The sequence below is a fragment of the Pituophis catenifer genome, unplaced genomic scaffold (assembly GCF_029215685.1).
Source record: "Pituophis catenifer annectens isolate HBS135680 unplaced genomic scaffold, rPitCat1.0.hap2 SCAF_1, whole genome shotgun sequence".
NCBI lineage: Eukaryota > Metazoa > Chordata > Lepidosauria > Squamata > Colubridae > Pituophis > Pituophis catenifer.
In genome coordinates this window covers 268,192,222-268,336,400 of record NW_027256881.1, presented here as the reverse complement: position 1 = coordinate 268,336,400, position 144,179 = coordinate 268,192,222, and the positions used below count along the sequence as shown (strand labels likewise).

The 144,179-nt window shown below is 39.5% G+C and overlaps 2 protein-coding genes across 3 annotated transcripts; one reads left to right on the top strand and one right to left on the bottom strand.

Moving 5' to 3' along the window:
• Positions 1-2,474: 2,474 nt before the first annotated feature.
• On the bottom strand, positions 2,475-3,815 carry FJX1 (four-jointed box kinase 1). Its single transcript, XM_070931207.1, has one exon. The coding sequence runs from the start codon at positions 3,813-3,815 to the stop codon at positions 2,475-2,477; it is 1,341 nt and encodes a 446-aa protein (XP_070787308.1).
• A 76,734-nt stretch (positions 3,816-80,549) lies between these two features.
• Positions 80,550-143,103, top strand: PAMR1 (peptidase domain containing associated with muscle regeneration 1). Of its 2 annotated transcripts, XM_070931205.1 has the most exons (10): positions 80,565-80,694; positions 82,565-82,693; positions 90,094-90,208; positions 91,035-91,252; positions 96,130-96,237; positions 133,198-133,410; positions 136,600-136,666; positions 139,147-139,379; positions 141,114-141,406; positions 142,567-143,103. In XM_070931205.1, the coding sequence occupies exons 1-10, from the start codon at positions 80,565-80,567 to the stop codon at positions 143,101-143,103; spliced, it is 2,043 nt and encodes a 680-aa protein (XP_070787306.1). The 2 variants fall into 2 exon arrangements, with proteins under 2 accessions (XP_070787307.1, XP_070787306.1); XM_070931206.1 differs by lacking the exons at positions 90,094-90,208; positions 91,035-91,252 and having other exon boundaries at positions 80,550-80,694.
• Positions 143,104-144,179: the final 1,076 nt, after the last annotated feature.

Here is a 144,179-nt window from a genome sequence, read left to right as displayed (position 1 = left end):
TTTTTTTTTAAAACTATCCCCCGTGATTTTTTTTCTGCATAAAATTTTGTCACCAGAAATTTTTCTGGCTTACATCTCTCCTGGTCACGTGACCTAGAAAAGCATATACACAACCTGCCCTGTGTTTGCCAGGGTACACATACATATAACCAGACAAGATGCCCTGCAAGGGAGAATAGAAATGCTTCTGTGCATTACACAGACAGAAATATACACACCAACTATGGCCACTGCAGATAAAGAACTGGAAAGAATTCCAGAACTCATGTTCTACCCACTTATTCTACCTTCTTACAGAATTCTTTCTGCCTCTGATCTATAACACTATATATGCTCTAGAAGATCTGAGCCCCAATATTGTTTCTGATACATAGCATAAGTTATCAGTCCACACCAGCATATCCATATACAAAAATTTCTAAAAAATTCCGTCAGCTAATTCATTAAAACTCAAGAGGACTGTCCTGTCCTATCCATTCATAATTGCTGGATTGAAGCACTGAACCTTAGTAACTCATGATACTATTAATTTTAGCTTCTGTAGGTACCACCACCACAGTAAAAAGAGAAGCTAAGCTAAAACAAAGTCCTAAATTATTATTGGCAGGGATTTTTCATTTGTAACTTGTTTGCCAGAAACCAAAATGGAAAAGAAATTTAACAGCTGTTGAAAATTGCTCATAGTCAAAAGTACGGTGTTTTGATAATTCTGAAGGATGATTTTTACACCAGTGAAACAGTCAAGAGTAGGCTGTGCTGAAATTTGAACTGATAGAATCAAAACAACGCAGAATGATTATTTTCTAGGAAGCATGTGGAAGGACACTTATACAGATCAGTAAAATCTACAAGGTGTATGTTTTATATAGCCTGTGGTGCTCATCTGATTTTGAATACTTTAATGCAGGAAATCCATCTACAAAAAATAAGTCCTACTGTGTGGAATAACTCTATCACTCACCCTATTGGACTAAAGAAAAATATTCAAATTATGGAAAAAGAAATACTTCATAGAACAATGAAATCCAAAACTTGGATACAAAAGAGGCAAAACATTAACACATCTTTACTGAAATATCCAGTTCTTTAGTATATTACAGAAAGGCTTAAGAACATATATCATGTACCTAAAATGCAGACTTTTTTTAAATAACAAGATTTTGTATGTATATATATATATGTATATATAAAAAGAAAGTAAAGTGCAAGAAACTGATTTTCTCTTCTCCAAATTAATGCATCAAAATTTACTACACTGACAATACTATAAACCTGGAAATCCCCCACCCCCATTTTATTATACAGTAGTGGGTTACATATAAAACAGAAATGCTGTGGAACCACTTTTTCCCCTCCAAATGCTATTAACTGTTAAGGGATAAAAGGTGTTAACAACAGTGACTTTTCTGCACACTTATTACAACTGTTGATTTTGTTGCTGTCCATGCTGGCTGGAAATTCACTACAAAATGCTGTTCTGTAAGTGGAGCTACAGTATCTAGAAATTAAATTAACAGTGTAAATGGAGGGTTGTTTTTTTTAAAGGGTGTGACATGTAGCTCTTGATGCCCACTGGAAGGACAGAACCTTTTAATTTGAATTGTTAAGAGAAGCTCTTAACATCCGGTAAGAGAAATGACACAGTGACATATAAATCAATTTTTTATGTATAGATTATATCAAAGGCATGAATCATCTCTTAAACTCAGCTATGTTTCTAACTCCCGGCTACTCAGCATCTTCACAGCAATTCTAACAAAAACTGCAGATATTTTTGACCTTTTTCTGTAATAAGCAATAGTGCAGATCAGGGGTAGAAGGAGGCATTGTTACATCTAATACTTAAAAATGGGTGGGGGTGTTATGACATTTTAATCCAGCTTTAATATGGCACCCTCCTGTTGAACAGGATTACAACTTCTATCACCCTTAGCCAACATGCCAGCTGGGGCCTGGTGTTAAGATGTGGTTCAATGCATCTAGGAGGTTCCCAGGGTGCAGAAGGCCATGTGAGTGCATCTCTCCCAAACATCCAGGCCTCCCCAGCGGTCACAAGAGGAGTGAAATTGGCAGCAAGGCGCTTTTTTCTTCAGGAGTTGGGAATTTAACACTAGGAGTGTCAGATAAAGAAGGATCACATTCTGCAGATAGATTCCAGAAACAAAGTATCTGAGAGACAAGAACTAGTTCAGCTACTGGCTATTCATCCTCACAAAAGAGAACTCTGAATGGTGTTCATTTTTAGCTGGGCTTGCCACATATTCCTCTGTGAAATCTCAGGAACGTTCTGCAGGGAGAGGTTCCTGTCAACCCCCAAGGAAGGGGGGGGTGGTTCCAGCCTTGATTTCCTTTAGAGATATTGATCCCCAGGCCTCGGTGAATAGCGGGAAAACCCCCCTTCAGGCGTCCTTCTCCCCATTCTTGAATCTCTTCCGAGTCTCATAAATCCAGGCGGTTTCGCCAGCCAAAGAAGATCACGGAGCGGCGGCCTTGGCTTTGCAGTGCAAAATGTGCTTATGGACAAAGTCGATACGCTCCTGAAGCATCTGGGCTTGCTGGTCGGAGAGGAAGCCGAGAATCTCGGCCAGGGGTTCCCGAGTCCGGTAGAGCCTGAGCAGCTCGGACGCTGCGTTGCGCAGGCGGTGCAACTCCCGCACTCTCTGGGCGGTGGCCTCGCGGAAGACGCAGACGGAGCGCAGCAAAGGCTCGTTGTATTTGTCCCACATGGCGAGCAGTCGGTAGCCGTGCACCAGGCCGGCCTCGTTGTCGAGGAAAACCAACCCGCCGTTGGGGGCCCGGTGGAGGTTGCTGGTGGCCCGATGCATGACGCGCGGGTCCCACTGCAGGCTAAACAGGTTGCTGACCAGCCGGTCGAAGTTGGCCGTGAGATAGTCGAAGAGAATCAAGTCGCTCCACTGCACCAGCTCCACCAGCTGCGCCTGGCTGAGGCCTCTCAGCTCCCCCGCCGCCAGGGGCTGCAACCTCCGGCCGGCCGCCGGCGCCCCCGCCTCAGCTTGCCAGGGGGCGGGGGCCACCACGTCGGTCAGATTGTCCACCCACCGCGCCAGACTCACCACGGCCCCCTCGGCCCAATGGGAGCCGCGCAGCTCGTCGCGCACTTCCGCCCACTGCCCGCCGCGGGCTTCCACCCGGGAGAGAGCCAGAGGCGGCAGCCGCTCCTGAATGCCCAGCAGCCCGGCCAGGTGATAGGAGAGCGCCTCGCCCTGGATCTGCTCCGGGTTGATGCCGTAGCGCACGCAGGCGCGGCTCCCGTCCGATAACCGGGCCAGCCGGTTGGAGCTGCGGCCGCAGCCGCCGCGCTCGAGCGACACGACGCGCGCTTCCCGGGCCGCCCGCAGCCACGAGGCGGTCTCCTCCGCCGAAAAGCCCGGCGGTACCTGAGCCTCCAAGGTCTGGCTCCAGAAAACCCCGCCGCGCACCGGCAAGAAGGGAAACTGCTCCTCGGCTCCCATTGCTCCTTGCCTCTCCCGCCGAGGGCGAGCCGAAGGAAGCGGCGGCTCCTGCCCGCTTTCTCCCTGCCCCTCCTGGAGCTCCGTCGACTGTCCCGGTAGCGTGAGCAGAGCTCGGAAAGTTTTCTGGGCGGCTTGGAGGCGACTTGTCTGGAGGGGCCGGCTCGGTGCTGCCGGCGCTACTTGGATGCTGCCGAACGCCGAGTCGGCTCGCTCCTGCGGGAACTTCAGTTCGATCGTCCTCGGGTCCCCGATCCGTCCGCTCCACAGCCCCACCAGGGAAGCCAAACCTAGCAGCCAGAGCACGGCCACGGAGCCCAGCCCGGCCAGACCCGCTCGTTGCATTCTCCTCCCGCGGCTGGTGCTGAGCTTGGAGCCTGCCGCGATTTCAGTCCGCCGCTCCGGGACTCGGTAGCTGCGCTACCCCGCGGCTCATCCGATCGGGGCTGCCTTGGTTCATGGTGGCTGCCGGTGGCCGGTTCCAGATTCCGGCAGGAGCCTGCCTCAAAGGCTGGCAGGGAGGATCCCGTGTAAGGAGGAGGAGGAACCCCGATTCCGGACGGACGCCCCAGCCTCGGCTGCGGGGCCGGTGTCTGTACACAGACCCTCTAGCGATTGAAATTCACAAGAACCGAGACCACGTGGGGGAGGCGAGGGGAAGCACAGGGACCCAACCCACCGCCCAGCATGGTCTTCCGCTTAAAGCGGCAACGGCTCGTCGAGAGGTGGGGCCGTCGCTGGCCGATGTCTTTCCGGGGGATGGGGTGGGGGGAGGATTGCGCTTCCAAGAAAGTGGGAGATCCTTAGGCACGCCCCGAATGCCGAAAGAGCCCTTCGGGATCCGGCGTGGGGGTCGTGGCGACGACGAGTAACAATCTTGGCGAAGGGATGAGATGGGCGGCCGGCCATCTCCGAGCGCTCCTCCCTCCTCCCATCCCGGTTTGGGAAGCACAAAGGATTCGGTCCGTTTAGAATAAAAGATGGGAGAGAGCGGCACATTGTGCTGCTGATTTCAAAGAGCTCTTTCTTTGAGCGGGAACAGAGTAGGAGGCAGCAGCACGGAATGGTGGGAGAGAAATATAGCGGTGGGCGGCAAACTGGGGTCAGTTCATTCGTAATGAGCCAAGGGTTGCTGCGGAGTGCTTAAACCCTTGATCGGGGCATTAAAAATCCCGGGTGGCTTCTCCCCCCACCCCACAAAATAAAACAAAACCCTGGTTGATGTTTCTTTCCTCCTCTTAGCCATGCAAATAGACACGTTTGAACTCTACTTAGCATAATCGGCGTTAGGCATTACTTTATGCACGGACGCTTCGATTTAGGATGGTAGTGAAATCGGTAGAAATATCTTTAAACCCCCCCTCTTCCGCCCCCCCCCCGAGGGTTTTATCCACCGTTGATTTTGAAGAACCATTCTAAGGCATCCTTGAGTGGGCAGAAAAGAATACCTGCCTGAAATTTGCCGCTCCCAGTTGCCAATCCCTGGCTTTAAACTACTTCGGTTATTCTCTGCTTCAGATCACTGGCTTTCATCCAAGTTAGGTGACAAATGACAAAACGGAACAGATTTTACATAGCTCGAGGCTGTCCTTGGATGGTGCCAAAATGTGGGGGAAAGTGCTGCGGAAATACCAATATAAAGAGAGACTTATTAAGACTGCCTTGTTCTTAGAGTGGGAACCAGATGAAGGCAAAAACAAAAAAACACACACAACCAAAGGGGCATTGCAGGAAAAAGAGGTTGCAGTGGCTTGTTGTGATCATCTACAAATGGGGAGTGGCCCCTTTTTGGTAAGAAAAGATAAGCTCCAGTGGAAAGGAGGATCTGCTTCTTCTAGTGGGGCAAGCAGAAGATCCAGACCACTGGACAGGACAGAAGCAGCACCTTTGCTCTGCTTCACCCACCCCCTCAGTCTATTCCTCACCACTGAAGAAGAAGAAGCTAACCTGGAAGTAAAATTCAACTGTAGTCTGGTTAGCTTCTGCAATATGGAATTGGGAAACGTTTTGTTCTTTATTCCTATCTGTGGCAGTAGCCTTCTGAATCATATTCCTTGTGTAATAAGAAAGCTCCATTATCTAAGTTTTACTGATATGACTGATTCCATTAATTTAGGAGCACCATCCTAATGGATAGGGAATGTTGTGGCTCAGTGGCTAAGATGCTGAGCTTGTCAATCAGAAGGTCGGCAGTTCAGCAGCCCGAATCCCTAGTGCTGCGTAACGGAGTGAGCTCCTGTTACTTGTCCCAGCTTCTGCCAACCTAGCAGTTCTAAAGCATGTAAAAAAATGCAAGTAGAACAATAGGGACCACTTTGGCGGGAAGGTAACAGCGCTCCATGTGCCTTTGGCGTTTAGTCACATGACCACAGAGATGTCTTTGGACAGCGCTGGCTCTTCATTTTAGAAACAGAGATGAGCACCGCCCCCTAGAGCTGGAAATGACTAGCATACATGTGCGGGGAAACCTTTACCTTTAATAGAATCGAATGGATTACATGTGGCTTCAGAACTCCTTCATCCTTTGGGATAAACTAAGGATGCTCCAGTGCCCCTTCTTTCCATCCTCGGTTGGCATGAATTTATAGGATTTCTCAGGTGGTTGAAGAGTGAAGCCACCACAATGCAATGTCTCCTTGTAGGCAATACAGAAGGGTAACATAGTTAAAAGAACTAAACGTCCAACAGGAAAAGAATGGCTATGTTCTATTCATCCAAATCCCACCGGAGAAACTAATGTATTTCCAGTAGTTTCATATCAAGACCTAAATCCAAACTGTAATGGCCCCGGTTATCTGTTTCCTCCAGAGTGTCTATGGAGATACTCAGTCATCCAGGTCATGGTTGTCCCAATAGTGTTTTTTCAAGAGGCAACTGGACTTTCTGGTTTTTCTTTGAAGATGTTTTCGCTTCTCATCCAAGAAGCTTCTTCAGCTCTGACTGGATGGTGGGGAATGCTGAAGAAACTTCTTGGATGAGAAGCAAAACATCTTCAAAGTAAAACCAGAAAGTCCAGTTGCCTCTTGGAAAAGCACCTTTGGGTTTCCTCCAAAGGTTTTTGTAGTTGTTGCCCCACTACATTCTCAACAATCTTCCCAAGAATGGAGTTTCGGAGATAGGGCAGGAGCTGGGCTGGCCTTTGAATGTATGGAGCACTACCTCCAAAGCCACTGAGCCTTCTTCCGTCAAAGTGACATTGACCATTGCCCGGACCCAACTCCCAATCCCATTCCTGGATGTTTTCAGGAGCCCCATCAGGTGGATCTTAGATCACAAAAATCCTTCTCCTTTTAAGAGCTGCAGGCTCCAGGTAACACCACAAGGCATCACCTTAGTTACATTGCAGTAGTTTCACAATTACTATTAAAATGTAGATCTATTTCTAAATACTGAAATGTGGGATATACAGCTTACAAATATCTATTAATAAACTAGGTGAGTATCATATAGCATTAATGTTTCCTTCTCATTCTGCAGCCAGAGAGCAAAGAAGCTAAAGAGAAGCAATCTATTCAGAAATCATACCAGAATCTCGGAAGCTCAAGGCATTTGGAATAACTTACATGCAAATGATATAAGTGCATGCATTCAATTGAGGATGGAGCTAGATGAGTCTGGAGAAATCAATTGGTTGATTGTCAGGTTAGTCTCTTTTTTAATATTTCTAAATCCAGACTTCAAGATTACACATTAAACACCAGAAGTATAGGTAAGGCCATAGAAGTCTTTCCTAAAAGAAGATGCTTGAAGTTGTAGCCAACTTTATTTTACTTCTATTAAAGATAGGCTAGGGAGATACATTTTGCTGATACTGCTGTTAAATAATTTGGCCTTGGAAACCTTGCTTTGGTCTTGGATATCATCCAAAGTTCTAGTATCTCCTATCTCTAGGGCTTTATTTCTTTGCTTAATTTCTTGGGACTGTGTTCTGTTCAGTTCAGTGAGACTTGGTTCTAAATAGATCGTCTGCATTCTGACAGTTCCATAGGAAATTACACAAAGTTATTCCTTTCTCTCTTATGCAACATAAGCCTTTTTTCATTTTCTAATATCCTGATTCTCCTGGATATTATGGATAAATCACACTTCACTTCTGATTTTTTTTATATCCATACCCCTATTATTTCATAAACTGAAATAATAATATTTTATCCAAAAGAAAATGCTGCTACTTATAAAGGTGATATCTTTTCTCAGATCAAAGAAAATTGTATAGTAGTCATTTATTAATGGCCCAAGTCCAATCTTTACATATACAGAAGAAGTATTCTTGCTTTGGCCATTTTCCTCAATGCTCAACAGTATACAATTGCTAGGAATGTGCTATTAATTTCCCATTAGCAGTTGCAAGGTAGTTACAAAATGGCAGTGATACAAATTTGCCAATTATTAGCAGTCCAAGAATCTTTCAGCTTATTTGGTTCACTGATATAATGTTCCATTTTTAAAAAAGTTAATCATTTTGTCCATAAGGCTTATAAATGAGTGAAGTATCATGGCAAACCTGCAGTGTCCCAGCTGGCCTTCAGCTCATCTGAACTGACATGCTAGATTTAGCCAATTTTCATATGGGAAATTTATAAATTCCTGGGCTAATTTCAATTGCATATGATACAATGTAATATTGTGATGAACATCATTAAAGTATCATTCCTTCGTGCTGTTTGTCAGTAGCATCCCTGAATACAGAAGCAGGTTCCCCAAAATCAATATTAATAATTGCTAATATTAGAATTTAACTGAAGTTTAATCCAGTTGCTGTTACCGCTAAAAATGATCCTCAATTTGATTACTGTAGAAAGCTTCACTAGTCTTCCAGTAGAGTATGAACTATCTGCAGTTGAATTTCCTTCATCATTGATATTAAAATTGCATTATCGCTTCTCCCTGTCATATATTAAAAGATATTAATCCACTAAACCTAATTCATTATTTACACAACTAATAAAAATGTTCGGTGTTTTTAATATAAAATGACAAGCTTTATAAGTAATTGGTCATCCATATTGTCTTGCCAACATTGAGAGCTCCACCAAGTGGAGGAAAGTGGGAACATGCATAGTTTGACAGAATTGAAGCTTCACACATATCATTTTCATAATCTTTCCAATACTCTGATTAGATAGATTATTATCCCTTGAGAAGGGAAGGAAGAATGGAATGCAGAACTTGTTATTTAGATGACAGTTGGCTTGATGGTTTGGGAAAGGTAGAGGTGATGGTTTCATACTAAAAATCAGGATCCTGTAGCATTTAGTTGTTCTGAAATAAAATTCCCAGCATCCTTCACCATTAGTTATGTGGGAGGACTTCAACTCATCCAGAAAATTGCATATTCCACTGTCACAGTATGTGTTTAAAGTCTTTGAGTTGGATTCCTTGTGACCACATAAACATATCCATGTTTTGTTGGGAACCTTATGGAAGTGGCTTGCAACTGCCTTTCACTTCTCAGATCATCTTACAGTTTCCAGGATTGTCTGGTAGTCTTCCATCCATGTATTAATCAGGTTGATACAGGATGATTTTTGAGATCATCCAAATTGGTTAAGTACCTTCAATTGTTCTGGAATGTTTGCTCAGCTTTCATTCAGAAAAGAGTGAAGAAAGTTGCAGGATGACCAATTATATTGTGGTAATATACTGGATGTTGGGTAATTCTTTTATTTAGTAAATGATTAAATCCTATATTTCCAATAGAAACAGTGTTCAGGGGAATAAAATCACTAAAATGCACAATAATGTTAAAAAACATGATTAAAACATAAAACTGAAGGAAACAAAACCAGATCCATAAAATATGAAATTGACAACATTTATCAGTTTAAAAATAGCTTTGGTAATGGCAGTAATCCAATGCTCTATTTTAATGTAATACTGTTTTATATTATTTAGCACAATGTAATGTGAAATCATTAAAAAACATATTTCAATTTGATATGGAAAGTATAAGAAAAGGAAGAACCCCACTTTTCTATCATGTCAAGATGCAAAGAAACACTCCCTTTCTAGGTAGAGTTAATGAGCAATAGCATATTTCTAACCAGGAGAACTGATCTTCCCCCTCCCAACTTCTTGATTATCAGTAGAGGCAGTATTTTAGTTTAATTGCAGCACAAAATTCTGCCTCCAACAATGTCATGCTTACTCCACCTGCAGGCCAACAGTAACTTCGCCATTAATTTCTCTGTGTGCACAAAATAAATTAAATGTAACAATAGATCATAAAAGGATTTTTAAAACCAAGATGAGGTCATTAAGAAGGGCCTTTGAGAGTCTGCCTTTTTCTTAACCAAAGTAGAAGAGACAGAAGGAGATAAGAAAATTATTCTATGAGCATGGACACTCTACCTCAATTTATCTCCTTTTGTACGGTGACATATTGAAGGAAAGGAATGTTTCTTGGGGCAGGGATGATCCCTGGCAAATAAACAGATACTTTAATTGACTCCTCCCCCCTCCTATCTGACTGGTCAAGAAAGATGCCCTGTAAGTAGCAAATGAGCTTCATTTCAAAAGAGTTGAACTGACTCCTGATGATTTCATATGTGCTGTTTTCTTGTTTCTCACATTTGAACAAAGGTTTCTATTTGTACTGTTAACAGTCACACTTCTTTTCACATTCATTTTTATTTGCTGAAGTGCTATTATTTCTTTAGTGCTATCAATGTGCTGAGTGCTGTTAGTTATGAATTATGCAGTCATTCCTGTTTATCTCCAAACTTTGGTTTTCCCCTGTGTATGATGACGATATACCAAAATCTTGGGGTTTTGTTTCATCAATCTGTAGCCCTTCCCCTATCATTTGGAATCGGGTATGCAACCGACAATGTTGGTAACAAGTCACAATACCTGGTAGTCACACCATTGAGTGTCCTATTATTTACTCCTCAAATGCCCTGATGTAATGATGCAGATCTATGCTAGAAAAGATGATAAAGAATGTAGGTTTGAGACTGGAGTCTTAACTAGTAATAGATGAAAAAGAAAGTCTGCCTCCCTTTGCAGAAGAATTATGCTTGAAAATGTTCAAAGCTCAGAACCCCTGCTGGAAAAGAATTATTGCCATTTAATATGTACAACAAATTAAATCTAAAAATTGGCCCACTGTTACTTTCTAGCATAAACTTGTAAGAGTCATAACAAAAAAAAAAAAAAAAAGAAAAGAAGAAGAACAAAAAAGAGCTTCATCTTTGGCACTATGACTGGCAATGTATTTATCTTGAAGTCAGGTCTTTTTACTATAAGGTAAAGATTCCCCTCGCACATATGTGCTAGTTGTTCCCGACTCTAGGGGGTGGTGCTCATCTCTGTTTCAAAGCCGAAGAACCTGCGCTGTCCGAAGATGTCTCTGTGATCATGTGGCCAGCATGACTAAACGCCAAAGGTGCAGAGAACGCTATTACCTTCCCACGAAAAGTGGTCCTTATTTTTCTACTTGCATTTTTTACATGCTTTCGAACTGCTAGGTTGGCAGAAGCTGGGACAAATAACTGAGTTTTTACTATAGGTAGTCCTTGATTATGGTTGGTCACATAGTCAAGCTAGATGTTTAGGCTGGATTTGACATTTTTATCCACCTATAGAGTCCTTTCTAAGGACCTGGGATAAGTAGATATTGTTGTGTAATGATACTGTTGCAGGTTACTGTTCCATATAAATTTTGCAATTGACTGATAGTCGTTTTGTCAATGATGATTAATAATAATAATTGGAAAAAATCACCAGTTGCAAAGCACAATTTTATTTGGAAAAACTTAATCCTGTGACACATTAACACCATCAAACTTCCACATCTGCCTTCCTCAGGTCCTTGGGAAGGATTCAATAAGAGAAAAAAATGCCAAATCCAGTCCAAACATCTGGCTGACAGTGCGATGAACCATAATAGTAAGCATTTGCCTGCAAGCAAGAACTGGTGGGGCCATAAAATAGATGAAGCAATAAAAAATGAAGAAGCTAAAGTGCTCTGGGAGTTTAGAATTCAAACAGACAGGCACCTGCTACATAACAGACTTAACAATTGTTGATAAGAAAGACAAAGAATTCTGGATAGTGGACATGGCAGTATCTGGACAGCAGAAAACAAGAGAAAACAGTGGAGAATATAAGAAAACACAAAGATCTGCAAATAGAAATAGAACAACTGTGGCAAAAGAAAGCAAAGGTAACACCAGTGGTGGGATTCAGCCGGTTCTCTCTGGTAGTGGTGACTGTGGGAGGCTCCTCCCACCCACCCGGATGTAATGCACAAGTACTGCACATGTACAGAAGGCCGTGTGCATGTGCAGATGCGTATGCGCACATTTGCGAACCGGTAGGGTAATACCAATAGTAATAGGCACCTTGGGTGCAATCCCAAAACAAATGGAGCACCATTTGAATACCACCAGCGTTGATAAAATCATCAGTCAATTGCAAAAGGCAGCTTTACTTGAAACAACTAACATCCTATGATGGTACCTTTAACACCATCAAACATCACATCTGCCCATCCCAGATCATTGGAAAGGACTCGCTATATGGACAAAAATGCTAAATTCAGTCTGAACAACTGGCTGACTGCAATGAACCATAATAAGGCTTATTTCCATGCTTGTTCATCCAGAATCTTTTTTTTTACTGGATTTCATGAGCATCATTCTCAGCTAAAGAGGCGTGCCTATTTACAGATTTGATCCTGTGTTTAGAAATGTTTATTTAGAAATGATCCTCACTGAATTCAGTGAGACTTGCTCCCAAATAAAAAGAAATAAAACATCATTCATTCATTCATTTACTAGCTAAGCCACTGGACTAATAATTTGTACCATGTTATGGTTTTTCTAAACATAGTTTATTAAATAGATCACGATTGGCTGGATTTACAACGGAAGACTTCATGTCACCCAGAAAATTTTAAAACACTTCATCTGACTTTTGAACCAACTATATTTTACGGTTCTATATAGTACTACTGTAGCTCAATTGACCAGGAGCTTTTGAAAACTAATCGGTCACTTTCTTTGTCCCTTCATGCCTGTCATTTTAAATTGCTATGCCTTGTTGCTGCTATTTCTCACAATCTCTTAACTGCATTCTGATAACTTGCTTAGAAATCTGTCATGGATCCTAAGCTACCTTATGGGAATGGCTGGGTGAGAACCATGTGTGTTAGGTCTCTTGCTGTTTCTTGATGCCAAATATTTAAGCACACATTTCCTTTCTCTGCTTCCTGCACTTAATGTCAGTTTTCCAGATGGAGCAGAGAGTCACGGGATCTTCCACTTACTGTAATATCTGTGCTTTCTTGGGGCTCCCCAAAGCATAAAACAGCTGCCATCATGGACTGAATGAAACATCTGACATATTATTCATTCTACAAATAAACTGTAGTAGCAGATACAATTTCAACAATTGGCACTAATTTTGCCTGAAATAAAACAGAAATACAGATGTTAGATTTAGGTCATACGGCATGCTACCTAGTTCTTGCTGAACAAAATACATTTAAGGAAGATTATCAGTTTGCTTAGATTAATGTCATAAACAGAAACACTACTCTTGAAAGTTTCTGCCCCACCTTTGCAAACCAGCACAATTAATGAGGGGGAATGAATGGCTTCTTTCTCTTATATTCATATTTAGTTCCCCCATCAATATGGATATTTTCATGGTAGATCAGTATCATATTTGTAGCAGAACAATTAAAATATAGTCATGAAAATCAATACAACCAGGATGGCTTAAAGCAAGGCTGTCAAACTCGTGGTCTGTGGGCCAGATGCATCACGCACAGGCCATGCCCGCACCCGGTTCAGAGAAGGGGGAAAAAGTCACGATACGTCACATGATGCCACCATGACGACTCAAATTTGACACCCCTGGCTTAAAGCATCTATGAAGTTTACTCATTCCACATCTCATGTGAAACCTAGAAAAACATAAAGACAAAAGTATGATACTTTTTGAAATCCAAACAATGATCTTTTGCTGCTACTAAGAAACTTTATAAGAAACTTTTTTGTTTAGTTCCACAAAATTTCCCAGCATGGCATATTGTCATTCTGATTAATGGATTCCATCTTCTTACCCTAACTTGCATGGCTCTTTAAGCACGATCAACAGCTTTTAATTGGTAAAGTATATCTTCTAAACCCAAAGACTGAAAAAATAACTGGTTTTTAAAGCTACGTTTGGATAACTAGAAATGGTATTCCAATGTCAGGTAACACATTTAATCACACACAGAGACAGACAGACACACACACACACACACAAAATCACCAGTGATGATTAAGCAGCTTAAGGGACAGGATAATGAGGCCATAAATGAATTCATGTTTATTCATGTTGCTTTTTCAGAAGCTGGCAGAGAAGGTCTCACATGGCTATCACATGACTGCAGCAGGGGTGGGTTCTAAATATTTTTACTACTGGTTCTGTGGGCTTGGCTTATTTTGTGGGCGTGGCTTGATGGTCCTGTGACAATTATTTAGGATTTAGCAGAGGTACTGGTCTACCAGGCTTTTAATTGCTTGCAGAGCTGTACCGATCTACCAATTTATTTTTTGCAGGCACTGATCTACTCATGTCTTTTTGCAGGCACTAGTCTACCCGTTTATTTTTGCAGGCACTGATCTACTCATGTATTTTTGCAGGCACTGGTCTACTCATTTGTTTTCTTTTAACACTGATCAGCTGTAGGACGGCCCTTTGAAGCCCTGCGGCAAGAATTTAAACAGTTTTTTTTCCCTCTAGCCATCAGCTGGGACTCAGGAGGCAGCAATAGATTGGGGGTGGGGCCAAATAAAAGGTAAGAATAATGCGGGGGGTGGGGGGAGGGTGGGTGGCACAGGGGGGGCAGAACCGGTTCTGTGACGTCATATCATCACCGCTACCGGTTCTGGAGAACCGGGCCGAACCGGGAGGAACCCACCACTGGACTGCAGGATATTGCAACATTGTAATTGGAGCCATTGCTAAGCACTCAAATCATGATCACATGAACACAAGGACACTGCGAGAGACACAATTATGAGGACCTGTCATAAGTCCCCCTCATTCAGCACTGATGTAACTTCAAATGGTTGCTAAATAAGTAGGGAAGAATGTTAATAATATTAAGTGCAAAACACACATAAGCACCTGGGTTAGATTCCTAGTAGGTGGCATCTATGATATATTCTATAATAGCGATGTACTGAATCTCATTTCATGGTAATCATCTGCCTATTTTCTACTTCTAAAATTGTCTTTAGATTTATGATATATATAATTTGCTATAGATCTGCAAAAGTACTAGCAGAATCTGAGGTTTGCAAGATTTTTGAGAAACCAGTTTAGAAGACTAGGTGGTATCCTGTGAAATGGATCTAGCATTGTCCTTTAAGGCCACTGGGTATCTTCAAGTGCAAATGATTTCACTTTTATTATAATTTTGTTCTTACTGGATTTACAAAAGAGGCTTGTTAAAGCCTTGAAGAAATTTGTTGCTTCCAGTAAGCATGGTGACCTGTGGCTCTTCAAAATGCAGAAAGCCGCTACAGCTGAGAAACAAGGTAAGAGGCAGTTTCTGACTGGTTTTTATTTTCCTGGATCAGAGATCATGAGGTTAACCACATGTGTTCCAGATGGTGTTCCTTCCAATCTGACTGCAGAAACTGATTTTTTTTTTTGCAGCTAGTTTAGTGGTTCAGTTGTGAGGATCCCTGGATTTTTCCTATCTCTTAATCACACTATAAAACAGTCAATTATAGAGGAAGACAGATTTTCTTCTGCAACAAAGATAAGACTCTTTGTGGCAAGTTAAAACATCCTTTCAGGATTATTGAAAATATAAGAGATTTTGCTGTAAAGATTCAAGTCTTGTTGGTAAAAAGCTTAATTAAGAGAAGATCTAAGAAAAGTTTTGATATAGCTAAGGGGATAGTCTTCATATTTTTATTTTTACTATTTTTGCAATATGACGAAGAAATGGAGAGAAATCAAATCTTTTGACAATATTTGAATGAACTAAAGTTAAGATTTTAGGAAGGAATAGAAAGTTCTTATTTGATCAAGGTGAAAATAAGATATATACAGGTATTAAAGTTTTGTTTGGATTTTTTTTACTATTGTAATCCATATTTACTACTGTAAAATATTTAAAATGTTTTTAAAAGGAAGAGAAAGATCAATGAAAGTAAGAAAAGGCAAACTGAAAGAAAAATAAAGGTAAAAGAGATCAACATGATCTCACCGAGCCTGCAACAACTTTTCTATATATCCCAAGTTTATTAATTGGTAGGAAAAGATTACAATTAGTACTAGGTATCACAATGTTGTGACCGATCTTGGGTTCACATTTATAATGTTCCCACTGTTCATGAATCATCTGGGCTGATGCTCTTAGTCTCTGAGGTTCTCAGTTTTGATCATTGTATCCTGTCGTTATATATCAAGTGCTTCCAGAAACCAGTTTCCATAGGTGAGAAGTTTTCAAACCTTAATTTTGGATCAAATATTTGAACTAATACATAAAGCATAAACGGCAAGCTATTGTGAACACAGGCATCAAGGTATTAATCTCCTCATAGGCTAGCATGTAATTTCAGTCCTCTGTAAAGTTATTTAATTTCCAGTATATTTTTTAGATAATTCAAAGTGTCAGTAAGTATTCATGTTACTGGCTTCTAAACCTCTGTCCCCTGCACCCCCTGTCATATTTGCAAAGTCTGAGAACCATACTGGAAATTTCACTGAAGTGATACACCATTGCTTACTATCACATCTTTAAGCACACTCCTCTCAGAATGCCATCTGTGGAAAATTTATGCATTCAGGATTATTAATATTTATTAGTATATGAGGCATTACAGAATAGTATTGGAAGGATCCTGAAATGTTTAATATTTGACCTGCTTCTTTCATATATTAATTTTTATTGTGCTTTTCTGTATCTTAAGACAGCATGCAATCCTCAACCAATAGATTAATTGCCTTCTCAATATTGTTTAAGCAGATCCACATCCTGATTGAAGAATTAAATTGACTTGAATGCTTGTGATGACAATGAGTGAACTTTTGTCCTTCTGAAGTTGTTCTCATATGAAGATCCTCTAGGGCTGTGATGGTGAACCAATGGCACACATGCCACAGGTGGCACGTGGAGCCCTTTCTGTGGGCACACGAGCCGTCGCCTAGCTCAGCTTCCCTGCTCCTGGGTGCAGGCTTCCCACCACCCAGCTGATTTTTGGGTCTGCCCTGCAAGTGGGAGACACGCACACATGCGCAGGGGACCTACCTTTCCCCTCACTTTCTGCTGCCTGTGCCTTCTCAGATCTCCGGAGATTCCCTCTCAGCACTGTTTTGGGAGGCGAAGTTTTTTCCCCCTCTCCCAGCCGTTTTGGGAGGCTTTTCCCCTCCTCCGAGCCATTTTGGGAGGCAACACTTTTATTCCTCTCCCAGCCATTTTGGAAGGCGAGGGTTCCCCCCCCCCCCAGTGCTGTTTTGGGATGTGAGGCCAAAAGTGGGGGGGGGGTCACATGCACATGCGTGAGGGGAGGGAGCGGGGTTGCGTGCGGGGGTCACATGCGCATGCATGGGGGTTTGCGCACATGTGCAGGGGGTGAGGTGTGCAGGAGGGGCATTGCATTATGGGTGTGGGCACATGCGCACACGCAATAGCACTCGCGCATACACTTTTGGCACCTGAGGAAAAAAGGTTAGCCATCTCTGCACTAGGGTGTTCTTAGGATGTGTGGTTTTTTTGATGGGTTCTTTTTTGGTCTGTATGGTCTATAATTTTTCCTCCACTGGGGACCTAGAATCCTTTCTACTTCATATATATGGTGTGTGTATATGTATGTGTACACACACACACACAAAGCAAATGTCTTTTTTGACATTAACCAAGAAATCTAAGCTCCAGATGTAAGACACCACAGCTGTACAATTTATGTACAAAAGAGTTACAGGTTGCACAACACTTCGTAGGTATAACATGGCCAGGAGCCATCTTTAATTTCAAACCAGTTCATATGCTTGGTGCTTGGCAGGGTTCCATATTCATCAGCTGGTTTGATGAGACCCAGTTGCTTAAGAGCTTATGCTCATTTCTCTTCACGATTATCCACAAAGGTAAAAGAATATTTATATTTAGTCTAGTAGGAGGCACCAAAGGGTCTGCCATGTGTGATTAATTTGGCACAATGGAAAAAATATATATATGTGGATAATTCATTTGCATGTAAAATACAATCTGGAATCCCAATTTAAAATGTATTTCTTTGGAGGCAAGTGCTCTGGACTTTTGCCGACCATATTTCCATATTATGTCTTTAGCCAATTTACGTAACCTATTTGGAATAGCAAGAATGCATATCATATGTGGGTCTGTGTAGTGTTAATCCCACGGCTAAGTGATTAGGCAGTTGCTTCAAACACATTCATCTTGAAACTGAGCCATAATTATTCCATCACATTCCTGTAAATTTGCTGAGAATGAAATAAGGTTTTTTTTTTTACAGTTAAGTGTGGTTTGTAAATAAATCAGCAAGATTATCAATTCACCACATGCCTAGCTACATAATGCAACTTTCCTGATGTCTGCCACATTGTATGATGGGGTGAGCAACAGGTTTGGGCCACAGGAGGTCCTCAATCTAATTTCAGAAGCCCTTTGCTAGCAATCTGTTTTCTCGCAAGAGGAATGTCCCTTTCCCTTATTGCCTGCTGTGTGAGGAGGAAGGAGAGAGAGCTGAAAGAGAATGTTAAGAAGTGGTATGATAGGGAAGAAGAGAAGAAGAGAAAAATGGGTACCAGAATGACCGAGCATTACTGACACAATTGTATCTGACCTCATCATAGGAGCCTTGGTGGCACAGCAGACTAAAGTGCTGTTAAGTAGCACTTAGCTGCCACCTGCCTGCAATTACTGCAAGTTCAAATCTCACCAGGCTCAAGGTTGACTCAGCCTTCCATCCTTCCGAGGTAGGTAAAATGAGGACCCGGATTGTGGGGACAATAAGATGACTTTGTATAAAAAAGAACACCGCTTGGGGGGCCCGAAAGCCCTACTAAGTAGGTATATACAAAAGTATGAAGGCTATTGCTTAACGCATTGTAAACCGCCCTGAGTCTCTGGAGAAGGGCGGCATATAAATCGAACCAATAAATAAATAAATCTGCTCTCGGTAAACTGCAACTTCCAATTATTTACTCTTACAAGAAAAATTATCACCCACCCTTATTGTATGACTTATCTTTAAAATCTGGAACTAGCCTCAGTAAAAGAATTAAGTTTCCGTAGAATGCAAATATACATTATTTGCTTAATGTGCAATGTACAGAGGCCATCTTATCACTCAATGATTAAAGCAGGGAGAATCTCCTTTGTACTCATCATCTGGGCATAAAGGACAACTGTGTGCAGTATAGGAACTTCTTGATCCATAAGGCTGTCACTGGATTTTAGTACTTTGGAGAACCAGAACGATGAAATCTTTAATACAGTTTCTTTTTTTAAAACGTCACTCTCGCTATCTGGTTTTCTGAAACAATATTTCTTCCGCCTAAATTCAACCTATAGACATGGGTTGACTTTGCATATTTTACAAAACTATGGTTTGTTTAAATATGATTTGTTGAATAGTTGGCTAAGTTCATACATGGCACTATACTATCCTAATTAAATCAATTTGGTAGAGAGACGAAGGTGTCACATTAAATGACAGACTCTAGTTCAAATCCACCTTCATGCTTGAAATCTCACAGTGATTGAATCTATTTCTTTCTCTCAAACTAAATGTCTTCAGAAATGTGAGAGATACCTCAGAAGAGGGTTCCCTGTATGCTACTGCAAGTTCCGGAGGCAAGGCAAAATGGTAAATTTACTAAACTAACTATATGGATCACCTCCTACCGGCCTCCCACCGCTCAGTGCGTTCTCATAGAGCTGCCCTCCTCCGGGTGCCATCGGCCAGACAATGTCAGCTGGCGACCCCCAGGATGAGGGCATTCTCTGTGGCCGCACCGATCCTTTGGAATGGGTTACCCACCGAGCTCCAGATGGCTCCCGATCTCCGCACTTTCCGCGCTGGCCTGAAGACATGGCTTTTTCAGCAAATTCCCTGACTGACTATGAGGTTTTTAACTTTGGGGATTTTAAATTCGGATTGGTTTTTAGTATTTTATTGTTGTTGTTTTTATTGTGTGAGCCGCCCCGAGTCCTACAGGAGAAAAGCGGCATATAAATTTTAATAATAAATAAATATTGCAGATGAGTGCAGTGTGTAATTCTATACACATATCAATAACTTTTAAGAATTTTTTTTTGTTAAAAATGAGTATGATAATCTCCCAATCTGAGGAGAACTATTTTTCAAAGGTTCTGGCACTCAAACGTGGAACCAGCCAACTGACATGACTAAACATTTAAAATTCTTGAAATAAGTTCTGAGTGAGGCACTTTTGAATACTTTCTGCACACCATTATCACATTTTCCCCTAAGCATAAGGTTTAATTCTGAAGCAGGCCAGCAGGGCTCGGTTAGGAGGATCAAAGAATTTGATTAAAGAATAAAAGAACAGCCAGCTCAGTGCTAATGCAAAAAGCAAAATATTCTGGCTGTGTTACTAGATTCAAAATTTTTGAAGTGTAAAAGAAACTGTTTTATCCTTATCTGAAAAGCATACGGGGAAACTGGTACAACAGGGTCTTGGAGTGTTTTGGTCCTGTAGAGATAGTGCCTAACTGAGAGGCATCCTTTAAAAAAAAATAAAAGGCAAAGAACATAGTTTTCATTTTTTTAAAAAAAAATTTTAAAAGGGAAGCAACAAGAAACTCCATCTCCAGTTTTCAGTACCTACTCTTCTCAGAGTCATAGGGGAGACTTTAAGACATAGAAGGAGATTTTAGACATAGAGTTCAACTCCCTGTTCAGGACAGGAATACCTTTCCAGATGATTGGCTGGCTGTTTATCCCCTCCCTCAGACAATGCCTTCACTGTCAGTTTTATCATCAAGGAGGTTTTTTCTCCTCAAACCCAAATCTGCCTTCAATTACTGTTCAATTACTTTGAGATGATGATGTTGGTATTAATATTGCTGCTGATAGAAAACAGCTCTTTTCCTGCATGATGCCTTTTAGATACTTGAAATGTGTTCAATCAATCATAAAGTCCAACTCCCGGTTCAATCATTTTTCCCAGACTAACAAAATGGCTTGTTCCTTCAACTTTTTCTCATTAGACTTATGACATATATGGCTTTTATGCTACTCCTGGATTGGTTTTATTTATTTAATTAGTTATTCAATTTCTTTAGTTGCCCAACTCAACCAAATGACTCTGGGAGGCTCATAATTCTAAAATTATAAAACAGAATAATTTTAAAAACATTAAAGCAATAAAAACAAATTTCAAATCTGTGTAGTCATATGCCATCATCACTATTGGTAGCAGAGCCAGTTAATTTCCAGCTCAACAGCAGCACAGGATCACATGGTCTAGGACTGTGATGGCGAACCTATGGCACACGTGCCAGAGGTGGCACACAGTGCCCACTCTGTGGGCACGTGAGCTGTTGCCCCAGTTCAGCTCCTCTGTGCATGCACGCATGCATCCCATCAGCCAGCTGGTCTTCGGGTCTCTGCACACATACGCGGGGGGTGGGGCACATAAGGGGGAGTCGCACATGCATGCATGGGGAGTATGGCACATGTGGGAGGCCATGTGTGCATACACGGGGGGGCAGGGCATGTGCACGGCCTGCACACATGCATGGGGGATACATGCAGGGGCGCGCGTGTGCATTGCATTTTGGGGGGTTGGGCGCACGTGCATGCATTCGCGTGTGCATATGTGCGCTTTGGGCACTCAGTCCGGAAAAGGTTAGCCATCACTGGTCTAGGACAACTCACCATGGACAACTCGCTGTGGGACAATCCACATGGGATAACTCAACATGATAAATGTTACCCGCCACTATTTCTTCAACATTATTTTTATTTTTGTCAATGGAAATAATGTCGAAGAAACAGTGGCAGATAAAATTTATCATGTTGAGTTATTCCGCGTGGAATTGTCCCATGGCGAGTTGGCTGTAGTGAGTTGTCCCATGGTGGCCATGGCAGGATGGACACGCCGGGTTGTCCGCAGCAAGATGGCCATGCTAGGTTGGCTGCAATAAGATGGTCGTAGTGAGTTGGCCATGGCAGGATGGCCATACCAGGTTGGCCCTGGAAAGATGATCGCAGTGAGTTGGCCATGCTGGGTTGGCTGTGGTAAGATGGCCGCAGCAAGCTGACCTTGCAGCAAAGACCATTATGTTACTGAAGTATGGATGCAGATGTTTTTCCAAAAGAGGAAACTCTAACCTCCTCCTTCTTCTTGGTTCCTGTTCTTGCCTTCCTCCTCCTGAGGTTAGTGTCATGCTGTGGTGAGATCCTTTCACCAGTCTTTTAAAGTGGGTAAGAGATGATCCTGCATCCTCCTAATTTTACAAACAAACACAGTGTAATGTTAGGAGAAAGATAATGAGCTGGCAGGCTGCCTATTTTGCTGACACCCTATGGCCAGCTGAAAGGAGTGCTGGTTGAGCAATTTCAGAGCAGCAACAGTGAAAATGGGGTGAAAAACAAGGCTTTATGGAAATATCCAGTTTCTTCATGTATTCTTTAAAAAAAATTCTTATTGCTACAATTTCAAGAAAAAAGAAAAATAATGCTGATGCAAGTAAATATTTTAAGAAATATATTAAAGTAGGGGAAAGGGGGGAGGGGAACATGTAAATATTAAAATATGGGAAAATAACTAACACATTTCAAATAACCAGTATTTGTGAAATATTACATGGCTAATATAATTTAATATACTATTAACAACTAGGGGTATTATAAGACATTTCACATCCAATGTCTAGTCAAAACATATTCCTATTGAATTGTCAAAATATTTAGTGGGCACAATTTAGATCAATTAAGAGGAAAATGAAAAACAGTATATAACGAATGATATCTTAAAAAATACTGTAGCTAACATGTAGGCTATCTTTTGGATTGAAATGTAAACACTAGAACCCAGATTTATAAGGTGGCACAATTCCATATATAGACCTTTAATTGTAAAATGGTTCCCAAATAATACCAAATTGTACATCAGACTTATTTGTTAGTTATTCTAGACATCAAAGTATATTCCCACAGTTTAATTAACCATTCTTCCATAAAGGACAACAGAGATCTTTTCTGGTAAAAAGAATATGAAATTCTTGCAGCTATTATAATATCTAATGCCAGTTCAGTATATTTTATTTTATTTATTTATTTATTTTATTAGATTTTTATACTGCCCTTCTCCCACTGGACTCAGGGTGGTGAACAGCCAAGACTAAAAACATCGCATACAAAATTTAATTTTTTTTAAAAAAAGAATTAAACAAATTTTGGCCCAATAAATTTAAAACACCCCAACTAAAATCAATTAACAATTTAAAATATCTAAGGGGCGGGGAGTTAAGCCAGCCTGGCTTGATGAAATAAAAAAGTTTTAAGGGCACGGCGAAAAGCACGGAGATCTGGGATCCTACATATCTCCGGGGGCAGGTCGTTCCAGAGGGCAGGTGCTGCCACAGAGAAGGCCCTCCCCCTGGGGGTCACCAGCTGACATTGTCTGGCTGACGGCACCCTGAGGAGTCCCTCTCTGTGGGAGCGTACTGGCCAATGGGAGGCTATCGGTGGCAGAAGGCGGTCCTGTAAGTACTCAGGCCCTAAGCCATGGAGCGCTTTAAAGGTGGTAACCAACACCTTGAAGCGCACCCGGAAGACCACCAGGAGCCAATGCAGCTCACGCAGGAGGGGTGTCACATGGGAGCGCCCCATCGCTCCCATAATCCCCCGTGCAGCCGCATTCTGCACCAGTAGGAGCCTCCGGGTGCTCCTCAAGGGGAGCCCTATGTAGAGAGCATTACAGTAGTCCAGGCAGGAAGTGACGAGTGCCTGAGTGACCGTGCGTAAGGAGTCCCAATTTTGAGAGATTGTATGGTTTGCTGAAAGATTAGTTAACAGAAGCATATCAGGTGGAAATGGAATCATGAACTTGAAAGATTTCTTCCATTTTATGATGATTTATTACATTGTTCCTCTCTGTATTGTTTCTTTAAATCTTTCCTCATTGGATGCCAAGAACTAGATCCAGTATTCAAAATAGGGCCTGACCAGTGCAGAGTATAATATTAGAATCTTTTCATGTGCTTTGGAAACTCTATTCCTAAATTACATTTCACTTTTTAACTGCTATATGATATTTTAAACATGTAATTCAACTTGCTGCCAAGCTACACTTTTAAGATCCCTTTCAAATATATTATGTCCAGGGCAAAAATGTGCCTACTATAGGATTTCAGAGCCTATAATGCATACCTTTAATTCTTTATGGCCATACTGGTTGTAGATAATAAGTCTGAGCACCTCTGGAGGGGCGCTTGGTTGTTTGGATTCAAACTTATTTAAGTAAGTGTAAGATAAAAGAGGCTTGCCAAGCTAGAACATATGGCTTTCTTGACAGAAAGTTTGATTTGAAATTATCTCTGCAAATGTGTAAATGGACATTTGCCTGTAGATAGAAACGAGGAAATGTCTAAATGGATGCTTCAAGTATGATGACAGGGTTTTGTTATTATTTTTAAACAAGCCTGTAGTCCTTGCATTGGAGCAGAGTCAGGGCGACTGAATGAAGCTGAACATTTACTGGCTGGATGCACTCCCTGACACCTAAATAGAGTTCACAGCAGGTATTTTCTCTTTGCACCCAGAGAGAAAAATAACTGCCCCTACCTAGAATCAAACACACCAGTCTCCTAATTGCGAAGTGAGAGCTCCATCTCTAGGCAATCACATTGCTCTAAGGCTGTGTTGGCATGCAGAGCCCTCTCTGTGGGCACGTGCGCCATCGCCAGCTGCTCTTCTGGTTTCTGGAGAGCGCATGTGCACTGACCACCTGGTCTTCATGTGTGCCGGAGCGCCGGAAATCTAAAGACCAGCTGGCTGGTGCACACGCACATTGGCCACCTGGTCTTCTGGTTTTCAGCGCTCCGCACATGCACACATTCCAGTTTAGGCACTCGGTTCCGGAAGGGTTCACCATCACTGTTAGGGGTTTGTTATTAATTTTTCCCAATTAAATGATATTTTTGACACTTCTTTCAAGAAATTTCATGCATTTTTTTTTCTTTGCATGATGACCCAGCTCCTCACTAAGAAATTCTAATTTGTATCTGTGTTTTTACTAGCTAAGCAGTTTCAGGCATCTTTTAGGCCAAGCAAGAAATATAAAATATTAAATTGATCAATAAAAGAGGACTTGTTGTAATGCTTTAAATTAATTTACAATTACACATGGGAGATGGACATGGTCATGAATGGAAAATACATATCTATAAATTGCATTCATATATATATATATATATATATATATATATATATATATATATATATGTCTTTTTCTTTTTCGTAGGCTTTTATGTGCATATTCTTTCTAGCGTAGGTAGGTAAAACCTGGCTAGAAAGAATATGCATATATATATATATATATATATATATATATATATATATATATATGCATATGCATATGCATATGCATATGCATATGCATATTCTTTCTAGCCAGGTTCCATCTATGTAAGCTAAGATGTTCTTCAGCCCTAGTTCTGTGAAATCTCATTCACAAGTTTCTGGGCTTTTTGTATCCAGAAAAAGCCCAGAAAGGATACAAAAAGCCCAGAACCTTGTGAATGAGATTTCACAGAACTAGGGCTGAAGAACATCTTAGCTTACATAGGTGGAACCTGGCTAGAAAGAATATGCACATAAAAGCCTATGAAAAAAGAAAAAGACATATATATATATATATATATGTTAGTTCAACACATAAATACAACAGGACACAATATTAATTTTAATAACACAAAAACAGTTGCAAAAATAGAACATCTCAATGGCAGAATAATCAGAGAAGCAATTGAAATAGAAAAAAGACCATATTGCATGAATAAACGGGATGACACTTCACGTCTGCCTACTATTTGGAAACCTGCTCTCATAGATAGACGAATCTTAACACCAAATATAAAACATAGATCAAGTATTAATCAAAAAACAAATCCCAACCAAATCATATTCAAACCAGCCAGAAAGATGAAGCCCTGCCACCTAGTGGAGAAAAACCGACCATACACCCGAAGCCAAGCCAATAAACACCTACTGGGACTCCCAACCAATCAGAATGAAAAGGTGGAGCCATCCCAGACTACCAGCACCAGATTTGAAATAGTAACGGCAGTTACTGCAAAAGACTCCTCACATAAGCCTGATGATGGCAGATGAGATTCTGTCGAAACGTCGCTTCTACCCTTTTAGGGATATATCCACAATTACACGGGAAGAAACCCGAAATATTAACTATACACACATACATACCCGTGAAAACTTACATAAACATATATATATATATATATATATATATATATATATATATATATATATATATATATATATATATATATATATATATATATAAAGGGAAAATTTTAACTGTGCAAAGTGACCTCTACACTCTCATCCAAATGGATAAATATTATTTGCCTGTTTTATGGAAGGAAGTAATCTTAAAGTTCAAGTGTTTCTCTTTCCTTTGTTTCTCTTCCCAAACACAGCTTATTTTTGTTCTCTTTGTTTTTGACAGTATGTCATCCTGAGTCATTTTAAGAGAACGGATATATAAATCAAATGAAAACAAATCAAATCAAATAAATAATGGGACCCACGCCAATTGTTTAGCCCAGGAAGATCATTGCATTTTGTTCAATCTACAATAAATAAACAATGAGTCAGGCAGACAAATGGAATACAAATAATACCCTGGTTGGAAAGCTGAGCAATCATTTTTGTTTTGATTTTGTGCATTTTATTTTGCAAATGGCTTTGAGCTGGTCCCTCGAGCATTATGTAAACACTTTATTTAGAGCCATAAAATAAATCCTTGCAGAAGAAAAAAAAAAGGGAGGGTATAACCCCACAGAGCATGCAAAACACAAACTTGTGCTATGAATAATATGAATTATAGCTACAGCTTTGCGATCACCATCTTTAAAACTAACTCTTCTCTGAATAAAAAGTCAAAAGTCATAAAGAAGGCAAACGGGGGGGAGGGGGAGCAAGCAGCAGAAAGCAAGGCATAGCAATAGGGAGTCATCAAGAGAAAGGATGTATTTTCTAACCTGCTGATAAAGATTTTAAGAAGAGTCACTGTAAATGACAGGTGTCATTTTCAGAGCAAGCATGTGCATTTAGGAAAAATGAAACCATTCATGAACTGTTCAGGAATTGCTTCAGTGTGGAGTGTACCTTTTACCCAGCATCTTCTCTAGTCTTCTTAAAAAGATATTGATCAAGCAGAAGCTTGGTGATGTGCAGAAAGAGATATTTCAGATTTCAGGTAGAGATTTCATAAAAGTAAGGATAGGAACCTGAGGTAAAGAACAGATTGAAAGAGAGAAGAAAACTCTGGAGTAAACCCTGAAATTGATGGAGGAGAGGGAAAGCAGAAAGGGAGACAGACTGCCTGCCCACCATCGGTTTACATTTCTAGCAAGAGTAGGAACAAGTGGGAAGTGCTTCCATATTATTCTTTCTGAGCTATGGAAAAATGAAGAGAGAAACTTATGCAAGTGAACCGCTTATAATTCTAGCGAGGGCAATCTGTCATCCCCACTAGTATCTTCCCAGCCCTATAATCTCATTGAGACCAAAAGCAATAATCTGTTTACCACCATCATGGTGTTCCCAGTATAATCCCACTTAGGCCAAAGACATTCTTGTTCACAACCAGGTTTATCAACCTTGATTGGAGAGAATTAAGTTTTTCATTAAAGTAATGTTGCTGCCATTTGCTATGACAATATACTGGGTGGGGGGGGAGGAATTTGCAAGCCTTCAATCAGCCTATTGAGGAAAGACTGTAGGACTTGTCAGAATGGACAATCAGAAGACTGTCAGATTAATCTTCCATTTAGAACTGGTTCAGTTCTAGACTGTTGAGACTTACGACGCACCTCCCCAGGGGTACTTAAGACCTGGTTCTGAAGTTCCCAAATCTACTCCTCTAAGTCACATGACTGCATTTTGGGTCCTCAGCAACTAGAGATGGGGAAATGATGCCATAATGTCAGATGCTTCCAGGAACATGCAACTGTTTATATAAAAAGATTGGATTTTTTATTTTGGCTTGAGGTCAACACATTCCCCAAGCTTCCATGAATCCACAATGTGAGGTTTGCAAGTAGCAGGGTCGGGTTTCCCCCTGGCAAAACTCCCATTTCATTCTGCCCCCTGGCTCTGTGAATTTCTCTCTTGTAGCCAAAGTGCTATGGTACCTTGCCAACATCCCCTTACACTGTTGCTGGTTCATAGGTTTTTTTAAAAGCATTTTTTTTTTAGTTCTTGTTGCAAAAAGCTGGAAGGGGACTCTGTTTTGCTGCTATTCTTTGTGCTCTCATTGGCCAGAAACACAGGAGTACAGATTTCCAGCAGTGGGACCATAACTAGGCTGGTGGCCAGGGTGGAGGGCCCATAATCTGAAAGAAAAAAAAATCAGGTAGCTGTTGGTTCATTAATAGTACTTTGTTCCTAGCCACAATTTTATCTTTGCTCCAATATTGGAAGGGGAGCCATCCAAGAACTGAAGATGTTAAGAAGTAGGAGGACAGAGAGTTGCCAAATTATATACTGTATGAAACAAACAACACCCTGGGGAAACGAATCAATTAAAACATGGCATTCTCAGTTTTAAATCCTCATTCAGCCATGAATGTTTTCTTGGGCCTAGGTAGTGGATATAGGGGTAATCATGTGTACTGCCTGCACTACTAAAAAGAAGAACAAGACAATTATTTAAAATCTTACAGTACAATCTTAAACTCATCTTAAAAACTTAAATAAAATCAGGGATGCATACAGGCAGCAGCAAAAGAGCACCTTTATATTGTTTCTGGCCACTAATGCAAAGTTTTCCTTAATCAAGCCAATCATATGTTTTGTTTTCAAAACCTGGCTTGGCTGTAAACATTGTACAGCAGCTCTCTTCCTTTAGTAAGTTAGAATGTGACATCCCAGACATTAATCTCATGACAATGTGTGAACATGTGGAAGGGAAAGTATACGCAACTGTCATTTGAAGCTCATTATGTAAGATCAGTGGCATGTTTAATTTGTTGTACTCCATTTAATTCTCAGCAGGAAAGTATTGAAGGAAGTATCAGTGGAATCTATGAGCCAAACAAGATACTCAAAAAAAAGAAGGCAGATAAGTATGCCTCTTTAGAAGGTATGCCTCTTTAGGTGGAAGCCAGGAAACCTATCTAAAGTCATGGACCACTTCTTAAGGCTTCTTCTTAGAAAACTGAGGTCATTACTTGCTAAATCTCTCTCCATTGCCCTGTGGCCTCACTGATGCCTTTTAGCATTTTACTTTGGGATCTAAAATTCAGAGGGGGCGTCACCACTGGAAGGATAATTCTGTGGTGGAAGGTATACAACTTGAATTACCTGATTTCATCCCTGAGAATTTCCTAAAGCATTTTATTTTATTTTTATTTATTTTGTCAAGCATGTATTTTATGACAGATACAAGTGTAACCATAATTATAAATACATGAAAAGGATATGAATAAAAGAAAACATTAGGACAGGAACGGTAGGAATGCTGGTGCACTTATGCACGCCCCTTACAGACCTCTTAGGAATGGGGTGAGGTCTACAGTAGACAGTCTAAAGTTAAAGTTTTGGGGATTTGGGGAAGAAACCACAGAGTTAGGTAGTGCATTCCAGGCGTTGACAACTCTGTTACTGAAGTCGTATTGTCTGCAGTCTAGTTTGGATCGGTTTACCATGAGTTTGTATCTATTGTGTGCTCTTATATTGTTTTTATTAAAGCTGAAGTATTCATTGGCTGGTAGGACATTGTAGCAGATGATTTTAGGTCAGACTGAAGACGGCTAAGTTCTAAGTTGTCTAAGAACTTAGAAAGCCCAACATTTTGAGTCTGGTGGCATAAGGTATTTTGTTGCGAGCAGAGGAGTGGAGGACTCTTCTTGTGAAATATCTCTCGACTCGTTCGATTGTATTAATGTCCGATATGCAGTGCGGGTTCCAGACAGATTAACATGACAGATTTTATCCTTTGAAAATGAATGCCAAAGACTATTTTCCTTATCAAATGGAATAAAAGTGTTTTAAATACATTTGTCTAGACATTTACATAATGGCACTAATTCTATTACTGATGTTTCACTCATTTATATTAATCTTAATGATTACAACCCCCTTCTCCTAGCTCTACTCAACTGACAGGTGTTCTTTCAGTTTATAGATGCACAATGTTGTGAATAAGCAGCACAATGAACTCCAGAGAAGCTAATGGTTTCTCTATACTTTTCTTTTTGTTCTGCCTTGTTTTATAATGTAAGCTATTTATATCATCCCCACAGATGGGATTCTGTTAAGTTCTGGAAATAAAGCGACCGACACACAAGATTCCCACCTACTGCTCCTAATTGTTTTATTATTTTAACCTATCAATGTAGAAATTGGTTGTTAACATTTTAAAATTGGATATGCACTATAATAGCACTAAAAAGTGAAACACAATAGTATACCATTATGAGAAGGATAAGTGTTATCTTCATATTGATTCGTATTGATGCATATTCATCTGCAAACACAGCCAAGGCATTATTTTCTCAAATGAACCCTGTGGAATAAGTTATCTTATGTTATATAAACAGTTTTGATTTTCACTTCTGCAAAAAAATGAATTTTGCTGTGGATGCTGATTTTATTTATAAGGACAAAAGATAGAATTGGAAGTGTAGTGTTGCAATATTTTCAGGATCAGACTCAATAAAGATAATAGAAGTTATAGGTTTAAATATAATTCTCTTTAATCATAATAGGCATTCTATATTCGCTGAATATTCAAGATAGAAGCAAGGAAAATGGGGAGGATGGCTCCTTTTATATACAAGGGGCGGAGCCAGGAATGGGAGTGGTAAAATATGAATACATTAAAGCTCAAGTAATAAGTTAACCCCTGATGTTCCATATATACATTATTTACACATTAGAGAATAAGGCATTTACATCTGACAAATCCCCCTCTAAATGCCGGTTCGTTATACAACACCAGTTACATTCAGATTCAGGACAATATAATACATATAATTTAGAAGTTAAATATTTGTGTTGTTTAGAAGGTAAGGGTTTTGTTAATATGTCAGCTAATTGTTCAGAAGTATCACAATGTATTGCTTTGATGAATCCGTCTTGAGATAGTTGTCTCACGTGCTTAAATTTTATATCAATATGCCTGGACCTTTGTCCAATTGCATCGGATCTAGAAATTTCAATGGCCGCTTTATTATCTTCATGCATAATAAATGGTAAAGTAGGTTTCTTCCAAACATCTGTGATCAAATCATTGAACCATACAAGGTTATTTGCAGCTTTAGACAAGCAAACATATTCTGCTTCTGTGGTAGAGGTGGCTACCAGTTCTTGTTTACCAGTATACCAGTAAACTGGACAATCGTTCAATAGAAAAACATAACCAGAGGTACTCTTTCTGCAAGATGTATCACCAGCCCAATCTGCGTCAGCATAACAAGTAATTTTTGGTTCTTTGTCATTATTGGGTTCCAATATTAAACAAAAATCTAATGTACTTTTCAGATATCTTAAAATTCTTTTGACAGCTTCCCAATGATACAAGGTTGGTTTGCTAACATATCTTGACAATAAATTGAGAGGTAATGCAATATCTGGCCTAGTCCAATTAGATATATAAAGGAGTGAACCTATAACTGATCTGTAAAATGTGTTGTCTTTAAACTCAGGGGAAGATTCATCATTGTTTCTAAGAAAATCAGTTTGCATAGGTGTGTCACATGTTTTGGCATTATTTAAGTTACATTTGTTTAGGAGTTCAATGATTTTATCTTTTTGAGTAAGTTTGAATCCCCTTTTTGTTTTGTTAATTTGTACACCAAGGTATTTATTCACTCTACCTAGTGATTTCAATGAGAAGTGTTCGTTTAACTTATTTACAAAGATTTCCCTGCTCTCTTTATGCTTTCCAATATATAAAATATCATCCACATAAATTAATACAAATTCAATATGATCATTACTCTTTTTTACAAAGAAACAGTTATCAGCAGTGGTGGCGTTGAAATCCATGGTCTTTAGTACTTTTACCAAGCAATCGTACCATCTTTTGCCAGATTGCTTCAATCCGTACAGACTCTTATTTAGTAACCAAATTTCGTTCTTATTAGTGTATTGACTGTGTGGTGCTCTTACATATATTTCCTTATCTAATTTTGCATGTAAGTATGCAGTCTGTATGTCATATTGAAACACGTCTAGATTGAGTGCAGATGCTACTACAAGAGCTGTTTTGACACTCTCTGTTCTCACTGTGGGTGAATATGTGTCAGTATAGTCTTCTGGATATTTTTGTGCATAACCTTGTGCAACTAGTCTGGCCTTGTATAAGGTATTACCTCCTTCTAAATTCTTAATTTTATAAATCCACCTAGTACCTATAATTGTTTTATCCTTAGGTGCGATCGCAGGTGTGAATACATTTAATCCTTGTAAACTTTTCATTTCTTTTTCCATAGCTAGTTCCCATTTTTCTCTTTCTTCACGGGGAAGTTTCAATACTTCCTCATATGTATTAGGTGTTATTTGTTCTCCATCCATATGCATAATATAATCTTTGTATTTATTTGGTATTTGGTTCCTATTATTTCTAATATTTCTTTCAGGTTTGCTATGGTTGTCATGCAAATATCTGGCTTCCTTTTTTGTTAATGTGTCTGTCTTTATTTTATGCTGACTATTTGTCCAAGTTTTGGTTTTGTTCTTACTTTTGTTAATATTTTGATTTTCTGTTGTTCCTTCCTCGCAAGATATATTATCTTTGTTTTTATTAGGAAAAATTTCATTAAGGTGCAACTTAGACCAATTGGCCTGCTCATGAAACACAGCTGTTCTGGATACTATAAATTTGTTATTATTATCGATGAATCTGTACCCTTTGGTTCCAGTTTCGTATCCCATGAATCTTAATCTCCTGGATACGTTTTCTCCCTTTCTCCTCAATTGTTTAGGTATGTGCACGTCTGCAGTAACTCCAAATATGTGCATGTGTGCTAATTTAGGTTTTCTATTGTACATCACCTCATATGGTGTCTTATTCACAATACTGGACCATGTTCTATTTTGAGTGTAATTTGAATAATGTAAGGCTTCTGACCAAAATTGTTTGCCTAAACCAGCATCCTCTAATGTGCATCTAATCATGGTTTGTAGTGTGGAGTTCTTTCTCTCTGCAATCCCATTTTGAAAGGCAGAAAATGGATTGGACGTGAAATGTAGCATCCCTCTATCCTTTAACCATTGGGAGAATTCTTTAGACATGAATTCACATCCCCTATCTGTCATAATTTGTTTTATTCTGATATTATGTTGTGTTTCTATGCGTTTGTAGAATTCCTTAAATTTCTGAAAGGTTTCATCCTTGTGCTTTAATGTGTAAACAAAACCATAGCGACTGTAATCATCCACTATTGTTAGGAAGTAACGTTTTCTATAGGTAATTGATGGAGTTAATGGACCAACTAAGTCCATATGTACCAAATCAAAAATATTGTTAGTTGATCTGTTAGATTTTTTTGGTCTAGGACTGGTTTTTAGTTTGGTGGATTTACATACTGAGCATTCTAAATAATTTTCACAATTTTTTATTTTTACACCTTCTGCGTGTTCAGTCATTTTTTGTACTACAGGAAAGCTAGCATGTCCTAACTTCCTATGTAAGATATGAGCACACTCATCATGAATTGGTTTACCTATTTTTGGTTTCTTCTCATTGTGTGTATTTTTGTTATCATGAGTTAATTTACATTCATCATTGTCACTGTTACTGACATTTTCATCATCTGCTTCAATACAATCTTCCATACTTGAATCAATGTTATGTAACCATCTTTCTTTGGTTATCAGATAGGGTAGACCCCCTTTTATCATCACAGTGCCTACCTTTGTTTTGTTCTTTTCTATAGTTGCTTTCCCCTTTGAGAAAACTATATTGATGTTAGATTCTCTGCTTAGTTTTATAGCACTTAGTATGTTGTGAGGTATTTCTGGGATTAATAATACCCCCTCTATTTTCCCTAAACCAGGCAAGGTCACATTTCCTCTGCCTAATACTTGAACCTTTTCTTGATTAGCTACCTTTATCACAAACTTATCTTCTGTAAATGAAGATAATATACTTTTGTTATTAGTGGTGTGATTTGTTGCACCAGAATCAATAAGCCAATTATTGTTCTCATCTTGTTGTGTTTTGGTGCTGTCTTGTTTATTTAACCCATTTAGTGACCCAGATTTTCTCTCTTTTGAATTTTCTCTACCCCCTCTACTTTCTCTGTAGTTTGGTGGACTTCTATATTTGTGTCTATCTGTGGAAGATTGTCTGTAATTGTATTTGCTCCTATGTTCTGGCCTATGTCTCTCCCTTGGGACTTTGTGACAGTCTCTTCTACTGTGTTCCCTGGATCCACAATTGTGGCATCTAAAGGCTTCATTATATTTATCTTGAAAGACTACTTTCCTAAAAGATTTGTGTTCTGTTTGGTTACTGGAACGATTTTTTCTTGAATTGTCTTCTGCTATCAATTTGTTAGATAGACTTTCTATTGATAAATATCCCAAATTAATGGTATCTAAGTGTGACATAAAGCTATCCCATGATGGATCAAGTGAATTGATAATAACACTTTTCATAGTTTGATCTGAAATCACTTCCCCCCTCAATTGCAGCTCAGCTCTTATTTTGTTTAGATTTATCAAATGTTCACTTATAGAAACCCCTGGTTTCACTCTAGAAGAAAAGAAATCCTTAGACATTCTTGTGGTTGTGGCTACACTATCGCTGTGAAATAGATTAAACATGCATTGAATTATTTCTGATACAGTTAGGTTTGGTTTGATGCTATGATACATTGCAGGAGACACGCTAGAAATTATTATGAAAAATGCTCTATGATGTAAACAGTCTATTTTTAAAGTCCAAGGTCTTCTTGGAGGACTAGTTATAAAGAATAGTAAATTTTCTTTCATAAAAATAACCTGAAGCTGTTGGTACCACTCTTGTAAATTAATGCCATCAACTCTAAGTTTTGGGAAGTCACTGGGTAAGTTCCCCACATTATTTTGTCCATTACTTACAACCTGAGGCAGTCCGTGGTCTCTCAAGTGCAGGAAATTACAGAACGGCATTGGGATGCTTGTAACGAGTCTGCGCGGTTCTCTGGCCAGTTCAAGTCTTTCGGGGCTGTCTACGTAGTTTTGCACATGCGCGTTGCTCATTTCTTCTTTGGCGCCGTTGTGGAAGGTTCTCTCCATTTCAGCTCTCTCGATCCGCTCCTCTTCAGATGAGTCGGTCTCTGGCTCGGTTTTTGGGGCTTTGGTGATGGCGGCGGTTCTTTTCTTTCTCTTGTGTGTGCTGGCACTCGATTCTGTCTGTGGTGTAGGACGGAATCGGCATGGCTCTCTGGGCTCGGGTGTCGTCGTTTTCGAAGTCAGGATGGGAGCGTGCAGGTCTTGAGTTGTCGGTTTGATTTCTTGCTTCTTCGTCGATGTCTTGGAGATTTTCAATCTTGGCCCAAAAGCAGCAAAAAGCGTTTTCATTGCTGACTTTACTTGAGACTTTGTTAAATCGTCTTCACTTTCTGATTTTGGTTCATCTGAAGAGTTTGAGACTTCTTTTTCACTTTCTTCGTCTGATAGCGTTTTTCGCGCCAGAAATTTTGAACTGAGCGTTTTGATTGGCTCTGCTTCACTCTCTTTTGAAGTTCGTTGAAACCAAGATGGCTGCCGTTCAAAATTTCGCGCGGGGTCACATCTTTTCTTTTTTACAACTATTTTCTCAGTAGTCATTTCACTCACAGTTTTTTGATCTTTGGGTTTTTCTTTAATGACGTTTTTCTCTCTCGCTGCTCCGCTGTTCCTCAGCATCTCCTGGAGGTCCGCGATGAGACTTTCATCATTCTTTTGGCTTTTTAGTATTTTTAATATTTCTGACCTGAGTTCGTTATTTTCTATCTCGATTTCTTCCTGGTCGTTATTTTCACTCATCAGTTCTTCTTCTTCAGTGGTGTATTCTTCGGATTCTCTCGAAATCGCATTAGTGGATTCGTTGATCATCTCTTGATCAGTTTCTATTTCTTTGCTGTAGGCCCTGGTGTTGGGCCTATCTTTCTTGGACATTTTTAATTATTTATTGAGTCAATTAACCATCCTCTGCTACCAGCTTGTTGCAATATTTTCAGGATCAGACTCAATAAAGATAATAGAAGTTATAGGTTTAAATATAATTCTCTTTAATCATAATAGGCATTCTATATTCGCTGAATATTCAAGATAGAAGCAAGGAAAATGGGGAGGATGGCTCCTTTTATATACAAGGGGCGGAGCCAGGAATGGGAGTGGTAAAATATGAATACATTAAAGCTCAAGTAATAAGTTAACCCCTGATGTTCCATATATACATTATTTACACATTAGAGAATAAGGCATTTACATCTGACATGTAGTAATGCCATTTGAAATATATCTGTAACAGAAGGCCATAAAACTATAATGAATCTTTACAATTACAACCTCAAGTGCATTTTGTGAATAGTTAACATTTACTAAATTTTTCCTTACTTTTCTGACTTACATAAGTAAATGCCAACAATGCAGTAGACACAAATGGTCTGGAAGAAATGGCCACTGTTTCTGTGGAACTTATTCTTGTGTAAAAATATACATAACTACAATCTCAGGCTGCAAACTCACCCTTACATACTTAAAGGTAAGTCTGAATTTTCACACAGGGACTTTTCTTTAGCAAAATAATGCACATGTAAAATAATTCTATTAAGAGAATATCAATCCTGACAATCAAAGGGTGTGGGTGGGATTGTCAAACTCGCACTTGTGACCACATGTACAAAGCCTTTCTTATATGTGTCATACAACACATAAAAATGATGTGGGGTCTGATTGCACAGATGAAGCTACTATCTTGACTTTTTTGAGCTGAACTTCCCAACATCCTCCTTGCTGCCAACATTTCCGTTTTGGACATTCACACTTGGAGTTTACCAGTTGTTCAGTTTCAGTGCCCTGGAACTCAAAAGCCTGAAAAAGATAGAGTCAATGTTTTGAGTGACCATTAATTTTGGAAATATTTGGTGCCATCCAGTGGTGAAATATAAAATTTGTTACTACCGGTTCTGTGGGTGTGGCTTGGTGGTGGTGGGGTAATATGACGGTGGGCGTGGCCAACTTTTTTTTTTTACCTTTTAAAAGCATTTTTTCTACAACTTCTTTGGCCGAAGAGGTTGTAAAAAAAAATGCTTTTAAAAGGCTCTGACGATCCCACATGAGTTGCCTAATTGTCAGAGGCTTTTTTTTTTTTACTTTTAAAAGCATTTGTAGAAAAAATGCTTTTAAAAGTAGAAAAAAAAAGGCCTCTGATGTTCACTCAGCTCAGTTGGGCGGGGGGGCAGGGATTTCTGCTACCGGTTCTCCGAACCACCCACCACCATCGCTACCAGATCGAATGATCCGGTCCGAACCGGGAGCATTTCACCCCTGGTGCCATCAGTGCCAGGTGCATTACCTGCATCAGTGAAAGAAAACTTTACGGTTCCATGAAGCAACCAGAATTTAAACTGATCATTGACTGAATTATGTAGCATCAAGTTGATTTCTCCATGATAATCTGTCTCTAACCTGGTCTCCCAATGGTGCACCCATCTCCACTGTAACTGAGTCCACCCACCTTGTTGCTGGTTGTCCTTTTCTTCTCTCCCCTCCTGCCTTTCCCAGCATTAGAGCCTTCTGCAGAGAGATGGGTCTTCAGATAATATGTCTGAAGTAGGATAATTTGAGCCCAGTTATTTGTGCTTCAACTGAGAATTCTTGAGTAGATTTTTTTAATGATCCATTTGGTTTTTTCCTTGCCAGGCTATTTATGGTATTCTCGTGAGTCTTTTCAACATGAAAGATTTACTAAGTCCCACACAGTGTGCAAAAATCCTAAAAACAGCCCTGAAAAAAGTCACTTTTAAGTATAAGTATAATTTCTGCCTAAATTACTGCTGTGATGCAAAAGATGGAGTGGCTTTGACAAGCTTGTGCAAATCTAAAGAATTCAAATTGAACACTGACATTTTTGTCATTCAGGCAGGCTGATGTCCTCCCTACCCACCCCGAAATGCAACAAGGAGTGATAGCATGAACTTAAATGGAGAAACAGTATACCTCTGAACATGCCAACTCTGAATAAAATAAATTCTACTGCCAATTGCAATCTTATTTTTCTTCCTAGGAGACTTCTTAGTTGCAACAGGCTTGGAGATACATTATTAAATGGCTTGCACTGCCTGCTCCCAGTCCAAGGAGATGCTCCCAATCCAAAATGAATGTAAATAATGAATGTAAATGAACAGCACCATCTTGTAAAGGCTTATTTAGCAGTAGGTCTTGGTGTATTCAGTAGGGATAGCTTATAAATACTGTAATTATCCATAATATTGCAGCTAGAAAACTAAATTATTTTCCAAAGAGAGTTTTCTGAAATCTAAGCAAAAGTATAAATGAAGTTAGAATGTGAACAGAAACTAGTAACGTAATTTAGCACTTTGAGAGCATTTTTAATGAGTTGTGATACTTCAAATAAATTATTAGTTCAGTAATTTAAGAAGTGCCTTTGCTCTTCTTATATTCAGCTCTTCAGCCACCAAGACAAGGCCGCCGTGTCCTTTGGAGCCAAGAGGAGTCTAGAGATATTCCCTATCTCCCAATGGATCAGTACAATGTCATTGGGGAATGATGTGATGGTCTTCCAAGCTAAGGCAATAAGATACCAATGATCTAGTCAGTGTGCCAATCAAATGATCTAGCAGAAATTTTAGCTTATGGAGAAAATGCCCTTCTGCTTTTCCTATTAGCCAGTCAAACAGCCTGATAGTATGGATAGTAGGACTCCAGTTGTCTGTGCTTGGCCCCCAAATCACTTACTGCATTTGTATTAGCCTTACTAGGTAGACCAGAACAGGAAATCAACTTTACTAGAAAGCTAAAATTATTTTACTAAGATTGGTTATACAGTGATACCCTGGTACTCAACCTTAATTGGTTTGGGGAGCTACGATGACTACCAAAAATAGCAATAACACTTAGATTTATATACCGCTTCACAGTGCTTTACTAAGCACTACACAGGGCTCTCTCTAAGCAGCTTACAGAGTCAGCATCTTGCCTCCAAAAATCTGGCTCCTCATTTTACCCACCTCGGAAGGATGAAAGGCTGAGTCAACCTTGAGCCTGGTGAGATTCAAACTACCAAATTGCAATTAGCTGGCAGTCAGCAGAAGTAGCCTGCAGTACTGCATTCTAACCACTGTGCCACCAGGGCTCTTAATGATGAGTACCAAGCAATTTTTCCCCATAAGGAATAATGTAGTGAGTCACAAGGCAGCTGACACTAACAAGTTCTAGCTTGTACATTAAGTACCAGACAAACAATGAGCACTGGGACAAATTTTCACGTCAAAATGTATTGAGTACCAAATTTTGTATGCCAAGGCACCACTGTAATAACAGGTCTAATTGTGCAGTACCACCTCCTCCTTATTCTAGTTCTATGAATTAGGGAGGCATCTGCCTGAGCTTCTCTATCAAGGTCATCATCTTTACTTTTTACAATTTCTTCCACTATAGTTACAACTCTTTAAGAAAAATGGAAACTGAACCGTAGCGCAGGCTTCTAATTGTGCATGCACAATCTACTTGTGTCTTTTCTATATAGATGTATTGCTGTGCATGTTATTTTTATGGTTAACTTTTATTTTTGTATGTTTTGTCATTTGTATAGCATGAGAGAAAATCCTCAGAATATGAAGAAAGAATGTAATGTTTAAAATCAGTTCATTGGGGATCAATCTGACAATGGACTGCATTAATACTTAGAATGTAAAAAGACCCATGTAAAGGTGTGACACTGGATATTTAATTCATTTATTTATTCATTTATATGAAAGAATGAATGTTAAAAATGGGGGAGGGACTCATCCTCGGTGAAGACTTCAGAAACTGAAAGTGAAGTCTTGAAACGGGGGGGGGGGGGGACTGTACATTTGGTCAGAATCCATGGTCCTTAGACAAGCCGGATTTAATACCTCTTTTCATAATACTGTCATTTTCCTTCATGTAATAGAATACAAAATTTGCAAGGCTTCAGATTTCCTATCACATAGATATAGTTTTGGGACAGCATTTTGTACCTTTGAAATGCATACGTTGTATGCCTTTGCATATTTAAAGAGTTACAGAGCAAAATCCAAAGGAGGAATATGTATGCATTGCAAAATGTTTGAATTGTTTGAAGTGTCCATTGTAACTAATTGAATGACTGAACTGGATTACCATTTCAAGTGTGATAAAAATGCTAATTACCATTTCCTTCTACTTGTTGTCCCTTTATGATTTTCATTAGAACCGAACAGCTACATGGAAATAATAAACCCTCCAAATTCTGGCCTGGCGTTTGAGAAAGCAGTATTTGGGAGTCTTTTCAGTTGTTTTCCAGATTGCCTTGGTTGAATCTACATTTAATCAAATATTTTTTTCCCTCTCCAAAAAATTCTCGAAAGCAATTTTAACATCCCCCAAACCTATTTCTTTTTCTTCACTTTAAGTAGCAAGCTATTACTCCATTTTCCCAGATGTAGGTTTCTGTAATACTTGGAGATCCCTGGACAGATTTATTGCTACTGTGTGCATTCAATCATCATTAGTTGCTGGATAAGATGCTTGCAAAACTGAAGCAAGCACCATTACTTCTCAGAGACATTACACCAAAGGTTTTTGCTAACCAAATAAGATACTACAGTTTGAGATATAAATATGGGTTTTATTTAAATAGAATCTGGCAGGATCATTTATTGTTCCTTATCAGTGTAGTGGGGAAAGCATTGTTTCTAGAATTAAGAGAAGATGTCCCTGAACAAGCAGCCGAATGGTTTATTGCTATTAAAAGCAAGCAAACTCTGCAATTTTATCCCAAAGAACTGGACAGAAAAAAAAAATCCCTTCTTTCATACATGTTGATGTATGAGTTAAAATCCTTTATTTTCTTAGTTAAATATAGCAAGAGAGTCAAAAATCAGAAATCTGGTAGAACCATTTCAGACTCAGAAATGTTATTAACAGGCATAAACCTTCATGAGCTGCAGCTCACTTCATGAGATAGAAGCTCAAACACGTCTTATGAATGCCAGTTTAGTCTGCAGGATATACAATTAGAAAGTAATATGATCTCCACTCCTAGACACCTGAGGAGTTATTGCATAAATGATGGAACACATTTATTTTCTTTGGTTTCCATTTGTCTTGGAGTACATCTTCTATACATTTTCACTATTGTCTGTGTTAATTGAGATTTATAGACTCCATAGTCCATAACTGTTCAATGGCACTAGGAGGCTGCATTGCTCCAGAAGGATCTGCAAAACAGGCCTACATTACACAGAAGGAAACCTCAACTAAAGACTAACTGTCAAGTGCCAGGGAAACCAGAAGATCCAGGCAGTTCAAAAGAGTATAAAGGTTTATTGCAAACTTGAGTGCTCTACAAGAAACTGAACTACTAAGGGACAAAGCAAATTGGCAGTAGATAAGAGTCAAAAGAATTCAAAGTGGACTGGACTTAGATCTCTTGTGGGTGTGAAGGGACTCATTACTGATGATGTGCTTGATCTCACCCTCCACCTCAGCCTGGTCATTTCCTACACTTACCTTCCTTATGGCATGAGCTATTCAGCTGTAGAAACTGCATTGACCAATAGCAATAGCAATAGCCTTATGTACTGCTCCACAATGTTTTACAGCCTTTTCTAAGTGGTTTACAGAGTCAGCATATTGCCCCCAACAATCTGGGTCCTCATTTTACCAACCTTGGAAGGATGGAAGGCTGAGTCAACCTTGAGCCGGTGAGAACTGAACTGCTAACTCTGCTCGGCAGAGTTAGCCTGCAATACTGCATTCTAACCACTGTGCCACCAGGGCTCTGGTTAGCATGGGTTAGAAAACACTGTGAATTATACCATTTTTCTGACTACTAACTGTTATTATCCAGAATTTATTTATTGATTTGTTAAATTTATTTGATACCCATCTCGCCACTACTCTGGTGGCCTACAACAATAAAATGAAAAACATGACAAAAATGCAAACATAACAATGGCAAAGGGGTAAAACAATCAAAATAAACAATGGAAGTACACTGATAAGAAATTAAAGAAGATGCGTGGAAGGAGAGCAGGAATTGCAGGGGGGAGATGGGGGGTCAGCTAATTAGATCCATAGCAGAGGTGGGTTTCAGCAGGTTCTGACCAGTTTGGAGAACCTGGTAGCAGAAATTTTGAGTAGTTTGGAGAACCGGTAGTAAAAATTCTGATTGGCCCTGCCCCTATCTATTCTCTGCCTCCCAAGTCCCAGCTGATCAGGAGGAAATAGGGATTTTGCACTAATCTTCCCCTGGATTGGGGAGAGAATGGAGATTTTGCAGTATCCTTCCCCTGCCATGCCCACCAAGCCATGCCAACCAAGCCATGCCATGCCCAAGCCACACCCACAGAACCGGTAGTAAAAAATTTTGAAACCCACCACTGATCCATAGCCACCTCCAGTGATGTACCCCCCCATTGGGTCCCCAAATCAACTGGCAGAGCCAGGTCTTCAGGCCCTTGTGGCAGGATAGGAGGGTATTGTGTACGATATATAAGTGCAATCCTTATTTTCAGATAATTTTAGCAGGTAAGCAAACACTTGTGTGCTCCTGAAATCAATTGAGATATTAAAGAAACTGCTTGAGAGGTGTGAAAATCCGACTTGCACCTTTTCTTCTTTGATGACAGTTTTCACAAGTATAAGCAGGTGCAATTGTTTGTTTTCCATACCTTCAGCAATCAGATTGCAATGATGAAACACAGGACCTAATTATTCATTACACAGCCCTTTTACAGAATATTGTATACTTAACTGGGTCAGTGGGGGAAGGGATTTATTTCTCATGAGAATCTTGAAAAAGAGGTCAACAAACCTCCAGGCTTTCACTGGAGTTAAACAAACTCAACCCATTCTGTTGAATCAGAAGCTATACAGTATAATTGATATATGTAGCCCTTCCATTAAAAACAAAACAAAACAGAAAGAACTGATTGAAAAAATCAAACCTTTTGGGCTCACCCCCCCAAAGTCTGTCAGCACAAGACACACTTCTTTGACTTGGTGAATTGATTTATTTATTCATTTATTACATCAATTTATATGGTCAACTCTCTTGCAGAAGCAATTGTGGACAGTATGTAAAAACAATATACAGCTAGTCCTTGACTTACGTTTGTTTAGTGACTGTTCGAAGTTGCAGCATAACTGAAAAAAGCGATTTTCACTTTTGGTTTTTTCACACTTACCACCATTGCAGCATCCCCATAGTCACGTGATCGAAATTCAGGCACTTGGCAACTGATTCATACTTATGATAGTTGCAGTGTGCTGGGCTCATGTGATCACCTTTTGCAACCTTCCTACAAACAAAGTCAATGGAGAAGCCAGATTCACTTAACCACCCTGTAACCAATTTAAACACGTGCAGTAATTCACTTAACAACTGTGGCATGAAAAATCATAAAATGGGGCAAAACTGTCTTAACAAATGTTTCACTTAGCAACAGAAATGTTGGGCTCAATTGTCGTAAGATGAGGACTACCGGTAAAAGCCAATTATCAATAAAACATTAAAAAAAACCACCTTCTACTATTATAGTTGAGAACCAACCCAATAAATACTCTACAATACAATAACCCTTAACGGACTTGCCATGGCTGAAGCAAGCCTAGTGTTTCCCCCCTAGCCAGGGAATAAAGCAGTAATATCATAAACTCTTGTCAATACTGTCCAAACAGTGGTTCACGTCCATCTCATGCATGGAAATTCTTGGCCTCCATTGACACACAACTTAACAGTGTCATGAGCACAATTAGTATGACACATGACCATCTAAAATCCAGTCACTTTTGGATCTAGGAAGGGGCTTTCTTTCTTTCTTTCTTTCTTTCTTTCTTTCTTTCTTTCTTTCTTTCTTTATTAATTAATTATATTTATATACCATCCTTCTTAACATTACTACTGGGTAATTTGATTTAGTAAGTGCCTTATAAGGGCAATAAACACCCAGGGTAAAGAACAATGAATGCAATAGCATACTGTAAACAATTATAAATGGATATGGCCCTCCCTCAGTCAAACTGCTTGTCGACATTCCTCCTTCAAGCATTTGCAACCCACGGTATCTCCAAAGAGGGAGGAAGGACCAGCACAACTTCTCATGCCTAAGCTCTAAAAATATTCACATTTACTCCCACGGGCTCCGAAATGAGCATAAACACCGACACGTTGGAGCCTGCTGTCTTGTTGTCCAGGGTCTGACACTCCTTGCTGGATGTTGTTGGTCATTTAGAGTCATAGAAGTTAGAAAAGACCCCACCCCAGCTTAGGGAAAGAATCCACATTCAAGTATCCCAGACAGGCAGCTTCTACTTAAATACATTGGACAAAGGTTAGTCCATCATCTGTCTGTGTTACAGCATATGCAATACTGGTTTCACTCTTCAGATATTTTTTTTCCCAGGTATTCATTTTAGAGTGCTTCTCCGCACAATTTCTTCCTCTTATCTTTTGTCCCAGGGAGAAAAAAAACATGTGAAAGTCTTATTTTCCTTGCATGGTGTGCCATCCTTTTCCTTCTTGGAACACCAGTCTGGGAAGAATAACAGCTTATCTTCTGCCTACCAGAGGTGTATTAGGAGGAGAAGAAGGAAATGCATTAAACTAGCCAGGGACTGAGGATGCCACTGTGTGGGGAAACTGGAGGAGAAGGCAATTGTTGGCAGGTAGGGTGAACAGGCAGCCAAAGTGAGTGGGAGAGGTTGTGTGAACTGAGGCTTGGAATGCTGCCAGTCTTGTTCCCCCCCTTTTTCCCCCCCTTTTCCTTCCGTTCTGTTTGCTGTTTCCTGATTCAATGCACAAGGGGACTGGCAATATCATGAAACTGGGTCAAAACTTTCCTGGCACCGGATCTTGTGGATACCAGACATTTCCTGGAAGAAGTGGACAGGGGTTCTTTTCCCTTTTTTAAACCAGTATGTAGCCTGAGCCTGAAGGGACATATGACTGGATTACTGGCTGCCTGGTTTAAACATGTGGTGAGAACTGTCCCAGAATGTGAATGCTAGTTTTCCAGATAAAAGCATCTTTGGAAATAGGATAAGAGTTGAACAGAAAAACAGCAGGGAAAGGGAAAGACTCTTAAGGGTTTTTTCCCACCACTTTTCTGCTTTCAAATTACTTTCCTGCCCTACTAGATTCAAAAATCTGATTGAGTCATGCCTGAAAGTGCATAGTACGAAAAATGGAGTAGCAGCTGGTGACAATTTCCATTGGTGACAATATGTTAAGAAAAGGATTAAGCAGCTTTCCTGTCTTCCAAGTCCCCACTAAATTCACTTTTGATGTTGTTTTTGCCCAGTGGTGGACTTCAAATAATTTAACAACCGGTTCTCTGCCCTAATAACCAGTTAGGTAGGCGTGGCTGGGTGGTTATATGACTGACTAGCGTGGCCAACTTGATGTCACTCACATCAAAGGTGCTTAGTCTCGCCCGGCCTCTCATGACCATGAGGATGCTGCAATGGTCATAAGTGTGAAAAACAGTCATAAGTCACTTTTTCCAGTGCCATTGTAACTTTGAATGGTCACTAAATGAACTGTTGTAAGTCAAGGATTATCTGTAGAAAAATACAGAAAGCTTCTTTGCTTGCAAAAAGCTGCCCTAAATACCAATCATTAGATTAGAAATGGGGGAGTACACACTGAAGATCAATGAGTCACAGCTGTCAAGGAAAGCTAAACCATTCTGTTTGAATACATTCCTTTTCCTCAGCAATACCTGCAACCCAGAGTTACAAATCAGGCAGGGTGCCAGAGCACATTGAGGAATTAAAATAGTTAAAATACAGCCAACTCTTGCTCATAAAGTGAAACCCTTTAGCAGAAAGGTCATTTAAGCTCTCCAGAAAGTGGGTGGCCATATTTGGGCTACAAAATGCTGAGCTAAAGAGACAAATTAACATCTTGAGTGAGGGCTAATCCCATTGTCTCGTTGTTCAGACCTTGCTGCTGGGAATTTTTGCTTATGAATATAGCTACCTATCTCTTTATCTCTTAAGTACTGACATCTGCTGTGGGCTATTAAGGAATGTTGGGGCTGCTTTCTCCCTCTAGGAAAACATGTTTCTCCATTTCTCATCCAGGGAAATATATTCTTCCTTTTTAATATTTCTCAAAGTATTTCATTCTTCTAGGAGAGGGGTGGGTGCTAACTTTCTACAATTGGTGCCATGTTACTCTGACATGTTATCAGGAAAGCAAACAAATTGGAAGGAGGATCCACTTATTATCAGTAAGCAATCATGTAGCTTGGCCACTCTGAAGCAATGCAAGAGACTCCTGTCCCAAAGGTGCTTTTTCAAGAGGCAACTGGACTTTCTGGAAACCAAGAAGGCTCTTTAGAAGGCTCAAACAGTGAAGATGACATAAAACCTGGGTACAGGACCAAGGAAATGCTAGTCTATGTGTCCGCAGTAACTCTAACAGTACAGCCTGGTGCCCATCAAATATATGAGAACTGTAGCTTCTAGAATTTCTAGACCTCACAACACTTGGCTGTCTGGGAGTTCTAGATTTCATAGTCTCAGTTTATCTAAGTTGAGAACAGCTATTCTAAAAGGACAAAGGAACATTTGGACTCAAGTTTTGATGACTAATAGAGCTTTTTTTCTGGAGCATAAGTCAAAGAGAAAAAGTCTGGATATAGAAATGTTTTGACTTTGCTCAATAGGATTAGGACATATTACTTACTGGATTCTTTTCTTTTCTTTTTCTTGATGAAAGTTTCTAATTTAAAACTATTTGCATGGGAAATTAAATTGTTTCATTGCTCCTTCTGTTGTTAAACATAACAGCCTAAATCCAGGCGACAGATTTTGACAGAAAGTGATATTGTTAGCCTCGGTTAAACAACTGGATTCCTTAGACTGAACATGTGGTGGTAGGACATTGTGAAAGGGAGGCGTTGAAGTGGATTTAATAAAATCCTGCAAGAAACATTAATTGCTATGACAACAGGGAAAAATATACAACACTTAAATTAGAAAAACAATAAAGGCAGAACAGCAGTGCTTTAGTTACACAAATTAAAGAAAGAAATAAAGATCCAAATTATAGCTTTTTATTCAAAGGAATTGTATGTCTTTTGATGGTGTTTTGGAATGTTACAAGGTGAGAAAGAGTGATAATATAATTTTTAGTGTTGCTCTGGAGCTATTCTGAACTGAAACTGATTCTATACTGAATAAAGTAACTTCCAATTGCTCCTTACACTTAGGGCTGTCACATCAGCATCCCCACGGTCATGTGATCAAAATTCATGCACTTCTCAAGCAATGATTGCAGTGTCCTGGGGTTATGTGACTGCCATTTGCAACCTTCTCAGAGAGCTTCCAACAAGCAAAGTCAATGGAGGAAGTTGGAGTCACTTAACAACCATGTGAGTCGCTTAACAATCATGGTCAAAAGTCATAAAACTGAGCACAACTCACTTAACGATTGTATTGTTTAGCCATGAAATTTCCAGTCACAATTGTGGTCATAAGTCAAGGACTATCTGTAATTTGAAAAAAGCCCCACAGGATGTAATGTAATGTCTTGTAATGAGTTATATAGGTAGTCCTGAACTTACAACCATTCATTTAGCAACTGTCTACAATTACAACAGCACTGAAAAACTGACTTATGACCAATTTGTATTCTGGGTGACATGATTACCATTTGCAACATTTCCAGCCAGATTCAACAGCAAAATCAATGGGGAAAGCTGGATTCACTGTATGATTCATTTAACAACTATGGCAAAAAGGTTATAAAACCAGACACAACTCACTTAACAATAATCTTACTTAGCAACTGAAATTCTGGTCCCAATTGCGATCCTAAGTTGAGGACTACCTGTAATAAATGACCAAATCCATTCACTTTCATGCCCTGCTTATTCTCTTTTCTCTCAGTATAGAGGAAAGTTAGGTGGGGAACCTCCAAAGAATTATATTTGATCACATAAATAATTCAAGTTTTTCTTTGCCATTCTTTAAGAAAAAAATAGTTGTTATATTGGGTGTTGATCAATACATAATAGTTGCATGTCTATGCATTATCTTCAGCAAAGCATTACAGAATACACCCTGTTTGAAGGCATCTGGCAAAGATGAATGTCTCCATGTCATGAGGCAGTGTGTTCTGCTGGCTGAGAGTTTGTATAGTCAAGAAGTTCCTCCTAAGTTGTAGTTTGAACTTTCAATTCTTGCAAATAGTTCCTTGTAAACCTATTTCTTTAACTCTCCTCAAACCAAAATGTATTAAATACATGGGGAGTAGGCACATTAGCTGTGTACTCACTTAACAACCACAATTGGGACTTGCATCTCTATCAGTGAGTGATGTCATTGTTAAATGAGATATCACATAACAGCACGTGCACTTTCAATGCCAGCTTCTTCACTGATGCTGCTTGTCAGAAGCCAGTGGTGAAGGTCACAAATGGCGATCACATGACCACAGTACATGATAACTGTCACAAACACCTGCTCTTTGTAAACCACCCAAATTGCAATCTGTTGGAATACAAGTTGAAATACATGTATGTGTTGTGGTCCGCCAGCAGCCTGTGGAGCTGGCAGCGGAGTCGGACAGTGAGGAGACTGGGGAGGACAATGGGCCAGTCCTGGAGTCAGGGGAAGGCCCGGACAAGGACTCTGTGTCGGAGGCAAAGATGGGGCCAGGGTCATCTGGGAGTGATGTGCAGATTCCGGAGCCTCCAGAGGCGGATAGAAGAGAGGCAGAGGAACAGGAGGAGCCTGTTCCTAGTGCACACATATGAAGAGCTGCCAGAAGGCAAGAGCAGCTAATGCAAAAAGGACGACTCGGGAGTAAGGCCAGGAGATGATTGGCCCCTCCCAGAAGGCTTAAAAGAGCAGCAACGGCTCTTGGGATCTTTGTAGGAAAGCAACATTGCTACATTTGTTTCTTGTCGCCTGGGGTCTTGCCAAGAAAAGCTTTTGACAGGGTGCCAAAGAAGACAAAGGTTTGTGATAAGGCCGAAGGACTGTTTATGAAGGATTTGTTTTGGATTTAATGTGGACTAAGCTGAGAATGAAATAATTCTCAGCTGTTCTAATAAAATAAGTTTGTTTAGGACTGATTGTGCCTGGTAATAACTAATTGGGCCTAGATCACAACAGTATGCAACAACTAAACTACAGTATTCAGCTAGTAGATGGCAGTGTTTGTAAATGTGCTAGGTATAATCTGTGGCAGGGCTGTCAAACTCATGTCATCACAGCGGTGTCACGTGATGTATCGTGATTTTTCCCCCTTCGCTAAACTGGGTTTAGGCGTGGCCAGTGTGTGACACATCTGGCCCACGGGCCAGATGTTTGACAGCCCTGATCTATGGTATATACTCTATGGTCTTTTTGTTCTAAGAGTTTCCTGTTACAGTTAAAACAGTTAAGTCGCAAGGCCCATGGAGACTGTACACTTTGTTTGTTTTGTAGGCTATATATAAACAGAATTCCTAACACAATCATGTGTCCATGGGGATTCTGCAATTATAATCAGTCCTCAACAAGTGATCATAATGTCACTTTTTCAGCACCATTGTAACTTCTAACAGTTGTTAAACTGTTATTAAGCAACGACTATCTGTAAAGCCAATATAAATTTATCTTAGCTCTATTCATTTCTTTATTCTGGCTCCACCTATATCTCATTCAAACATTAACCTTGGCCTTCAGCTCAACCAAGGTTGCATTCCCCTGATTAAATGATCTTTTTTAAAAACTTGATTGACTGTCATAAACACCGAGGCAGCTTGCAACAACTGCCTTTTTGGCCAGAAGCAAAATTATTGCATCTACCAGGGATCATTAATCCAGGTGGCAAGATAGTGATCAGGATCAAAATGGAAAGCCTGAAGAAGGCCTGATGACAAATGTACTTAGCATCAGAACTAAGGAACCAAAAGGTGATTGTAATTATGGATTCATGAAACTGTAAAAAAAAAAAAAGAATATTTAAAAAAAATAGTTTTGCTTGAGTCAAGACCAATGCTTAATTACTTTGAAATGAATAAATGTTACCTCTAGAAATACTCCTAATGCTTTTTTGTAATCATGTAAATGCACTTTTTAAAATAAGAAAAAATCATGGCATAAACTTTCCATGTTAACCCGTTTTAAAATCTAGCAAGGTGTGTTCATGATTTATTTATATAGAATTGCACAAATGCATGTTTTCCTTACATCCTTAGGGTTTGTGGCAGGGATGGGTTTAGTTATTAATTTATAACCCCTTCTTCTGCCCCTGAAGCTTGGTTTGATTCCTTACAACAGTCCAGTGTTTTAAAAGGCTATATTTTGATTATGGAGTTTTCCTCTTTTTTCCTTAAGCCTGTAAAGAATTAGAAAGTGGTGATATATGAGCTACCTTCTCTGGAATGTCTGTTGCTGAGAGATTTAATGGGTTATTGGAATACACTGAGTTTCCTCTAGATTTCAGTGGAAGTACTGTAAATCTTTTAAAAACATTTATTTTTCTGAAATAATGTGGCCATGAAATGAAGAATTGAAATAAATGACTGGGTACCTTGTATAACCCATTTCAATTTAGGGAAAGGAAATTTCCTTTGAATCCCATAGGTTTCAGTGGGTACATAATGTATGTCTTGTATTTTGAGGGGAAAAAACTTCAGCCTCCAGTTGTGAAAAATCAGGTCTGAAATTTCAGTTCTAGCCTCTTGGTAGAAGTCACATGTCACAATATTTGCCCCTTGTATTGCTCAGGCAGGGCCCAAAGAAAAATATGGTGCCTTGGGCCAAAATAAAACAAGGTCCACTCTTTTGCTATGGACTTTGTTTTGCAAAGCTGTAATTCTTTTTATCTTTATTCTGCCTTCCACCTTCCTTCCAGTGAAGAGGTTTGAGAAGAACAAGCATTTCTATGAATCTTGCAGCTGAGGTCTTTTTAAAGCAGAGGTCTGAAATAGCATATCTGAAATTTATTTTGTGCAGGTTTTGTTTGTAAGCAGATGGATATGCCAGATTTGGTTGGGATAACTATAATTAATTATATTTTAATGTATGCATTGCTTATAATGTACTTCATAAAGATCCTGTCAGTCCCAAAGAATAATGAAAAAAATCCATTTTAGGCCAAATCAAGGTCAGATAATAATACGTGAAGCTTTTTGTTAGGTAACAAAAGGAACAAAGGAAAGTGGACAGGGAAAAATGTGCGGTTCAAATTATTAAATGTCTTTTACCTTATTTTAAAGTTACACTCTTGAAATGCAACATGGCAGCTATCTGAAGATGTCAAATTATGCTGTCTGGAATTCTGAGACACTTCTTTCAATTGCACCTTGGGTGCTGTTAAAGGCTGGGATAAGCAAGCAGGTAAGAGAAAAAGGTAGAAATCTTATTAAGTTTTCAGTCAATACCCAGTGATTGAAAAAGGTCTCTGTTAGGAAGTAATCAGAAGGAATCTGAGCTGCATTCTGCCACTGTATCTGCATCATCTCAAGACAAAATCCCCTCAAAGCTATTTAAGGATCTTAAAATCTAGGTAGATTTGTGCAGAAAAAGGCAATCCTTCAGGTATTATGGTCCTACAGATGTTACAATTTCAAAGCTAAAACCCAGCTTATTGAAGTGAGTCTGGAAATGGACACTGTTTCAAGACTGAGCAAAATTATTCCATCTGTCTGGTCAGCTGCCATAATTTGTAGTGAATTTAATTTATCCAGCATATCATCTCTCTGCTATTCATTAAATCAAAGTGAGCTGGGGAGCCTGAGAAAAGGTGCTGTTCTTTGAAGAGTTACATTAATGAAAACAAATATATTTTTTTAAGCAGATGTGTCTTTTTTTAAAAGGCTTCTGCAGAAGGCTGAAAGAAAGGGGGGAGTCTTCTTTAATGAACAGTAAAGAGGTGCTGTATGTGAATGAGGGTTGCAGTAATTATTCCGAATCATTTGGAAGTGTGCAAGAGTCTGGTTTTATTGCTTCATTACTCATTTCCCATTCTGCCCAGAAACTTCTTATCTAATATTGGTGGTTGTTTAATGTTTGTTTTCTATTTCTGAAAAGAATTCAGCTTTCACCCATATCAGTCATTTGACAGTCCATCTGCATATGGACAATAACATGAAATGATGAATTCCTTTAGCTGATAGGTTGTCAGTTGTGATCCTGAGCACACCATTTAGATGCAACTTAGTATGACTTGACATCTATAGTAGATCAATCTACTGTATTTTGGAATATGTTGTTTGCTCCATCTATTCAGGTCCATACCTGAATAGATATACCTATACCTGAAATGTATATACCTATACGTTTAGGACCAATTTATCTTCCAAACTGTAGGAAGAAGTGAAATCCCATGCCAAAAATGAAGAAAGGACTACCATCTTAGTACTACAATTACAATGTACTAAATAGACAGATCCATTATGAAGATATTGGCTCAATTTCATGGACAGTTCCGGAGGTGATTTCACATATTAACACATATTAAAATTATTCCCTTACACTGAAAGGGTTTATACATTATGCTAAGACATAATATGATCTATTTTTGGCTCAACAGGATATGTGAACTCTATAACATATGATTTATTTAAAAAGTCATACTTATCACAATTGCTCTGATGGTGTAGTAGTTAGAATGCAGTATTTCAGGTTAACTCTGCATACATCCAGGTGTTTGAACCTGACTGGCCCGAGGTTGACTCATCCTTTCATCCTTCCGAGGTTGGTAAAATGAGGACCCAGATTGTTGGGGCGATATGCTGACTCTGTAAACTGCTCATTGAGTGCTACAAAGCACTATGGAACAGTATATAGTGCTATTGCTGTTGCTATCACAATTGTGGCTTAAGGCAATAAGTGAATGTACCATGATGTGGATTTGCCTGCTCACAATATTCAAATAACTTTGATAATAATAGCATATATTTTCAAGTATTATATGGTCAAAGTAGTGAGGACCCAGTTGTGGGGACAATAAGCTGACTTTGTATAAATATACAAAAGGATGAAGGCTATTGCTGAGCACATTGTAAGCTGCCCTGAGTCTCTGGAGAAGGGCGGCATATAAATCAAATTTTAAAAAAAAAAGTACACTAACATTTCATCTACGCATTTTTATTTGAATGTCATATGAAGCAAATTCATATAATTTTCAGTCTCATTCAAAGTATTTGAATGAGAAAAAAATATCCAAGAATATTCTGGGGCACTCAGTAGCCTAAATCCATAACATGTTAATCAGGATTGTGATCTAGTTGGAGTTGAGTCCACAACTGGAATTCTTACATCCTAAGAAATCAATGGATCTCTTATTTTAGTCATCAGATGTATCTTGTTGTTTCCAAAAAGCAATATAATCATGATAAATGTAAACTTGACCTAAGCTCAGATCAGTGTTGTTTTGTTGTTGTTTAAAATAATCGTTAACTAAACAGAAACATAGGTGTCCACTACATAAAAATAAAGATATGGAGAAAATCATCCCAAAGGTGCTTTTTCAAGAGGCAACTGAGCTTTCTGTTTTTTTCTTTGAAGACATTTCATTTCTCATCCAAGAAATTTGGAGGAGAAGCAAAATGTCTTCAAAGAAAAAACCAGAAAGTTCAGTTGTCTCTTGAAAAAGCACCTTTGGGACAACCATGACCTGGATGTCTGAGAATCTCTATAGAAATCAGAGAATCTCTGAGAAAATGTTAATAATTTGTTCTCTGGAGTTTTGCATCCCAGATACAGTAGCCCTACCTTAGGATCATTTTTAAATACCTCCAAATAGTTCAGATGAAGTTTTCCATTACTAACCTTGAGGCACTTTTATTCAGGAGTTTATGAGACAATGACTCTTCATGATCATGATTTCAAAGATACTTTTCTTTTCACATGCTTGTGATTTCAAAGTTACTAAAACTGCTTACTGAAACAAGGAAAAAATAAACATTGATTGTTAGGAGTTGTGCCACTGATTTGCAGATGATGAAATCTATATAACAAGAAATAAATACAAAAAACAATTTTTAAGCTGCTGCTACTGCTTTCAATAAAATATCCAAAACTTTGAAAAGTCTCCCCCTTAAAGGCTCTTCCTTTAACTCATGGCAGAAGAGTTGAAGCCTTTCAGGTCCAAGATGCCAGCTCCTTGGGCCAACATAGAAGATGATTAAAAGAAAGCACAGTAATAGTTTTGCCCAACTATAGCTACATTCATATGACTGATGGAAAGTTAGGTGACATTCATAAGAATGGTTTCCTACTTTAAGTACAGCACAGCAAATGAAATCTCCTGATTTGTAGGTATATGATTTTCACTTCTAGTCTGTTCTTAGGAAGACTGTTCTTCTATCCCAAATAAGTACAATTCCTATCTACTGTATTTCTGAACTTGTTGGCTTATGCATATTTATTTTTAAAAAATCACCTGCATGTTTCTCTATCCCAATCTTCCTCAGTCAGAAGTGCTGGGTTTCAATCATCACAATTGCCATCTTTTTATGTGTTTTGGGTGCCTTCAAGACAATCTTCATTCTTGGTGACTGCCTGGACAAGTCCCGTAGATTTCAGAAGTGGTTCCTAAGGCTTCCTAAGTTTGAGAGAGAGAGAGTTACTGGGCCAATATCACCCACCTAGCTTCATGTCTAAGGCGGGACTAGAACTCCTGGTTTCTTGGTTTCTAGCTGATGCTTTAACCACTACACCAAACTGGCTCTCTTTTTAATTACCAGCTGGCTGAGCTAAATAACAATAGACCTTAGGCATTTATGAAATCGGTACAGAAGAACAATTTTGTGACAATTGTACCATCAGAGAGTTAGCCAAGCTATTTTTCTTTCTTAATATTCAGAAGTCATATTTAAAATCTTTATTTGATCGACATCACAGAAAGAGTGATGCCTAACAGCATTTACTAGCTAGAGATGAATCACGTGGAGCTATTATTTTGAGCTACTGAATCACAAAAAGAAAGAAGTTTCCTTTGAGATGATTGCTAAATATCTAAAAATATGGTTACTTTAGAGTTAATTTCATGGGGGGAAAATTAGTTCTTATTTACTCAAGATGCACATGTTTTGGAGCAAGATGAGTCATTGTCACAAGCAAGCTGATTCCATGAACTCTCCTCCATGGGTTTATGGAATCTTGATTTATTTCAACAACTTCGTGTTGTGATAATAACCAGCTGTGCTAACTTCATTTAATGAGAAAACTATGACCCTTGTTTTCTTTATTATCTGATGTTGGTCATTTATGTCTTTGTAAACTTGGATATCAGTAGCCAAACATACCAAAGCAATCTTTCAGCTTGAACATTTTTTTTAAAAAAAATCCTAGAGCAGATGCTGGATTATATTCTTTGATGACTGCAGTTACGATGTCTCTACCATAATCCATTTGTCCCCTAGCATTTGCTCTAGGATTTGCCAGCACATGACTATAAAGTTTAAAAGTTGCTTTGGCATATTTGAGCATTAGAGCAGCGGTCACCAACTTGTGGTCCATGGACCACTGGTGGTCCATGAGAAAATTTTGGTGGTCCGCAGAAAAATTATTTGTATTTTTAATATTGCACTAAATCAGAGGTCCTCAAACTACGGCCCCTGGGATGGATATGTGCAATGAACGCTTGTGTTGCTGCAGAGAGTCTCCCCCTTTGAGGTCTTTTTGTGTGGGGCAGAGGGGGGCAGAAATTCCGAGATGTGATCTGTTTCGGCCTCCTGGTGCGGGGCTTTGGCGAAGGCTGGAGGGGAGCGCTTCTGGTGGCGAAGAGCTGGAGGACCTTGTTCCAGTGGGACTGCATCATGGCCTGGAACTGGCTGACCATCTCAGCCCGCTGAGCCTCCAGGTGCTGGTACCTGGCCTTGCACTCCCACAGGTCTTCCATCTGCTTGGACAGCCTATGCTCATAGTCCTCAGTGAGATACTTCTGCTGAGCCTCCTTCTTGGTCAGATCCAATTTGAACTGAGACAGCTGTTTTGACAACTCTTTCTCGTGGTGGCTGCTTAGCTCCAACAACTGCTTCCTGTTGGGGCCCTAAGGAGCCCGGGCGGGGAGGTGATGAGTTGGCCATGCCCACCCAGTCACATGACCATCTAGCCGGTCATTAGGCAGATCATATTAGTGGTCCACTATAAATTTAGTGGTTCCTGAGGTCCGAAAGGTTGGTGACCCCTGTATTAGAGTATAAAATAATGGTCAAGAGAATATTCCAAAACTCAGACCATCTCAATAGGAGATTACTATTACTATATCATTCATATATAAAGTACAGAAGGATGGTTCTGCCATTCTTTAAAAAACCTGCACATGAGAAAAAAATATAAAGCAGTGAGAGGCAGGAGTACTTCTACAGGTAAAAATAATGGGCATCAGTTTTTGCTTCTACAATAGTATTTGTGCAAATTATTTTACAGCAATTGTTAGACTCAATAAAAGAAGAAAGATATGTAGTGATTCTTCCCAGTAGATTTCTTTATTGTATATACTTATAGACAAAATCTTGCCAAACTGAAGCAGACTACACCTCCATCAAGCATATATTTTAGGAACTATTAGGGAGGAGCTCTCTTCACCCTCTATCTCTCACACAAATTATCTTCTACTCTTCAAGAACACCCTCCTTCCCTCCTAGGAATCCAGACTACATTCCATCACAGAAATGAACTTTTTAAATTTTGAATATTAATAATATTCATATTAATCATATTAATGCCTATCATATTAAATCATATTTACTATGATTGTACCTACTCTTTATTCTTTATTCCAAGTTAACTATTTGTACTCCTTATTTCTTTTAACAGCATCTCCTTCTAGTAGCTAAGGGCATTCTTTAGAACATACTCTAAGAAAGTAACAAATAAAATAATAAGCCAACTATAAGGAGTGAAAACACATCATATTTTTCCTGAAGGCCACATTATAGGATCTTTCTAAAAAGATAATTTAAGTGATCAATTTCTTAGTTGGGAAGTCTAGCCAATTTAGCCAATTTAATGCTAAATTAATTCAATTCAAACCAGTACATAACACTACCTCCTGCACATCAATAAAGTATTCATTTACCAAAGAATATTTTGTTACATGGAAATTTATTAATATGACTAAAATTGGTCTTACAATTACTATAATAACGTATTTATGTAATTGTATTGCATTTTTAAAGTTCTATTAATAATTACAATTCTACTTATTTTATTGTTGTATTTTCTGGTCCGCAGGCCATAATAAAGGTTGGGGGGGGGGGTTTTGGTCTTACAGTGCACATTTATATAGCTCACAATATATCCTCTCCGATTCTGGCAAATAGCTTCCCCTTTGTAGCTGAAACTGTGAAGACATGCTACATTTGTTTAATTGGTTGGTTAGTCTGGCATTTCTAAATTGTTTGGCTTGTGGTTTATGAGGCAAGAGTTTCCTCCCAAACAGTCAGACATGGTAGTTTGTTTTCCCAACAGCTCAGGGAACTTCATGTTATGCCTTTGTAAAGAGCATTTTTACATGATGATGTCACTACTTGGGGTAAGGTATAATGTATAAATTAAAAACAAATTAAACCGCCATAATATTGCTTCCGGGAATGAAATGCCCATTTTAAAGAAAGCTTGAATTGCTCCTCTATCAATGGGTAGCCTGCCATCTAGTAGCTCTTATAAATACAAGGGGGAGATTTCTCCACAATTGTAAGGCATTTTCAAAGCAGTTGGTTTTGTCAGAATTAAGGGAGACAAAACTTTTCCTTGCTTTTGGTACTGTAAGTCTAATGATGGGCGATTCCAACTTATAATTGCTATTAAGATTTTTTTAAAGACAGATGTCTAGTTTCTCTGAAAAGCTGGAGACTATAGCTCCAAAACAGAACTGCCATATTCATGTTTGACATGTTTATTTATCCAAAACTTCAAGAATTCAGCACCCCTAAGCAGCTGAAATTCCCCAGCCAGCTGAAGTTCACATATTTAAAAGCTGTCAAGGCCGAGAAACCATACCCTAACCACTATACCACAGATGCAGTAGCACTACCAATGTAAATGTAAACCAGTTTTACTTTCCAACATTATAATACTGGTAACTGTATTGGGGAGAAGAAAAGAGAAAGAACAGTGGAAAGCAATAATTTATACAGTAATTATTCCCATTTTGTTAACGTCTTTGTAATAAATATTGACTTCTTATATCGATCTATTTGTTTAGTTTTCTTGGCCACATCTCAGAATGATCTGCTGATAGCTGTTTTGGGGATTTTTTTTTAAAGTTCCCAGTCTAATCTATAGCCCCGGAATTTTCTGGTAGTCCCATTACTACTGATAAGTTTCAGCCCTAATGAGTGTTTTTAAAATTCAGTTTAACTAGTCAATATCACATACAGATACAGATACAGATTAACAGAGTTGGAAAGGATCTTGTACTGTAGGTCATCTAGTGCAACCCCGTGCCCAAGCAGGAGACTCTACACCATTTCTGACAAATGGCAGTCCAATCTCTTCTTAAAAGCTTCCAGTGATGAAGCTCCCACAACTTCCGAAGGCAAGCTGTTCCATTGGTTGATTGCTCTCACTGTCAGAAAATTTCTCCTTATTTCTAGGTTGAAGCTCTCCTTGGTCAGTTTCCATCCATTATTCCTTGTCTGGCCTTCGGGTGCCTTGGAAAATAGCTTGACCCCTTCCTCATTGTGAGAATATATACTGAGAAGTTTTGAACTGTTTCACTAGATTTGGAAAGCATGGTGTGGCAACACTCTTAGTCTATACAATCTTCAAATGCTTACAGATTTTTGGATCTCACCCAAGACAAGGGTTTCCGTAGCAGCAGTCACTGTCTTTAAAATGGCAAGCATGATTGAGTGATTGAAGTGCTTCCTCTTTTGATGTGCATGCAATGCACACATCATACATTTGGGACAGGGCCTTGATCACTTGTTGCGCTCCTAAAGGTTTTCATTTCAAGTTATTGCTCTGGGACGAAGACAATCTAAATGTCAAGAGTTTGCACATGAGCAAGACTCTGTCACTTGGGGGAACAATTTAAATAGTATTAGTATGGTGAATACTATGTAAGCCCTTTTTTAAAAGGAGAAGGAAGAAGAAGAGGAGATGGACAGATGACAGTCTCTTGCAGTTTGAGGCCCATGAAACTTGGCATACTGACCTTCCTTTTAAGTGGTCCTGGAGGAATGTAAAAAGACTGAGCAAAACTTCATAAGGATGAAATTTTGCATTATGTGCACGGACTTTCAGCTCAAAGGTCAGAGGATAGTCTTTGTTTCAATCCTCTAGTAAGTTATTAAAATTATTCAACTGATGTTACAGATGAAGCTGGGTATTTCCTTTAAAATATGTGTGTTTTTTTTAAAAAAATAATAATACAGGCATACATTTTGCTGATTTGTAGACAAATCTCTCAGGCAACAATAACACACCGAAGGGGAAATAAAATGTAGCTATTAAGAGTGCACTAAACCCCTTGGGGCTAGCCCTTAGGGCTGGGTTTCATCTGCATTTAATTTCTCTACTGAGATACAGTTATGCTCCAGGCTTTAAGTAATTTGCATTTTCTCTTTCTGAAAGGAAGAGCAACAGATCTGTGCTGCTTCAGGCATTTGGGACGAGAGCCCCAAAATTTCATTTTAGATAATCATTGACTAACAGAATCAATTCTCTAGGGTCTGGGCAAGTCTCACTAAGGAAATGGAGAGGGACATGCATTGAGATGTCCTGCTACATATACAGAAGAGTCGATCTTATGCTATGATGCATTTTTCCATTTTGTTATTATTATTATTATTATTATTATTATTATTATTATTATTATTATTATTATTATTATTGCTAGCTGTGGTCAGTCATGCTAGTTTACCTTTCTTAATATTGCACAAAGACAACCCAGCAGTTCATCCAAAAACTTTCTATCTGAGTTTTGGGTGAGCCAGCCTTCTCCTAGCATGGTGCTTTCTAGATGTTGGACTGCTACTTCCATAATCCCCAAACAGGTTAGGGACTGATTTTTTTAATGAGTTCATCAACCGTGGATCTAGATCAGTGGGTAGCATAGTGTTGTGCTGGTTCACTTGATTTCCTTGGAGTGGGTTCCAGTTGGTGATGATTGGGGAGGAGAGGTCCCACCCTTTCCGCCCATGTAGCCTGTCTTCTCCTCTATATCTTAACATCTAAAGGGAGCCACTGCGTGAACCATTGATACCCAATTTTATATCTCTGCCCATGGCATATTAAGTGATGGGAGAGTCTGGATGGGAAACCACAGGCTTCAGCTGAATCCTGAAAAAACTAGGTTTTGGGGCCTGCTAGTTCCACAATTATACCTTATTTGATGCTGGATGGGGTGCGGTGGCCACACAGACCCAGTGTCAGTGGTGTGTTGCCCCCGGTTCGGACAGGTTCTATAGAACCAGTAGTAAAACTGGCAGGAGACTCCGCCCACCGACCCCGATGTCATTAGGAAGTGCGGCCCCATTGCGAACCAGTAGTAAAGGTAAGTAGAACCCATCCCTGCCGAGTGTACATTCTGGGGGACCTTCTAGACTCATGACTCCTACTTGAAAAGCCAGGTGGCAATCATGGCTAAGAGAACTTTTGCAAAGCTTTGTATTATGTGCCAGTTGTGTCTGTTTCTAAATCAGCAGGCTCTGCTCACAGCCACTCATGCTCTAATCATCTGGACTATTGGACTATTGTAATGTGCTCTATGTGGGGCTGCCCTATAGCAGAAGTTTCAACTACTCCAGTATACAGCTTCACAGACAGTTATGTGTGCTCCCAGAACAGCACATGTTATATTTCTGTTCCATGAGATGCACTGGTTGTCAGTTTGCTTCTGGGTCCAATTCAAGGAGCTGCTTTTAACCTTTAAAGTCCTTCATGACATAAAACTAGGAACCACCTCTCCCCAATAATATCAGCCCATTCCATTAGATCTGGTAGAGAAGGCATGCTGTGAGCACTATATACCTGGAATTTACACTTGGTCAGTTCCAGCTGACAGGCCTTCTCTACCATGGTGTCTGCTTTATGAAATGCCCCCCCCCCACACACAGGCCCATGAAAATCAGGTTAGCTCTATCCCCCTTGACTTTTTAAAAACCTCAAGACCTGGCTATATCACCATGCCGGGGGGGGGTGCGGGTCTCAAAGAATCAAATACATGCTTAGATGACTCCACTTCTGCAGTGGATATACTCAGTCCCTTTTTGCCTGGTGTTTTTATATTTTATTTTTAATAAATAAATAATCTTTAATAGTGATTTTTTAAATATTTGCTTTATATGTGTGCTGTTTTTACCTGATTGTTGTATACTGCCCATGAAATAGATAGCAATACAAATTTGATAAATAAACATGATTTGATAGCTATTACATGTGAATTAATGCCTTGTGGATAATTTTTTTTTTCATGTGTATGTTGATGGTGTTTGACCTGCCAATAATGAATCTTAAAAAAACACAGTGAATCTTACAATGAAGATACAGTGGTACCTCTCTATTCGATTGCTTCAAAACCCATCCAATTTGTTACTTGACACATTTTGGTGTTAAAATGTTGTCCTGGTACTCATCGTTTCTTTGGTATTTAGCACACTGCAAAAGGAAGAGGGGATGGCCATAGAGGACAGACAGGAAGTCAGCCATTCTGGGAAAGTCCCTGACATAGGAAAAAGGACAGACAGAAATTTTCTCCTGGCCAAAACAAAAGGTCACGTGGTATATCACCTGGTTTGTTTGTTACTTGTAATTTTTAGTATCCATTGTGCCTCCCAGAACCAATTAACGCAGTGTTTCTCAACCTTGGTAGCTTGAAGATGGGTCGACTTCAATTCCCATGATCTGGGAGTTGAAGTCCACCCATCTTCAAGCTTCCAAGATTGAGAAACACTGAATTAACGTCAAGTACCGAGATACCACTATACAAATCTAAGTTTGTAGTTTCTGGCAAAATCCATGTAAGGCATCAACAACAAGAAACCAAGCTATAGACAAATATGTGGCATGACAGTACTCAGCTTATTGCATACATTTCTGAACATATTTTAAAATATTATATCAGAGAAGATGCAAAAAGGACAAGTTACTGGTGGACTAGCTGAAGCTGGAAAAGAGGATGTAAGAAATAAAGAAGGAACTTAGTTTGTTTATATTTCCCGCATTGTCTGCAAGAAAATAATAGGTTTCAACTGTATTACAGGAAGAACAAATTTAGTGCTAAAACCATTTCAGTACCTCCAAATAAGTCACAGCCTTAAAAGACAGAAGGATGATTTATGGAAATATACACATCTTTCTGAAATACTAAAAAAAAAAAAAAAAAAAAAGTTAAAACCAAGGGCCCAAATACTCAGAAACATATTGATGCTTAATATAAGAAACAGAACGTTGACTCAAGTAATGAAAATTCAATAGGTACCTTGAAAAATGTAAACTAAAGAAGAAATATAAGCATAAAAACTCTAAATAAGGGGAAATGTTCAACATAACAGTTAAAGTTAAAAATCTGTTAAATTAGGTACTTATATTCTTTTTTTAAAAGCAAGCTGTTCTGTCTTTTGCACCCAATTTACATTATAAAACTGTTATACAGTGTTTTCTTTATATCTTTTTCTATTTAAAAAATCTATAAGTAGAGGTGTTATAGCCTAAAGCAATTTTATTTTCTCTTACAGGGAAGTATAAAAAAAATTACATTTTGGGGGGTTGGGGAATAATGCTAGTAATGTTCTCCTGTGTATTATTTATTTGGTGCATATCCTGAGAATTGTTGGAAGAAATGTCCATCTGGGTTCAGTTCCAAGTGGGGAGAAAGACACTGGAAATATGGAGGCTGCTTGGAAGGATGGTTTAATGGTGAAGCAGAACCACCAAGCACTGGTGATTCTGGGTAGCTCACCACATGGAGTGGAGAGTAAGTGTTATTTATACCCTCTCTTGGGCCTTGCCCTTGAGCTTCCTGTTCCTGTGCAAGAAATGTCCCAGGTGGCTATGCAGGGGTAATTTTGTAGGCTGTCTGAATTAAGTTTGATTAAACCTTGGGCTGATGTAACTCCCTAGGTGCCATGTGGTGAGTTCTGTTGCTAGATGGGTAGAGAGCTAATCCTATTATGTCCTAAGGGTCATGTCTTAATCCCATCAGCCTAGAGCTGAAGGTCTACTTGTCTTGTAGATAGGCTGGCCCAGTCTTTTGTCTTGTAGATAAGATGGCACCAAAATATCTGCTGTGGGCAGGGGGCTGGGGCTGAGTTTCTGTCTCCAAGAGCATGTTTTTCAATTTCTCATCCAGGGAAATATAATATTCTGCTTTTCTAATATTTCCTAAAATATTTCATTCTTCTAAGAGGAGTGGGTGCTAACTTTCTTCAGAATGTTTATCCAAATGCATTAGTGGAGAATATTTTAACGTTAACTCTTCTGAAATTGTGCTATTCAAACAGCTCACATTAATGGGAATGCCTTTAATACCAGATATGAAACTTTGCAGTAGTGGAGGAAAAAGTATTTACCCTTAAAATAACTGACCTGGATCTAGTCAATCTTCTATTTTTATTGATTATAGAAACTTACCTCCACTCCAAGAATCTGTTCAGTTTCTTCACACAGTGCATTATTCTTTAAAGTTTTAAGTTAGCTTTGTCCTTATTTCCTTGAAAGTCCTCAAAACTGTAACCTTCCAACAAACTTTGTGTTATTTTAGGCACAGTTTCACCATGAAAATGATGTTGAAGAGAGCTTCAGCTCCCATTATAAAGAATAAGTAGAGCACAGAAAGCAAATCTAGAAACTGCACAAAAAGAAGTATTTGGACACTAACACTGAAAGATTTGCTCTTCTGGGAAGAGTGTAACAGGAACAGGATTTGGGCCTTACACTGAATTCAGGAGTGTGATTCTCAGTTTTTTGTTTACATCAACTTTAAAGAAAAAGTTGCCTTCTTAAAAGTTCTCAGATTAGTGAATCTTGTTTCAATGAATGCCGGAAACACAATTCTTTCATCTCAGCTGTTAATTAAAAAAACCCCATTTATACCCACTTAGCAGTTCAAACAAAGAGTTTGCAATTTAATTATTGATCAGAATGGAATTTTCAGATGTGCTTCAAAATTGCATTCCTCTAAGAAAAATCCAGAAGCAAAACTTAGTTCTGGGATGGGGTAAAATATAGTGGTATAAAATAGAATACTTCTATTTTTGGGAAAAAGAACATCCCAGACTGAAATAATTGAATTGAATGATCAGGCTCTTGATGGTGAACTTTTGATAGCAAAAATGAGTTCTGCCCTATAATCAATCAAGTTAGGCTCAATTAATTAAAACATCACCCACTTAGTATTTGTTTAGGTACAGAAAATGTCTCTGGGGTTGACGTTTGGCTAAAGAAACTGATGTGTGTACAGTATATGGCCAATGAGGCACAAGTACAGGGGGCATGGGGGTAGGACAAACTTACCCCAACAACTTGCAATGTTCCCTGCCAGCAAGGAAGGTCACAAAAGGCAATCATGTGATTATAGGGTACTGCAACCAGTCATAAGTGTGAGCCAGTTGCCAAGTGCCCAGATCATGATCATGGAACTATGGAGGTGCTAGGACAGCCAGAACTCCAAGGACCAATCTTAACCATCATTTGTTCAATGCTATCATAATTTTGAGGCCTTAAATCAAGGAGTATCCATAGTTTAACACTTTCCTGATTAGATTAGGTTTTTTTGTTCCATTTTCCCCACTTCTCTGCATTTTCTGAAGAGCTTCAACTATCCTAAACAGGATTTTTTCCACCCTTACTTTGTTTTTTATTCCAAGCTTATACTTGTAGTAGGTGTCATCTGGATTTACTTCAGGCAGGAAGACAAATACTGCCGTAATATCTAGGAGATCCCAACAAAGCTTCCCTTGCTGTCCATGAGATAGCTTGGAATCACCCCTGCTGATTCCCCCAGGTGTATTTCCATGCAAAACTCCCATGTTTTCTCTGCAAACTCCCAGAAGACCCCTCCTCTGGACCAGTTGAAAGAGAAGGGAAAAGCTGGAAGCAGTGCCTCCTTCTTGATCTCCCCTCCATTGTTCTCTTATTTCTCAGCATTCATTTACTTGGTGATCTTTCTTTGAAAATTAGTTTCATCTGAGCTGCTTAGGCCAACCAGATGCTCCAATCAGGAACAATGGGTAATCAACAACCCTCAAAAGAGACAATCAGTAGAAGCACTCAGAAATTATCAGCAGTAACAGTGGCTCCCTTCCTTGGTTTCTCCTGCCTTTTTTTTTTTAAAATCTCTTCCAACACCTTTGCCAAACACCTGCTTGCTCTTCCTGCTCACTCATTCTGTCTCTGCAAATTGGGGCCTTATACCGAACTGCTTCAAAGCATGGATTTGTAAACTCCATTCTCCTAGCAGTATTACTACTGTAGTGAGATGTGCTGAGGCTTTCTCTCCAGTTCAGTCTATCTACCTGACAGACTCTGACACCAAGTTCGGTCCTTAAAGCCTCATTGCAAATGAAGCCACTTTCTCTCTTCTCTCTCAAAGATGCCTTTGGAAAAGTTTATGGAAAAAAAAGGAATGTTTTGAATTGCCTTTTTCCACCAACCACAACCAAATGGGCAGATGTTGGATGTGTCCCTCCATGGTACTGCAGTGAGTCAAGTTAAAAGGTCGAGCTAAAACAGCCTTCCATGCCACTCTTGGTGTATTTTGCACAGGACCAAACGGCACGGACTTCCTAAACTGTGTTTTTTAAGAATAGAATAGAATTCTTTATTGGCCAAGTGTAATTGAACACACAAGGAATTTGTCTTTGGTGCATATGCTCTCAGTGTACATAAAAAGACAAGATACATTTGTCAAGAATCATAAGGTACAACACTTAATGATAGTCATAGGGAACAAATAAGCAATCAAATCATACTAGGAAACAATCAATATCAGTATAAATCGTAAGGATTCAAGCAACAAAGTTACAGTCATGCAGTCATAAGTGGGAGGAGATGGGTGATAGGAACGATGAGAAGACTAATAGCAATAGTAATGCAGCCTAATGTGAATAGTTTGATAGTGTTGGCATTTGGGAAAAAACTGTCCTTGTGTCGATTTGTTCTGGTATGCAGTGCTCTATAGCATCGTTTTGAGGGTAGGAGTTGAAACAATTTATGTCCAGGATGTGAGGTGTCTGTAAACATTTTCACAGCCCGCTTTTTGACTCCTGCAGTATACAGGTCCTCAATGGAAGGCAGGTTAGTAGTAATAGTTTTACTCCTGGATTCATTTAATCAAGTTTGTGTCCCACCAAGATCAGTAACACAACCCCATGCCCACTTTTTCCTCCCCCTTCTCAAGATTTCTGCCTGCCCCCCCACCCCCACCCCGGCCTTTAAATCTCTAGAGTGCTGCTCTGTGTCTGGCTGGTCTTCTCCTTCCAACCCCTGGACGGCTTTGCCCGCGTTGACAAAGGGTTAAAAGTTACCGCTGAGTAGTTTTTGGGGGGGTGGGGTGACGTCGTTGTGTTTGTCTGGCCGTCTGACGAGCCTGGAAGATAGTTCCTTCTTCGAAAGATGAGGGGAGCGAGAGCTGAGGCTTGAAATCTGAGACCCTTCATAGAATCATCACTTGGTGAGATCCCAGGCGAAAGGACGCGCTGAACCGCCCTGCGCGCCCTGTCTGCTTTCCTTTCTGGAAACGTGCGCCCTTGCGCAGGGCGGTTGGAGCAGCAGCAACAACAACAACCGCAGCAGCAGCATGGCACTATCTGCCTGGAGGCATTTAGGACTCGCCACCCTTCTGCAACTCCTTTTCATTTCCTGCCTGCCAAGAGGTACCGTAAGTTGGCAGGCTGCTTTCCTATGAATGCTTAAAAGCAGTGGTTTCCAACTTTGGCAACTTGAAGCTTTGTTGGCTGGGGAATTCTGGGAGCTTAAAGTTGTCAAGGTTGGAGACCCCTGCTTAAAAGAACAGATCGCTCCTTCCCGTCTGGAAAGGGCAGAGTTTTCTTTGATCTCGCAGGAAGTGTTGGTGGGGAGACTTGAGTGATCGAAGTTCTGTTTTCTTGCCCTCACGGCGACAGAAAGTTTTTCTAGCTGTGATTTCCAGAGAAATAAGAAGGTCCGGATATGTAGCCACAGCGCTACATACTGACGCATACTCTGGTTTCTCGTGTTCTGATATACTGTACTGAAAATTCTTCATCCAAAATGGTAATGAGAAGGCAAGACTTATCCGAACTTTTTTTGAGGGGTGGGGGGGGCGCTCCTGAAGGGGAAATGGAAAAAGAGCCAAGGATTGCAAAAGCCACATTTGATTGGCAATTGATATATATATTTCTGCTCATTCTGTATTACATCAAAGAGAAAAATAATGCAGAGAAATTAAATGGGCCAAATTTACGCAGGTTGCGCCTTTTCTTTTAAATTTTGGCAGGCTAACCCAACACGCATACTTTTCTTTGATGTACTTTCCTGTGCTGTTCCCCTTGAGTACAGGTTCACTGGGAAATCTGCAGTTTTCATATGCATAGCTTAACAAATGCATGTTTGCCCTGCTGTTTTATGAAGACAAACTAAGGTATTACAAAACCACGTTCTTCCTCCCAGAAGCTCTTGGCCACTCTTATAGATTGCAGCCCTGGGAAATATCCCGGGATGCAAACTCAGTGTTTAAAAAAATAAAAGAAATGTTTCAAGCTGTGAAATCAGAATTAGGAAATTTCTTAATGTCCTGTGGATATGTACAGAGACTGTGAAATCAGTAAAATATCTATTCTACTCTCCGGGGTGGCTGACTTTATGGAGTAAGCCTTGGCTTTTCAGTATAAGAAGAGAGGGAGAGAGAAGTTGTCTGGGTAACAAGTTGTTTGGGTTGCTTTCCTCAGACTCATTAAAGAAGACGATGCTAGTAAAAATCACATGTAGTAAGTAAATACTGTGGCATTCCAAGCACTGCAGCTCATAGTGTATATAAATAATTCCATATGTCGCATTGGGATTTGTTGCTCTATTTAAAAGGATTAAAATCAAACAAAATGAGTTTCCTGGGCAAATCTATAGCAGGCTGTTGTTTGGGTCTATCACAAGTCTAAGAGAAATATTTGTGGTAGAATCCCTTTGGTAGTAAGCATAAAAACTAGAATCATTTGGTTCCAGAAAGAGAAGGTAAACAGTTCCCTCCTAAAGGAGCATTTACACTGCAGACAATTAATACCCAAACTGAAGTAGAGCAGTAGAGTAACCTCAACTCTGTCCTAACCCAGTTGCTTCAGAAACAGTACTCCATCCAGCCAACCTTACAATGTCATGTCCAAGAAAACAGAAGTCCACTTTTTTGCAGACAAGGAATTAGGAGCAATGTGAGGATAGGGATGAGGAAAGAAAGAGACCAAAGCACATTAGATACAGCAGCTAAATATTTCCCAATTTTTCAAGAGACAATTGGACTTTCTTGTTTTTCTTCGAAGACATTTCACTTCTCATCCAAGAAGCTTCTTCAGCTCTGTCTTGGATGGTGGGGAATGGAAAGATTTATATTCCTTGCAGACAACTGGTCATTGAAGTCAGAGCTGAAGAAACTTCTTGGATGAGAAGCGAAACATCTTCAGAGAAAAATAAGAAAGTCCAGTTGCCTCTTGAAAAAGCACCTTTGGGACAACCATGACCAGGATGACTGAGAATCTCCATAGACAGTCAGCTAAATAATTTAATTCAGATTTCCAACTGCAATTTAGTATAATTTTGTATTTGCAAGAGTATTTATTGCCCTCATTGAAAGCTAAAAAACCCTCAGGTTTTGGTCACACTTCACCAATTTCCAGATGTTTTCAATTTAGATATACAGGTCAGCTATGAGCTACATCAATTGTAGTTGCAGACAGTGAATATTGATTAGAGATAAGCCTGGACTATTTGCAGCTCAGTGAGAAAAGTAAAGCTGCTTGGATAAGAGTGCATTCTTGTAGAACATCCCTGCATTTCATTTCCTCCAACATTTATCCATGTGCTTTATCAAAGGAGCAGCAATTGTCAAAAATCAGTAAGTTTAGTTTTCTCTGGTGCAGTTCTGGTTCCTACACATCAGGTGGTCTCCCAAGATGTGGGACTACAACTCCTGTTATTCCCAGCCAGCATTTCCAATAGAGAATTTGGGGAGTTGAACAGCCCTAGCCTACTTGAAAGATACCTGCTTGGAAACATCTGGATTAGCTGTTAGAAAAGAACTCTTTCTGCAGGTTTTGTCATTGCTTGGGATATCAAAACAATTAATATTTAAAGAATAGAAGATCTGGCAAAAGTAATTGAAATCACAGGGGCTAACTTTCCCAATCTGATGTTTTCTAATTGGCCCGAGTTACAAGCAATATTACATAGTAGGAAAAGATGGAAGTCATTAATACAAAAACTGCAGAATCGTAATCCAACACAGTTGAAGAAATTCATTCCTCACTTCATGACTAGGAATTTCTTAAGTATAATAGATAAACTGATAAACTGCAATGATTGATCAGTTATAGACAGTTCTCCTAGGTTCTTCTAGCAAAGAATAGGAGGATAGTGGATATGTATATCGTTGGATTTTTGGAAAGAATGGAACACTTGATGATACTATGGAGTCACTTGATCCTGTGTAGAACCTAAAGAAGAAAATATTGCTTTGGGCAGCAGTTTGGCTTCAGACCTGAATGGATGGAACCAGTTTGGACAAAATGGCTGAAATGGGCTGCATAAGCATTCAATAGTCTACATTTCTACATTTAGAGAAGAATTCTACATTTAGTTCTACATTTAAGCAAGAAAAACAAAATGCCGAGGTACAGTATATGTGGTACCTTGCTCAATAGTAGTAATTGTGAGAGGGATCGTGGAATCCTAGTGGACAATCACTTAAATATGAGCCAGCAGTGTGCAGCAGCTGACAAAAAAGCCAACACAGTTCCAGGCTGCATAAACAGAGGGATAGAATCAAGATCATGTGAAGGGTTAATGCCACTTTATAATGCCTTGGTAAGGCCACACTTGGAATACTGCATCCAGTTTTGGTCACCACGATGTAAAAAAGATGTTGAGACTTTAGAAAGAGTGCAGAGAAGAGCAACAAAGATGATTAGGGGTCTGGAGGCTAAAACATGAAGAACAGTTGCAGGAATTGGCTATGTCTAGTCTGATGAAAAGAAGGACTGGGGTGACATGATAGGAGTGTTCCAATATCTCAGGGACTGCCACAAAGAAGAGGGAGGCAAGCTATTCTCCAAAGCACCTGAGGGCAGGACAAGAAGCAATGGGTGGAAACTAATCAAGGAGAGAAGCAACTTAGAACTAAGGAGAAATTTCCTGACAGTTAGAACAATTAATCAGTGGAACAACTTGCCTCCAGAAGTTGTGAATGCTCCAACACTGGAAGTTTTTAAGAAGATGTTGGATAACCATTTGTCTGAAGGGGTGTAGAGTTTCCTGCCTAAACAAGGGGTTGGTCTAGAAGACCTCCAAGGTCCCTTCCAGCTCTGTTATTCTAAATAAATATGAATAACTGGGTGTAGTGCAGCACTGGCATCCTTCATAGTAACTGCGATTTTTCCCAAAGCTTCACAATCTTCGAGACCGTCTTCTACCGCATAGCTCTCAATGACCGGTAAGATCCTGGCCTCCTCCAGGTCCCATCAGCTAAACAATGTCGGCTGGCGGGTCCGCGGGGGAGGGCCTTCTCTGTGGCTGCCCCGGCTCTCTGAAATCAGCTACCTTCTGAGGTCTGGACCACTCCCACCCTACTGGCCTTCCGGAAAATGGTGAAAACCTGGCTTTTCCGGCAGGCTTGGGGCCGTTGATCTCGCCACTGCGATTTTGCGAGATCCGGCCATGGTGTGTATGGGTTTTTTTAACGTCTTTTATTGTATATTATTTATACTGTCTTTGTTGTAAGCCGCCCAGAGTCCTCGGAGAGTTGGGCGGCATAGAAATACGAATAATAATAAATAATCTTGTTCAAATTCAAAGAAGGATCAGCTTTTTAGTACATCTTTTTTTTCTACTCATTGTTCTGTATTTGTATCCTTCCAAGAAATCTCTTTGGAATGCTTGTGATCTAAGGAGTGACTGGGATATGATAAGTCTCTTCTGGGCATTGTACTATCTTATAGCAATTAGAGCCATGTCTTATGGTTTGAGTATTTCCAGAAACAGTGATACACTTCTACAATCCTGTTTACTTAATATACAGTAAATAAACGTATCTCCATAGTAAAGCATTTCTCTGTCTTTGATCACACCCTTGTGTTCTCAGCCTTCTTTGGGGATACTTGGGAGGTTTAGAAGATGATTCATAGAGAGACGTTCCAAACAAATAACTTTGCACCACATAGTATATAATATCCTTTTACCAATCCTCTCCCAAGAGGCGAGTCACACTTGTAAAACAGAAAACAAGATCTTTATGTACAGTAAACTTTATAAATTATTGTACTAATTCTTTGTAAGTACAGGATATAGAAGCAGACTTGTTAAAATAAGCATTACAACAGAAAACAAAAAGACTCTATTCTGATTATAACTCACTTCAAATACTTTGGCTGTTTCCCATATTTGGGAGGAATTTCTAGTGCTTGCCTTACAGATTTACCAAAAATGATTTGTTTTAAAGGTCAAAAGCCTGTATCATCAATATAACTGCAAAACGTACGTTTCATGTCTTCTCTGCCAAGAAAAATCTGAACTTTCTATATTGCTACAATTAAGGGGAAATATCATATGTTTTTCATCTGTAATCTGAAAGGAACATAAGAGAATTTTAGCAAGCCAGAAAGACTCATGAGACTTAAAATAAAACTGGACATCTATTAACCATATGAGTTAATAGGAACCAAGGAACTTTTTTTTAACAAGTAAAAACCTTAGGAATGGGTGGAGGGTTTCCACATGTTAGGTTAGGCAGTGGGAGTGGTGAAAACCTAGTTGTACATTTTAAGGTCTGCTTCCAACAAATATTAAAGATGCAGTCAACATCAGTCAAGAAATCAAAGGCAAGCCTGTTCACATCCCAGTTGAGGTTCTTGATGGTAAAGAGAGAATCTAAACTACAGGTCCAGGCAGAAAAAATCTCAGTCTGCTAGAGAAGTCTGTCATTCTTCAATAGTAGCTAACCATATTGACTCAAGCACAAAGAAGTGCTTCTGATAATGAGTTACACTCAGAGGAGAATTTATATTAGGAGGGTTACTACTCCACCCTTATTCAGATATTGCTCATCAAGCCTGATCTGGTTGGAAGGGTATGAGTAAGGTAAAGGTAAAGGTTCCCCTCGCATATATGTGCTAGTCGTTCCTGACTCTGGGGGGCAGTGCTCATCTCTGTTTCAAAGCCGAAGAGCCAGCGCTATCCGAAGACGTCTCTGTAGTCATGTAGCATGTAGCATGTAGTCATGTAGCATGACTAAATGCATAAGGCACACAGAACACTGTTACTTTCTCACCAAAGGGGGTCCCTGTTTTTCTACTTGCATTTTTTACGTGCTTTCAAACTGCTAGGTTGGCAGAAGCTGGGACAAGTAACAGAGCTCGCCCCGTTATGCGGCACTAGGGATTCGAACCACTGAACTGCCGACCTTTCGATCGACAAGCTCAGCTTCTTTACCCACTGAACCATCATGTCCTAGGGGTGCGAGTAGATTCATTTAAACTCTACTGGTTTTCATCAAGGTGGAACTTGCTGCAGAATATCAAATCGGCTTTTATTCCCAAAACTCTCCCTATATATTGGACTTCTCTACTGTTTTCCCTAGTGGTGCTGTAGTTTGGGAAAATGTTCTGCTAAGTCTAGAACAGAGTTCCTGGTGGAAGGTCTAGGACAAGGGGGGAACTGATTTTATTCTGGCTCCTGTATTGACAGTAGTACAGAAGGCTTATCAGAATCATTTGGCCATCTTATACTTACTTTCTTATATTTACAGAGGACGGAGAGAAATAAGAAATGTTAACTTTCTCTGTCTGCCATGGTATACATAAAAATTGCCTATATGAGTTGCTATCTACTTTTCAAAGGAAGGTAATTATATTCACTCAATTTATTTGACGTGGAAGAAATATAGCCATTTAAAAGTTGTCTATGCTGATCTTTCAGAAAGACTTACAGCATTCAAAAATGTCCAGATGCAGATCAGGATCTTGGAATGACCTTAGCGTCATTGCTATGTTATAATATTCTTGCAAATCCTCTAGTTTTTAACTTTCTAAAACAGTTTGAAGGGCATCGTTCATCATATGTTCCTTAACCCAACAGTTTCACTAGGAGATGTGTTGACAGTTTGGCATCACGATTAGCCAGTAGCTCATGCATTTTGCCCACACCATCAGTCTAATAGGAAAAAAAAATACTTTTCTGTTAAAGAAGACTATTTAAACTAGCTCTCAGCACAGTTTTTGGCATGCTATGGTCACTTATCTGTTTTTTCCATCAAAACAACAAAATACTTCAGAAACATGAAATACAGCAAGAAACATAGTTAGGAAAGTATAGTAAGGCCAAGATGATATGCTACCTGATGTAAACGACAAAACTGAATCCATTATATGACCTACAGAAGGCAGCTGCAATTGAATCTCTCTTTAATGTTAATGATGGGACAAAATTCTCCCTGAAGGGCAGGGCGCTAAATGATGTGGTTTATTGCACTTTCCAAAAACATACATCATTCCTCAGAAAGGAACAGCTTGGAGACTTGCTTCTCCGTCTCTACCCTCTACATATAGAGTGACCCCCCCCCACCCAATACAGGTAGTCCTTGACTTACAACCAAAATTAAGCCCAAAATTTCAGTTGCTAAGCAAGACAGTTAAGTGAGTTTTGCTCTATTTTGCAGCCTTCCTTGCCACAAATTTTCAGCTCCGGAACAGAGACACATTCACATGTGGCTTGCATCAGGCTTCACAAGTTCTCTCCCATTCACTCTGAGGCACCTTGCACTCTTTACTTAAGACTCCTTCTGCTTAACAACCTGGAGATTTCTTAACAATTGCAACTGGGAGTGCTGGAGTTATGGTTATTGAGCAAAACAGTCAAGTGATATCTCACTTAACTACTGCTTCACTCAATGACCAAACCTTTGGTTGCAATTGTGATCCTAAGTCGAGAACTGCCTTACTGAAGATCTACCATTGGAAGAAACATATAGCAGAAACATGTCAAGTATGCAGGTGGAATAGAATTTATCAATAGAATCACTCCAATAGCAAAACAGTATTATTATAATTGGAATCTTAATTTTGCGTGGGACTATGAGAGGCACAGGAAGGAATCCACTTATACATGTCTTCTTGAATTCATAGGCCAGTGTTGGAGAACCTTTTTGGCACCAAGTGCCAAAATGGGAGCGCTCTTTCCTCTTAAATATTTTACAAATCACCTTACTCCCTGTTTTAGTCTTCAAATCCATAAATCATCATTTTTTAAAAAAAATTCAGCAAGAAGTCCATATAAGATTTCCAGTCTTTCATAAAAGTTTTTGTTTGTTATGTGATCAAACAAATCAGTTTCACTATTTCTGCAAGTTCTCATATTTTAATAGGCAATTGTGTTTTCCCATAATTAATGTTGACCACTAATCAATGGTGGGTTTAAAATTTTTTACTCCCGGTTCTGTGGGCGTGGCTTGGTGGGCATTACATGGCTTGGTGGGTGTGGCTTGGTGGTGTGGCAGGGGAAGGATACTGTAAAATCTCCATTCCCACCTCACTCCAGGGGAAGGATACTGCAAAATCCCCATTTCTTCCCGATCAGCTGGAACTTGGGAGCCAGAGAATAGATGGGGGCGGGGCCAGTCAGAATTTTTACTACCAGTTCTCCGAACTACTCAAAATTTCTGCTACCGGTTCTCCAGAACTGGTCAGAACCTGCTGAAACTCACCTCTGCCGCTAATGTTGAAAAAGCTAAGTAGGATGAACTCTTCGATGCAAACTGGATCAGGGAACAGGCACCATAATAACCTTGTGTACCTCATTCAAGGCTATCTGCCTACTCCTCTATACTGGGAGACTTTAGTCAGATCTTTAAAGCATCCATGCGTTTTCCCAGGATCATGTGACTGCTGTACGGCTGCTTTAAAGAGCAGTAGACAGGGCTTGTTCATGCTCCAGTGTCTTCCAAAGCACCTTTGTAATGAATCTCTCTAGATACCAACGATAGGCTTAGTATCTTATTTATGTGAAAAAAGATGGACTGTCTACTCTCTGAAAAAAAGATAGAACCTAAGAGAAATTATAGGATGAATGTTTGGATCAAGAGTTACATTTCATAAAATATGACCAAATGTGGCAATTCCACTGTAAATCCTAGTAATGAAGAACTACAAGATATCAAGTGATTTTCACAAAATTCAGGACTATTTGCTAGGGCCGTGATGGCGAACCTATGGCACGCGTGCCACAGGTGGCATGTGGAGCCATATCGGTGGGCACACAAGCTTAGCTCCAGCTGTTTCTTGCCTCCGGAGGGCCTGGATGGTGGGTGGGGAAAGCCCGTTTTTCGCTCTTTGTGGGCTTCAGAGCCTTTCTAGGAGCCTGGGGAGGGTGAAAACATGGCAAATGGGACATTTCCGGCCTCTGGAGGGCCTCCAGGCTATTGGGGAAGGCCGTTTTCACCCTCCACAGGCTCCTAGAGTGGCTCTGGAGCCTGGGGAGAGCAAAAAATGGGCCTACTGGGCCCATCACGTGCCAAAAGTGGGGAGAGCACGGGGGGGGGTCACATGCAATGCGCAAGGTGCATAGAATAATGGTTGTGGCACGCGCGCACGTGATACCCCCCTCCCACACATTCCCCCAAATTTTGGCACATGATGGCAAAAAGGTTAGCCATCACTGTGCTTAGGGTATAATGGTATGTGTGAAGGACCTTGGGAAACTGACAAAAAGATGCTTAAGGAACAGTTGGATAAGGGAGTATATTCAACAGCTGCACAGAAGGGGAAGCGAGAGATTCAAGAGATATTCTTCCTAAATTATAAGGCTGTACAGGTGACCGCAGGAGAATTATATTTTCAGACTTGCAAGATTCTGTAAATGCTGCTTTACAATAAAGTAGAAGTAGCTTATCTGACCATGTTTCCTATCTGGTCTACCTGGTAAGGCTGACCTAGAGCTCTGTGAAGCCTCAAAGGAATGTTTCACTTTAGTGAAAGTTCAAAGCAAAGCACTTCAAAGCTGCTTTGTGAAGCAACCTGATTCCTCCATGATTATGTTATTGTTTTTTTCCTTGGAGGCCCTCTCAGCCTTCTTCTGAAAAGCTTGGGAGAAGGCTGAGAGGAACCTTTTTCTATTGCACTAGCTGATGTAATTTCAAGTTGGTGGCTTTGGTGAATGCTGTGAGGTTGCCCACAGTTTGAGTCTAAGGCAACCACCTCAAACCTTCCCTGGACCACTAGCTGAAAGTTTTTCTGGGTTGGTTTGCTCTAACAGTGTGCCATGGATAATCCTAAAGTCATGTAGCTGAGAAGTTAGAGCTGCAGTAGAAGGCTACGAGGAGTCTTCCACATTACCGCCTTTTCCTACATCCTAAATGTTTGGTTGAAATGAGTTATGTCTCCTGTATGGGAGAATCATTTCTTCAAAACCAATCAGTGTCATTTCCTAGAGGACTTATTTTGTAGAAATGTCTTACCTTTAAAGACTTCTAATGTTCATTCAGAATCAAATTGCATATTTAATTGCTCTTCATTGCTTTAAAAAGTCAGCATTAATTGTCTGTAATAAGTATGAATAAACCACTTCAATGGGTTATGCATGTCATATCTCATTACAAGCATTATGTGTCCTGTCCTGGTTGTAGAATCATTGATTAATTAAATAATCCCATCTGCTTGTAAAAGCTGTAATGAAATCAGAGTGGAACACCTTCCCCCAAAGTAATATTTTTCAAAAAATAATTAGCACAATTGTTTTAATAACACTTTATATTTGATGGGTTTCATTCTCCATTTTCCTTGGAGTAGTGCTTTATTATTTAGATTACCAAACAAATAACATACAGATAAATTAGGCCATACAACAGATCTGCTAACAAAAGTTTACTGCTGGAGTTCAGTTTTCTGTTTTCATGCCAAGATTTTGCCTATTCAACCCAGTAATACTTGCAGATAAGTATATTTCAATGGAGCATAATGTATTAGGATTAAGTGTCTGGAAATTAATGTAAATTTTTAAGATGGAATGCCCTAAAGCACAACTGCGTATAAATTATTATAACTATAATGCCTTTAGATGCCTTTATTTTTTATTACTAGAAAATGAATTCGTTCTAGTTACTAGCACTACTAATCATAATGCTTCTATTAATATTTATAACACTGTTCTTTTCCCTAATAGACTGAATAATTAGAAATATTTGGAACATATACTTTTTATTGCAAATATCAGAGATTGGTACCTTCTGATTTAATTCAATTTCTTCAGCTGACAGCATATACATATACTCAGTCAATAACACCTAGCATATGACATGGTCATATCAGATCCATTCATTTCAGAACAGAAAATTAGGGAGATTCTGAAGGGTTCTTGCTTCCATTGAGTGCAGGAATGCAGAAGCTCCAGATAGATACAAATAGTTCTTGACTTACTACCACAATTGAGCCCAAAATTTCTGTTGCTAAACGAGACAGTTGTTAAATGAGTTTTATCTCATTTTACAACCTGTCTTGCCCTAGTTGTTAAGGGAATCACTGAAGTTGTTAAATTAGTAACACAGTTGTTAAGTTAAGATGGGTTTTCCATTGACTTTGCTTGTCAGAAGGTTGCAAAAGGTGAACACATGACCCCGAGACACTGCAACCGTCATAAATATGAGTCAGTTGTCAAGCATCTAAATTTTGAACATGTGACCATGGGGGTGCTGCAATGGTTGTAAGTCTCAAAAATGGTCATGTCACTTTTTTCAGTGCCATTTTAACTTCGAATGGTCATTAAATGAACAATTTTAAATCAAGGATTACCTGTAGTCCAATGTGAGGTAGCCCAAACAGCCAAAAGCCAGATGACCTGCTGATAGTATTTGAAACTCTGCTGATTGCAAATTCCTTTTATCCCAGAAAGAGGGCAGAAACATGATTTTTGGGCTGCCATTGGAAATTATTCCAATGGATTTGGGATTATAGTGTTATGATGACTCTGAAATCTAGTTGGAGGCAGATATAATATAATTTGGTTCCCTTTCCTAAAAGAGCTATTCTGGCTTTTTTTTTTCTTTTTTACTGGCTGAGTTTGGAGGCAGCTAATTAAAAGCCATTTGAGCTCTAGACCTTGCTGTTCTTTCCTACGTTGCCCAGCTTGGGTATTTTTCAGTTTCAGAGTATTGGCATCTAAACAATCCAATGCTGAGCACAGTTCAGATAACCCACCAGCACATCCATAGTGCTGCTATGTCCAGTTTTTTAGGGAGATAACAGGAGAGTGAAGGCAAATCAGGCTGATCAGGGATTCATCCTGAACATATGATGAACCATAACAAATCTTGCACTGCATGCTGTCTGCTTAAGGGCCAGAACATTAGAACAGACATAGGAATAGGAATAGGAATAGGAATAGGAATAGGAATAGGAATAGGAATAGGAATAGGAATAGGAATAGGAATAGGAATAGGAATAGGAATAGGAATAGGAATAGGAATAGGAATGGACCTGGACCTGGACCTGGACCTGGACCTAGACCTAGACTAGACTAGACTAGACTAGATTAGACTAGACTAGACTAGACCAGACCAGACCAGACCAGACCAGACCAGACCAGACTAGACTAGACTAGACAGAACAGAACAAGCCTGGAGGTCTTCTAGTCCAACCTCGCTCAGGCAAGGAAACCCTATACCATTTCAGACAAATGGTTGTCCAATCTCTTCTTAAAAACTTCCAGTGTTGGAGCATTTACAACTTCTGGAGGCAAGTTTTAATATTATTTTAACAGTACTACAGCTACTACAACTTACGACTGTCTCACCCAAAGGCCAGAAAAGAAATGAAGGCAATATCATAGACACATGGCAGAAAAGAGATGTTGCTAGCATTCTGATGAGTTGCAAGTGTGAAGGCCCTTTGAACTTGAGATGTTGAGGAGCAACAAAGCTGGGTGTGCTTCTGCAAAGTGATGTTTAACTTTAGAATTGAGGCTCATCTCCCCCTGAGGTTCCATATTGATGTTGAACAGAGCCGGCGTCCATGTGATTGAGTTGTTGGTAATGTGTGAATATGGAGGTTAAACCAAGAAAAGTTGCTCTTATTTCATTGGTCTGGTAAACATTTACAGATTGGATGTTCTGTGTTTTTATTATACTTTAAAAGTTCAGAAATGGCTTGTTCTTTTAATGCCTTGGATTAAATAAAGATTCAAAAGGATACAAAACTTCTAAGGAAATTTAATGCAGAGTCCTCAACTTACAACCATTCATTTAGCAACTTTTCAAAGTTACATCAATATTGAAAAAAGTGACTTAAAAATGGTCCTAACCCTTATGACCTTCCTAGCATCCCCCTGGTTACTTGATCAAAATTTGGATGTTTGGCAACCAACATGTATTTACAATGTTTGCAGCAAAGGTCATGTGATCACCATTTATTCCTGGATGCTTCTGACAAGCTACATCAATGGTGGAAGACAGATTTGCTTAATAACCACACAATTCACTTAGCAGCTTCAATAGTTTGCTTAACAACCATGGCCAAAACCATCATAAAATTGGGAATTAGTCACTTAACTGCTTTGCTTAGCAACAGAAATCCTGTTTCCATTTGTGGTTGTAAGTCAAAGATATCTGTTTTCTGATTTGGAAAAAAAACCCCTTCAAGACATACTAAATAAATAAATAAACGAGCCCTTGCACAGTGTCTTTATTCTTAGGAAGTGGTATATATTAAAGATGACTTTCTTTTATGAAGCCATATAATATGTGGCAGTAGGGAGCCATGGCTGCATCTTCCAATGGAATGCCTCTTTTTATGAAATAAATTGCAGCCATTAAATGCTGGCAGTTTAATTGAACAGTAGTCCAAGGGACACAGTGGCTCAGCGGCTAAGATGCTGAGCTTGTCAATCGAAAGGTCGGCAATTCAGCGGTTAAAACCCCTTGTGTCGCGTAAGAGGGTGAGCTCCTGTTACTTGTCCCAGCTTCTGCCAACCTAGCTGTTCGAAAGCACATAAAAAATGCAAGTAGAAAAATAGGGACCACCTTCGGTGGGAAGGTAACAGCATTCCGTGCACCTTTGGCATTTAGTCATGCCAGCCACATGACCACGGAAACATCTTCGGACAGTGCTAGCTCTTCGGCTTTTAAACAGAGATGAGCACCGCCCCTTAGAGTCGGGAATGACTAGCACATAGTATGTGCAAGGGGAACCTTTACCTTTAGTCCATATTATTTTCCTAATCAAAGCTCTGTATTCCATTTCCCTGCGCTCTTCTGGGATTTTCAACTGGTAGTGCAGCATGGACAGTTCTGATGAAGAAAATGACATGTAATAAAGAATTGAGTAGGCCTTTCCTGATCCTCTGTTCCAACTGGCAGACCTTTTCCCCTCCAGCTTAATTTTATAATGAAAGGAAACGTCCCTGTATAAATACATCACTTGACTTCCACTTACAAGGATTATGTTCTGCCAACAGTTAATTCTTCTTTCTCATATAACTCTCATTTTGCTTTTCTGCAGAGTACACTTTGATCAATGAAAACTGTCCAGGGGCTGAATGGAATATCATGTGTCGGGAGTGTTGTGAATATGATCAGATCAAATGTGTGTGTCCTGGACAGAAAGAAGTAGTGGGATACACTATTCCTTGTTGTAGGAATGAGGACAATGAGTGTGACTCCTGCCTAATTCACCCAGGTATGTTGATTTACTGTACTGCTTTGATGTGCCCACCTGTACTCTTTTATTTACTGTATCAGTTTAATTTACATGCAGTAACTATGCTTGTAGCTAGGTGGAGCATGCAGCCTGTTTTGTCTGCCAAATTTTGGTGATTAATAGTTTTTTCCTCCTTAGAGATGGATAGATGCCAATATAAATGCTCACTGTGATGAAAGTTAATGCATATTGTTGTTAGCCTTTTCCTTTTTCTAGCAATAGAAACTCACATTTCAGGATTTTAGCATGGATGTTTGGAAGCTCTCCAAAAAGTAAGGTTACAGTTGGCTTTAGTACTATATGGAGGTTACAATTCAGTCTTCAAGGCCTAGTTTGCATACTATCTTCTTTTTTAAAAAATAGAAACGAATTATTATTGATTTCAAACTCAGCTGAGGAAAAAAAAATTAAGTTGAAGATGAAGGATATGAAGAAGCAGGTTATGAGACTGCTAAGAATATGTATCGATAGAATTCTTCCTAATTTGAAACTTATTCAGAAGCTGTGCTTCAGGCCAAATGGGATTGTCAGTGTAAGATTTCATTAAAACCACCATGTCCTCTTTTAGATTTTCCAAATGAGCCTAAATAAGTTAAAGCTGCTGTAATGTTGAGGCTTTAAAACAGCTGTATCTTTAAAATGACATATTAGTTCACACAGAAGCCAGAAGATGATGCAACTGGCTTAAATAAGTGCTGCACTTTCATCTCTATATGCTCCATAGCACTTCTAAATAATTTTTGAATGACACACAGCCCTCCTTTTTATTACATTGAATATTATATATTAATGTTGAAATTTGCAAATGACTATGAATAGTCATTTGCAGATGTATAAAATATATTCTGAACTCTTGTTCATAAATTTTAGGGCAGAAACTAGCACCGAATCCTATCTAAACTTTGAGCCATCATTGGGGCATTACTGAAATTAAAATTATAGTTTAGATTGATCTGACTAGATAGAAAGCAATATAGGATGTTCAGGAAGTAAATTTAATTTAAACAAGAGGATTTTCAGGAAAAGGAGGAAGAGATCAATAGGAGAAAGTCTTAGTTCTATAGCTGTAGGCATCTGTGAGTGATGGGAAGAGAGGTCGGGTGAAGAAATGTATATTGTGGCATCATAACACAAACCCTATGACTTTAGTATGTGCATCTTACATTAAAGTATAAGTATGAAACATGGTTGTTGTGTCATGCCATCGCTTTTTCAGTCATTGTAGACCAGGGGTGAAATGCTCTGAAGTCTGCTACTGGTTTGCTTCGCTACCGGTTTGCTTCATGCCCGCATGCGTGCTGTACGCTAAAAGTGCACTTTGCACACATGCGCACCACAGGCGCTACTGCCCAGCGCTGAAAAAGGAGGATTAAGAAGCCTTTTCTGAGTTCGCAAAGGTAAGTAGAATAGCGAGGGGGGGGAACAGCTCTGCCGCACGATTTAGATTCGCTAGAAAGCAGGATTTCCTGCTTTCTAGCGAATATAAATCGCGCAGCACAACTGATCGTTGGAAATAATGGTTCACCCGAACTGGTCGCATTTTTTACTACCAGTTCAGGAGAACCGTTCCGAACCGGTAGCATTTCACCCCTGTTGTAGACTACAGGAAAATTCATGTTTGTAATTTTTGTATCCAGCCCTCATAATTGTATTTATATTCTCTCTCTTTATGTTTGAGTGTGTTTGGCTTAGAGAAGTGTTTTGCTTGAAAGGACTTCTCCAAGCCCCATTTTATACAGCCAAAGTAAAAACATTGGTTGCATGGGCTATAGTTTGCAGCTACCTATCGGAGAAATCCAAAAGTGGATAAGTGTTCGTAATTAAAAGACTTTTCCTCCTCTTCTTTCAGGTTGCATGATTTTTGAGAATTGTAAGACCTGTCGCAATGGGTCTTGGGGAGGATCGCTAGACAACTTCTACATCAAAGGCATTTATTGTGCAGAATGCCGAGCAGGGTGGTATGGAGGTGATTGTATGAGTAAGTATTGGTCAGAGATGTACTTCAGCACAAGGAGAGCTGATGCTTTGGCTGGGAAAGGAAAACAACAACAACAAAAATCCTTATAGCTTATCCAGCAATGAGCTGCTAATGTCAAAGCAAAGATAAATTCCTAATCCTTTTCATGATCATTGACCACTCAATTTGAAAATATAAGACAATATAGCCAAAGACATTTTTTTTAGGGGTTGGGAAAATGATCTCATAGTGAGCTACTGGGGCTTTAAAGGCCAAAGGTATTTCTCCAATTCTTTTCCCAGGATCCCATTCTATTTCCCAGAGCTCTAAGGGCCCCCAAATGCAGATTGTTATGGACAATGCTTACTTTTCTGTAACCCTTTGCTGCCATCTAATGGTTATCCAAATCTGCACAGCACAGATCTGGTATGCTGGGTTCTAACCGGAGTGCAAAGTATTCTGTAGAATACAGCCATTGCCAGAGAGAAGGAGGGAGTTGGAGGAAGCTTTCTAGGCCAGAGGTCTCCTACCTTGGTCACTTTAAGACTTGTGGACTTCAACTCCCAGAATTCGCTGGCTGAGGAACTCTGGGAGTTGAAGTCCAGCCAAGATTGGAGACCGCTGTTCTAGGCTACCCTACAATTTACAGGAGGCAGTTTATAGATTTCTGCTTGGTCAGGAAATTGGAAAGTAGAGCACTGTTAGCAAGTGAATGTTCTGCCCCTCCTTGAAGACTACAGGTGAATAAAAGCTATCAACAACCCACTTAAATCGTATCCCCAATTTTTAATTTTCACTGCAATACTTTTTCTGAGCAAAATAGGTCCTTATGCCTAATCTGAATATTTTTCCAGGGCTTTTGGATGGGTGGGGAGAGAGAGGTGATTCCTTAGCAAAAGATAAATTCTGGGAAATCGGTAGGAATAGTTAACTGAAGAAAGTGTAAGGAGAATATTCATTGCTGGGTTGGCGGATAAAAATATGTACACCTTATATCTGCATTTGCAGAAAATTAGACCATATGGACTGAGTGATCAAAGAAAAATATGTTGGTTCAGGAGCACAATTCTTTGCACATCTCAAGGCCTGGAAATCCTTTTCTTTCTGTTTATTTGCTTTCTTGATTGTAGTACCAAGACCTATCCTGTAAGTGGTGCACATGAGATTTGCCAGGACAAATAAGAATATAACTACGATTATATTCTAGTTATTTCTTAAGATAACTTGTTACAGATTAGTGAGAAACCATTGCATGTGCAAAGACTAATAAGGATAATACACAAAATTTCATCACTCCAGCATTTTAAATGTACTACCTTTGAATATGGATGCAATACTGACTGACTGCAATTAGTTCTGATTTTAAAAAACCCTGTACTGAATTGTGAGTTTTGGAAATATGTTGATCTGAAGAGTAGATTGAGTATAAATATCTGTGATTCTTTCACTGCAAACTTATATTGTAAAATGCATCATTTCTTTTTTTAAAAAAGCTTCCCTTTTTGCTATCAGTAAAGGCACTGCAGGAATAGAGCATTCCTTTCCATACATATTTGCCAAGAGGTATGCCATTGAATTAAGTGGACCTTAATTTCAGTTACATGTGAATAAAATTGTAGTGCTATTATCAGTTAAAATGTAAAGTTAAACTTTACCAAATGCTAGTCTGCATATTATAATGTAATGTAGCAATGGAGGTCTTAGAAAAGTAATTCAGATGTTGTGAGGTATCTAAATCTAAAAAGATCAGAAATGGACAGGCAATGTGACACTGTATGGAAGCAAAAACTGGATTCTCCAGAAGCAAGATGGAAAAAGCATTGATGCTTTTGAAAATCAATGTGGGAGAAGAATCATGAGAATCCCATGGATTGCCAAGAAAACAAAGAAATGGCTCATAGAACAAATCAATCCAGAGTCCTCACCCAAAGCACAAATGACTAGGGTCAAATCATCCGATTATGATCCTGCTCTCCTCAGAAGTCAGGTGAAGATGGGGAAAAGAGGAGAAGATGAAGAGCAGCAAGGTGGTGGAACATAAATACAATAGCAATGTGCCTTACAGAAAGATTTGAATGATCAGATTGGAGTAGATCACGCTGGGGAAAATTAGTCAATTGCCTGTAAATCTGGTACATTTACACAATCAATTATCTTCATTTACATATATCTTATCAGTCTCTATCACAAACAGCCAGTATCCTCATATTCTCCTCACTTCTTCCAGAAAGGATGAAAATGAATAAAGAAGAAGAGGGTAGAGATGGGTTAAGGAACAATGTAAATGGGAGGAAAGAGAAGTATGCTAACAACTGTATGTAGATAAGTCTTATTATATTATCTTGTGAAAGCAGTATTTTCACATTTGAGGTCATTCATAATTCTTTCAGAGGGCTAATATCTCACTATGATCATTTATTTTCAGCTTTCAATAAGATGTAGAGAATTTCATCTTTGATCACTAGAATAGCTTCCATTTCCCAAGCGGTTTTCATTAAACTAGTTTCAGACACTCGTGTTAGATCAATTAGTTGTTGTTGACTCTTGTTTTTCTGTGGTGATGTGTCCTTCAGTAAGTAAGGAAAAGTAATCCTTCAGGTCTGGTAATGATGCACCAATTGTCTCCATCAGACACTGGTATCTATGCTGTAACTGCTGTATTGAAGACAGGTACAGCTAGACTCCTTAGTTTATCATCCAGTAGTTCAGCTACAGCCCTAAATGCTTTGTTAGTGTTTTTTTTTGGGGGGGGGGGGTGGTACTGTATATACCAGGGGTGTCAAACTGGCAATCCGTGGACTGCATGCGTCATGTGCAGGCCACACCCAACCCAGCTCCTCAAAGTCAAAAACATTGCAATACGTCACACAACAATCGAGTTTGACACCCTTGGTATATACTATACTTTGTGGTGTTCCTGTTATAATTAGTCATAAAATTACTGGTAACATGCTTCAGATTAAGCATGTGCAAATCAAGTTCTGCATCCTGTATTATTACTTTCAACCTGCATGAACATTTTTCACATACAAATAAATTAAAATGATAAGTCACCATTGCTAATTGGTTTAGCTATATACTAAGTACCTCATACTAAACTCATATGCTGTATAAATATCCAACTTACTGTTTTGTTTGGGGGTAAGCAACTTTCTGCGATATGCAAAAAAAGAGTTAAGTCAGCAAAACATCATAAAGGCACGAGGAAAGCGAAGAGGAAATGTAACTAAACCCAGTCCATATCAATACAATTCACAATATTCTCCATAACTATCTTTGCAAATATTGTTGCTTCCCTCATATCCGCATAGCAATTTTTACACTCTCTTGTGTTCTTTAAACTCTTTAATTTTCTCCATCCAGCATGCTTGTTTTGGATTCAGTCTTCATTTTTTTATATGACAACCTATTCAGTGAATGGACTGGTCACTGATTTTTGTATTCAATCCGTATTTCTTAATCATCCATTTATGCTGGACTATGTTTTACTGTGCAGAATTCTGAAGTAAACCATTTCCAGTAAATTCAGCTGACTTTACCTAACATACTCAACACTCATTTAAAAGTACCCTCTTATATACAGCAGCTTTTACTTGGTTCAGCTTTTATATGTTGCAGCAGCCCACTTACAGGTATTCCTCAATTTACAACCACAATTGGGACTGGAATTTTGGTCACCAAGCGATGCAGCCATTAAACAATTTTATGACCATTTTACCATGGTCGTTAAATGAATTACCATGATTGTTAAGTGAATCCAGCTTCCCCAAATGTCTTTGCTTGGCATAAGCTGACTGGAAAGGTTGCAAATCACAATCATATGATATGGTCACAAGATTATTTTATTTATTTTATTAAATTTGCTGCAACCATTGCAAATGTGAGTACCTGAAACATACAAATTACAATCATATGATGAGGGAGGCCATGCAAGGGTTGGTAGATCTTTGAGGGTAGGTTACAAATCACTTTTTCCCGAAGTTGACACAGTTTGGAATTATAGTTAAACACATGGTCTGAGGACTATCTGTACTACCCAGTTTCTGCTTTTTACCAGCATTTATAGTCTTATTTTTTTCCTATTCATTTTTCTACATTTTGCAAGCATTGTACCAAGATATGCCTGTTTATCTGCTTGCTGTCTTCATCAGTAAGAAGTAACTTGCAGCATTCACTCTGTTTTTTCTGTCACAGATCTATGATCTGTGTGAATCACACAATTTAACATTTGCTGCAGATCTTTGGGTGTTCAGTCAACTACATGGCGTTTTCTACATATGAAAATACACATATTTACATTACAAATCAATGAACCTCTAATGTCACTATAAGTGTAATTATCCATAAACATATTAAACAATCAAGGGGATACTGCACTCTCATATCTTATTCTCTATTTTGAATATTGAATAATTCACCAAGTATACCATTTATTTTAGGGCATACTTTTCTTCCAATTTATGCTACTCCTACTGCATTCAGAAGTCAGAATTTAAATCTGAAGTTCTTTCACTATTTAGGTTTAAATCTGTGGTTTTGTCTTTTGTGGTTGATTTCATGGACACCTATTTAAGAAGAAAGTTACATTTAAAAATATTTGTTACTGTTAGTGTATTTAGTATATTTACTCTAATTCTGTGGCCTCAGGCAAAAATTATGTTCCAAAAAGTTTTGCCATCTTTTTTCCAGACACAAAAGGAACAATGATTGTGACAGCCTTTCAGAATTTATTCCGACCCTCTTCCTTTCCTAAGCACCTCTTCTTCCTCCTTCAAGACAAGGCAGGATTTATGTTCAGCATTTAAATTATTCTTGAAACTTTCCAAATCACTCTCTCTCTCTCTCTCCCTCTCCCTCCCTCCCTCCCTCTCTCTTTCTCTTTCTCTCTCTTTCTGTGTCTCTCTCTGTGTCTCTCTCTTTCTCTCTCTGTCTCCCTCCCTCCCTCCCTCTCTCTCTTCCCTTCCTAAGCACCTCTTCTTCCTCCTCCAAGACAAGACAGGATTTATGTTCAGCATTTAAATTATTCTTGAAATTTTCCCAATCTCTCTCTCTCTCTTTCTCTCTCTCTGTGTCTCTCTCTTTCTCTCTCTGTCTCTGTCTCTCTCTGTCAGTCTCTCTGTGTGTTTCTCTCTGTGCGTCTCTCTCTCTCTCTCTCTCTCTCTCTCTCTCTCTCTCTCTCTCTCTCTCTCTCTCTCTCTCTCTCTCTCTCTCTCTTTCTCTTTCCTTTAGAAATAAAAGTATGTTTTGGTTGGAAGCTGCCTGGCTGATAATTAAATATCAAAGGATGGGCAAGTATCGTGTATCCCTCTGGTGGATGGATTAGAAACAGAAAAATGACAATCAGATCTGACCATGTATATGTTTCATGCAGAAATGGTTTGTGACAAATAGAAGCTTGTTTCTCTGGAGCATTCTTTGAATGGCTCTCTCTTTAGCCTTTGGACCACCTGCTTTGTTGGCCAGTCCTACTTCCTTGGCAGAAATGTTCCACAAGTTCATATTGTACTGTTCTCCAAAGAAAGGTGCATTCAATATTCCTTGCACGGCACCATCTCTTTGCACCAGTTCTCTCTTGCCAATGGCAAGAGAAAGAAAGGAAACAGAAAAGCCCCCTTATAATGAAAAGGGAATGTTCTCTGAGGTGATTCAAGGACCCTTGTCAATCCTTCTGAAGAAGGTTTCCTGCAGCTTTGTCTCAGGTTGTTTTGAGAGGAGAGCCAGCAACTGTGCTACGTTTCCTCTCCCCAGTGTGGGAAGCTACATTAGTTTCCAGCGGATCCTGGCATATCTCAACAACATCCTAATGACAATCATGGGGGCAATGTAATTAATTCTCCAGTTTTTCACATCAGGAGCCAAGAAGCCCTGGTGTGGAATGAAGCACTTATGACAGACCTTTCTGAGCTTGTTTTGTGTTTTATTGGAATCTACATAGCTGAGGGTAATTGAGGGTAAACTAGCAAATGATTTGCATTTATAGGAATGGACAAATCTTAGCAAGGTAGAACTATGCAGGATACAGGAAATACTGAGATAGGACATTTGGCACGTTACTGAAGATGATTCAATCACATCACTGTTCATTAGAGAAGCCTCCTCTTACTTGGAGTTTTCTAAATGTGTTAAGAATTCCCAGAGTTTCAATGTAAACACATCTTGGAATGGCACTAGTTCTTCTTAATGACCATAGTTTCATAAAAGTTCTCCTGATCGACACTTTCTGAAATCTGAAGGAGCTAAGCAAGAGTGCTATTGTGTAACAGTTATTACCAACCAGTACCAAAATAATAGTTTTACATTCTGTGTTGTCTTTGGGCTCCTTGTATTCTTTATTTGTTTGTATATTAGAATTTAAGACTGAAGAAAACCTGTGTCACTCCTTTTGCCATTTTTGCCACAGAAAATTCATGTAAGCAATTACTTTTGCTGAGGAAAGCAAGAAAAGTGCTATTATGGTTGGTTGCATAGCCAGCCAAATGTTTTGGCAATTTTATCCATCTATTCTGCCCTTCCCAAGAACCTGAGATAGGCAGATGTTGTTTAATGGTGCCATTGTAGGATATAAAGTAAAGCTGCCTTTTGCAATTGGACAGATAGAAATATTGATAATGTGCAAATTTTCTAAGTGCCCTTCAAGATTTTTGGGTATGTCATCCAGTGTGCTGATAACCAATAGGACCATGGCCTGTTTATGCTATACAGATAATCCTCGACTTATAACAGTTCACTTAGTGACCATTCAAAGTTACAACAGGATTGAGAAAAGTGACTTATGACCATTTTCCATGCTTATGACCTTTGCAGCATCCTCATGGTCATGTGATTAACATTCGGATGCTTGACAACCAACTCAAATTTATGACGGTTGCAGTGTCCCAGGATCATGTGATCAGTTTTTGCAACCTTCTGACAAGCAAAATTAATGGAGAACCCAGTTTCACATAACAGTCGTGATACTAATTTAACAATTGCAGTGATTCACTTAACAAATGTGGCAAGAAAAGTCATAAAATAGGGCAAAACACATTTAACAAATTTCTCACTTAGCAACATAAATCAGTAATTGTGAGTGAAACCTGTATAATCTTTCAACCTCAATTGTCAGATCATAATACTTGTGGTCTTCTCCAATTCTTTGTCTCCTACTATTCCTTGGTATTATCACAGCAATTATCCACACTTTCTTCTTTTCAACCCCAGTTAAATCTGGTGTGTTATATGTCAAGACTTGTTCCAATTATTAACCAGTTGCTGATGTCTCTTTTATTCAATATTTCATTTAGTTGTTTAGTCATGTAAACTAGTCAGGTATTTGGGAAGATTTTCTCATGTGCATACGACCAATAACTTGTATTTTGGCATTGTTCCTGAGGTAAATTTTCTATAAATATCTATGTGATTTTTCTTCTCCTTCTCTTTAGGGTGTGGACAGATTCTCCAAGCTTCTAAGGGTCAGATTTTATTGGAGAGCTATCCACTGAATGCCCAGTGCGAGTGGATTATACATGCCAAACCTGGATTTGTGGTTGAATTAAGGTAGGATTTTAATGTACTGAATTTTCTTTTTATACGTGTGGAGAAAGGTATGTTGAAGTATCAGACTAATATTTCAAACCTGGCACCAAATGAATTTTTACTGGCTCCTCCCCAGAGCTATTTCAATCACAGAATACAAAGTATCTAAATAAATAAATGCCTGCCTCTGTGTCAGTTTAAAAACATTAAAAATAAATGCAACAGGATATATTCTCAGTTCATTGGCTCTCAGGCCATCTTTATTAATGGAAGATCATTCCATGAGTGAACTAGAAATTTGTTCACGAAGGCATATTCTTTACTATTGAATCATTATTTCTCTATGCGTCTATGGAGATTCTCAGTCATCCAGTCATGGTTGTCCCAAAGGTGCTTTTTCAAAAGGCAGTTGGACTTCCTTTGTTTTCCTTGAAGATGTTTCACTTCTCATCCAGAAAATATCTTGGATGAGAAGTGAAATGTCTTCAAGGAAAACAAAGGAGCTACAGTTGCCTTTTGAAAAAGTACCTTTGGGATTATTTCTCTACATTCTCCGCCAATCTCAAAATGAGTCTTCTTGAATTATGATGAAGTCTGGAAGAGGGCTGTTCATATGATAGAAGCTTCTTACAGATTTGAAAGAACGTTGGTAGTACAGTAATTCTACTTGTGGTCTCTGTTATTAACTCTGTTTTGTGTAATTTGCAAAAATGCAGGCGAAAAACCTTTGAGAGTCAGAAGAAGCAAAGTAGAAATTCAGTCCTATAGCACAAATAGAACAGAGATATAATTTTGGTGTCTGAATTTGTCCTCTATCTCTCGTTCTGTCTTTTTCTTTCTGGTCAAGGTTTGCCATGCTGAGTCTAGAGTTTGACTACATGTGTCAGTACGATTATGTGGAAGTCCGTGATGGGGACAGTGTTGACAGCAAGTTAATTAAACGCTTCTGTGGCAATGATAGGCCTCTCCCAATACGAAGCACTGGCTCCTCCCTTCATGTCCTTTTTCATTCAGATGGTTCCAAAAATTTTGATGGATTTCATGCAGTTTTTGAAGAAATTACAGGTAAGAAATATGCTTAACTAAAATAGCTTGTTTTTATTTTATTTTTTTACTTTTTAATGCTATTGAAATGCATTATATTGAGATCTTAATATGAAAACAAGCTCAATTACAATTGTAAAAATTGATCCATGGCTGATTTTATCTACAAATAACCCAATTTTTCTAGTTTTTTTCCCTCCCATAACTAGTTCCCAATTCTTGGAAGCTGCAAACATGCATTCTTATCTAATCAGACCAAATGTGTTTGAGGTCAACTTTAGGTTGACTGTGATGTAAGATTTACCCATAATTTTAAGTAGATAGAAGAAGAGAATAACAATACAATGTGTAGGAAAGCATCATTACAATGGGTAAATGGCATAATTTATTTATGAAATCGATTTATCTATGAAATTTAAAGGCTACCCAAAACAACTCTGGTGAAAGTAAGACAGAATAACAATAATTTAAAAAACACCAGAAAGAAGGTAGATAATGTTCACATTATCCTACTAACCCACAAACACACTATCTCTAACAGAAAATATAACCACTAAAAATCCACAACATCCTATCTAAGGCACAGGATAAGAACCAAGCCCCATCAGGGTGGGAGATACATGATTTTTACATGGATATTAATATTTTTTTTTCTACAAATAAGCAGCAAAATTCTATCCACCATATTTTCTTCTGCACCCTATGCATTGGAATCCTAAGAACTTACATGTATTCATTCATACAATTCTTTGAAAATGCTACTTCCTTTTTATTATTGTCACTTCCATGCAACTATACTATTTCTAATCCCACTTCCCTTAAAAAACATTGTGAAACTGATCTGAAATTCCTGCTACCAGTCGAAATGCAGAGAATAGCATAACAGTGAGGCAAAAGTGAGTGAAGGAACAGTTCTTAATAGAGGCAGAATGAGACCCCACTGAAAGACAGAATGCATGGAAGGCCTGTATAGCACCTTAGGAGAAGGGGTTGGATTTGTTGAGTTTTACCTACATTTGAGCAGGGCTCATCATAAATTGACACAGTTTCTGGATTTGTGTCAATGTTGTAAGATCGATCTGGGGATAATTCTTAGGGATAATAAATATGAAACAATAAAGTAGTATTTAAGTGGTTGTGATGTTCTATGTATGTCATTACAGTGCATGTTGGTAGGATATTGGCATTGGACAATGGCATGTTGTAGGCCTGCAATGTAGTCTATATAGAATTCCATTTCCTTGGGTTAAAATTGGACTTTGGTTTGTATAAATTAAATAAATACAAAAAGGAAATGATTGCTGTAAAAATGAGGATGAGAGAAAAATTCTATAAGGCACATATAGAGAAAAAGATAGTAGGAACTAAATTTATTTATTTATTTATTTAATATAACTTATATGCCGCCCTATCTCCATAGGACTCAGGGTGGCTCACAACAATTAAAACAAACCAATAAAAACATAAAATACATACATAAACAAATATTAAAACCCGTTAAAATAATCGAAAACCCTCCCAGTCCAGGCTAGGTGCTGCGAACACCATGTTTTTAATTCACGGCGGAAGGTGCGGAGGTCAGGAGCCAACCGGAGCCCCAGGGGGAGTTGATTCCAAAGGGTGGGCGCGCCCACAGAGAAAGTTAACAGTCAACAATAAAGTTAATAGTCAACAATAAAGATTGCAATAGACAGAAAAAAAGTAATTTTGATGGAAATAAATTATTATTTTGGAAGTACACGATGAGGGCTAAGCAAGGAGCCTCCAGGATAATAAAAGGAATTATAACAATAATGAAATGATTTGGGAGATACTTAAAGTGAGTGAATGCTTGAAGAAGTACTTTAGACATTTATACAGAAATGGTAGTTAACCTGTCAAAAAGCACAATCTGAAAATGTTGAAAAATGGAAAGACTATAGGTATAGAAGGTTTAAGTGGAAAAAAGTTAAAATGCAGTCATCTTATGGAAAGTTTGTGCTTCTTGTTTAATTATGTGTGAAGATTGTGACTGAGCCTGATAACTGGAAGAATGCTGCTATTGTTCCTCTATTCAAAGAGAACAACAGTGAGCATGGAGGCATCACAGAGGCTGGGAGAAGTTTAAGGGACAAAAGACAGTGTGAGCAGTGGTGAAAACAGGATGGTTTATATAGAAAGAGAAATACAGAAGGGTAGCAAGGGGTAAACTAGAATTAGCCATACAGTAGTTCCCTTTTCTATCCTTTATCTCATGCCTTAATTCATTTGGCTTTCTGTTTCTTACTCTTTTCTGTGCTTTGCCTAATGATGCTTACCCCCCAAGAGAATAGTGTGATGTGTACATATGCATAGCAACACTACATTGATCTATACTTAGAATTCTTATGTGGCCTCTTAGGTGAACTGGGTTCTTTCACAATACTTCCATTTTATGAAAATTGGACGGAGAAAAATTGTGAGAGAGTTCCATGTCAAAAATAGCACAGTGAAGTATCGAAAAATGACTCTAGTCCTCAGCTTTCCACTTAAGGCTGAATTCAAGGCATACTTTACTCTTTGAAACAATAAAGTAGATCAAAAATGGTTTTTCGAGCCAGCGAATTGAGTCATTTCAAGTCCATTCCCAAGAATGAATTCAGAATGCTGGATCTCTCTACCCATTCTTATTTGTCTTGGGGCATTGACAGCAATGGACAATTGATAATAAAGAAAAAATAATGTTGACAGGATACAGGACAAAGATGGACTATAGAGGAGGCCTCCAATGGCTTTCTGCTGGAAGGCCTTTGAGAATCTCAAATAGGCCTCAAATATTGTCCTGCCACTTCAAAGTCCATCGCTCGGTCTACTTTAGATTGTGTCCCTATTTGATCTGCTGGGCATGATTTTTCCCTCCCTTGTTATTACATAAAGTACAAACAGTACCATCACAGTAGCTGCTAGAAGGAGGGCTATGTTAATTAAAGGGTCTATAAAAAGACAAAAGTCGACTCCATGAAATGAGACTTGACGTGGGATATGTTGCAGAAAGGCCTCCCACCCTCAAGGGACTAACACATTCCATACAAGGGGGGATTAATAGCTCTCAATTCTTCTTCTCAGTGGGAACCGCTTGGTATTCCGCTACTGCCACCCCCCTTTATTTCCGCCCCAGTTTTTAGCTGCAATTATGGAGAGATAAGGTGGGTGCTACTCAGATAATCTATGCAGAGCAGACTCCAGTTTGACTGTATACAGCTCAAATGAAAAACTTTTAAAATGTTCTCCTTGGCAAAGCATTTACCTGTTCCATGAAACTGTTGATGAGAAGGGATGTGCTTTGCATGATGAGCAAAGAGGGTGGGATAAATTTTGCCTTAGCTGTGGGACCTCCAGCAGCACAAACTTAACAAACTGCCGCTGTGTGAAATCTTTCCCCGTACAAAAGCCTTGAGAGTAGTTGAAGGTCAGTGTAAGCGGAGGAACACAATTTCCTTGGCCGTCTTCCTGTGTTTATTGTTCGGATCCCATTGACGGACTGAAAGCCTGTACAGTGCCTCAAGAGGAAACCGATGTTTTCAAGACTATCTTTCCCACCTCAGCTGAGTTTGGATTGCAACTCTAGAACTCCTGATTCATGATTGCATGAACTTTGACGTATTGGCTGGGAGTTTTGGGAAAACTTTTCTAAGATGACAGTTCTAAATGTTAAGTTGTTTAAACCTTATCATTAAGCATTCTTTGAAGGATGATACTAAGTGTCAGGGTTCTAAGTTGGATATGATATATGCAATAAAACTAATCTTTGAGGAACCTACCTGCGTCCGAGTGGGTTTAATGTCAGGGTTCCAAGTAATGCACCCATAGCAAACAAAACTCTGAGGCTGGTAGGTTCCTCAAAGATTAGTTTTATTGGATATATCATATTGGTACAGGCTGGTGAAAACTGACTCTAATTGTTCCCATGGTTTTCACCTAATTAAAAGTAAAAAAAAAAAAATCCCCTTCTCCCAAACAATCAGTCACATGGTCCAATCAGGGTGCAACCCGGTTGCTTGGGCAACATCACCCCTCCTTGCTTCAGCCACCTGTGGGAATGTCCTTGGTTCACAAGGGAAACTATTTTGTTTTGGCTACCAAACCCCAGCTATCACTATTCCCCCCTCCTTAACCCTCATCTCTATTGTGGCAACCCTGGAGCCTCAAAATGGCCTCAGTCAGGTCAGCTCCAGAGTTGACACTAAGAGCAGTACTTACATATTGAACATAACAAGTTTCAATACTGTATATTTAATAATGGGTAGAATCTTTCCATCTCCTCTGGCACATTTCATTTTTGAGCCTTTAGTTTCACATCACCTTCACTAAAAACTTTTTCAGACAGCTTGCAGTGTTGCTCGCTCTCTTCATTGACATTTCACTTTTATTTGATCTCCATAGGCTCTTTTGCTGTAAATGCAGTTGTAGAGTTCTCCTCTGTGGCTTCTTCCATGCTGCTTTATTCCTAATTCCCTAAAACTATAAAGGATCATTTTGCAGTTGTGACACACAGCTAATTACATATCTTATTCAGAGATAAGTTGGCTTTAAGAACACTAATTGTGTATCCAAGCTTCTCCCTTGGGAACTGCTTCAATTTTTTTAAAAAGTTGTTGTTTTAGCATGGAATTATCTCAATCAATTCTCATTACCTTGTTTTTGATAACATTTGGGCAACAAAATTTGATTCACAAAAAGGATTATTGGGGCAGAAGATGGGTTAGGTAGAAGCATTTTTAACATCCCTGTCTCACAGCTTCAAGGACACTTTGTTTTTTTATCACACATCCCCAAATACTCACATTATAAATGTCTTTCACTAAGAGAGAAAGGAGTGTAAAGGAGAGAAAAGAGGTGAAAGTCTGTGGAAGGAATTGAGAAGTCTCGTACATTTTCAGGTTGTTCTTCATCTCCATGTCTACATGATGGAACCTGCCTCGTTGATAAAATTGGTGATTACAAATGTGCCTGCTTGGCTGGCTATACTGGAAATCGCTGTGAAAGCTGTGAGTATATCACCGTAGCTATGCATATGCATAAACATCTTCAAAGGTTCTGGGTTGTCATTCATTCAGCTACTGTTTGGCATTCTCAAGTACAACGAAATAGACTCGAAGGCCATGCTTCTACAACCGAATACAGAAAAACAGAGTTGGAAGGTACCTTGGAGGTCTTGTAGGCCAACCACTACTCAAGCAGGAGACCCTAATGGGGCAGACATGTTCTTTAAGAATATCCTACAAGAACATCTTATTATTGCATTGGACTCGCCTTTGGTTTGTCCTCTGCATAATGGAGTTCTCCCATCAGTTCTGATGTCCCCAGGTGTGTTGAGATAATTTCCAATCTCTCTAGTCAGGCCAAAACATCTGAAAAAGTATCTTAAGACTTGCCAATTTCAGTTCTGAGCATTTTTAAAAGAATGTTCTGTTCTGAGCCCATGAAGACTTTCACGCATGAAAGATAGACTGATTTGAAGAAGATTGAGATAATCTTTTTATATTTTTTTGGAACAAAAATATTTCTCACTTTGGGTAATGCAATTGAATATATAAATTATCATGACCATTACTTTTTTTCCATAATTCTAAGGAACTGAGGCTATTTTGCTATTTTTAATGTGGAGTTATTATATCTCTTTTTAAATTTATTTACATGGATAAAGTTTGAAAGTACTTTACTAGCCTTTGAGGTACGTCTATTCATTTAAGAACCGTTCGAAGTTACAACAATATTGAAAATAGTGACTTACGATCTGTCTTCACACTTACAACTGTGCAGAATCCCTGTGAGTTTCACATGATCACAAACTGGGCATTTGCTCACATTTACAATGGTTGTAGGATCCTGGGGACAAGAGGTCACAATTTGTGACATTCCCAGCTGACTTCCAACAGACAAAGTCAATGGGGAAGCTGGTAGGGAAGGTTACAAGTCGTGATCACATGGCGACTCAGTTAACAACCATAGCAAAACGTTGTAAGATTGTGTGTAATCACATGATGCCCCGCTTAATGACTGCACTGCTTAACTCAAAGTTTACAGTCCCAGTTGTGGTTGTAAGCCAAGGACTATTTGTAAATACTTCATTACTTATATCTCATGGATAATCTGTTTTTAAACAAGTCTTGGGCTGGAGAGTTCATCCAATAGAGAATGCCTTTAAATAGAAAAAACATATTTTTTGACAATTCTTTATGTTTTTGTACTGAAAAATAGGGCAGATGGCTGCTTCAGGAAGTAATTAAGAACTGAGTCTAACATTTTTAACATTCAGATGCCGGAATTGGGTTAGAATTGGTCCTAAATATCTATGTACAGTACATTTGTATGTGTGGGTGTATGATGATGTTGAGTGACACAATCATTACCTTTTGAGTTACTTGAATCAGAAATGTCATATGATTCTAGAGGAATGGAATTATACTGACTATGACTGAAAGCTTAGGTTACTGGAAGACTCCCCTGAAAAATATGCCATTTAGTATGCCTATGTTTTCTCTGGATGTTTATGTAGGCATTTCATTGTTGAAAAGTTCTATTTCATATCACTCTTAACAGAGTTTACATGGCAGTATTTCAACTGAGCAATTCTTTGCACAAGCTCCAGATTCACACTTGCATCCTGTTGCCAGTCCTTCATGCCTCCTCAGATAGATTATAGATAGAAAGATAGATAGATAGATAGATAGATAGATAGATAGATAGATAGATAGATAGATAGATATAGAGGGGGAATGATAGAGATGATAGAGATAGAGATTGATATTTTATCCAACTGAATGGCTACTGTGGGAGTTTCTTTTAAGAAACTGCTGGCAGGCACAGCAAGTGCACTTTGAATCCCCCTTTCCTCTTAGTTCTATCTGTATTCTTGCTTATTGTTTGTTTATTTTATGTTTATTAATTGTCAGTACATGGCTGTGGACAGCTTACAAAAATCAAACACTACAAAAAGAACAAAGTACAATCTTAACACATGTGGAAAGTATATAAAACCAAATGCAAAGTAAATAACAGAATCCCCACCTGAGGTCTGTCAAACAATCTACATTCAACATAACCACTGTATGAGCTTTACTGCATATCTTGTGGCATGGAAATGTATTGAATAACAAATAATCAAGAGGAAATTCACAATTACAACTATAAAATTTCTGGTGGCAATTTTAAAATCAAGAAACGTAAGAAAGAAAAGAAGGAAATTACAATTAAATTCTTCCTAAAACAAGCCAGAGAGGGAGCAGTATGCGTAATGTAGACTCAAACCCACATGAATTCATCACTCCTGCTCTTGTCACTATCACTTTCTTACAACTCCTTTCCCCACTCCCTTCCTTGAGTCTGGCAATGCATGGTAAACCTCATTCCTTCTTTGCATTCACACCAACACATTTTCATAGACTTGCATCCTTAATTCTGTGCCCTAACTCTGACTAATGACTTGTAAAGCTACTGCATTGTTGGCAATTTATGGAGTCTTCACTTTTAATATTGCTGAATTGTTCAAAGTTGGTGTCATTTTAGACATTTCAATTATTTATCATTTTCCGTGATGACCTAATTGCTATTATATATTTTGTGAGCTTACTACACAGTTTACTTACACATTATAGAAGTAGCTTGAAAATATAACAGAGGCAAAGGGAACTGCAGCTATTTATTTTATTTTATTTTTTTTGCTTTAATTTATATGCCGCCCTTCTCTGGAGACTCGGGGCGGCTTACAATGCGTTAAGCAATGGCCTTCATACTTTTGTATATTTATACAAAGTCAGCTTATTGCCCCCACAATCTGGGTCCTCATTTCACCTACCTTTGAAAGGATGGAAGGCTGAGTCAACCTTGAGCCTGGTGAGATTTGAACTTGCAGTAATTGCAAGCAGCAGTTGTTAATCACAGTGCTTTAGTCCAGTGTACTACAGGCTAAATTTGATTTCTTGTCCTATCCCATTCTCCATCACCTATAAAAGTAGGATCCAATGACAATTGAATAAGTAAATGTTCATTTGACTGTTCTCTTCCCACCAAGTTCTTTGTAATGTTCTTTTTATACACGGCAAATGTTGGGGCTGCTGATTTCCATACTTTGTACCTGAGCATTGCCATCTTAGTAGTATAATAGTAAATAGTACAGCAGTAGTACTGCTGGCTGGGGAATTCTGAGAGTTGAAGTCCATACATCTTCAAGCTATTAGAATACAGCAGAGCTGTCAAATTTGTGGCCAGAGGGCTGGATGTGTCACACGCTGGCCCTGCCCACCCCCAATTTAGCGAAGGGGGGGAAGTCATGATACGTCACGTCATGATGACATGACAACATGAGTTTGACACCCATGGAATACAGTATTGCAGGCTAACTACCCACTGCCAGGAGTTTGATCCTGACAGAGTTCAAGATTGACTCAGCCTTCCATCCTTCTGAGGTTGGTAAAATGAGGACCCAGATTTTGGGAGCAACATGCTGAGACTCTAAATTGCTTAGAGAGGGCTGTAAAGCACTATGAAGCAGTATATAAGTCTAAGTGCTATTGCTATTGTTACTAAAGTTGAGAAACACTGTAATAGTATGATTCTTTTCATAAACATTGGAAACCAGTCTAACTGAATAATCTTATTTTGAAGGGAAGAGCCCTCTGACTTCTATGAAACAAAGTTTTTAAAAGAAGCATTTAATTCCTTTTACTCTTTTAGAGGAAGTGCAGGGTTCTTTTGCATATAGAACTTGTAAGTTAAACATCAATGCATAGTCTTCAGTAATTTGGTGATTACAGAATGTTAATCTTCCTCTGAAATTTTCAAATTTAGTTCAAATATTCTTTTTTCTGAGAAGTCCAAAGCCGTACACCATCCTTCCCCACTTCCCCACAAACAACAGGAAAACTACAAAGCAGGAAATAAGGATTAATAAAAGATTTCTGCTTTGCATATGAGCTATCTGGAAAGGAGATAAAAACTGGATAGATGGGCAAAAAGTAGAAGCTTTAGATGCACCTGTCAATTTTGAAACGGATCTAGGCTGCCGTAGCCATCTTTTCATTTCTCAGCTCGCCACACAGTATTGGGGATGGGGAAGAAGCTTGGAATGTCAGCCCAGAGAATAACAACAGTTCATCCCGTGGAACCAAGTTCATCTCAACAGGTGCTGGCCAGAGACTGGAAGGAGTTGCCAGGGAAGGCGCCAGAACACCTAATTGGACAATGTGACCGGTGACAAGGAGGTAGGGGAATATCTATTCTTTAATTATACTAGAACTTTGGGAAATAGTTAGCGTTGGTTTTACTTTCATGTGTGCTGAAATGTTGTACTCAATAAAACAGTTCTTTGAGAAATCTGATTATCTCAGACTGCTGACTTGGTTGGGTTCGTCAGTTGTGAGTTAGAGGGAACTTCCTCTGCTTTGGTATTGAACTGTAGCAGAGGCCTTCTTCATTGATCAAGATAAGTAATGTAGCAATAAAAAACTGAATTTTGAAAGCCTGATAGAGTTTCTCTGTCTTTCTTCATATATCAAAGAAGATCAGGATAGGGCAATCTTGAGTTTCTTTCCCACCACCTCTCCTCTTTCTTAATTAAACTTCTGTTTACATAAACGCTATTGCATTTCTACTTCAAAGTTATCTTCATATTCCTTTTTGATGGGTCTCTAACTTCTTTATGAAGAAGAAATACAGAGAGTAAGAAAAATGTACAGCATGATATGCAAGGCTAGGTATGGTTCATTCCAATTTACAGTGAGGTTATTTAGATCCAATCTGGCCTCTTTTTCCCCCCCTATTTTATGCTACCACCATTCTTGGCCACTACTAGAGTGTAGTCTATGCACATGATATATTTGTTATCTTCCAATCCAACAATAATTGAGTCCATAGCATGGCAAACATACAAAATTTAATTAGTGTGGTTGTATTTGTACGGGCAAACCTTGTTTGGATGGCTTATGGAAGTGGTTTAATAGGTTCTATGCAAAGAATCACATTGGGCCATTCAAAAAACTGCTTTCCAAAAAGATTAATATCAGATATGGCACTAGCGATCAGAAAGGGGCAATGATGACAATAACTTGAGTTGAGCCACAAACTTTAGAAGATAGAAAAGCAAGTTGTTTAGCTAACAGTAAGAGGAAGGTGCTCTGTTTACATGGATATGCTTCTTCTTGGACTGCCTCAGTTGCTTTGAAGTTCACCCCTTCTGATTATCTTGAGAAAAGGTGGGATGCAGACTGTTTGTGCCAATTTGATCTGAGCAGTAGAGAGGGAAACAGTTATTTTCTACGGCAGGTAAACCATGAATATAAAGGCAAAGCTCTTTGACAGGCTCCAAATATAAAGGTTTTATCCCACCCATAAATTTAACACAAGACTGACAAATAAATGAGAATATAAAAATGTAATAGATTCCTCTCAGCTTAATCTTAGGGACCAAAAGAAGGACTCTAATCCCAACCTCTCTGTGATTAGGGGAAAAATGCTTCTCCCTTTCCCTCACTCCTGTAAAGCTGTACTGATTTTTGACATTGGACTCAGCATTCTGGCTCAGTGGGTCATTGCATGGAATTGCTGGCCTTTAAAACAAGGGTCTCTGACCAAGTTTTGCTCTGAGACTTCCTGTCTCTATTGTCCAAAACAAAGCCCAGCAAGCCCCAAGTCCTTGAGTAAATCCTGGGATCCTGTCTTGAAAGGGGAATTCATTGCTTTGATCCCACTTCCATTTCTGTAGCGTACAGCTTCTCAGAAGACTGTGGTTGCCAGCCTCGCAATATTTATTTGGAATCCTAATGAAGTGTTCTTTATTGAGCTGAATTCTGGCATTCTGGACCATCATTACTAGAATTAAATTACTAGTAGGAAATAGCCATTATTTTTAGATGGGCCTTTTATGTAAGAATTCCTTGTTCCTACTATCCAACTCCTATGTAAGAAGGCTTTTCTTACAGCTCCTGGAATCAATAAAGGCAGTAAATCAAAATATTATGAGGCTGGGAGATTCTATGTGGGGAGGGGGCTGTCTTTATTAAGGTCTGGCCTAGAAATCAGGAGACTGTGAGTTCTAATCCCATTTTAGGCATGAAAGCCGGCTGGGTGACTTAGAGTGAGGCACTCTTTCTCAGTCCACCTCACAGAGTTGTTGTGGGAAAAACAAGAGAAGGAAGGAGTAGATTATGTATGTTTGCTGCCTTGAATTACCCAGTACTTATAAAATAATGCAGGATAAAAATGCAATAGGAAAATACATTTTTATATGGTGAAAGCCAAATGTTGATATTATTACTTGATTAAATTATAGAATTTAACATATAGCCTTAGTATATGGCCAGATATTAAAATATTAAATGTTTTGAAATGTGAATAAGATTTAAATTGGGTAGTAATGAACTCAATTGCAGTGTTTTGAGAAAAAGCTTCAGTTGCCAAAGATTCTTTGAATCATTAATGACAAAATATGTATCAATTTAAAATGCAACACTTCTTTCATGCAACATTTTATTTCTGAAGTACATTTTTAAGAATTACATACATGTCAAAATAATTAGACTGGCATTCCCAAATAGTATACACGGCATCATTCTATCCTTAAATAGATAGGGGATCCAGCATTAAATGCAAATTCAATGTATACCACCTAAATAAGTGCATTGCATAAATGCAATAAGTGCATTGCTATAAGTAAGCAGCCCTGAGTCTTCGGAGAAGGGCGGCATATAAATTGAACTAATAATAAATATATAAATATATAAATAAATAAATAAATAAATAAATAAATAAATAAATAAATAAATAAATAAATAAATAAATAAATCAGTATGCTTACTTAGGATTTATGACTTTTTTGTCTTGTACAAGTTGTATTATGATCTGTGGCATATTCTCTTATATGAGATGTAAACAGTAAAAATGTTATGGATTAAATATAAAATATAACTCAAAAATAAAATCCCAGACACCATGGGCCAATGTACACATATTTAAAATACAGAATTCATAGAAAACTGGAAGATGAGGGTGTGCCAGCAGAGAATTTAGAAATTTTCTATAACTATGAAATATCTCCCTTCAGAGTTGAATTACATGCCTCTTTAAGTGGAGCTACCCAAATGTTCTGCAAATAGAGCAAGATGGTAGTTTAAAAAAAGGGGGGGGGAGTGAGAGAACATAGGAGATGCTATGGATGGAGTTAGAGCTTTGGCATTTTGTAGAAATTGGAAGTGACCCTCAGGAAATTCAGATGACGAATTTTCCCAATCCTATGTGGAATATTGGGGATTGCCTGAAATGTAGACAAGCAACTCAGAGATTCTTATCCTTGACCTCTCGTTTGTTGCATTTTGTCTTCCTTCGTGATTCATCCTGCTCTATTTCTTCTGCTCCTTCACTTTGCATCCACCCAATTGTTTCTGAGTTGAAATAGGCACTAGGCTAGGTATATTATATATGGGTTACAAAGCTCCACTTCACCACAGCACAGAGTTATAGAAAACTCCTTGGTCTTTAATGGTTGTCTGGATTTTTTGCAGCTCCAAATTGGTATGCCTGCATTAAGCTCAGAGGTATTCTAGTAAGTGGAAATACATGGAGTCCCTTCTAAAGAAAGAAGAGTTTATTGGTCCATTTCATATCTGATCCAAGTTCTCATATCAGGCTTATTTTCTGTCCTCATTATGTGTCCATTTCAGATAATGCCTAGTCCTCATTATCTGTCCATTTCAGATAATGGACTGGGAATGATTTTTAGATCACAAACTCAAATGCCCACCTGTTTTGACATCAGTACTTTTCTCCTGGGAAACATGTGCTATAAAATATCTATATGGGGCTCTCTTGAAGAGCATTCAGAAGCTACAGCAGTGCAATGCAGTGGCATGGACAGCATTTGGGTCCCTAGAGTGGCCCATGTTACACCACTGTTCCCAGAGCTGCATTGGTGGCCAATTTGTTTCCAGCTCCAATTCAAGGTGTTGGTTATCATCTTTAAAGCCCTTCATGGTATGGGTCCAGATTACTTGATGCCTCATCCCACTGGGATTGGTCCGCTCCACCTGTGCCAGCAGAAGAAGCATGCTGCGAGCCCTGTTGGCCAGGGAATTCTGGCTGGTGGGATCCAGGAGAAGAACCTTCTCTGACATCACTTCTGCCCTTTGGAACATTTTGCTCCAACCCTCCCAACCTTCCACAAGAGCCTGAAGACCTGGCTCTGCCAGTTGTCTTGAGGCTCCAACGAAGGGGTTTTACATGGGAGGTGGTTGATAGATTAATAGATTAATAGATTAATAACAGATCCCACTTCCCCTCCTGCTCATTCTACTCTCTCCCTACCATCTTTTAGTTATAGTTGATAATTGTATATTTATAGTATTTTATTCCTATTATATACTGTACATGTTTCTATATTGTTTTATTCTTTTTAACATTGTATGCAATCCAGAGTCACCTTGTAATGAGATGGGCAGCAAATAAGTTCAATAGAGATGGATGGATGGATGGATGGATGGATGGATGGATGGATAGATAGATAGATAGATAGATAGATAGATAGATAGATAGATAGATATAGACTTGCCAGATCTTCCTTTGCTGTAGATTCTCTTCCTCTCTTCCCTCTCTCCCTCCCTCCCTCATGAGAACTCCATTCCTCTAACCAAAATAAAATACCTTATGCCACCAGACTCCAAATTTTGGGCTTAGACAACTTAGAACTACGCCGACTTCAGTCTGACTTAAGCATAGTACATAAAATTCGATTGCAGAAAATATGACTTCAGTAACAGAGTGGTCAATGCCTGGAATGCACTACCTGACTCTGTAGTTTCTTCCAAACCCCCAAACCTTTAACCTTTAACTGTCTACTGTTGACCTCATCCCATTCCTAAAAGGTCTGTAATGGGCGTGCATAAGTGCACCAGCGTGCCTACCATTCCTGTCCTAATATTCCTTTTTACTTACTCTTTTCATGTATTCAAATTATGTATTCAATGTTTTACCTGTTAACTTATATATGCTTGACAAATAAACTTATGATTATGATATGATTATGATGATTATTTCATATTACAGATTGTCTCTCTTTCTCTCCCCCTCCCTCCTTCCCTCCTTCCCTTCCTCCCCCCCCCTCTCATATTACAGTACCTGAGTGAACAGTTAGAAGAGGCCTAGCTTTGAGAACAAAGAGAGAGAAATGACAGGCCTGTTTCCATGCAGAAACATTCTCATTTGAAAAACATCTATTGGTCAGCTTTGAATGTGTTGCTTGGGATCTCTGAATCCTTTTTATTTGAGAGAAAAAGAACATATTCAATGGTACTTTTAGAAGGCTTTTTTTAAATTACAAAGTGGCATAAGCTTTCTTAGGTAACAATGTTGAATTAGAAATAGGGAAAGTAAGATGGAAAGCCTGTAAGAAACTGAAAAGAGGAAGTATTTAAAGATTTTAAAAAGAATGTAAGAGGATACATTGTGCAGCATTTTAATAACATGCAGAGATGCCCGAATCTCTGGTGAATCCCAGATGAATAGAGTCATATTTGGATAAGAATATTTACCACTTTTATTGTATATATGGGAAGATACTGTAATTGCTTTTGCAGAAATAATAATATAACTGAATTTTGTAATGACTCAACATTTCTCATACTGTTTTCTAAACTGCAACTTTTTAAAACAGTGTTGTTGCTTGTTATAGGAAGACATGATTTAGATCAATGTTTCTCAACCTTGACCAATTAAGTCATGTGGACTTCAACTTCCAGAATTCTCCAGCCATGCTACCTGGGGACTTCTGGGAGTTGAACACATATTAAACTTTCCCAGATTGAGAAACACTGGTTTAGATTATTTCTAAATTTGCTTGACAATCCCTACCAGTGGTGAAATTCAATTTTTTTTTACTACCGGTTCTGTGGGCATGGCTTGGTGAGCGTGGCTTGGTGAGCGTGGCAGGGAAAGGATACTGCAAAATCTCCATTCCCACCCCACTCCAGGAGAAAGGATATTGCAAAAACTCCATTCCCACCCCACTCTTGGGCCAGCCAGAGGTGGTATTTGCTGGTTCTCTGAACTACATAAATTTTTCGCTACCAGTTCTCTGAACTGTTCAAAATTTCCACTACCGGTTCTCCAGAACCTGTCAGAACCTGCTGGATTTCACCCCTGATCCCTACCCCAATACACTTCAATAGAAAATATTAAATATGTCTTGCAAGAGGTGTGTTTTTGAAATCTCTAGCCTTATTTATTTATTTATTTATTTATTTATTTATTTATTTATTTATTTATTTATTTAACATACAGTACTGCTTCAATTTAAAACACTGAACCAGGGAACAATAATCAATGTAAATATCAATAGAAAGGCATATTAACTGTACAAACGTATCAGCTGCACCAATACCAATCATTCTGGAATCCTTCTGAAACAGCCAGGTCTTTACAAATCTTCAGAAGCCCACAAGACAAAGGGGTTGCCCTCCTTCAAATGGCAAGCAGTTCCAGAATAAGAGAGCTCCAATGGAGAAGGCCCACTTTCATGATTTCTCCCATTGCCCTTTATGAGAAGTGGAGATCTCCCAGTTGGACAACTTCAAGCTACCAGTGTGGTAGATACCCAGGCTCTGAACAATACAGAGTGTTGTAGTAATGATCAGCACTTTAAATATAGTACTTAGAAATACCCCACAGCCTATTTATTTGTTTATCTATCAACTTGTATGCCACCCATCTTGCCTAGAGGCAATTCTGGGAAGTTTACAAACATTAAAAGCCAGTAAACTTTAAATCAATAAATAGCAATATGAATGAAAATAATTTCCAATTGAAAGATGAGGAAAGGGGGAACAAGATACACACAGAGAGAGATGTAGTCTTCTTTTAATCAGAGAGCCACCTCCAGAGTGATGCAACTCCGTTAGGGCCCTAGGCCAACTGGTAGAGCCAGGTCTTCAGGGCCTTATGGAAGGTCAGAAGGGTGGGTACAGATCTCACCTCAGGGGCCATAATGTTCCAAAGGGGAGGAGCCACAGCAGAAAATACTATGTATTGTTTACAATAGCCTACAATAACTATTGTAGAAGAGGTGCTCGTGGCAGTCATGAGACTGCCCCAAAAGGATTTGATCTGTAGGACTTTGTCCCAGCTGAAGTTTTATGTGGTTTTCAAAGCAGACAGTTTTAAAGCAATTTGCAATAATGCAAGATGACACATGACCTTCTCAGTAAGGCTACAACTGACCCTCAAGCTACAGATAGACAACATGCAGGGCTGTTGTCTTGCTATTTGTTCATAGGTAGCCTCATGAGTAGGGGAATGAGCTCAAAATGTTCTTTTATAGCCCTACTCTTCTTTCCAGGTCAAGCAATCTACTCATTAGGCCTTTAAATTCAGTGAGGTCTGCAAAATATGAGAGAAGATAGCACTGTTTATCATAAGCATAGCAGGTGATATGATTTAACATGCAGCATCCTACATGATTCCATCACAACCTGGAAGATGAAATGTGTTACAGAAGCATTCTATTATTCCTAAAACTGCCGAAAATATCACTTGGCAAACCTTTTTATTAACAACAAAGGATGTCAGGCTTAGCATGATACGGAGAGATCAGTACAAGTTTCTTAAATCTGCTACTAAATAATAGTGTGGCCTTGTATTAGATCACTCTAGATACATTATCTTCCCATCTGTGAGGGGGAGAGGATAAGGAAGGCTTCCATTATTTTAATAGCTACTGTGATGAGTAATAGGCTTCATCCATATATTTAAATATGCTATGAACAGAAATATCCTGTAGCTAATCTGAAGGAAATGGTGCACCAGCTGTGTCCCCACCAAGAAAAATTGGACGTTGTCATTCATAGTCCATTTATACTGAAATTGGATAATTGTAACCTACTCTGAGGAGGCTGGCTTTGAAAAATGTTCAGAAGCTTTTATTATTTTCAAGTACAGCTGCTAGAATATAGATGAACATGAGGAATTTTGATTGTATTGTCCAGTAGTGGGTTCCACTTACCTTCGCTACTGGTTCGGAACTGTGAACATGCATGTGCGCATACTCACTTTGCTCACGCATGGCGCAAAGTGTCCGTGATGACATCTGGGTGGGTGGGCGGAGCCTCCCGCTGCTGCCACTACTGATTCGCCCAAATCAGGGCAAACCGGTAGAAACCCACCACTGGTATTGTCCCAGCACAGTTTCAGCTAGGGGTTTTATTCAATGTTTCTGGTCTCTCCAAACATTCTATTTAGTAATATTCTTCATCTTGATACAGCCAGACTTGCCTTATTCACACATAAGAGTTCCCAGCAGGAGATCTTCTCAGATTTGTCCAGTGGGGCAGTCTGAACCATGAAGGCTATTTGCTTTGTTTTACCAAGGTGAAACTGCCTAATACTGGGAGAAGAAGTTGAGATAGCCTTCTTCCTCTGTACTGACAGGGGAGCATTGAAGGTTTTCCTTCAGTGTACAGTTTTCAATGAACCCACTGAAAGAGCCCAGTCTTGAACAGCCATTGTGAGGAATTTGGTATTTACCAACAATGGAACCTACCTATGTTGTGGGAGTAAAGATTATTTCATTTTTTTGGTACAGAGCTAAGTGATCTTAGTAAGCACACACTGTTTACCTCTTGTATCATTGCCTCTTTATAAAAGAACAACAGACTGGCAGGGGGCGGGAAGAGGCTGAGCTTTTTCTCTCAAAAATAGCTTAGATGACCTTAACATCTTCCTCTACAAAACTTCCAGAAGGAGACTGCGCTTTAGCTTCTTCCCTAGTGCAAGCTTTGCAGGAGAAGACTGGGGGGTTTCAGATGGAAACAGTGAAGTTGAAGCAAGGGGTCCAGAGGTGGTATTCATCTGGTCTGGACCGGTTCGCTCAAACCTGTAGCGGAAATTGTGGGTGGGCCTGCCCACCTGCTCCGGCTCTATGCCATCCTATTTAGGCACTTTTCTGAGGCCGGGCGCATGGTGGACGTGGGCTCACATTTGTGAACCGGTAGGGAAAGTAAGTGAATACCACCCCTGAAGGCGTCCATGTTTGATGCTCAGAGTAGCTTTGAGGGCTGCTTCCTTCTGTCTTCACTGAACCTAACCATTCATGGGAAACTTCATGCAGCCCCCAATCAACAGGTGCAAGAAGCCTCTTAAACATTTGGAGACGTATCTTCAAAAACGTTCTAAAAGGATTGGTAAATAGCACAAGCTTTGTAGCCATACGCAACTGATGGAAAAGAGAGGTGCTAGAATAGAATGAAATATTCTGGGGGTGGGGGGGTAAAGACAGGCCTGGGTGTGATCTTAAAAGAAATGCTCCCATTGTCTCATTTAGTTACCAGATGGGTTTTCAGAGTTTCCACCTTTGAGAGGCTTCTTTGAAGACAAACAACATTAGGAACATTAATGTAGTTCTCATTCCTCTGCTACTCTCCTGCAATCCACCAACATGGTCCTCAGCTCCAATCAGTTTCCTACTTTTGCCTTACCCTATAATACAATTTTATTTTTATTTTATTTATTTATGCTGCCCATCTCCCCTATAAGGTGATTATTTCTCTCTTGAAGAATCTCAGCAATTATTTCAGTCTGCATGATGCGTGAAGAGGGATAAGTCATAGAAAGGGAATAAATCAAGGGATGTAACAGGATGACCTATGCTTTATATATTAGAGTTAGAAACTCCAATGTGAACTCATAGAATTTTCTTATCGTATTGACTGGAGCTGCAGTTCAATATTGTGCATAAATAGGGATGCCTGGTCCCTGATTTTCTACATTTGCTAGACTAAATCTGGCTTGATGCTTATTTGTATAGTTGACACAAATCCTGGATGCATAAGGAGTAACAATAGTAACTATTATATTTATATTAAGTTACATCTAATTTAATTCTAATTAGCCATGTCCATTTCTCAGCCCCCAAATACGTATTTCAAAGATCAAGTGCAAGTTTTTCTCTGGAAAAGTTTACTATGTGGGATAGCATATCTGAATGCAGCATACATATGTATTTTTATTCTAATGTTGTTCCAATCAATAAGTGATCTTGATGAATGGAAAATGTGCTAATTTTTTTTCATAGTGTTTTCCTACAAGTGCAGGGTCTGGTTCCCTCCCCTCCAGATCAAGTAAATGTTGATCTATTTGTTGTGACAGGAATTTGCCAGCTGGCTTTCATAGCAGGGGTGAAATGCTCCCGGTTTGGACCGATCCGGTAGTGATGACGGTGGATGATTCGGAGAACCGGTAGCAAAAATCCCTGCCCCCCCCCAAGCCCAGCTGAGCCACGCAATCATCAGAGGCTTTTTTTTAATTTTTAAAAGCATTTTTTCTACAACCTCTTCTGCCGAAAAAATGCTTTTAAAAGTAAAGAAAAAGCCTCTGATGATTCCACGGCTCAGCTTGGATAGAAAAAATGCTTTTAAAAGCCTCTGATGATCCCAGCTGAGTTGCCTGATCATCAGAAGCTTTTAAAAGCTTTTTTTTTTACAACCTCTTCAGCTGTTTTTAAAAGAAAAAAAAGCCTCTGACGATCAGGCAACTCATCTGGGATCGGCAGAGGCTTTTAAAAGCATTTTTTAACAACCTCTTCGGCTGAAGAGGTTGTAGAAAAAATGGTTTTAAAAGTAAAAAAAAAAGAGTTGGCCATGCCCACCCAGTCACATTAACCCCCCCCCCCACCAAGCCACGCCCACAGAACCAGTAGTAACAAATTTTACATTTCACCACTGTTTCATAGGTAAGATGGAACAATCTCCTGATTTTTAGCCTGGAGCTTTAACCACTAGATCAGGGGTGTCAAACTTGAGACGACATGTCGTCATGTGATGTTTCACAACTTTTCCCCCTTCACTAAACTGGAGGTGGGCGTGGCCAGCGTGGGCCGCAAGTTTGACACCCCTGCACTAGATCAAACTGACTCTCAGGAAAGATGTGCTGCTCTTTGGACTTAATTAGACTAGCTCCTTATATTCTACTGCCCTAAGGATTTAAAAAACCTTTAAAAATATTGATATTTTCCCACTTATTAAAAATTGTTTTTTTACTTTTCTGAACTTTGTGATATGTACATTTCATACTACACAAAGGTCACAAAGCTGTATCATGCAAACAAACTTACACAGTTTATTTTTAGGATATGCCAAATGCATACTTGATTAAAATATTTCTCCCATCTCCACTATTAGCTCCTTCTTAATCTGATCACTCATAAAAACAGATGGAAGATACATTAAAGTAGGCTCAAAATTATCATAGTGTTTATAAAGTCCAAAGCTTCTAAGATTTGAAATCATGTGTAGCAGCTTTAGCTGGAAGTTTGATGGGTAGCAATGTTATCAATGAACCTATAAAATCCATGGCCAGCACCAAAATGGGAAAGGAAGGAAAATTCCTGCTTGTGGGATAAAAAAAGATAAATTGAGTACATGAACTTGAGGAGAATGGAAGGTGAGGAATTCATGATTCCACTTAATGCTCCTGATTCTGATTTGCCAAGCAGAGATTTATTTATAGCTACCACCACCTCTTACTATGAGCTCAGTGAAAAAAATACAGGGTAAAATGGGGTATAGTTATTATGTAGAAAGTTTATTCTTTTATTCCAGGGGTGTCAAACTCAAGGCCCGGGAGCTGGATCCAGCCTGCAGGGTGCTTAGATCTGGCCTGTGGGGCTGCCCTGGAAACAGTGAAGAACTGGCCACCGGTGCCTCTGCCAGTGAAAACGTTGCTTGTGAGGGTGGCACGTGGCCCTCCTGAGCTCCGTTTTCACTGGCAGAGGATTGCAGGAGGCTGTTGCAGCCGAAAATGGAGCTCAGGAGTCCATTTTCTCTTACAGAGCACTCAGGCCACCACAGGTGCCCCCAACATGAGTGATGTCGAGCTGACCACGCCCACCCTAGCCATGCCCACTTTACCCCCCTGAGGTCAAACACAACCCTGGTGCGGCCCACAATGAAATTGAGTTTGACACCCCTGTCTTATTTTAATCTTCCCCAGATGTCTTCCAGATATGCTAGAGCCATGATGGAGAACCTATGGCACGTGTGCCAGAGGTGGCACGCAGCGCCCTCCCTGATGGCATGCGAGCTGTCGTCCAAGTTGAGCTCTGCCATACCTGCGCACGCAACTCCTGCCAACCAGCTGTTTTTTGGGTCTCTGCCGTACATGCGCAGGGTGCATGCAGGGGGCCTTGTGAGCAAGCGCAGGGGCGGGGCACTTGCAGGGGCCTGCACACACATGCGTGGGGTGGGGTGCGTGCATGGGGGCATGCATGAATGCATGGGGGGTAGGGCACATGCAGGGGGGCTGCACATACATGCATAGGGGGCAGGGCATGTGCACAGGGGCCACACACGCACTGCATTGCTTTGGGCACTCGGTCCGGAAAAGGTTAGCCATCACTGTGCTAGAGAAACCATTTTCCGCATCCCCAGCCAGCATATTGAAGGCTGCCTCGTTTAATAATATGTGCACTATGATGTTAAACTTGCATCCACCAAGGAATAATACTTGGAATTTACTCATATGATTAATATTGGAAATGAAGTGGGTAATGAAATGGATCTTTATTATATGTATAATATTCATTCCACCCTTTACTTCTAAAATTAAATGAGGGAACCAAATAACTGGAAAGGTTGGTATCCAGAGTCACAGCTTTCTAAAATTCTGGAACAATGCTGATAAAGATCAAGTGGCTAGTTGTAAGCAAGAGCTTCCAAATTGCCTCCAGATGAATGCATCATAGCGGCTGACCCAAGCATACTTTCACATAGTTACTGCCTCATTCACAGAAGCAGAGAGCTGGAAAACATCAGGGTGGGTTCCACTTGGCTGAAACGGCATGAAAAGATTTTCACTGCCTGTAGGGTGACATCATTGTCCCATTCTAATTATTCCTGGCTGATGAGATACTTGCAAAAAAGATGCTTTGCTTCAGAAAGGGTACAAAAACAAATTGAGAGCTCTTGATGAAAGCCTAATGCAGAGGTTGATAGTCACTGTAGCATTCAATTTCATCTTCATGGGGGGGGGGAAATGCACAAATCTACTGTACTAAGGGTGAAAACTGACATTCTGAAGGTGTTTTTGTTTTTTGTTTTTGTTTTTATTGAATTTGTATACCGCCCTACTCCCGAAGGACTCAGGGCGGTGAACAGCCATAAAAATAAAACATATAAATACAAAATTTAAAATAGAGATAAAACAAATTAAATAAATTTGGCTGAACCATATTTAAAACCCCAATAATTTAAAACCGAATTTAAAATTCCCATTTAAAAACGGAGAAGTTTAAGTCAGGCCGGCTTGCTGGAATAGAAACGTCTTAAGCGTGCGACGGAAGGTGCGCAGATCCGGAATCCTCCGTATCTCGGGGGGGAGCTCGTTCCAGATAGTAGGTGAATTCTGAGACTGTGTGAATTGAGGGTGAAGGCCAGCATTCTAAAGTATGGCAGGAGTTTGAACATGCTGCAGTCCAAACCGTTTATTATCAGTGCCGAGAACATGTGCTTCTAACAGTTCTAGAAAAAATATCTATTTTTCTCCCTAAGTAGATTACAAGCAAGCTTTCGGTGTTATTGAAGCTGTGGGTATGGATTGAAGGATTCAGAGGTATCTAAATGCCGCCTAAATGCTGTAGTGGCACAGTGGTTAGAATGTAGTATTGCAGGCTAATTCTGCCAACTGCTAGCAGTTTGATCCTGACCAGTTGACTCAGGTTGACTCAGCCTTCCATCCTTTCAAGGTCGGCAAAATGAGGACTCAGATTGTTGGGGGCAATATGCTGACTCTGTAAACAGCTCAGAGAGGACTGTAAAGCACTACGAAGCTGTATATAAGTCTAAGTGCTGTTGCTATTGCTTTTCACCCCTCTGCCCTGTCACCTCTTCCACATTCTGCTCTTCTTCTACTTTCTTTCTGGCCTGAGGATGTCTCCTTGCCCCTTTAAACACTTAGCATATTTCCCATTTTCCATCTCATTGAATATTCCACTTTTCAATGTCTGGGGCCCTGCCTTTGGTCTGACATGAGGGCAAGGGTTTAGACAATTACAGTGGGGGTCAAACGATCAATTTTGATGGATCTGCCATGAGAAATGTATTTAATTTATTTTGGCTATCTCTACTCTGGTGAAGGCAGCTTACAATATTTATAAAACACAGATTGAATATTTAAAAAGCAGAGGTTAAAACTAACTACCTTGTAAACTCATTTAAAATTAAGTGCTTGCTAAAAGGCATACATCTTTGCAGATTGTCTTACAGATTGCTAAGAGTGTAGGAGCCAGACATAACGGATTGGAGGCTAAACCATATTTTTTTAAATTTTGATTTATATGCCGCCCTTCTCCGGAGACTCAGGGCGGCTTACAATGCGCTAAGCAATAGCCTTCATTCTTTTGTATATTTATACAAAGTCAGCTTATTGCCCCCACAACTGGGTCCTCAATTTACCTACCTTAGAAAGGATGGAAGGCTGAGTCAACCTTGAGCCTTGGCGAGATTCGAACCTGCAGTAATTGCAGGCAGCTGGTCTTAATAACCAGCTTAATAACAGGGTGCCTTAGACCACTGTACTACCAAGGCTCTTATATAAAGAATAGTTGCTGGAATTGGGTATGTCTACTTTAATGAAAAGAAGGACTAGGGGTGATATGATGTTCTAATACCTAAGGGATTGCCACAAAGAAGAGGGAGTCAAGCTATTCTCCAAAGCACCTGAGGGCAGGATAAGAAGCAATGGGTGGAAACTAATCAAGGAGAGAAGCAACTTAGAACTAAGAAGAAATTTCCTGACAGTTAGAACAATTAATCAGTGGAACAACTTGCCTCCAGAAGTTGTGAATGGAGCCAACTGACATTGCTTGCAAAGAACTAAGGAAATTGCCTACAACCAGTCATTAATGGTTACAGATGCAACTATTGCAGATGCTTGCAGAAAGAACATCTACATAAAACTGTGACCTCGAGGGAGAAAGAGGTATGCAACGTATTTGGCTCCCACACCTGTCAGTGTTAGGAACAAACTCGCCACCTGATTGGGCTTAGTATTTGTGCGACACACGACAACCTCACTCATGGCCCAGTTAAGCACATTGTACAAATATATTCTTTTGAGTTTCTGTGGCTGAGAGACGTCTTGAGATGTGCCTATGTCATCCCTGACTTAACATTTTAAGAAGTATGCTATATATAGCACTAGTCTAAGGGTTAAACCTTTCATTTCCAACCTATGTTACTTTCGCACCAGTAAATTTAATTACTGTACTTTTCGGAGTATAAGACACACTTTTCCCCCCTAAAAGAGAGTGAAAATGTTGTTGTGTCTTATACACCTAATACAGCCATTTTTGGCGTCGAAAAACCTCACCCTGCGCATCCTGTTTTTCGAAAAATGGGATGCGCAGAGGGTTTGGGAGGCCTGCAGAGTGCTCCTGGGGGCTGGGGAGGGTAAAAATGTGATGTGTGGGGAGTTTGGAAGGCCAAAAACAGGCCCGTTTTTCACAAAAATGGGGCGTGCAGAGGGTTTGGGAGGCCTGTAGACTGCTTCTGGGGATTGGGGAGGACAAAAATGTGATGCGTGTGGGGTTTGGGAGGCCAAAAACAGTTTTTTGCAGAAATGGGGGTGTTTTTGCCCTCCCCAGCCCCAAGGAGCACTCTGCAGGCTTCCCAAACCCTCTGCGTGCCCCGTTTTTGCAAAAAATGGGCCTGTTTTTGTCCTACTAAACACCCCCCTCCGCATCACATTTTTGCCCTCCTCAGCCCCCAGGAGCACTCTGCAGGCCTTCCAAACCCCTCTACACATCCCGTTTTTGCGAAATATGGACCTATTTTTCGCAAAAACAGGATACACAGAGGGTTTGGGAGGCCTACAGAGTGCTCCTGGGGGCCGGGGAGGGCAAAACCCTTTGTCTTCTTCTTTACCTCTTCAAAATCTTGGTGTGTACTTGGTTGTGTAAAAATACTCCGGTGCATTTTTATAGTCCGAAAAATACGGTATATTTTAGCATTTATGCAAGTGTTTTAAATATTTTTTAATATCAATAATGTAAACTTATTTGTTAGGTTGCTGCAATGTTTGAAGAAATTGGAAAGTTAATAAATAACTACATTGATCCTGATCTGTAGAAGGTACAAATCAGGACATTTTCCGTCAAACGTCCTTTATTTCTAAGGCCTTTAGAAGCTTATAGGCTGTATTTCAGGGACATAGGTAGCAAATACCAACAATGAAGTTGTATTGAAGATTTTTTTAAAAAGGTGTGATATAAATATATAAGTTTAACAGTGAGAAGAAAGTACAGAAAAAGAAAGTTGGCTTTATCTATGGAAGAAAGTAATGAATCAGGTGCAAAAATAATGAGAATGTTCAAATAGATTAAATGCCTTAAATAACTCATCCATTTCTTTCTAGCCGACTGAGTAAAAAAATAGCAACTAATTAAAATCCAAGTAATATCATCCAGATATATCTGTGGAAAAAAAGAATGAAAATCAGGTCTGTGTTAATGATACAATATTTAATTTAACAGTTCTGATCTTCTCTTTTCATTTATTCCAGATTGTCTGCGTTCTATAAATAGAACACAGGAGTTACTAAATATAGTTCAGACTAGATATATATCAGACAAAGAAAAGGGATAATGACTAAATCATATTGCAATCAACACTTGTAGATATTCTACAACTCTGACATATAACGATCGTCATCTTCCTTTTCTACCTTACAAAGTTAAAAATGCTTCATAAACTGATAGGTACTAAGTAGGCTTCACAACAACAATTGTGATTTTGGAAAAGCATCTAGTAATTACAGTGGTGGGATCCAACTAATTTAATAACCGGTTCATCCTAAAGACTGGATGGGCGTGGCTGGAGGGGGGATGATGTGACTGAGTGGGTGTAGCCAACTCGATGTCACGGCAAGGTGGTGTGGCGCAGGCAGGCTGAAGCAGCAGTGGCTGGAGTTTAGACTTACCTTTGTGCAGCAAAGCACAGTGATTTTCCAACGCCTCATCTCTTGCTGGGTCTCGCTGCTCGACAGTCAGGGTTTTTAAAAAGGTTTTTGCAGCAGGAAACAGCGGGAGGCTACTTCCGGCCTTTATTGCTACAGCTGGGCACACAACCCCACCCCGAGACAGTGGCCTGCCCCTGCCGCCTCTTTTTTGGTGCGAGAAGCCTGCAGCTGCCAGTATTTTTCAGTGCAAGAAGCCTGCAACTGCCACTCTTTGCCAGCACGAGAAGCCTCCAGCCACTTGTGTTTTTTGGCATGAAAGGCCTGCAGCAGCCATTCTTTGCTGGTGCGAAAGGCCTGCAGCCGCTGCCTCTTTGCCGTCCAGAACCGAGCCTGCAGTGGTGACTGGAGCTGCTCGCACCAGCAAAGACCGGCAGCTGGAGGCTTCTCATGCCAACAAAGACTGGTAGCTGCAGGCTTCTTGTACTGGCAAAGACCAGCGGCTGCAGGCTTCTCGCACTGGCAAAAAGATGGTGGTTGCAGGCTTCTCAGTAGGATGGGACATGGTGAGGCTTAGCCGCTACTCTGGGCTCTGCCTTCTAGACCTCTGCTCCACCTCGGGTCCCGCATCCAGCCTATGACAAGGGGACATAGTTACATATCAAGTTGGGTTGCTGGGTGTTCTGATTGGTGGATTCAGAGGGTGGCGTCTGATTGGTTGTTGACTGACAGCGGGTTACATATAAAGAGCTGTCAAGCGCGGGATGTTGATTCGGTTGTAAGTGGAGTTCTGAAATAAAGCTGTTACCGTTATAGCATTCCTGCCGATCCTGTCAGTGTGTAATTAGAACGAAATAGTGGCGACGAAGGATGGGATTACGAGCGGACCCCTGGGAGACGAGTTAAGGGGTTTTCCGTGGCGTTGGAATCCCTCACACAGCGGGCGAGTCGGGCGAGCAGGAGAAAGGGAGGAGAAAAATGGCGGCGGCGCAGAGTTTTGCTCCTTTCAATTCGGCGAAGGAGTCCTGGGAGGCGTTTGTAGCCCGGTTTGATTGCTATTTAATCGCCAATGATTATCGTGAGTTGTCCAGCGAACGCAAACGGGCGTACTTCCTCAGTTTCTGCGGCCCGGAGATGTTCGAGACGGCGATGACTCTCATGGCACCACAGTCTGTGCATGCAGGGACTTGGGAGGAGTTTATGTCAAAGTTAAAAAATCATTATGCCCCCGCGCCATCCCGAATCGCTCGCCGTCAGCATTTCTATCATCGGGACCAAGCTGACGGCGAGTCAATTAGCCAATATGTAGCAGCACTACGGAAAGCAGCCAGACATTGCCAATTTGTAAATCTGGACGATTATCTTTTAGACAGACTGGTAAGCGGTGTGAGGGATGAAAATCTCAAGAGGCGCCTGATTGCAAAGCCTGAGCTGTCATTTCAGGAAGCTCTTGATGAGGCGTGTGCCGCGGAATTAGCCAATCTGTCATTGGCTGATTTGCCCCGAGGCCAGTTCCCGAGTAAAAATATTACAGAGCAGGTGCATGCTAATGAGATGGAATTCAGTGATGACGATTACCATGGACTGGATAATGACGTGGATCGGATTAAAGACGGCCAGCGCCCCATGAGGCAGGCTAGGCAAGCGCAAGGGGAATGCCTGAGTTGCGGGGGAAGTCATCAAAGAGCAGTTTGCCGATTTAAAGATGCGGCGTGCCATAGGTGTGGCCGCCGGGGACACATCGCACGAGTTTGCCGGGCGCAAAACCTGGCAGAGAAGACTACCCCCCCCACGGGGAATAGGCGGGGCCCTGCACGGCGAGGGGCAGGATCACTGGGACGCTCAGGTTGGGCCCGTGAACCGGGTGGCGTTAATGGGGTGTATCCGGGTTCTCACGGAACTACCCGACCGAAAATCTACTTGTCACTCACCATTGAGGGCCGCCCCTGCCGTATGGAAGTAGACACGGGGTCGGCTAATTCGATTGTGTCATGGAGCACGGTCAAACGGCTTGTACCCCGTATATCCAAACGTCGCCTGGATCCCTGCCACCTACAATTACGGGACTATCAGGGAAATGACATTGCTATTGTGGGTTGCGGACAGTTCCGGGTTCAATTTAAGGAATTTTGTGGACGTCTGCCTTTGATCGTAGTGGCAGCACCTTTACCTAGTTTATTGGGCTTAAACTGGTTCCAGGCATTGGGACTCGAAATTCACGGGGTGAATACGGTACGGCCGTCCGAACTAGATTCGTTGGTCAAGGAATTCCCAGAGGTGTTTGATGGTAAACTGGGATGCTACAAGGGCTCCCCTGTCTCGTTTAGTTTGGATCCACAGATCCCCCCCCGCCGGCTAAAACCTCGCCGGGTCCCTTTTGCGCTACAGGAGAGGGTTGATGCGGAACTGGATAAATTGATTGCGCAAGGGATTTTAGAACCAGTTGAATTTGCCAAGTGGGAAACGCCGATTGTGACACCAATTAAGGCGGATGGCTCGGTCCGCATATGCGCTGACTACCGGGCCACGTTGAACAAGGCTCTTCTTGGTCACGCCTATCCTGTACCTGTAGTGCAGCATTTGCTGCACTCCCTGGGCCAGGGGTCGGTCTTTGCAAAACTTGACCTGGCCCAGGCCTACCAACAATTACGGGTGGACGACCAGACGGCGGAAGCACAGACTATTGTGACCCACAGGGGGGCGTTTCGGTGTCGCCGCCTGCAGTTTGGGGTTAGTGTAGCCCCGGGAATTTTCCAAAGCATGATGGAACGGATGCTGCACGGAATTCCCGGGGTCATACCCTACTTTGATGACGTCCTTGTCGCGGCCACGTCCACATCACAGTTAATGAGTAGGATGCGACAAGTCCTCCGTAAGCTTAGTGATGCAGGCCTCAAAGTTAATAGGAATAAATGTCAGGTTGCGGTGCGACAAGTAGAATTCCTGGGGTTCCTGGTTGATGGGTCGGGGATCCACCCAACGCCCGCCAAAACATCAGCTATTATAAATGCTCCGCCCCCACGTTGTAAGGCTGATCTCCAATCCTTCCTGGGTCTACTTAACTTTTATGCGGTTTTTATTCCACATAAAGCCACTATAGCTGAGCCATTGCACCGGCTCTTGGATAAGGCTGCGTGTTGGCAGTGGGGGGCCAAAGAGGCTGCAGCTTTCCGTGCTGTGAAGAATCTCCTGGTCTCGAACGCAGTCCTCACCCAATTCTCGCCTCACCTCCCATTGACCCTAGCCTGTGACGCTTCCCAGTTCGGGGTGGGGGCAGTTTTAAGCCATAAACTGCCATCGGGCCGGGAGCTGCCCATTGCCTACTTTTCGAAAACCTTGGCCCCAGCGGAGCGGCAATACTCACAGCTGGATAAAGAGGCGCTTGCTTTGGTGGCCGGGGTCAAGCGATTCCACCATTACCTGTACGGCCGGCCATTTACCTTGTATACGGATCACAAGCCTCTCTTAGGCATTCTGGCAGGCGACAGGCAGGCGCCACAAATCTTGTCTCCCCGCATGACTCGTTACTCTGTTTTCCTGGCGGCGTATTCGTATAACTTAGTTCACCGCCCCGGCAAGGACCTCGCCCACGCTGATGCGTTGAGTCGCTGTCCCGTTCCTGACCTTCTCGTGGACCCTGTTCCTGTTTCCTCGATTCTCCTGTTGGATGACTCTCCCCTGATACTCACCGCGTCTGATGTCGCCAAATTTTCAGCAAAGGACAGTGTTATGTCGCAAGTGCTCGATTGGATGGCCAGGGGTTGGCCTCAGGGACCGTATGCCCCAGAGTTTCGGCCCTATGCTACTAGACGTCATGAACTCTCTTCTCAAGCGGGTTGTCTCTTGTGGGGGCATAGGGTGGTTATTCCCCCACCCCTTAGGCACTCTTTGTTGAAGCAATTGCATCGGGGTCACCCGGGGGTGGTGCGTATGAAGGCCTTAGGCCGTTGTTATATGTGGTGGCCGGGGTTCGATCAGGCCATCACTGAGTGGGTCGCAACCTGCTCCCAGTGCCAGGCGTGCATGCCCATGCCACCCAAGGACCAGCCTGGGGAGTGGGAGACCCCGGGCTCACCCTGGTCCCGTTTGCATATTGATCTCGCTGGCCCGCTACAGGGTCAATCATTCCTGGTGGTTGCTGACGCATTCTCCAAGTGGGTGGAGGTGGTGCCCCTATGTTCAACGACGTCAGAGGCTGTCATTAAGGCTTTGCGCTCAATGTTTGTTACCCATGGGTTGCCAGATTTGGTTGTTTCGGATAATGGGCCCCAATTCACGGCTGCCGAGTTCGAGGGCTTCCTAGCTCACCGAGGAATAAGGCACTGTTTGATTTCGCCGTTCCATCCATCTAGTAACGGATGTGCAGAGAGGGCTGTGCGGTCCGCTAAGGAGGCACTGAAAAAGATAGGCCACGGGACTTGGGGTGAAAGGGTGGAGGAGTTTCTATTAGCTCAGCACACCACGCCCTGCCAGTTAACTAATAGAAGCCCCGCCGAGCTTCTTATGGGTCGGAAGCTCCGCACAAAACTAGATAGGCTTCACCCCTCATATGGGCACTCCAAACCATTGGATTCCCTGAGAAGTTACCGTCAGTTCCAAATAGGGGACTTGATATACGCCAGGAATTACGGAGGGATGCCGTTGTGGTTAGCGGGGACCGTAGTGGGGATAGCGGGGCCATGCTCCTACCACGTGGAGGTAGAGCAAGGGAGAATTTGGAAGCGTCACAAGGAACAATTACGGGCGAGGAGGCAGCTGCCAGACTATAGGAGTAAGGGGGGCGAGCTAAGCGACAGGGAAAGCTCCTCTGCAGCTGAGGTGACAAAGAAGCATCAGGCGACCAGGGGATTATCCCGAGAGAGGGTGGAGACAGAGGGTTCCTGTTCGCCGGATAGGGCTGACCAACCAGGGGAAGTAGGGTGTGAGAATAGGACGCAACAGGAGGATACTTTGTCACAAGGGGAGCAACCTAAGTCAGCAACGGAACAGGCAGAGGGGGTGGAGCCAAGGAGATCTGGAAGGGTTCGAAGGCGTCCGCAATACTTGAGTGAATATGACTGTGTGGGTTAAGAGTATATGTCGAGTTTGGTGGGAAGGAGTGTTACATATCAAGTTGGGTTGCTGGGTGTTCTGATTGGTGGATTCAGAGGGTGGCGTCTGATTGGTTGTTGACTGACAGCGGGTTACATATAAAGAGCTGTCAAGCGCGGGATGTTGATTCGGTTGTAAGTGGAGTTCTGAAATAAAGCTGTTACCGTTATAGCATTCCTGCCGATCCTGTCAGTGTGTAATTAGAACGAAATAGTTTCTATGCCAGTCTGGCTGGTGGAGGGTTAGTGAGCGGCCCTCGACGGAGGCATCTCTCAGGCCTCCCACCCACAGCCTCACAGAAGCAGAAGCTGGGCCCGAAAGGCAACTGAGCCTTGCTATGTATCCCCTCCCACCAAGGCGGTCCTTTGGCTGAGCGCAGAAAGCCCAGAGCAGATCTTCCTTCCCTGCCATCAGCCTTACCTTCTAGCCCATGGGGCGGAGGCCCAGGGGAAGGCCAGACCCAGGGACTGGTGCATCCCCTGCCCCAAGTCGAAGAGTGAATGGGCAGCATGCAGGCGGAGGCCTCGGGGAAGGCCAGAGCCAGTGACTGGTATGTTCCCCGACCTGAAGTGAAGAGCAAGCAGGTGGCATGCGGGCGGAAGGATGGTGAGAGCCAGGCCCAAAAGGCAGCTGTGCCTCGCCGTGTCCACCCTGAGGCAGCGCCTTAACTTTGAGGGCAACTGCGGTGAGCAGAGCGGGCAAGGTGCAGAGATCAGCTGGCCGCATGGTACAGAGTAGCTGGGTGTGGCTGTGACCTAGCCACTGGCCAAGGCGGGTGAAGGGAGAAAGGGTGGGGTGGGGCAGGGTGGGCAGGGCAGCCAGTGGTGGGATTTGCAGGTTTGCCGAACTGAGAATCTTAACAACTGGTTCATCCGAACTGCTCCGAACCGGCTGAAGCCTACCTCTGAATAATTATGTCATTTCTAAAAAAACCCAAAATGTGTCAGTTTATACAGAAATTGGATTCTGAAGGATTACTATGCCTAGAACTTTAGATGACATCTAAATTAAAACATTACATCTACCGTATTTGTACAAGATTGCAGGCTATCCATATCAGATAATTGATAGAAAAGCAGCTGGAAAATTATGCTCTAGTGACCATAATCAGGGGTGGGCTGATGATAACAGTCACATTTAACCCACATCTAGAAAGTGGTAATCAATTGATCGTGACTGATATGCATTCTCAATTCACCTTGACTTCATAAGCAATTCCTCAATAATTACTGGCTGACCCAGATATTTCCAGGAGAGTATTCTGACACTGTATCTAAAATATTCTGCAGAAAGCCAGGTCATGGCTGGACCACAGTATCTGGTACTGAAATGGCAGAGAGGATTTCAATGAATCCTTTAACCCTGTCGCCTGCAGATGAAGAATGTAAGTTAAAGATGGGAGTCATCATCTATTTGAGGAAGAAGGTTTCAAAAATGTTAGTTTTCTTTCCAACAATATGGACATTTTGACTCAGGATTTAATCATATCTTTCCTAGCATAGTAAAGAGAGGAAGATTTTATCAGTGCTGCCCTATATCAGGGTTTGGACATACACTACTGCAATGTACTCCCTTTGTGGAAGGGAATTAGAGCTGCACAAAAGTATAGATGGTTAGATTTGACTTTTAAAATATCCCCTCCTGTGGGATCTGCTCTTAAGCCATTTTCACTGAGCTGAATAGGCTAATGAGCACAATAGAACCTTAGTAAGATGCTTTTTTGATGCAAAACAACTTCGGAAAGAGAATCAGGACAGAGGGAATGGACTGCTTGGTGCCAGCTGAGAATTCGAGGATCTGAAGTCAAATTTAACTCACCATTTTTCTAATGCAGTTCTACTATTTTTCCTCCTTGGCACTTCAGTTGCATGGTGAAAACATTCTGCTTCAACACCCCGTCCCATACTGAAGGGTGAAGTAAGCTGGGAGAAGAGCTGGTTTACTTGTTTCATATAAGCAGTTGTGGTATAACATGGGCAGGAATGTGTATTTCAGTGTAACTCCATCTCCAACTACACATTTAAATGCAACTGGCTTGGACCTATGGGTGCAATTCCTCGAAAAGTCATTTATGTGTACATAACTAACTCAGAATTAAACATGTCTTCTTTCCTGCATACTAATTTATTCCTTCTTTTCTTGGAACCTCTTTCAGGATGGGCAGAGGCTACTGCCAAGATAAACTAGGAAAGGGAGATGGTTAAAGAGCAATTTAAAATAGGCATCTTACAACAGAGCCTGAAACTCATTGTATGTGTTACAGAATCTGAAAGGGGAAAGTATCAATCTGTTTCTGTCTCCAACAGATAACTGTTCACATTATGAAGGAAAACATATTTCATAAAGCACAAAAGGTTCTAATTTCAAAATCATCTTCACTGTTTGTGCACATCATGCAGGAAATAATTTTTTTAAAAGGACGAGGCTGCAAGGAAACTGCAAGATGCTATAGGACAGGGGCTTCAAACTCGATTTTATTGAGGGTCGCATCAGGGTTGTGGTTGATCTTGAGGGGCCGGGTGGGTGTGGCCAGGTAGGTGTGCCTAGCTCGATGTTGCTCACATTGGGGGGTAGCCCAAGTAGGGCTGGGGGAATCCAGGGGGGAGGGGCAGCCCCTCGCTGGTTCCATGGTGGCCCCGCAGATCTAAGACTGACCGCATTCCGGCCTGGATGGCCACCACCAAGTTTTAGATCAGTGCCTGGCCACCCTGGGCCAAGGCCAAGGCACCAGGGGCCAGTCCTTTGCTGTTTCCAGGGCAGCCCCATGGGCCAGTTCTAACCATATCATGGATCTGGCCCGTGGGCCTTGAGTTTGACAGCCCTGCTGTAGGAGAAGGACATTAATACAAAACAACCAGGGAGTCCAGAACAAAAGGAAAGGTCTTATTTTGGACTCCATTTGACTTTTTTGATACCCTGCTCCTCAAGACAGATTTGATTGCTACTATTCCTCTGGGTGAAAGGGTTGTCCATTTTGTCTTTCAAGATTAGTCTTACATTTCTTACATTTCTCTGGAGAGGACAGGAATTCTCTCCAGAGTAAATAAGAAGTCTGGAAGCATCTTATGTCCTTATTATGTCACGAGGGATTTTGGGGGATTAGATTCCATTGGGGAAGGCGTATGGGGTCTCATTAGTGACGGCTTGCATTTAGTAAGCTCTAAAAATGTTTCATGTCTTCTTGACAGTAAACTATTACAGAACACCAGCCATGCTGTAATACCACTCAAATCAATAGGATGAGTTCATTGCAGGCGGTATAAAAGTTTTATTGATTTCAGTTTAATATAATTGGAGATAACTGTCTTTGGATTGGATTGGGGGATAGTTCTTTCTCTGAAGAGATAGCTCTGTAAAAATTAAATGAATTGAATAAGAGAGAGGCTTCTCTTTGCAGATGTTCTTTTTATTTCTGTCCCAATTTTTCAACCATGGCAATCTTCACTACTTGACACAAACCATATGTGAATGAAGCCTCCAGCTGCTTCAATGGAAGGAATATTAGAGTGTGGAGCAAAAATTAAAGGCATAAGTAGTTTGTGCCACTGATACAAACATTATATTTGTGAGGATTTTCTTAAAAGCCATATGAGTTGAAAGCCAATAGATAGCATGTGTGGAATTTGTTTTGGCCATAAACTATTGAGATTGTAGTGTTTTCTTAATTGTGGCCATAATTTACATATAAATGTATGCATGCATGCACACACACACACAGGCACACACACTATCATGCTTTTCCCTTTTAGGAAAAGGAATGTTTTATAAAATGTAAAAGTGTGGAATTAAAAGAAGTAGCAAACCAAAGGAATTATGACTGTGAGGTGAGAAAAGCTTGTCCCAAATCCATTCCTCAGGCTGTCCCATACTTTTCTGTTCTTCATCAAGTGTTCATACATTGCTTTTTTATTTCTTAAACTTCTAGCGTCTCTTTTTGAAAATCTCATCAATTTTAACTACAGCTTTCTCACTTACCCCATCCTCTTGATCCATTCAGTTTTTCTTCATATGCTTGTGATTCTATCCTCATTCACTCTCACTATGTGTTCTAACCACCTCAAAGTACTTCTTTTGTACTACTTACTCATTTTTGTATATAATCCTCCCTTAATAAGCATCTATTGACTTCTGACTATACTAATTTTTGATTTACCTCACATGTTCTTAAACAACATTCAAACTGCACTCAACCTTTGTTTCTTCTGAGTTATACAACTTTCACTTTCAAATAGAAAGTGAGAAGTAGCACACACTCATATATACAATAATTCAACACTCAGCATCTATTCATCACAATAGACAGCACACTATCTATAACCTTCTACAAGAATTTGCATACTTTAAAATTCTTCATTTCTTCATTTTTAGTGAGCCTTCTACCAAAATACACAGATTCACCTACTTTTTGTAATTTTTTATAAAGTATGTATAATCTTCAATTACTTACTACAGTTTAGTTGTCAGACACAAACTACCTTGTCTTGATTAATTTACAGATAACCTACTCCTTATTGCATCATATAAAGTTTCCCACAAGTAAGTTGGGTTTCCAGCCAACAAGATAGACAGATGATAGATAGATAGATAGATAGATAGATAGATAGATAGATAGATAGATAGATAGATAGATAGATAGATGATAGAGAGGCAGGCAGACATATGCCAACCAACACCTCTAGTATTCCCATTCTATACATGTTTACCCATAAATACAAAGGCACATCACACATATTACACTCCGCTTAGTGTTGAAGCTTTTCTAAGTATTCCATTTCTTTATTTGCATGCGTATTTACTTTCATCATATATTCTTTTCACATTCAGGAACAACTTTCTGCTCTCTGTTCCCACAAAATACTCTATAATTCAAGCTTGTTCATTTCATCATACACTGTCTCTAAATCAGCAAACATACATTAATTTTTCTTTCTCAAGATTTGTATATTTCTTAATAATCTGCTGAAAAGAACAAATCTAATTTGCTCCCAAAAGCTGAACTGCCCTTCCCCAAATGTTGCTGATTCTCTTGTACCCTTTTGATCACAGTTCTATGAAAGCTGTTTTCAGGCATACGTAATCCTCCTGCAGCTTTTATATTAATTCTTGCTATCATTTTCTTCGTATAGGGAATAATAATGTTTTCCCAAATGCCAGGTACAACTACAGACTTCACACACATACTAAATAACTCATACAGGAAATATGTAAATAAACCACATCCATATTTTAACATTTCTCCACTTGCGCCATCTCTACTTACAGTTTTGCCATTTTTAAAACATGCTCTCAGTATTCATTTCACTTTATCATTTTTTTCTTGAACATTAATAAGGTGTAGTGATTGAAACTGCTGGACCAAAGAAGCTGGATAGCTGTGAATTCTAATTCTGCTGTAGGCATGAAGCCAGCAGTGCGGTGTTGAATAGCATTTTCTCTTGGCTTGAGATAGTAGGCAAGGGCAAACCACTGCTGAAAAATGTCCAGAAAATTGCATTTCAACTTGTCCACCTAATTGCCAAAAGTCAAGATTGACTTGAAATTACATGCACCAAACCCTTTAACTTGAAAATGCATGCACATATACTCCTAAAGCCATATAAATGTCTGCTTCATTCTGCTCTGAGACATAGCACTGTTATTTCCATACAAATAGCTAAAATATTTACTCCAGTATTCTTTCACTTCAGTTTAATCCCAGATAATTTCACTGCTTTATTTTTTATTTCAGTTGCTGTGTGGAATTCCATTCACTCTGCATTTCCCCTCTCTTTTTAAATCTTACCCATTCCTTGCTGTGTTTGAGTGCATTATTTGAAAGCTGTCTTTTTTATCTCTGTATACATTATACATATCCTCATTTTTGCAGCAATCTGTTTCTTACATGCATTTCTTTGTCACTCATAGCCTCTTTCATTTCTTCATTCCTCTAAGCATTCTCATACTTCTAGTTAGTCCTCTGGCACTTTGTGGTAAAATCAAATCACATTTCTCAAGCAGCTTCCATAGAAGCTTAATCCATCTTGTAATGCTTTTCTGTACAAGACTTGCATTTTCTCTTACTGTAATTATTTCTAAAATCTGGGGGAGGGGTTCCCCACTTTGTTTACTTCAGTGTCTATTTTCCCCAAAGAACTTCTGCTAATGCTGATAAAACGTAGTTTGTCACAAATTCAGAACTTTTCACAAGTTCAGAACTTATCTTTAACTATTTTTTTCAATATTATATCATGATTAAAATAGTAACTTTTTAAATGTCAAGTGCCAGGGAAATCAGAACTTCCAGGCAGTTCAAATGGATATAAAGATTTATTGCAAGCTAGAGCTATCCACAAGAATCTGAACTACTAATGGTCCAAGGAAATTGGCAATAGATAAGAGTCAATGGAGTTCAAGGTGGTCTAGACTTGGATCTCTTGTGGGCATGAAGAGATGCGTGACTGATGATGCATTTGACCCCTCCCTCAGGCTTAGCCTGGTCATCTCCAAGGTTTATATTTACTTTGTGTGTGTGCATGTGAGACTAGAATGAATGGATTTATAATTGAGTCATGTGCTTGAAACAAGCAGACCTTTTTCTAAACAGATAATTGCCAATCACTATTATCATTTATTGTGGATTTCTGAATGGCCCAATAACATTTTCTGAACTTTGTTCCACCCATTTGTTCATATAATTTAACAAAATAATCAGTCTATCTTTACTCAATTCTGTACAGCTTCCTATTTAAGCAGTGGTGAAATGTAAAATTTGTTATTACTGGTTCTGTGGGTGTGGCTTGGTGGTGGTGGTAATATGACTGAGTGGGTGTGGCCAACTTTTTTTTTTTTTACTTTTAAAACCATTTTTTCTACAACCTCTTCGGCTGAAGAGGTTGTAAAAAAAATGCTTTTAAAGCCTCTGACGATCCCAGCTGACTTGCCTGATGGGCAGAGGCTTTTTTTCCTTTTAAAACATTTTTTCTATAACCTCTTCGGCTGAAGAAGCTTTTTTTTTTACTTTTAAAAGCATTTTTTCGGCCAAAGAGGTTGTAGAAAAAATGCTTTTAAAAATTAAAAAAAAGCCTCTGATGATTGCGCGGCTCAGCTGGGCAATGGGGTGGGGCAGGGATTTTTGCTACCGGTTCTCCGGACCACCCGCCTCTATCGCTACCGGATTGGGCGATCCGGTCCGAACCGGAAGCATTTCACCCCTGTATTTAAGTTATATTTCCTTCCATTCTCTTGTCAATTCATACGTTCCACAATTTTATATTATATCACTTATATTCCGGGTCATAATCTTCCATATGTCATAGTGAAGATTCTACTTATTATAGAGTGTTTTGATAAGGCAACAGTACAAAGCCTTAGCTAAGTTTACCTTGATGAAAACTATTTCTGGCATGTGGTTGCTCTGTTCTCTTTTAATGGATATTTTAGTTTAACAAGTGAAAGGTGAGTGAATGATTTGAATCCCCTTCTCACTCATTATTTCATATTCCAAATATTGTTCAATCGAAAGGAAGTGTTTAAATCTCCTAAACCCAATTTTTTCTGAATCTCCCAAAGATATTCTTCATTTAACTGCAAAAGGTATTTTTTTAATCTCAGGGATATGACCACTATCATATAGTAATCTAAAATGAATAGTTATAAGTAATTAGCTTTTTAAAAAATATTTGGTGCTATTAGGGTACCTGACATTTAATTCAAATGTCTGGCTAGAGAAAGGGGACTATAGTAGAAATAACAGCGTGGTTACCCACATAGTCACAGGCATCTGGTACAAATCTCAGTAATGAAAAGTTGAGGGAACTTTTATCATGATGCAAACTCTCACGTTTTTGTACAGATAGTCTTAGTTTAGTGATTGCAGTTGCATCTAAGTGAAGTGAAAATCATATGGACAGACCGCAACCGTGGATAGGATTTTATTTAAGTTTTTCTTTGCTTCTTGTTACTTCCTTCAGATGAACTGGGTTTCTTCTTCCTCCTCTTTGAGGGCATCTCAGTATGGAATAAATAAGTGAAAATATGCTTGGATTATACATATGTTTCAATGAATTTGTGCATTGATGCTTAATTTAGAAGTTGCAGAACAAAGACCAAAGAACAAGAACACTGAGAGACATGCCAGGAATAATCTTGAAAAAGGCTGATGAAGAAATTGTCCCTAATACTTACAGCCTCAGAAGAATATGACCCCAAACAGCTGGGTAAATCAAATCAAACAGCTGGGTGAAGGTTTTTGGAGTTTAATTTGCAAAGAAGTTGGGTAAAAGAGCAAATCTTATTCATCCACTGCCCTTTGGAAGATAATTCATATTTTCATTTACATTCATTGGAGAGGAATGGATCACAAGAGAGTAAGCAGGCAAACAAATCAATAGGAATGCACTAGCACCCTCTGTTTGCCTAGCACACTTGCCACAAGCATTTGAGAGGCAAAAGCAAGCTTTTAGTCTGAAACTGATTAGGGTCTTGTCAATTTCAGGCAGCACCTGCAAATTGCAGGATTGTACTCAACTAAGAACACAAAGCTTAATTTGTTAACTCTAGTTAGCACTTTTTAGGGAAATACTGTGCTGTGGAGATAAAGCAGTTCAAGAAGAGATAGCTCATTTACTGGGGTAGGAGGAAATGGGGCAGACACAGGACAACATAACACTGTATTAACTGACTATAATGGTGAACACCTGACTGAGAGAAATTGCAAAGATCATAAATGCAGGCACCGGTCCCAAAGTTGCTTTTTATCACTGTCATAATTGTAAATGGACACTGATCGAGGCAGTTACTAAATGAGGACTACCTGTACTTGCATCTTAATATAAATATGTATACAGGTAGTCCTTGATTTACGACCACAATTGAGCCCAGAATTTATGTTGCTAAGTAAAGCATTTGTTAAGTGAGTTTTACGAAGTCATTCTATGACTTTGTCTTCATTGTTAAGTGAATGACTGCAGTTGTTAAATTAGAGACACGGTCATTAAGTGAATTTTCCATTGACTTTGCTTGTCAGAAGGTGACAAAATATGATCACATGATCCTGGAACACTGCAACTGTCATAAATATGAACCAGTTGCCACATTTGACCATTTGACCATGGGGATGCTGTAACAGGCATGTGAAAAATGGTCATAAGTCACTTTTTTCAATGCCACTGTAACTTCAATCAGTCACTAAATGAACAGTTCTAAGTTGTATTCATCCTCTTGAGTTACATACAAAGTAATAAAGGTAGGATAAAAAACTCTAATAAATATTAAAAAGTACATAAAACAAAGTCTTTATTTGTATTAATAATGTTGAGTTTTTTAAAAAATCTTTTATGAAATATCAGTCTATTTTATTTGTCAAGCCATCTTATTTTATGCCAAAATTTTTGATTATATCTGCACTTTGCCATTTACCATTGGCTGTAATAAACATGACAATATATACATACTATAACTATAATTTAAGATGTTACAGGGTTTGCAGCATGACATTCTGATACACATTTCATCATTTCCCATCCCCTCCCCTCCAGACACTTATGCATATACTGGTATATTGACGCTGTCAGTCAAGTCCTGTTTCAATGAGCTGTCAAAATATGAAAAACACATCAGCACTATGGAACACTTTTTAATTATCTGTACTAGTTATTTGCCTTCGTTTTGCTTCTCTCTCATTATTCTTACATTGTAATATTTAAAAAAAAACATTCTTACTAATCCTAAAACACCCCTGTTTTTGTAATAAAGTGGATTTTTTTGAAATATCTGAACTGTCAGTGGTGATGTGTAGGACTCCAGGTAATCCGGCTCATGGTTTTGTGGAAGGAGATGACTTTAAATACGGGTCCCAGATTTCCTTCAAATGCAACACAGGTTATACCTTAAAAGGCAGCCAAGTTGCTTACTGTCAATTAAATGGAAGCTGGTCTGCTCACCATCCTGGATGTGGTAAGAACTCCTTTTATTTCTTCTATTGAAACTGTTTAAATTTTTTTCCAGAAATTGCTAAGAAAATAAAAAGCAAAAATGTATTTCAAACTTAACACTTTGATTGTCTGACATAAAAATTTAAGTTTAAGAAAGCTTACATTGATATTGTACAGCATGGAAAATCCTCTTTTGCTGCCATTGGCTTTTAGTTTTATGGCCAGTAAAGACACGTGCTATTGAGTTTGCCTGGAAGCAGAAAGACATGGGCATCCTATCAGACTTCTGCAGAAAAAGTCCATAGAAGGATCATGGATGAACAGAAGGGAGACTTTTAGATCTGGGCTATGGCAAATGTGGAGGTTTTTTTTTTCTTGTTCTCTTCATCTTATTGCAGTTCAAATTAAATTAAATATTAGTCAATCAGCATTATATAGAATGAGTGCTTTATGTGTATTGCAATTTGATGGCTGAACTAATAGAAAAATTGTTCTTAGAAAATTTGTTCTGGCAGCATTGTGACTTCCAAAATGAAACACAGGTCTCTTTATTTATTGGCGTAGTAAATATTCACAGCTTCCTTTTCAGAGTGGGCTTTCTTAAGGCACCACACAATCCAAATGTTCTGAAAATTATTACTAAAAAAAATCTAAAACTATATATTAAAATTACAACAAATAATTAATTTGTTGGATTTGATGATTTGGAGTTCACCTATTGCTGAATATTCCTGAGAGGAAGAATAATATAGAAATTAATGAAGTAAAAATAGCCTCTAGAATGTGGTAATCTAAAAAAAAAAACAGCTATAGTTGAAAGTAGCTTCTTTGTAGTAATGTGAATGCAAAGACATTTTAACAAAACTAATGGCTGATTCATGTGATGTTAAATGCCTAACTTAAAGTTAATGGCAAAAGAAAAGTTGATCGCATTTTTTATTAGTAAAGGATTGAATAATGTGATGTTGAATAAAGCAGTCTACTTTTGATAATAACAGCAACAACCATTTGTTTTATTAGTTATGGAAGAGAGAAACTGCTCTGATCCTGGTGCTCCACTCAATGGGTACAGGAAACTGCTGGATGATACTGCTCTAATTAATGGTCATTATACAAAAATTGGAACCGTAATTACATTCTTTTGCAATAACACCTATACTCTCAGCGGTAATGAAAAGAGAACCTGCAAACCCAATGGCGAGTGGTCAGGGAAACAACCAATCTGTATAAAAGGTAATTAATAACATCACTTCAACTTAATACTTGCAATATTTTTAATGAATATATTATGGCACCTATTGTACTGATGTAATTTTTGTTGATTCCCACTAGAATCCTTACTTCATCTAATTTCTTCCATGTTCCTGTAACTAAGAACAATTTAACTGGAAGATAGATTGTTACAAAATAAATTAATAGTCTGTTGCATCTTTTCTCTATTCAAGAATATGTCAGGATCTAAAATTTGCCCCATAGAAAGTTACTGATAAACTAGTTTGCCAAGAAAAAAACCTACAGTTGATTGTGAACATCTCACAACAGGGGTGTCAAACTCAAGGCCCGCGAAGTGCTTAGATCTGGCCCATGGGGCAGGTCTGGAAATAGCAAAGGACCAGCCCACCGTGCCTCTGCTAGCAAAAATGCGGCATGGGCGGGGCACACACACACACACACACACACACAAACATACACACACACACATCTGCAACCCCTTTTGGCCTCTGTACTGGTCCAGGAGGCCTTCCAGGCCCAAAATGGGGCCTCCAGAGTACTGCAGGAGGCCTTCCATGACTCAGAAGGTTTTAAAAGGGAGGAAAAGTAAAATATTTTACCTTTCAGGCTTGCAAGATTCTGCTACTAGCCTATGTCAATAATTTATAGTTCTAATCTTCCTATGAAGTCAGTTTCTTGATCTGGTCTCTCTCTCTCATAAGGTGATCAAGCAGATCAAGTAAGTATTAAAAAAGCAAAATCACAGAAATGTATGCTTCCCTATTTTTATAAGTTTATAAAACCATGTCTGCAGAGGTACAGTTCTGTGTCACTCCCACCATGGCCACCCCCACCATGGCCCCGCCCACCCCCACCCAGCCCTCCCAGGTCAAACCCAATCCTGATGTGGCCCTCAATGAAATTGAGTTTGACACCCATCTTACAAGGTGAATAGGATGTCAGTGAACAACTGCACCCACGTTCCTTCTAATACAGTCTGATTGCCATGGATAGGCATAAGTATCATTGATACCACGACAACCATTTTCTAAAATCATCAATGACACTTTCTCCAAATTCTACATGTGTGAAGCAATCCAAATAGATTTTATTTTATTTTATACATTTTATAAGCTGCATACTAACTAATGTACTGTATGAATACCAGGAGTATTAAGACTTGATATAGAGGCAGATAATTTTTCCAATCCCCTTTGTAATCTCTGACCATAAATTAAGTCTAGTGGAGTTTATTAAAATTAAAATCCAATTATCTGGAAAATACCTGATTGTCTACTGCAGGTTCTAGGTTCTCTAATAATTGTCCCCGTGGAAAACATGCTTGGCTCCTGTCCAGCTTTGTGCACCATTTGTCTTTTTATTTCAAAAAAGTGATACAGTACAAAACGAAGTGTTGTCCTTCAGTATCATCTTTATTTCCCAAAATACCTTGAAAACACCAAGTAGCTCTGCTGATCAATATGCCTACCTGCCCAGAAAAAAGTCTTTGATAAACAGAGATGGAGACATTATATTCTGTAGCAATCAATTCCCTGAAGCAAACTAGGTTTTAAGGAACACTTGTTTAGAGCAGTTCAGATTGGAAAACTAACCAAGGAGGAGAAGCTAGGCAAAAGAGAAAGAGGGAGCCAATAGTAAGAAAAGGTGTAACGCTAGGCAGAATAGGCTCAATCTCCTTTGGTTTTAATAAAAAGTTTCTTGTAGCACGTTTGCAGCTTTGGCACCTTTCTCCAATAATCTGAAAGAAAATACAACAGCAGTGAGAAACAGGTGAATCCATGTTTTGCACTCTATCTCGTCTGGCAACAATTTGTGGGATAGATAAGGCAACTTTGCAGCTATTTTGCAAGAAGCACTACAATATGTGCTCAAAATTATGATGTGCCCGTTCATATTTTTTTAAAAAAAGGAAATTGTCCTTTTATATAGAAGTGGAGTCTAATACTTCATTGGCCTCTTCATCGTATTTTTTTTCTATCTGACTTACTGGATAAGCTAATTTAAGGAACTGTCAAGCTGAAGCTGGACAGTACAGAAAAAATTGCTCGCTTATAGAAACTGGGACAGAAACAATCTACAGAATCAGATTCCTAATTCACCTTTTCATAGATTTGCAAATAAACAGGCCAGAAGTAGAAGTAGTCTTTATTTTTTGAAGAATAATCCAGACAATTTCTATGAAAACAGGGAGGAAAACAATAAAATGCTAATGAAAAAGCATATGGCATACAAATGGACTCAGTAATCGGTCAGCTCTAGCTTTTGGACTGATATGTACTACTCTTTCTATATTTTTGCATAACCATATTAGAACTACTACCCTTGAGGAGATCTATAGCAAGCCAGGATACAAATGACAAAGATATACAGTAAAAGAGGACAAAATGTGTGTCATGTCACACTACATGTTTTGTCACTGCTCCTCCCCTTTTGCCTCTTTATAAATATTAATTACTTGCCTGTTGTTGAGCATGTATTTTTTCCCTGATATTAATTTTAGATCAGTTGAGCTCCTCAAGGGGATCCAAGACAGAAATCTAATAAATAAAATGTCCAAATCTTTCACAACTATATAGTGGCTTGAAAGTGGTCTTTCAAATGAATTAATACTGTGTTTAATTCTTAATTTCATAATGGTTTATCTATTATCTATTTCTGCTCTCATTTATTAAGCATGAAAAATGAAAGTAAATATCAAGATTTCAGAAGAAAGGAATGAGGTTTATGGAACTATTAATGACCTCATGTCTCATCCAAAATATAATAGGATCTCTCTAATATTCTTCCTGCTAATGGTGGACATATATAATCCATGAACCAGCTGAGTGATGATTGCCAGGCTATAAATATACAGAAGAAGAGTATAATTATTCTGTTCCTATTGAGATATGTGGAACCTCTAGGTAGAGAAACAGTGGATTGCAATTGCATCATTTCAATGGTTTGTGAAATGCAACCATCTAAAGCTTAGGCTTGTTTGCTCAGTTTAAGAAAAGGGGGGAAAAAAAGAAAAAATTTTAAGAACTAAAAATTATTCTTAAAAATGTGCAATATCTATTGTTTCATGAATTGCTTGACATTTATCTTAATTCATTTATGATAGGGCCAGGAAGTGATAAAGACACCATAAATTTGAGCATAAAATATGAAAAAGAATTATGCAATATTGTGTAGTATTTTTTTTTCTAGCTTGCAGGGAACCCAAGATTTCTGATCTGGTGAGACAGAAAGTACTCCCTATACAAGTACAGTCAAGGTAAGATTGCAATACCTTATATTAATGAAAAATATTATTGCTTGTTCTTGTGTCTTTGTGCCTGGTTGTGCAAACATTATCTGGGAAAAAATGCATAAACTTTAGCAGTTATTCTGGAAATAACAATTGCTAGTTTGATAAAAAAAAAATCTATTAGATGGAAATTTATAAGCCAGCATGGTCGTCCAACAATTACTCTATAACTATCAACATCCACATGAAAATATATTAGCTGATATAATATATGATACAATTTCTGATAGTTTGTCACAGTACTTTATAATAGACTACAGACTCAGACGACCAAATCCTAACTGATAAAAAGATAAGAAATATTTTTATGCGGAATCTAAAGAAAGGTGTGATAAGAATTGTCAAAATAGGTACTGTATAACTGTTGTGCTCCGGTGATTACATAGAATATATTCATGAACTCATCATACATAAGCATCTGCAAGTGGCAAATATTATGAAATTGATATGGAAACTCTGCCCCTTATATACTTGAATGTAACATTTCAACAAAACAACAAATGACAGAACTTGTATCATGATATCACTATGCACATTTCCCAATTTTGGCATCATAGATAGGAGCTGATGTCTGTGTCATCCCATAAAATAATGAGCTATTGTTCCACCTTTTTGTTCACGATCTCTGCTGGGAATTATCCAAAATATAAATCTTCCTTCTAAACCTCAGCATTTGTTTAGTATAACATTTAGCCAGTTTGCTGATCTAGTAACCTAAGCAGGTGTCAGGCACACACAAAAAAACCCCAACCAGGTCCAATTAATTAAACTGATTTATTGCTAATCATGCCTATATGCAAGAATCTTTTCAGCAAATGATTAACACCTGTTTGGGGCTAGATATGGGTCAATGTAATTCAAGATAGGTCAGACTTAGTTCACTTGTGGCTATGTAGGGACTCTAGGCTGATGCCTCTTTTAACTCTGCCTCCACATTCTGCTACTCCTTCTCCTATAGCAGGTCTTCATGAGTACTTGGATGAAGGATCAGGTTGCAGGATAAACTAAGATGTCTATTATTGCTGCTTGCGCATTGTTGCCAAGAAGAATTTGTAAATCCATGAAATGGGTGTATGAGTTAATCTTGATTTGAGGGACATTTTACTTTTGATAATACAATCAAAATACAAATAAATCTCTAGTCAAAAGCAGCATAAACATACTAGACCAGCAGTCCCCAGCCTTTTGGGCACAGGGGCCAGTTTCATGGAGAGAGGTTTTTCTATGAACTGGGGTGGGCATCGTTTTGTGTGCTGCCTGTATCCTGCACATGGGGCTTTGCTCATTTGCTGGCATGCCGTGGACTGGTGCCATCCAGGGGGCTCAGGGTTGGGGACCCCTGTACTAGACAACAAAACTAGCATTTCCCTAAATTAACACATATTTGTGTTAATTATCACATAAAAACTATGTGATACTATAGTACTGTATTATGTAATCATAACATAAGAGTTACACATTATATTCTCTCTAATTCTAAAATTCTTAGAACTGTGTAAATTTTTTTAGATTCAGTTAGGTTTTATTGCCACATATTAAAAATATGGGCAGAGGAAAGTTACATGTGTGGAAAAATCTTCCTTCAACCCCCATACAAGAATGGGTTAGGTAGGTGAAATGAGGACCCAGTTTGTGGGGGCAATAAGCTGACTTTGTATAAATATACAAAAGGATGAAGGCTATTGCTGAGCACATTGTAAGCCGCCCTGAGTCTTCGGAGAAGGGCGGCATATAAATCAAATTAAAAAAAAAAATGGGTTGAATTTGTGTTGTGCAAAAATTTCAGATCTCTCTCTCTCTCTCTCCCTCCCTCCCCTTCCCTCCCTCTCCGTGTGTGTGTGGGGGGGGGGAATAGTGGAATAGATGATACATTCATTCTCTCCTTAGTTTTCCTTGCTGATATTAACAATTGCTTGGTAAACGCTTCAGTGCTTTTTTAATGAATCTTTTACAAAAAGAGGTCACACTTTGCAAAACAGTCTAATATCTCTTAAAGTCAGCCTGGAAAGTCAGTAAATCAGATTATTGGTATATATATCTAAGTATATAGAAGTATTATGTACAGTTTATTGTAAGTATACTTTTACTAGTGAAATTCCAAGACATCAGACACATCTTCCCAACACTGCTAACTGGAAAGACAATGGACTGAATTTGGATTGCCAGCTTAAACATTCTATTGTTAAGCCTTGCCTCTTAATCATATTTGGAGAAGAGAATGCTGAATTTTATTAAGAGTCTAGAAAGTCTTGAGTGGCTCCATGGGCTGCAAAGTTTCACTGGATTGTAATTATAAATATTAGCTTATTTGTAATAAAGCTTTATTCCAAACTGTACTTCAAATACTATAAAAGCTAAAGATATAAAAAGATATAAAAGATATAAAGATATAAAAAAAAGGTTTCGGCTTCTTGATTATAATTCCATGTTCTCTGCGAACAAAACAGGGAGACTCCCTTGCATCAACTCTATTCATCTACATTTAACAAACAGAAGTTGGAGGCATATCCAACCAAGAAACCTTCACTACCATTTGGAGAATTGCCTCCAGGCTTCCACCATCTTCACATGCAGCTGCAGTATGACTGTATTTCTCATTTTTACCATCGTTTGGGAAGCAGCCGAAGAACCTGTCTGAAAACAGGAAAATGGAGTGGGAGGGCCCCTTCATGCATTCCAAGTAAGAGTGTGGTTATCAGACATAGAACATTAGGCAACGCTACCATGCCATAAGTAATAATATTGCTCTCTAAATGAAAATACCTTGAGGAACAAATTGTTCAGAACTAGGGAATTCATGTACAGTTGCCTGTGATGAGGTGGGCTATATAATAATTATTGAGGATTTCTTTTTGGGACCAGCCGGTGATTAGACATTCTTAAATGAAGAACATGAATGCCACTTGTAGGCCAGCAAATAGAACTATTATTCAAATATGCACACAAGCGAATACAAGCTTGCTTCTTTACAAGTGCGAGGGAAGCGGGAAGTTGCTCCTGTTAATTCTATTCAGAGTTTGTCACTTATGCAACTCAGAACATAAGGATATCCTTCAAAGATCTCCAGCTAGAGGAAAATAACCGCTCAAAGATCTTTATCTGAAAGGATGTATTAATAGCAACCAAGTTCACATTTGAGAGGAATAGACATTGAAAACACTTCGGCCAATTGTGAGACAGAGCAATTCAGCTCTCTCAGTGGGATTTGCTTTCCCCTCAGTTAACAAGCCTTTTCTGCCAATCCAACCTATTTTGGAAGCAAAAAAAAAAAGCTTGTTCCTGTGAAAAAAAGAAAGGTCATTGGCACTGAGGAAGGTTGGTTGGAAATGAGGCCAAAGCAGGCCTTATCCTGAAGTGAAATATATAGGAACGTCACTTCCTATTAAGCTTCTTGAAATTTATAGTTTCAAAATGTGTTAGAAAGACAAATCTGTTTTTGTTCATCCCCATTGTCGTAGGGACAGATAAGGTGAAAGGTGTAGCCATGTCCACAAAATGTCACCGTTTTTTGTCACCAGAAGAAATCTACCTTGAAAGGGAAGTGGTTGATAAATGGGGATTGTCTGCTTATTTTTGCAAATTTTCCAGCACTTGGAAAGATTTGAGGGCTCTTTTTAATGAATGTGAGAATGTTTCATTTAGCAGTGAGTGCCACTTGTGACAAACCAAAAGAAATACTCACTAGAAAATACCCATTGATCAAAACAAATGTTAATACGCAAATATAAAATTGAGCCCAATTCAACAGAGATTAAACATTATTAATCTTCACTGATTTTAAAAAAAGAGAAGTTTACCTTTCTGATTGCCTTTTGCGCTGAAATCCAGGGATTTTAAAATATTAACTCTGTCTGGATTAATGCTCTGTCATTTATATTGGTCTGTACAACATCATGCAAATAAACTGTCTATGAGAATGGAAAAGACTCTGTTACTTAGTGTTTAGAGGCTTGTTGGCAACCCACAGAATATACAGAATAGACTTTTCTGTTGATTGGTGTGACAACTTCCAGTGATATTCAGCAAAGCTAAGGCCATTTTTCTTTGGTTTGGTTTATTGTTAAGCTTCTATTCCACTTTTCTATCTAAACAATCAAAGCTTCTCATCTTTTAGAACAAGGCTTACTATGTGACTTTAAAATCTGCTTTGGGAAGTCCTGAATATTTCATTAGTCTTAGAATATAATACGGTTTGCCAAAGAAAGAAAGAAATCTGGAAAGGAGGGTGGATGGGTAGAACTTGATAACATTTAGAAAGCCAACAGATTTATTTTACATAATGTAATTTTATTGCAAGGTAAAATTTGCCTTGGGCTCAGGTAGTGTAACTGATTATTGAATACAATTGATTTTACATACTTTGTTTTATTAATTAAAAAATCATATTTCTTTCTTCTCCCTCTCCTTTTGGCAGTCTGCGGAAAGACAGAAAACACTATACTTCACAAATCATCCACAACCAGATGGCCATGGCAAGCAGCCATCTATCGGAGACCTAATGGGGTGAAATTTCCCAATCACAGAAAAGGGACTTGGATACTGATTTGCAGCGGAGCTTTGTTGAATGAACGCACAGTTGTTGTGGCTGCACACTGTGTCACCAATCTGGGGAAGGTCACTGTTCTCAAAACAGCAGACATCAGAGTTGTTCTTGGCAAGTTCTACAGAGATGAAGATAGAGATGAGAAGATCATACAGAATCTACGGGTGAGTTAAGTGTTTGGGATGAGTAGATGAGTGCTAAGGCCTTTAGTACATCATAGTGAATAAAACGAAAACTAAACTTCATTGATATTTCTATTTCCTTGAAATTAGACACAGTACATATGTTCCCTTTCAAGTCAGGTAATCAGTAATTTTAATTTTTTGTTCCATAAAAACTATACTTTGGTATCTGCCTTTAGAAGCTTCTGGTTGGCCATATCTAAGGCGTTACTTGTGGCCTAAAGCTTGCAGGTCAGCCACATAGAGATAAGCCTTATTGATGTAATTACAACTAGTTGCAATTAGCAGGCTGAGATGGGAGTATCTGTAGCCAATTGTTTATAGTAATAAGGAAAGATGATAGCCAGATAGCTTGATGATAGCTAACTAGATGATAGATAGATGATATATAGATAGATTATATATATTGATAGATGATAGATATAGATAGATATTCTTCACCTTTACTGTTGATTCCTCATTAACTTTTTTTCTTGTATTACTGGATTTTTAAAAAAAGCTTCAAAAGCTCTAGTGGATTAAATTTTAAAGAAACAGACCAATAAGCTCTATCACACCTAGGTTCTATTGTTGTCATCAACTTCAATAAGTAAACTAGGAAATCAACTCCATAAGACGGCTGAAACTATTTTTATTGAGACTGGCTATAATATAGAATTTACAAATCTTTTTGTTCTGTACCTCCTCCTTATAATTCAGTAAATTAGGGAAGTGACTGCTTGAGCCACTTCTTACAGTTATTTCATTCTGGGACTTTAAAAATGTTTTACCGCCTTTACCTGGGTAATAGATGCTGCATATTTCCATCAAAATAATTTTCCTTTTTCTACGCTTGAGTCACTTATCAGGTTTTTAGTCCTTTGGTTTTGATTTAACATTGCAATCTACAGTTTGATCTTATTCAAGCTACCTTCCTCCTGAGATTTTCCAATTGCCTTGGAAATCCAACTGTTGCAATTCCCATCTAGCATAGCTATATTGCAAGATACCCATGGTCTGGAGACACTATTGTAACTGTGGCTGCAGCTGACAGCAGTTAGTGACTGCTAGAGATGATATGGGATTTCATATACAATATTAAAATCCGGATAAAATATATGTAACATGTAAATTCTTATATTGCTGTTCTGGATTTCTCCTAGATTTCAGCCATCATAGTTCACCCAAATTACGACCCTATATTGCTCGATTCTGACATAGCTATCATTAAGCTCCTGGACAAGGCCAGAATCAGCAGCCATGTCCAACCCATCTGCCTGGCATCCGCAAGGGATATCGATCCTCCTACAGATGATTTGCAAATAGTCATCACCGGTTGGAAGATCCTGACTGATGTTACAGACTCAAACTACAAGAACGATACAATTCGTAGCGGGTCTGTTCAGATAGTGGACTCCCTTCTGTGTGAGCAACAATATGAGGAACATGGAATCCAAGTCAGTGTCACTGACAGTATGTTTTGTGCCAAGCAGCATCCCACAGCAGCTTCTAACATCTGCCCTTCCGAGACTGGAGGGATTGCTGCAATACCTTTGCCAGGAAAATCAACTTCTGAGTTAATTTGGCATCTCATGGGTTTGGTGAGCTGGGGCTATGACAAGACATGCAGCCTAGAACTTTACACTGGCTACACCCGAGCAATTCCTTTCAAAGACTGGATTGAGAAGAACATGAAATGAAATGTTTAGCTCAGAACTGTTTTCTGAAAAGATAGCTGTATTGATTCCTCTCTCTGATACTTCAGGTTTTTCATCCACTGAAGCTAGAGCAGGGCCCTCGGAAATTTGCCAGAGTCTTACTATTCAGTGAGGCTGGATGATTTTACCAGAAGCTCTGAATATGACAAATGGATTACCATGTCTCAGATTTCCCCCTTCTTCTGGTGGAAACAAAGTATGATGGGCCAAAGTAACTGTATGCCATCTGTTTTAACACTTATCTGAATAAAAAGATTGGAAGGTATTTGCACAAGTCTGAGAAACATGAGAGACTGGCAAAAGATTATTCCAAAGCTGGATGAATTTATTATGGGCCAAGTTAGTTTTGGTATATTTTATATTGTATTTTTCCCTCCTAAAATACTGTACACAGGCAAATAAACAAAGGTTCTCTTAAACCTGCAAACCAAGATTTGATTGTGGATCCATCTCAATCTATTTCCTATCCATTGTGTTCATTTGTTTAAAAATACTTGTTAGAACTAGAAAATATAGAATAGTAATACATTTATAAATGGCATAATTCAGCACTTTTCATATTTCCTATGTCCAGGATATTTTTTTCTCACTTATTTAACTGTCAAGACATATTTGTATTTCATCATAGAACTTCTGAATATGGATATATTTTGTGTTTAGGAAAATGCATATGTAGAATGCAAGCTATGTCTTCTGAGTTTCTATGTCTCCTTGACTTCTCCAGAGTTTTCCAGAAGCACTTTGAAAACATTTGCTATAATCCAAATAATAAATCTTTCACCAACAGAAGGAATTAAAGTGTGCTTTGTTGTAACAATTACAGTACAAAAAAGTTTTGTTAATCTCTACCGGACACGCAGTGATATGATGAGAATGCTGCCTGAAATTATTTTATGAAAATGTTATAAAATGCTGGAATCCTAAAATTTAAGGATTTAATATTATTAGGTATTAGACAATGTTATAGAATAAGACCTACAAATGCATTCACCGGTCTGAAAAGTTCTTTGTGGCTTAATTTTCCTTGAAAATAATGACAAAAGCAAATCAGAAATAAG

What these genes read in the sequence shown, in the direction of transcription:
- PAMR1 (XM_070931205.1), top strand. Translation starts at nt 80,565, where the DNA reads ATGTGTCGGGAGTGTTGTGAATATGATCAGATCAAATGTGTGTGTCCT. An exon ending in TGGAAATCGCTGTGAAAGCT is followed by an intron (nt 96,238 to 133,197) that starts GTGAGTATATCA and finishes TTGTTTTATTAG; the next exon opens with TTATGGAAGAGAGAAACTGC. An exon ending in CCTATACAAGTACAGTCAAG is followed by an intron (nt 136,667 to 139,146) that starts GTAAGATTGCAA and finishes CGAACAAAACAG; the next exon opens with GGAGACTCCCTTGCATCAAC.
- FJX1 (XM_070931207.1), bottom strand. Translation starts at nt 3,815, where the DNA reads ATGCAACGAGCGGGTCTGGCCGGGCTGGGCTCCGTGGCCGTGCTCTGG.